The sequence below is a fragment of the Lissotriton vulgaris genome, chromosome 1_1 (assembly GCF_964263255.1).
Source record: "Lissotriton vulgaris chromosome 1_1, aLisVul1.2, whole genome shotgun sequence".
NCBI lineage: Eukaryota > Metazoa > Chordata > Amphibia > Caudata > Salamandridae > Lissotriton > Lissotriton vulgaris.
The window spans coordinates 1,079,957,208-1,080,101,386 of NC_141685.1; the positions used below are offsets into that span (position 1 = coordinate 1,079,957,208).

At 46.5% G+C, this 144,179-nt stretch overlaps 1 protein-coding gene across 2 annotated transcripts; it reads right to left on the minus strand.

Moving 5' to 3' along the window:
• Positions 1-9,144: 9,144 nt before the first annotated feature.
• On the minus strand, positions 9,145-116,103 carry JOSD1 (Josephin domain containing 1). Of its 2 annotated transcripts, XM_086963361.1 has the most exons (6): positions 115,966-116,101; positions 113,717-113,822; positions 108,916-109,536; positions 54,292-54,420; positions 39,809-40,003; positions 9,145-14,157 (listed from the first exon to the last, which is right to left on the minus strand). In XM_086963361.1, exons 3-6 carry the CDS (start codon positions 109,092-109,094, stop codon positions 14,058-14,060), a joined length of 603 nt encoding a protein of 200 aa, XP_086819487.1. In that variant the 5' UTR covers positions 109,095-109,536; positions 113,717-113,822; positions 115,966-116,101; the 3' UTR covers positions 9,145-14,057. The 2 variants fall into 2 exon arrangements, with proteins under 2 accessions (XP_086819487.1, XP_086819492.1); XM_086963366.1 differs by lacking the exon at positions 113,717-113,822 and having other exon boundaries at positions 115,966-116,103.
• Positions 116,104-144,179: the final 28,076 nt, after the last annotated feature.

Genomic DNA, 144,179 nt, shown 5'->3' on the forward strand with positions numbered 1-144,179 from the left:
CACTGCCCTTGTCCTACTTTTATGGACCTTGGCATTCCATACCAAGAGAAACATTCCCATTGGGAGAAGCGCTGGTATGGTATTTAACGCCAATACCACTAACTGTCCCCATCCTATGATGGAAGGTAGACCATTAGAGTCCCAACTTTTGACTACCTAGGCTTAACCCTAAACGAAAGAATGGGGTTGAGCACACAAATGGCCAAGGCCAACTTAAAATTAATTCAGACTACTGGGGGGATTTTAAAAGTCCAAAAAAATTGTGCTTACAAAATAGTTAGTGTCCCACTCGAAATTTTTAAAGTTCAAGCAAGGTCATCATCCCTTTATGGGGCAGAACGTAAGGGGGCACGTCCCTTCTACCGAGTTAACCAATACAGAAAACAATTTTATTAGGCAAATTTTAACTTTGCCCAGAAATACCCCACTTGTTCCACTCAGTTTGGATTTGAATATTAGTCCTATCGCTGATACCATCGCTTCACGCCCACTCCTTTATTGGAGGAGGTTGTGGAGCACTCAGAGTTGGAATGCTACAAGGAGGAATTAAAGGTGGTGCTGGCCTCCTTAGGAGCTGGCAGGATTCCATGGCTGCGTTTTGTAAGGCAGTCCTTCGCTTTGATCGGACACAAAAATCTATGGTCAAACCCTGAGGCGTCCTGCTCAGCTATCTCCAAGAAAACATTGTCCAACACTATAAAAGGACTTTAATCTCAGGAAGACATTCTGTTCAGCTATACCATCGAGCTTGACTGGTGCCTTCATGAATTATAAGTCATTCTACAGCTTTGAACAGGAAATTGATGTAATCCAACCCACCCTAGCAAAGAAGAAGCTGTACTTACAGTTTAGATATGGAACACTGCCCCTTTATTCTACGACAGATAGGTGGATGGGGGGGGGGTCCTGTACACCTATGCCCAGGCTGTAGAACAGAAGATGAAACAATTCTTCCCGTTACTCTTCTGTCCAGCCTATTCCTTTATACGGAGAAAGTGGATAATACAGCTGTGCAATAACTTGGGCATCAGGAACTACCTAGCTTTCGTCAGGATTTTGAAGTCTGATACAAATCCAGTGATAGTGTCCGTTGTAACCAAGTTTTTGTTTTCTATGTGGATTACCCGAAGGAAATTGCTTAACTAAGGATGGATTGCGCTGGCACTATGAAGTGCAAGTGTCTCCTAGGGCACTGACTGATGTGTGCTGGACTTGCCAGCAAAATTATGAACAATAAAGTTTTCAACAAAGGCGGTTTTATTTTTCAATCCTCTTAGGTATTTTATTCATACTCATTGAGATTGTCATTTGCGAGTTTAGATGATTTTTTCAAACATGGATTGTATATATTCAGCGAGAATATTTTACATCAGACTTATTTTTCATATATGTCGACAATACATTCCAATGCATTTCGGCCGAGGGGCCTTCGTCAGGGAAATCTGTGGAACAAAGGTTGTATCCATCACTACTTGGTGATTATAGATATGATTCACTTCACATTATCAAAACAAACGATAGAACATTTGTCTAACTGAAACCTAATCAGTTACATATAATATAAATAATCACATTCCATTTAATTGCATCGGACACCTATCCTGGCTTGTGGTAGTGATTTGTGGTTTGAATGTCACCCTTAATACATGCAGTGTACGCGCTAGGTAAATGCTGGGTTCCTACGAGGATTCATCTCGTTCTGAAACCTATGGCCTTAGTTCAGATCCATGTTAGCCGAGGACGGCTTTAGTATAACGTAACAGAGTAGCGAGTTTGCTAATGAACTCGCCTGTATTGTTATTATGTTACGCTCGCATGTATAAATGTGCGCGTTAGGGGTTGGCTACAGCATAAACGAGTTTACGCGCAGGGGGGTTCTTACCGGAGATGCACGGTTCTCGAAGTTCAATCCACTCGCGGGACGGCTGCTCTAACCGCGGCTGGGCTCACCCGACCCAGCCGCGGTGAGAGCAGCCGTCCCGCGAGCGGATTGAACTTCGAGAACAGTGCATCTCCGGTAAGAACCCCCCTGCGCGTAAACTCGTTTATGCTGTAGCTAACTCCTAACGCGCACATTTATACATGCGAGCGTAACATAATAACAATACAGGCGAGTTCGTTGGCAAACGCACTCATCTGTTACGTTATACTAAAGCCGTCCTCGGCGAACATGGAACTATGAACTAAGGCCATAGGTTTCAGAACAAGATGAATCCTCGTAGGAACCCAGCATTTACCTAGCGCATACACTGCATGTATTAAGGGTGACATTCAAACCACAAATCACTAACACAAGCCAGGATAGGTGTCCGATGCAATTAAATGGAATGTGATTACTTATATTATATGTAACTGATTAGGTTTCAGTTAGACAAATGTTCTATCATTTGTTTTGATAATGTGAAGTGAATCATATCTATAATCAAGTAGTGATGGATACAACCTTTGTTCTGCAGATTTCCCTGATGAAGGCCCCTCGGCCGAAATGCATTGGAATGTATTGTCGACATATATGAAAAATAAGTCGGATGTAAAATACACTCGCTGAATATATACAATCCAGGTTTGAAAAAATCATCTAAACTCGCAAATGACAATCTCAATGAGTATGAATAAAATACCTAAGAGGATTGAAAATGAAAACAGCCTTTGTTGAAAACTTTATTGTTCATAATTTTGCTGGCAAGTCCAGCACACACCAGTCAGTGCCCTAGGAGACACTTGCACTTCATAGTGCCAGCACAATCCTTTGTTACTTCATATACTCTCGAGCGCGGAGTAATCCATAGGAGCACGACCTACGCCTTAAATTAGTGAATAACTAATGCAGTGCACAGCCACCATCTAAAATTAACTAAGGATGGCACATATGTATATATTTGTAGAGACTCTGGAACCAAGTGGATCAGCAAATGTCATTCTTAAATTTTTTAAATATCTGAAAATAATTTAAAGTTTTATAGATTTAATATATTGTCTTCTCCCCTCTGATATTTTAGACCATGTATTTTAGAATATATAAATACCAATGAACGGTCTAAAAACTGTCCATGTATTTCTATGTGCTTTTATGGTTAAAACTAACCGAAATGAAGTTTTTTGAATGAATGAATGATATTGAAGAGTCGCTAATTTAGAGAGTTTCCTTTTTCTTAGGGACACCACGGTCACTTACACCCTTGGGGGGCAGGGGGCACACTTAGGTTGGTATCCTAAGCCCAGAAGCGCATGCAAAGCCTTGGCCTCCTTCCCACAACCTCCTCGTTTGGACTACATCCTGAGGGAATATGAGAAATGTTTGGAAAATGACAGACATGTCTCAGAATAACTTACAGGTTCCAAATAAGGAGCCAGGCCTCTCAAAACAATAAACAGCGTTGGATTTTCTATCATTGGTTAGAGTTTATAATAGATTAATATAACTCATTAAATGTATTAGGGTTACCACCATAATAAGGGATAAGTCAGCAATTTAAATTATTATTAGAATTAACAAATTATATTCCTAAAACATAGCCTGAATAGGTTAAGCCATTCTCCCAATTTGCTATTTGGCAAATGTGTTGCTTTGCCATCTTGGCTACCTAGCCATGTAAGATCTCCTCACCTGCTGCGGACCTAACAGCCTTCAGTATAGTGTTCGTATAGGTAGGACGTCACACAGCATTTTGAAGTGCTCACCTTTCCATTATGTATTATGGGGCACTTACCCTTTTTCTATACCACTGCTCTCTACTGACCTGCTTGAGGCACCTTCACCTTCTACTTAGAAGCCCTCCTCAGACACTATGCTTTAGTCAAAGATGCAGAATCATTAGTATAAGTTGTATTTGAATCTCAGAAGAGCGGACACCGGGCAGTTTACAAGGGCAGACATAGCAAGGGAAGTTTTACATTCATGCTACTGTTAGTAAGCAGTACATACGTTTTACTTCCAAGCTGCAGTTAGTAATAAGGACATTCAAAACGAAAAGGCTTGTGACAAAAAGCTCACAAAATATAGCAAATTATTCTGCAAATTTCGACTCCGATATATAAAAAGAGCAACTATCTCTTCTGCACAAATAGAGTAAATTCAAGTTAAAAGAAAACGCATTCGGCTAATTCATGTAGAGGTTAATGACTGCAATGTACACAAACAAGATTTATAACAAGCATTTGCAATGCAATAGGTCTCGCATTATTAAAGTTTGAGATTGTCATTGCTAATAATAATGCAACACCAATAGCTATTGCATTGCATTTTTGCATGGACGCTGCTACAGGCTCGACCTAAAAATTAGCTGAAATACTGGCGAGGAGAGAGGGAGAAGAGAGAATAGAAGGCATTAGTGACTAGGCAGAGGGGTTACAGAAAAAAGCATTGTGAAAGGACGAGAGAAAGCGAATGACAGTTGAGAGGAGGCTCGAAAACTAAATTGTAGTGAGACCGCTGCAGTAAAAAGAGTAGAGATAAGGAAGGATAGAAATGAGGCAAGGCCAAAAATATGTGTCGGGGAAACATCCATCTGGAATTTGGGGGGAGAGGGGTATGAAGTACAGAAATAAGTGAAGCGGGCAACAGCAGAAAGAGTGGTGGGACGGTTAAACCAAGAAATATCAGACCGACATGGTGAGAGGTACCAGAACAAAATATGGTGGTGAGAGCTTCAGAAGAAGGAGTCTGGAGGAGAGAAAGAGAAAAAGTGCAGCAGATAGAGAGGGGCCAACAAGCAATACTGCCGGAACAAAATGACTTCAGATGATAGAGAGTGGACAGAAGAAAAATATTGAAGAAGATGACAAGGACAGAGTGATCGGAATGGGAAGAAGCAGGATAAGAGAGCAGAGAGAAAGTGGAGCCCAGAGAAGGGCAAAGTGCGTCAGAGCTAAAAATGCAAGAGAGGACAAAACCATAACTAATTTAGGGAAGGGCAGAAAAAGAGCAAATCGCAGATTAAATATATTAGAGAGGAGGGCAAAAGCCGGACTGGAGAGAGGGCTAACAGTAAATGTCGAAGAACAGAAAAATACATATTAGAAAGTTTTGAAAGACATTGGGCAAGACGAAAGAGCAGGAGAAAGTGTTATACAAAAGGGAGAGAATAAGGGTGCAGGAGGACGAGAGAGAACGAGTGAGGAAATTGAGGTGGGGAGAAAGAGCGAGCGCTCAAAACAGAGGCGATATATAAAAAATTTTTTAAAAAAAAAAATAGGTGAAGGAGAAATCTATTCACACTGTGCATGTTGTCTAATGACATGTACAACAGACTGCAGGAAAAAGTATAATACAAATATTTTATAAAAACCTGAAAGAGCTCCGATTGAGAACTTACCAACAGCTCCCTCAGCACTTCCAGGAATAACCCGAAGGAGAGGGGTCGGGGAAGGGGGGGGCGTAATGCAAGCAGCACCCAGCCTGTTACAGAAGCCAATTCCAGGCCGGTGGCCCAGCGGGGACTTTCGTCACGGGCCAATTTTCTCGCTGGGAAGGCTAAGAAATAAGGACACACATTACCCCTCCCCCGCTATCGTGCAGCTAACTCCCGCCTCCTCCCTAGAGTACTGGGAGGAAAAAAAGAAGTAAAGCTTCGCATGTAAATGGTGCTACTCCAGCGGCACAGTGAGTGGAGCGGTCCCGGGAATCTGGATGTGGTGAGGCGGACAGTGCTACGGCCACAGCGAAAACGGTGTGGCCAACTTTGGCCAACGTGTCTAGTTTGGTGCATTGCTACCCACAGCCAACATCAACCGGAACAGCAAGCGTACCTCCGGCCAGTGTGCGTGTCCGTTTAAGTCTGCTAATTAAACAAGGCAGAAGGGCTGAAAGAGGGCACAAACGTGAAAAGGCAAGTGATGGTACACCACATAAAGTGAAGATTGCTGGAGTAAAGGAACTGGGAGATATTTTCAAGTGTCTAGGGCTTGTGTGGGGTGGCTCAAGTCTGGATTGTAAGTAACTGACCCTGTATTAGCAAGGAGGGGTGGTTATAGCATGTAAGGCACTGAAAGGGATTGGTTTCTTCTTAGTGCAGTGCTGTCTAATTAAAGTTTTTTTTTTCACAATATACCATGCTTGTTGCGGTTACCCCACCTGCCTGAAGAAAGGCCATGGGGGCCGGCCTCATGAACAATGTCAATAACATACCGTTCAGTGCAGCACTTTCTAGCCAAGGAAAGAGAAACCAGGCAACTCCCGAAAGAAAAACCATGTCTATGGGGTACACTGCAAAACATTGTTAACTTAATGTTAATCTACTCCCAGACTAATAAAGCAGAGTAAGAAGGGATTTTGGAGTGGTGTGGAAGAGAGAAACACCATAGAAGTAAATGCCCAACTTTGTGACAGACTGAGCGAAATCAAAAGCCAGGACTGCAAATACCGTTTAAGCAAATAAAAAAGTCAGTTTCAATATGCGACAGTAAAACGGGGATTTCGGAGTTTGTCGCGCTTTCTTTACCCATTTCAACATGTGCCAACTAGCCATAGTGTTGGTCTCCTCCCTGAACTTCAAAAAGAACGTAAGCGCTCCAGGACGTAACATACGCTTAGACTATCTGCTTAAGACCGAAGACCACTGAAAATCAAAGCTAGAAATCGGGGCTTTAAGAGGGACGAAAACACGGGGGGGGGGGTTAAATATCAAAGGAGCGCGACGTGTCATTGTATCCAGATATATATAACAATACAAATAACATACAACAAGCCAGGGCTATTGGCTTTGTCAATGGTGCCAGTTGCCGAAGATAAATTAGCATCCACTATGGCTTTGTTTAGAATATTGAAATACTTCATTTCTGAAATGAAAATTATCTATCTATAACGGGTCTCTGAAGTTAGATCAAAGGCAGTGAAGGGTGGCACGGCAGAGTTACCATCTTTTTCCTTTTCATCAAGGGTGAAGGCAAAAAAAAGAGTACTCGATAGGTACCCATCTCAGCACCCACTTTTTAGAACTGTTAGTGCTCATCACTGGCAGGACCCAGCCCACTTAAAGCCCTGCAAAGAATGCCTGTGGAGACTTCTGATATGCGGCAACATAGAAAGCGCAGCAGGTGTCTCCTACTATCCGCTTAAACTTTACAAGTGAAGCCTCCAAGCGCCACAGAGGAAAATATTGCAGCGCGTATATTATAAAATAAATAAATCACCACTCCTAGAGGCGACGAAGTCCTAACGCTAACAATACCTAACGGGGAAAAATACCTCCTACATCCCGGCGATTGTAGGCAGCGAAATATCAATCTCCACAACCAATTCACCTTGCTCACTAACACCGCTTCAAGACAAACAAGGGGAGGGGGCAAGCCGAGCCGCCAGCAGCTCTCCAGTTACACACACAGCCCCATCCCACGGGGTGCAAGCAGACTCATAACAGGCCTTTACACGGATTTACTAACTCAACAGAGCCAACCAGACACTCCTAACAGGCAAGCAATGGTGGGGTAAAGACCTACAGCAGCGTCATGTGACATCTTATAATCCGCTTCTTCATTTCACACAGTTTATGTACACCAGACATACGCGAGTGGTGCGCGCAAGCAACCCACCTCTTTCCTTCTTTCATTTAATTGTTTCCCTGTGAAATGGATCCAAAAGAGAAAAAGCCGGCGAGTGGTGCGCGCGCCACAGCGATTCATGTGGTTTCAATTATCGCGCCCGTATCTGGGCACGATAATTGAAACCACATGACGGCCGGTGCGCGTAATAGACACCAATAGGCCAGGAGGTGGAGCAATGCGCCCGGCTTTGGCCAATTGCGTGATGTCTTTGATAAGACACACGCAAAAGCCAATAGCGTGCCCCAAATGGAAAAGCACACGCACAAGCGTGTGCGATTCCTAGGTTCATTTTCAAACCCCCCTACAAAAAATCTCTCATTGCGCGAGCAGTGCTGCGCACTGCACAGCTAGGCGCGATACCTAAAAACATATGAGTGGTAAAAGGTTTATGATGTGGGTATATGGTCCATTAAATTTGCAAAGTGATGTTAACTCATGGTATACTCTTACATGTCAAAAAATATGTTTAACAAAATACATATGGGCCTCAGGTGCATACCCCAAGCCTGGTTCAGATACATAATAGGAAAAAGTAACCATAAGAAACTGGTCGACTCCACGTATGGAAGGAAATCTTTAAGTGAACAAACCGTGACAGACCAGGATAAACATAGCAACTGCAACACAGAAGAAAGTAAATGTTGGCTCTGATGTGTAGTACAAGGGCCAGCTTATGATTATCTCCAAAGATGCAAAGAACACAGTAGACATTTTAGAAAAGATATGGGACAGCTCACGTACAAAGAAACTCTCAGGTCTTTCCCTATTTATTTAAGCGGACCTAAAAATCCTTAACAAGACCTACACAGCTTTACAGAAAGAAACAGGTCTATAAATAGACTGAAAACAATGCAAATGGAATGCAACTCAACCAGATTGCCTCGCTATATAAAATACGTAAGAATGTGTGCAGCATTTCATGCAATATAGATTTCGCAATACCAGAGGGTAAAAAGAATCATTAATTTACTTGCCAAAACAGATACACATATTTTTACATCTCTGTAAGGTACAATTTCATTGAAAAAAAGAAGGAAGCTAGGGTTCAGAAGTTTAAGATAAAATTAAATGTTTTGGCTTTAATTCAGGGCATGCGGAGAGGCTGTGTTTTGGAAAATAAGAGGTGGTGCAGACTGCGAGACAGCCATAAAACTGGAAATTCTGTTCAGAGCCACTCTCGTTTACACCATCTTGAAGGCCATTAACTAATAGGCATACACTTCAGAGAGGCTGTGTACCTCATCACTAAGGAGCAGGATTGCTATTCCTGCATCAGATACCCCTCACCAACCCCTACAAACAAAGCCAGTACCCCATAGTCCTGACTTACAACTTCCACTTATTCTAGCATTGGGACCCATGCACTGTGCTGCCAATACCTCTCAGCCCCAATCTGAAGCACTACAAGATATCCCAGCACACGGAACAAAACACAGCTCTACCAGTCTATCCCATCTTGACCTGCATTATAACTGGTGTACCGTGACAGACCCACACTCCTCTGCAGTACGCATACTGTTTCAGCACAGAGATCCTCGAAGGCAGCTGTTGATGCACCTCTTCTGCCCAGAAAGAGGGGGAGAAAAAAACTGAACAAGCCCAAAATGTGAAATACATTTTTATTTGCTTTTTACATTGTTCATAACAGACCTATTTTCATTCTCCACAAAACAGAAATGATTGTACATTTTTTATATTTTTCAAAATAGTTTTATATATATTTGGTTAACAAAATACATATTCTCTGTAAACAAACAGCACAAAAAAAGAGAAAAAAAAAAAAAGAAGAGGTATTTGTCCCCCTTTTGCGTCGAATCCTGCGATTCATGCAGCAGTGTAGGATTTCGAAGCGAGAACCGTTAACCCTTTGGGTGCTGCTAAGGTGCAAGGAGAGATGCGAATGTTGCCCTGATGAGGGTGGGAGGTTGTTTGCACACCTGTTCCTGAACTTAACTAGCCAGCAGCGTCACTCCCTGGCTTGTGCTTTTGTAGGAAGGAGTTGGTTACTGCGGAGAGGCCACTATCATGACTAATTAAGTCGTTTACATGCAGTCTATTGTGTCAGAACAGAGGAAATCATGCCATCTAGCGAATGGGTAAAAGAGGAACACAGTAGTGTCAGGCCGAGGTCTGCTCATAGAGTCCATGAGGTTGCACACATGCCACAAAGAATGGTATAGGGCTAAGATGAGTTTGCTCCCAACCGTAATCAGGAAAGATGTCCATATACCGACACTTCATTCTGCCCCAACCCAAACTTAAATGTAGTGAAATATTTAATTGAAAAAGAACCAAAGCAATTTCATGGAAAGGTCGATCACAAGAGATCAAAGCTAGAGTACGGTTTAAAGCGAAGGTTAAGGAAATGTACAGGAACAAGGCTCTGATTAGATACATTTAGGTACTGAACTTGAGTCATCAAAGACTGGTCGTATGTATTAAGTAGTATAGGTATAAAATGCAATTAAAATATTCAAAATCATACTGCAAAATATAGGATAGGGGATGAAATGGAAATAAATACCTTTTAGTGGAAATTTTCTCAACCAAATGGTTACCAATGAAATAGTCATTTTAGCAACAGTTTTGATGACTTTTTTACTGAAATGTTTTCAATGAACTAGAATTTTGGTGAATGGACTTGGGTGACATGATCCTAGATGATGTATCCTGGAGAGAATGCTGCATTTTTTGGAGTGTGATACCAGATGAATGATATAATGTTCTGGGTGTGTGGGAGAGGAACTGTGGCAGACTGCCACAACTGCCCACAGCGAGTCTGGATGATACAGTACAGCCATGTCGCACCTACAAGTGCTGGAATCTTTCATGTTCAAGATAATCGCTCTCCACCAAATGCTACACACGCACACACAAAGACTACCTCATGCAGCTGCCTCCAAATGGAACGCACAAACAATAGGTGAAGCCTACATGTAAACTGCAAAGAACTCTTATAAGCACTCAGCAGTAACCAACTGAATAGAGAAATCAGTTGCACCCACTGCCTCCACCTTGGCACCTCTGCTCCAGGCACTTGCTTGGCCCAAGGAGATTTGTAATTGGCTTAACTCCTACTATTGTAATGTAGCTTAGTGCTGTGTTTCTTTTTTGACTACTGGTCCACAAAATATACCCCAAAAGGAGGTCTTAATTATAAAGTATAAAACGTATCACCTACCCCCTCAAACCATGAAACTTGAAATCTGCAGAGCCCTACTTGACCTCCACCCCAGAAACTACTGGAGATGGAAGAGCAACAGTGAGCAGTATTATGACACAATTATCAAACAACGAAGCCCTAAGATTCTTCGCCCTCCATCTCACCACTCATCTTTATCTGAATGTCCGACGCAAGAATTTGATTACTATAAAGGAAAGTGCTCACAATACACCACTTTAACATTCAAACATATACACTAAGATTGCACTCTGAAGTTGTGTGGAAGCTGTCCTTCACAAAGAGCATGAAGTATTAAACACTGCACTTACCCAGGCTCCTCACGCATGTCTTCTGACAAAGGAAGCCATCGTAAGATTGATCAGTTAATATTTTTGCTAATGTTTCCTTTCTAAAAGAAAGGCCATGTCATCATCTCTCACTAAGACCTGTAAAGGAAATCAGACTGTAGGATAGCTGACGCATCAGTGAAAGATGCCAGTCTAAACACACATTCGTGCTCAGGGCTGCCGACCACCCTCTTGTTGCCACGGCAATCACTCCCTTAAAAGGAATGGCTAGTTCTCACATGCTCAAAGAAACAGAAAAAGTTATGTAGTTACCTCTATTCGTGCCGCAAAGATCAGAGTGAGTCAGGCTCAGCAACGAATACTCCCATCAAATCGAGGTACACAGCCGCCTTGAGAATTTGCCAAGTCGGAGCTCACGAGCTGCATTTTATGAAATGTGAAGCACAAGAGTGGCCCAACACTCCCCCTGCTTTCATGAAAGAGTGATATGCCATTTTGAAGCCCTTCATACACTACTCTTGGTAGTAGAAGTAGGAACAAGCAAGACTGGTCAAGCAAATACCCTGCTAGGCACATGAAATGCTTCACAAAACTTAATGTGGAGGCTTCAACAACGCAGTTTACATCCATTTATGCAGAACAGAGACAGTTCCTCCAACTGTCAGGCAGCATACACTGGTATTCTCTGCTCAATGACGAGACCAAGGGACAGACTGCTGCCCAAATTTACATCGCTAACCTCCATCTTTTTGCGGCGACGCCAAATAGCTGCCTCTGCTCCATCAACAAATCTGACACTAGAAAAATGTTTGAGGCTGCGAGTACCATTATTACTGGTATAATGTTTAAGGCATGTGTCAAAGTTCCATATACTGGCCTCACAATGGTCATCAGGCCCATCTGTTCCACGGGGAGGCTCCATGAGCATTATATTAAGCAGCAGCCCGCTTCTACCAATGGAGAGAAATTAAACTGAAAATGCAACACTGCTAGTAACACAAACTAAAATGCTGAGACTCCACAGGCTAGAGTAGGCTCCTTGAATAAGTTGTTCCAAGGTAAAGAGGAAAGCCTCTCTATTATGACATGAAAAATGTTCATCCTCAAAAATGCCAACCGTGCCAGACGTTGTCAGAAGACATCAGTGAAGAAATAATGGTCATTAGAAAATGCAACATACATCAGATCTCGAAAAAACTCACACTTAACAGTAATGAGCCCTCAAGGAAAAAAAGAACAAATAAAAGGAAACTCTAAATCATCCCAAGATAATGGATATCCACCTGAATTAGAAGGCTTGACTACAAAAAGGAATTAAGTTTTGTGGACCGAAAGGCACCAGAGGTATGTGGCATTGAAAAGATCAACAACTGTCGCAGGTCCTGCTCTGAAGACCCCACCAAAGAAAGTCTTGCAGGGATAGTTAGGATTTTAGAAGATAGCTTCACAAGCACAGGGAGGTCATAAGTGGCAAAAAAAGCATTTGGTCCTCTCAAACAAAATATCAAAACACAAAGGGCAGTCACAACATATTCAGCTACATTTGCAACTGAACCCACATCCCTCTTCAAGAACATATTTGGGTTTTCCAGTTTGGCGCCATTCAGATTCCAAGTTATTAGGGCTACCTACCCCAGCACTTTTCTAACATATCTTGAAGTCAAGCAACATGTTCATATGAGGATATGAGAAGGATGTCCTTGTGTGGGGTGTGGAGGCACTGTATAAGAGTTCACAACCTCTGAAAGACACAACTTCACCCACAGAATTATTAGGAATATATGCTGCACTAAAAAAAAAAGAACAGTTAAGTGCATACCTGGCAAGGAGATCTTGTTGCCAAGAGAAGGGTCAGCCTCCTGGTTGGAATTTATTAGTAGGAACCCCACTCCAACATTTACTGTTGGTGTACATATTGTGGTTTACCAGTAGTTCTGAGGACAATCGGGCTTCAAAATTCATATTGGAGTGGACTTGCTGCTTAGCAAGAAAAAAATGGTAACTCAAAAACTACCGTGGTCTTAATTTGTTACATTAGGGTTTCAATGTTATCTGACCTCAGAGTAATCGCTCTTATGGACTCCTACAACAAGGATTAGGGGTGCTATTTTTAGATGTAGAAGCCGGATTACAGGGGTGAACCAATTTGTTCTCCCCTGCTCTTTTTAGCGGACAGAATGGTATTCTTGCAACATCCCATCCGTGGTTATGAACTGCTGTGCCCCAACAAACAGCCATGTAAACTCAACTTAATGTATGTGCTTTAACATACATTTGACCTACTCAATCATCTCTGCTAAACCATGTATACAAATAATAAAAACACTGAAGCAGCTTGTACATCCATAGTTGAGAGACCAACAAACTGTTGTAACTACATATTTCTTGGTGGGGGTCTAAAAGTTTGGCAATTCTTTCCAAATCTCGGCCTTGGTGGGGGGAGGGGATGACTGGGGAAGAAAGTGGACCCTGTAATTTGCATAGGGAGACTTCCTGCTCCCACATTAAACAACCTATTCACTAAGTGAATTAACAAACTATCCACTTATGCACAAACTTCCTTTCACCTTTAAAACAAATCTAAACAGGTTATAACCTCCAGGCTCCACTTCAAAGTCGTTTTTTATCGTTTATGTTACAAAGAGCATCAACTAAAAGATCGAGATAAGTCTGGTGCATAATAGGTTCCTGGACAAGAAAAAAAAAAGAAAAAAAAAGGAGGGGTCATTAAAAAGATTGAAGGAATTCTTATGCCCCAAAAAGTGAGACCATGGCTGCAGACTCCAGCACAGCTACAACCCAGGGAATATGATAGCACCAAAACATCTTAGCATGGTCAGGGAAACCTCTTTCAGGAGAGGGGGATATCTCAGAAAATATCTGCATAAGTGCTGGCAGCCCTCCAGTCTTTAGCACACAAGTCCCAGAAAACAGGGAAGTAAGAAAATAATCCATACTGAGGAAATGAGAAGCAAGTTCACGTCGTCTTCATTCCAGCTCTATTGGGTGTCCAGCTAACGCAATGCATAAGGCCTTGCCGTCTGTCACACATCTAGCCGCCAGCGCTGATGTGCCTCCACCTCCTCTGGTACAACCAGCAACAGCTCACAATTCTTCCCTCGCAGCTGATATTTCAAAAATGACCTGTTTTGGGAGAGGGACAAATAATCATTTAATAATTGTTAATTAAAACAAACTTAAAAAAAAACAACAAAAAAACGTATTTTGCCCGATTAAACCAGATCAGACACAGAAGGTTATTCCCAGTCACGAGTGACACTGCGGTACAAAACTAGCAAGGAAGGACAAAGTGTTTACTCTTAGGTAGAGATGGAAGGTTGTAAAATTAGTTAGAATAGTTAATAATTTTAAAGGTTAACAAGCATTGGAAATGCAATAGGTCTCGCATTAGAAAAGTTTGATCTATTGGTGTTGTGGAAATGTAATTATTTTTTGAGTTATGTTTATGTTTTTCCAATAATAAAAGTATTAATTTTGTTCTTTGAAATGGCAATAGTTATTAAAGTAGCCAATGTGACACTTCTAGCATTAGTAAAGGTACATGTTTAGTTTTTCCCTGTCTTACATGTATTGATCTGACAATTCCCAATGGCATAGAATTTTTCTAAATAATTAATACTGACATAATATTTGTTGTAATTTATAATGGTACTAGATTTAACGTTTGTATTTTATCACTTGACTATCGACGGCAGAAAGGGGCGTTGAAAGATGGGAGGGGGAGTTGGTATCCTTGGTTTGCCTGCGCTGGACGGTAGGGTTCAGACATGGTGCGATTGGGGGTTGGTTCTGGGCAGTCGAGGTGCGGGGGTGGGGGATATGCGGGCAGCTGCAGTGCTCGTGGTGGCTTGAATGGTGGTGCAGTCTGAGAAGAGAGGGCTGCTGATACAGGTTGTGAGGTGCGGGTGGGGTGTCAACCGCATGGGCCGCTCTGGAGCATAGCGTTGTAATATAGGACGTTACGGCCATTAAGGGGCTCCCGATGGCTCTGGGGGTGGTGCAGAGCAAGGCGAGCAAGAGGTGGGCGAGGTAAAGGGCAGGGGGGGGGGGGATTGTGGCACCAACGCAGTGCCCTCTTGCGCAGGACGTGGGGGGTTGGCAGGCATCCAGGGGGGAGAGAAAATAAATGATTAAATAAAAGTTTTCTATGTAGCAGAAAAGGCGGGTTGCAGGCTGTGCTGAGATGGGGTGGGCGGAGATCGGAATTAAGTGAGGAGATGGACGGGGCAGCGGGGGCGACTCTAGGAGAGTCAAAGGGCTGCGTCTGGAGGGAGGGGAGAGGGGCGGGCGTGTGGTGTGTCCATTGGTGGGTGGGAGTTGCAGTGCAGCCTTGGGAGGGGCAGTGCTAAGGGAGCAAGTTGGAGGGAGGCAAAGGGCACCACATGGGCACCAACACAGGGCAGCCAAGGTGGAAATGCACAACTCGCTGTGAAGTGTGTCAATGGTTTCATTGTACTGAAACACTGCTCCCTTATGTGGTGGGAAGAAACAAAATGAAATCTGATTGACACTTTAACATGCCATAGGATGACGATGCTGACGAAAAGCATATATTATGTGTTGGAAAACTGTTGAAGCTTGTGAGAAATCTAAAGCCATCTGTAGACGAGACCTAAAATAGCCTTTGTGGACAGAGATGATTTTAACAACTTTCGTTATATATTGCGTCCCTGTCCTCTTGAAGGTCTTAGAGAAACAAGCATGCCCATCGAATCCAAGAAATACCCCTTATGAAAACCTTCGGAATAACCTGTAATCTTAGATCATAACAGTTTTCAGTAAAGAGATGTGGGAGTACATGTTTTTATTGCATGGCTCGGCATTAGGCTGGCCTTAGGATCAAGTAAAAACAAGTAAAGCTGGTGGTAATGAAGCAGGGGGCGGGGCAGCGGAACCCTTTGATGTAGCTCACGGCCTTGGCGGCCTTGAAAGTGCAAGCAATTAGGGGGGAGGAGAAGTGTGGCACAGATGGCTGGCTTTCATGTGCATGCGCCTTTTAGGTCAATGCGCTTGCGCATTGAGCCTTGCTTTTCACGGGCACAGCATGAAATCGCCCGATGGTTAAGCTCTCATTAAGCCCCAATATCTCTCGCAAGCTCAATGCGCAAGCGCATTGACAGGCGAGACCTAAAATTTTTTAATATTGGTTTGAAAAAGAAAAATGGGTTGAACATAAAATCTTTTTGCATTATTTTCAACAAATTCATAGCAATTTAATTTGCTTGAGGATGTTGGAGACCGGCTGTGGCAGACTGCGCGACCCCGAGGCTGGCCACGAGGAGATTGGCCCGGGTCGCGAATGAGCGCTTGGAGCACGAGAGACACCTGCCTGGGATCTTGAGGCCAGAGTGCGGCAGTATCGTTTTCCCATGCGCCTCGCCCCCGGTTGGGGGACTGACTCTGGACTGCCTAGCTGGAAGCAGAACACTGAACAGTGCGGGAGAGCTCAGGGTAACGTGTCTACTCCTGGAGCAGTGGTGAGGAGCCGGACTTAAGCTTCCCTGATGACACTTGAGGCTAGGAGATCTACGCGCTGAAGCACAGGGGATGCACTTCTCCCACCTTACCGAAATACTCTACACTTTCCTCTACAGCTCTCCACCTTACATAACACTGTGCCGCCTAGTACCATCTTGACACTTTACATGCTGACAGAACCGCAGAGCCCCTGCCCCCCTAGATAGTGCTCGCTGCCCTGCTCACTCCATGCTCCCTTATCGCACTGGGTGCCCCCCTTGGAACGGTACGCGGGACCTTTACCCTACAGACGCACACTTAATATCGGTATTACAGACAGCTTACAGTGTAGCACGGAACGATCAATGAACTGTTATAACATGTATTGACTCCGGATCCTTTATTCGAAAAGGCCTACGATGTCTCTCTGGTTTTGTTTACTGTTGGGAACTGGGAAGGGAGAAAACTACATAAAAAATCTGTTCTACTGCATTACATCCTTATGTATGGTCTTTCACACTGCACTGGGTATCGGATGACCACAATATAGGGCGATACTACGCCACCGGGATGCCGGTTACTTGGCTGTGTTTACATAAGTGTGACGTGCTCTATGAGTTTGCATTTAACGCTGCCGGCCTCCGGGTTGTAGGCGACTGAAGCCGTGTACTATATTTAATGCGAAATAAAGCAGTTTGAACACCAAAAAAAAAAGTCTCAGGACCGCCTGTCTAAAGCTTTTTCTAAGTACAAGAAGTAGCAGACTAATATACAGACTAATAAAAATGATGTAAATTAATACTAACATTTCTAACAGAGGAGGGCAGCGTTACGAATAACTTTACCCCTTGGGCTTTATGCGTCAGTGCAGGGGCAGGGCTTGTCTGGGCGTTTTTCAAGCTCTTTGGTGCTTGTATCTGCAGGACAGCAGAGTCCCGCTGTGTCTGTTCACTCCCAATATGACTCCAAGAAGAATACAGCCTGTCCCAATGCAAGTGAGGAGTGAGACATTCTTCCTGATCGCACAGGGCAATTAAGTCCTACAATAAAGAGTTCATGGTAGGGGCAGGAGCGCGCTCTGTAATATTTGTAGTTCACATCCTCGCTCTTAACCCCCTTGTCCACGTTGTATGTAAATAATTGCCCATTTTGAACTGCAAGCCTTAAAACGTTATCTAGGAAACCAACGCATTTGCAATTCCAAATTGACTGGGTGATTGCATGTCTGTCGAGGCGCCCTACACAACACAGACAAGTCCAAAGGTGTGGTTGTTATTTCACAAGTGAATACACAGCTCAAGGGCAAAACAAAAGAGAAGCAGATTAGGCGCGACAGATAGAAGAGGCCACCGCTGACCAAGTCATTAAAAAACATCTTCTCTTCCTAGCTTGTTCCGGGCCCGCAGCAAGGGGCTTTGCACTAGGCCCTGAAACTGGACACTCGCCAACAGCCTCGACGTTGCCTCTTGTGTATTAATGACTGTGGTGCAGCACGAGGCAGCATCGCCGCCCGAGGGGGGCTTGGCTCTATCTCCGCTTTTAATTAAATCAAAGATTGATCACCAAGCCCCTTTTGACATGCGTAACGAAGCACGCACAATTAGTCCCCGCTTCCTCGCTCTTGTTGACAACAATGGCCAGACTTCAGGCCCCGATTAGAGATGGAACAAGCGGTCACCACTGTGAAAAAAATAGGGCTTACCTAATTGAAGGAGACAGTATAATGCTGCAAGTAAAAGATCCAGTCCTGATGGGCGGTCCCAAAAGGAGACAGGGTGGTAAAAAGGAGGGACTAAGAAGCCTTATCAATCGTAAGCCAGCATTTACCATGGACGATTACGCCAGCCAATGAAAAATATGGGCAGGGCTTCCACACCACTTCGAAAATATACCCTAATAAAGCAAGCCTCGCAAAATGAGCAGCGTGTGCGCTGCAACGCTAGGCACGACCTAAAAAGAGAACCACATGAGAGAAAGCAATATTGGGCTGTGGAGAAAAGTACTAGGGAGAGAGCTCAACACTGAGCATGAAGGGTGGGGAAGTTTGGTGGAAGAAGTAAAGCTAAGAGAGCAAAAGGCACATGAGGGCTACAGCAACTATTTGGTAAGGGAGAAGCACAGGACGGGGAGAGCTAGAAAACACATGCATCTCATGCAGTGCCTAACCAAAATGAAAACAAGGAAAATACTACTTACCAGTATGCATGTGTTCTTGGCATGTAGAGCTGCAGAGTTGTATACTAAGCATAGATCGCCATCTGGTGTTGGGCTCAGATGCTTGCACTTCGTTGTTGTCTGGGAACAGTCTTTTGTAGACACAAGATAGGGGACTCCTCCTTTGGACGATAGTGGGCATGGGCATAGACTCCATTCTCAGATTGTTTTTCGCCATGATGGGAAATGATGGAGTCAGTAAGAAGTAAGAGATATCCATGTTAATGTATCTAATTAAGTTAATACTGGAACAGGTACAGGTTCCGGGGAGGCAGTGGGCGTGTACAACTCTGCAGCTCTACATGCCAAGAACAGATGCATACTGGTATCATTTTCCGTTCATAGATTATGAGCTGCAGATTGTACACTATGCATAGAATGTACAGGAGTGTCTCCCCTAGCGGTGGTCACCTGCATCTATTGCAGAAGTTTGAAAAAGTGTTTTAAGAACAGCCTGGCCTACAGAAGCTTGTTGCTTAGCCTGTACATCAACAAAATAGTGTTTGGTGAAGGTGTGTGGTGTAGACCATGTTGCTGCTTTACATATGTCATCTACGGGAATGTTGCCAAGAATGCCACAGAAGTCCATACTTTGCGTGTTGAATGCGCCCTATGGGGAATTGTTAATGTGCATTTAGCCTTTTGGTAGCATATTTGAATACATTTTACTATCCACCTAGCGATCCCAGCTTTGGAGATGGGGTTACCCTTATGAGATGGGGAGAAGGCTACAAACAGTTATTTTATCTTTTGAAAGGGCATAGTCCGGTCAATGTAATCAAGTAGGGTTATTTTTACATCAAGTGTGTGAAAAGCTCTTTCTGCCACAGAGTCTGGTTTTTGGAAAAACAGCGGCAACTCAACTGATTGGTTAAGATGAAAAGCAAAGATTACTTTGGGAAGGAATTTTGAATTTGTTCTAGGAACCACTTTGTTACGATGTATTTGCAAGAATGGTTCTTGTATGGTTAAAGCCTGGATCTCACTTACCCTTCTGAGAGAGGTAATTGCGACAAGGAAAGCTACTTTCCATGTGAGGAACTGAAGTTCAGATTTATGAAGAGGTTCAAATGGGGGGACCCACGATCTTGTAAGAACAAGGTTTCAATTTCTCACCGGAGAGGGTGGCAGTCTGGGGAGGTATTATTCTTTTAAGGCCATCTATAAAGGCTTTAATTGTTGTCTGTTTTGTAAATAAGCAGCAAGTATCGCTAGATGTAATCGTATGGATGAATATGCTAGATTACATCTTTGTAAGTGTAGTAAATAACAAATGATGTCCTGGATTTGAAGCATCCAGCGGATCAATGTTATTGCAGTAGATGACAAATCTTTTCCATTTTGCTGCATAGCAAGCTCTAGTAGTAGGTTGTCTGGCTTCTTTAATTATGTTCATACATTCTGGCGGAAGGTTAAGATAACTAAACTCTAGGACTTCAGGAGCCAGATCGCTAGATTAAGTTGACCTTGATTGGGGTTGCCTCATCTCTCCATGGTTCTGCGTTAGCAATGTTGGGGAGAGGCGTAGTTTTTTATTTTTTTTATTTATTTATTATGAGTCTTATATAGCGCGCGGTTACCCTTGGGCATCCCAGCGCTTGTCCAGACATCCGCCGACACACTGCAAAGCAGAATCTAACATCTTAAGACGGGAAGAGGTGTGTCTTCAGAAGCTTCCGAAAACGAAGAGTGCAGGTCTCTAAACGCATTTTCAGTGGAAGCGCATTCCAGAGGGTGGCTGTATGCACCGAGAATCTTCTGCCCCCGGTACTCTGGGGACCTGAAGCAGAAGTTTCTGATCAGAGCGAAGAGCTCTGTTCGCTTTATAGGGCACCACTAACTTCCTTAGGGAAGGGGGTCCTTTCCCCTGGAGGATTTTATGTGCTGTGCAGAGAGCTTTAAACGTAACCCTCTCTCGCACCGGGAGCCAATGCAATGTTTTCAAGGCAGGCTTAGCTGATTGCCACCTTGGCGCATTAGTCAGCATCCTGGCCGCAGCATTTTGCACCTGCTGCAGCTTGCTGAACGTGGCTTCCGGGGCGCCAAGGAATATGGCATTGCAGTAATCGAGCCTAGAAATAATTAGCCCCTGGATGAGTAGCCTCCTCGATGGCAAGGGGAGGAGAGGCAGGACTCTACGGGCTGAGCGGAGGAGCCCAAAGCAGATCCCTGCCGTCTTCTTAGCCTAGGTCTTGAAGGAAAGATCTTGCTCCAACCATACCCCCAAGCTCTTGATCTCCAGCCTGGGGCTGGGGAGCTCACCCAGGCAGCTAGTCGAGGGAAGTGAGGGAGTCTTGTGCCCCAACAGCATTATCTCGGTCTTGGAACCGTTTAATTTGAGCGACGATTCGCACATCCAAGTGTGTACATTGGTCAGGCATAGGCGCAGCGAGTCTGGGTTCTTCACCAAATGGGATAATGCAACCACCAGCTGGGTATCGTCAGCATAGCTGACAATTTTTATCCCAAAAGGGGCAACCACATCCTCCAGGGGGGGCCATATAAACGTTAAACAACGTGGGGCTCAACGAAGAGCCTTCGTTTTTATGTGGAACTATTGAGAGTTCCAGCAGTGTTGTGAAACACGGTTGGCCTGCGCATGTGGGAGCCACCAGGATCATTTTGAGAGACTGTTGTCTGAGCTTGCGTACTACTAGGGGAATCAGTGGGAGTGGAGGAAAGGAAAAATGGTTGAAGAACTTGGGGATGAAGTTCCCAGTCGTGTATCTGCTGTGTATGACGACATAGCAGATACGCAATCTGATTGTGAACTCCTGGAATATGTTCTGCTAGAAGTTTGTTTTGTGGAATGGCCCATCTCCAAAGGTTTTATGCTAGCTGGGACAGCTGCAAAGAATGTGTGCCTCTTTGTTTTTTAATGTAATACATGGCTGTCATGTTGTCCGACCTGACTAGGACAGTTTTGTGCTGTAGATTTACTTGGAATTACTTTAATGCTAGAAATATTGCTAGTAATTCTAGGTGATTGATGTGGAGCACTTTTTGCTGAGTGGTCCATTAGCCTTGAATTGTGTGGTTTAGGAAATGGGCTCCCCAGCTGGTGAGTGATGCTTCTGCTGTTAGCACTATTTGTGGAACAAGCTCTAGGAACTGCCGCCCTTTGGACAGGTTTTGTGTGTTCCACCACTGCAGAGAGCATTGTGTGCGGCTGTCGACCAACACCAGATCTGCAAGTTGTCCTTGAGCTTGATTCCACTGACGTGCTAGGCATTCCTGTTAGGGGCGCATCTGAAGTCTTGCATGAGGTACGATAAAGCAGCAAGAGGCCATCATTCCTATGAGCTGCATAAATACCCTTGCTGGGAAGGAATGCTGTGGTTGAAATCTGCTGATTAGTGTTTGCATACTGGCTGGATTGGGATATGAGAGAGCTCTGGAGGAGTCTACTGTGGCCCCTAGATACTGATGTATGTGGGAGGGGTGAAGATTTGATTTGGGGTAGTTCAGTGTGAATCCCAATTTGTGTAGCAGCTGAATGGTTTGAGGAGTGTGATGAACACACTGGGTGAGTGATTTGGCTTTTATTAGCCAGTTGTCGAGATGTGGAAGGACATGGATTTGGTATCTTAAGTGTGCTGCTACCACCACATGGCACTTTGTGAACACTCTGGGTGCGGTGTCACCCTGAATGGAAGGAATTTGAACTGATAAGTGTTGTCCATCCACTATGAACCTTAGATACTTCCTGTGAGCAGGGTGTATGGGTATGTGGAAGTAGACAGCCTTGAGATCTAGTGTGGCAAGGAAGTTGCCTTGTTGCAGAAGTGTGAGAACCTGTTGGAGTGATCATATGAAAATGATCTGACTGCACATAGAGATTGAGGGGGTCTGAGGGCTAGTATGGATTGGCCTTAGGATGCCGTCCTTTTTGGGTATTAGGAAATACAGCGAATAAACCCCTGTTCCTTGATGCTGTAAGGGAAATGGTTCTATTGCATGCTTTAGAAGCAGTGAGAGAACCTCTTGTTTTAAGAGCGTGAGGTGTTCTGTGGACATTGGACGTTGTTTGGGTGGTATGGTGGGCAGGGTTGATGTAAGTTCCAGGCAGTAATCATACTGGATAATTTGTCTTACCCTCTTGTCTGTTGTGAAGGAATTCCAAACAGGTAGGAACTGAGAGTCTTCCCCCGACCGGAGTGGAATGGTCTGGGAGAGTGAAGGGAAGTCACTGTTTATTAGTGGGGGAGGCGCGAGTATTGTTGTTGCCTCTGCCTCTCCCTTTGTTATGTCCCCTATATCGGCCTCTAAAATGTCCTCTGTTGGGGGATGTTTGTGTGGTGTTTTTGCAGGAAGAGGAGGCTGTGTCTGTTGCAATGTTTTTAGATGCTCCTCTATCGAAGGAGAGACTAAATGACCCACGTGTGGATGGAGACTAGTGCTCCCATGGATTTAGCAGTTTGTGTCCTTTTTCATCTTCTCCAGAGTGGTGTCTACAGCCGGTCCCAAAAATTGTTCCTAATTGAATGGCTGCTTGAGGATAGTTGCTTGTACCTCTGGTTTAAAGCCTGAAATGCGTAACCAGGCATGTCGTCTGAGTAGCACACTAGTGTTAATGGATCTAGAGGCTGTGTCAAGTGAAGTTTATGGGACCCCCTCTCAAGCTATCACTTTCAGGTCAGGGAGAAGAGGGGGAAAAAAAACAACACAATGAGACAACTCCCTTGTGACCTTTTAATTTTTCGGGATTCAATCTCCAATTATCTGGGCATAACCATATTACAATAACAAATTCTTTTTACCTTCTCATTTTTTTTTTGAAATTATTTTTTCATTAAGCACTTCTTTTCAGTTTAAAAGATTTTTTTCACCACAAAGTACATTATCATCAATAAATCACAATACAAAATTCATTATTCACATACTAATACCCATATTAATACACATAATACACGGTAACCACACCTGGTGAACCCCGCGGTTGTGTGGAGCAGTCGGCGAGCCCCAGGTGTCCCGCCGCGGTGGTGATTCCGTCCGGATACCGCCTGAGACGACGCCCGCTGATCGACTTGTGGGAAGCCAGAGAGCCGCGAGACCTTCAGGCTTGGGGTCCCGGCGGCGTGATCCGGCGACTGCGAGTGGCCTGTCGGAGTGTCTGCGCTCCAGCGATCGAGTGGGTGCCAAGGCGGCCTTTACCGGCGGAGCGGCGCCGAGCGGAGAACGGCGACGTAGCTGGCCTACGACTACTACGCAAGACCGGGGCTCGAGAACGCCTGCTCCACGTGGCTGCTCCGGCCCACCCCTGGCCGTGGCGGAGTAGAGTCGCGCCTCCGGAGTACTTGCACGCCCAGGCGAGCCGGCCCCAGTTGTCACTCGCCCTGCGGGCCTGCCCCTCGACTGTGTGCATCGCATTTGGACCCGTGACGGAGGTAGGCCTTGTTACCTGGGCGTTGGCCCCATTGACTGTAATGGGCGGCCATTTTGGAGACCTCGGACCGGCCGCCCAGCCTTGACCCGGGCCTCAGCGCTGCAGTGCTTCCTGACCGACGACGGAGTGCCCGACCGGCTTCCGCTGCTCAGCGGCCCTGACCTTAGGCGCCTCTTTACCAAGCTGCGGTCATCGGTGACTCCCGCCCGCCAAAATGTCGAATGCCAGGGGTCAGAGGAGGGGCGACCGAACTTTGCCGGACATGTTGGGACGTGGTGCCCTGCGAAGCGGGGGGAGCCAGGCCGCCTGAGCTCCCCGGCCCATTCCAGAGGCACTGACGACGGAGAGCCCCCAGTGACTCGATCGTTCCTGGAGTCGCTGTCTAGCTCCTTGAGGGAGGATTTTCAGACTTTGAAGCAAGAGGTGGCCGGAGAGGTCCGGGAAGTCCGGAGAGAAGTGGACTCCCTGGGGGAGCGAGTTAACACTGGAGGAGGCTGGTCATTCCAGAGATGAAGAGATCACCCACCTGCAACAGGAGGTCCTGCGGCTGCGGGAACAACAGATTGAGCTGCAGGCCCACGCCGAAGACCTCGAAAACCGATCCAGGCGGAATAATATCAGGGTCCGGGGCGTCCCGTCCAACGAGGAGGGTGACGACGTGACCGCTTACCTGGAGGCCCTCTTCCGCGCAATCTTGGGGGAGTCAGAGGACTTTCAAGTCCGTATCGACAGGGCGCACAGGGTGGGCCGCCCTCGCAGAGCCTCGGCGCCCCCCCCGGCCATTTTGGCCTTTCTGCCGGACTTCGCGCCTCGTGGAGAATCCGTTCTTTCAGGGGGGAGGCAGCAGCCTTTCCGCTTCAGAGATCACCCGGTGGCTCTCTATCAAGACTTGTCCACGGTCACGCTGCAGAAGAGGAAATCTTTCAAAATTGCCACGGACTTCCTTCGGGAGCATGAAACGCAGTATTCTTGGGGGCACCCCTTCCGCTTGATCTTCCGGTGGAACGGGACACTGCACCAGCTCCGGTCCCTCCAGGATGTCTGCGCCGTACTGGGAATCACGGCCTCGGAGGCAGACACCCCGGCGCCGCGCCGCAGGCGAAGCACTCGAGATGGTTGGCAGCAGATCGGGGAGAGGCGCTCCCCACGATTCGGGCGGACATGTCGAGCGCTATCCAGGAGGCCTCCAGAGCAATAGCGAACAGTGATGTGGCCTTGACGGCCTGAACGTTCTCCGGGGGGAGTCTACATTAGCTTTTCATCATTGCAGGTGCGATGGTTCTGGGGGTAGGGGGGGACGGGGGTGCTGGTGGTGGTGGCTGGACGTCCACTTAATCGACTTTCCACGGCCTTGTCCGATAAGGACCGGACTGGGACAATGACTTTTGTATGGCCTGAGAAGCGGGGGTGGGGAGGGGAGTTGCAGGGGAATGTTTCGAGTTGGGGGGTTTGTTCGGGGGATGGGAGTTGGGGGCAGTGTGGAGCTGGGTGTGTGAAGTTCCGGGGGAAGGGGGGGTCCACTCAGTTGGGGGGTTTTGGGGTTCGGGGACTGTACTGTGCCGTAGGGATGTTTGCTTTCGCTGTGTGCTGAGGTTTCTTGTTGTGGCCTCTGTGTTTCGCCCGCTGGGCCTTGCCCGCCTTCATGCGCGTTTCTGGGGTTCCCCTCCTTGATGGCTCTTAAAGTTGTTACTCTGAATGTGAAGGGGCTGAATAACCCGGTTAAAAGGCGGGCCGTCCTGTCTCTGTTGGAGAACTCTCAGGCCGACATCTGCCTACTGCAGGAGACCCATCTGCTGGCCAAGGATTGTCCCAGAATGCACACCCCCAAGTTCCCCACGCAGCTCTTTTCCTCCAGTGCTTCCAAAACGGCAGGTGTAGCGCTCTTATTCTCTAGGGGGTTCAGAGGGGAGGTTTTGCAGAAGGTAGTGGAACAGAAAGGGAGACTTTTGGCATATAGGATCAAGGTGGGGGACTTGGTGATAACTGTAGGCTCTATATACGGCCCCAATGACCATCAAGACCAATTTTTGCTCAGGGCATTGGAAGACGTGGCGTCCACCTCTGATAGGCACATTGTGCTAGGGGGGATTTGAATTTGGTCTTTGATGCGGCTCTGGACAGGTCAGTGCAACAGCGCCACCAGTTGGGAGAGCTTTCGGGCTCGATTCGTACCCGGCTGGAGGAGCTCGATATGCACGACATGTGGCGCCGCCTCCACCCCGCGACCCGCGCGTAATCCTATTGCTCTCATGCACACAAGTCCTACGCGAGACTGGATCATCTCCTAGTGACGGGCCCAATGTTCGCACTAGCCTCGAGTGCCGACACAGGGGTCCTCTCTCTTTCCGACCATGCGCCGGTGGAGGGTACCTTCAGTCTACCCCCGGTGGCTCGTCCGAGAGGGGTCTGGCGTCTCCGGGACACGCTGCTGCACAAGCGCTCGACGGTGCAACAGATTCGCGCGGCCATAACAGACTTCCAGCGGGTAAACGACGACGACACCTCCCGCGCGACGCAATGGGCTGCCCTGAAGGCTGTGCTCCGGGGCGAATTTATCGCTATCTCCTCAGCGGAGAACAAGGATCGCCAGCTCAAGAGGGACGAGCTTACTCAGCAGGTGCGGGAGCTGGAACAGGTACATCATAGAACGGGCGCCCCCAGAGTCTGGAGGCAACTGAAGGCCGCCAGGAAACTCTTGTCTGCTCTTGACACTGACCGGGCGGAGTACGCGATGCTTCGTCTGAAGCACAAGTATTACACCGGTGGAGACAGGTGCGGCCGGCTCTTGGCGCACAAGCTTAGGGTGCAACATCAGCAGCACCGAGTGAAAGAGCTGGTTACTCCTGCCGGAGGGTCAGTCACGGAGGACGAGCGAATTGCGGACGTTTTCCGTAACTTCTACGCTGACCTCTACACTGGCGAGCCCCCCTCCGCCCGGGCGGAGGCGGACTATCTGGAATCGGTGTCGCTCCCATCATTAACACCGGAACAGGCCCAGTATCTGGAACGGGAGATCCGGATCGAGGAAGTGGTTACGGCGATCTCCCGGCTTAAGACGGGTAAGGCCCCGGGACCGGATGGCTTTATCCCTCTTTTCTATAAGACCTTCTGTCAGGACCTTGCGCCTCTGCCGACGCGCCTGTTCAATACATTTTCGGAGCCGGGTGCCATTCCCCCTGAATTTCTCCAGGCCACGGTCTCCGTGATCCCGAAACCGGGCAAGGACCGGATTGCCTGCGGGTCATACCGCCCTATTTCGCTACTGAACACGGACCTGAAGGTTTTCACTAGCATACTGGCAGCACGTCTGGCACTTCATCTCCCGGGCATGGTTGACTCGGATCAGGCCGGCTTCGTGCCAGGCAGGCAGACAGTGGACAACACGAAGAGGGTGACTCATATTCTTGAGAAGGCCTCCAGGATTCCCAGGGAACGCATGCTCCTCTCCATAGACGCTGAAAAGGTGCACTGGCCCTATCTAGAGAAGGTCCTGGGCATGTTTGGGGTCGGCGAGAAGTTCCGGCGCCTGATTTTCAACTGCTACCGGTTTCCGTCCGCGGTGGTCCGGGTGAATGGGGGCAGCTCCCGACCCTTTCCAATAGAACGTGGTACACGACAGGGATGCCCGCTGTCTCCTCTGCTTTTCGCTCTTTATATGGAGCCGTTTGCTCAAAGGGTCCGACAGAACCCCGATATCACGGGGGTCAGGATGGGAGAGTTTCGCCATGCGCTCAGCCTCTACGCGGATGATGTCATTTTGACGCTCGATGACCCACGGAGGTCCCTGCCTGCATGTATCGCGGAATTGGACCCCTTTGCCACGGTGGCGGGCTTCAAAGTGAACCTCGGGAAGTCTGCTGCCCTCGATATCTCGCTGAATAGCGCCACCAGAGCTGACCTGCAGAGGCTTTTTCCTTTGAGCTGGTCCGGGGACCGGATTCCGTATCTGGGGATCCTCTTGGCATCCTCACTCCCCGCGATGGTCACGGCTTTTTTCTTTCTTTTCTTTTTTTATAGAGCGCGTAGTCACCCTCGAGTATCCCAGCGCTGAAACCTCGGACTCCTAAGGGGGGGGGGGGGGGGGGGGCACAGGAAAGCTTCGAATAAATCAGGGAAAAAGGAGGGTTTTGAGGGACTTCCTAAATCGTAGGAGGTTTGGTTCAGCTCTGAGATTCGAGGGGAGAGCGTTCCATTTTCTGGCCGTATTTACCGAAAACCTGCGGCCGCCGATGCGGGTTTTCTTCACCCTAGGGACAACGATAAGGTTTCCCTGTTCAGACCGGAGCGCTCTCGGCGGTCTGTATGGAGTGATCCAAGTGCTCAGAATGGGGGGACCAGCGTTGTGCAGAACCTTGTGTGCCAGGCAGAGGGCCTTGAAGGCAACTCTTTCCCTCACGGGGCGCCAGTGAAGTTTCCTCAGAGCAGGTTTGGCCGATGTTCTTGCTGGGGTGTTTGTGAGCAGGCGGGCTGCGGCATTTTGGGTTTTTTGTAGTATTTGGAGGGTGGCTTCCGGCGCCCCGAGGTAAATAGCGTTGCTATAATCTAGCCTTGCTAGCACTAAGCCTTGAATTAGCAGGAGGCGGGACTGAAATGGTAGTAGGGGGAGCACCTTTCTGCATGATCTAAGTAGCCCATAGCAGATGCCGGCTGTTTTCCTAGCCTGTGTCCTAAAGGTGAGATCTGTCTCCAGCCACACTCCCAGACTCTTAACCTCTGTCTTAGGGGAGGGGGGGTCACCCATACAGGCGGGCCAGATGTTAGGGGGGGAGACTCGAAGTTTTGTGACCGAGGAGCAGGATCTCTGTTTTTGGCCCGTTAAGCTTTAGGTCAGAGTCGCCCATCCATTGATGGACGGAGGAGAGGCAGTCTCGCAGGTTGGAGGGCTTTAGCTTGGGGTGTGAGAGGGTCACACCAGCTGAGTGTCGTCAGCGTAGCTGACGATCGTGACTCCGAATGGGGCGACCAGCTCCTCCAGTGGGGCCATATACACGTTGAAAAGCGTGGGGCTCAGTGACGAGCCCTGAGGTACTCCACACCGGAGGGGGATTGAGGGTGAGCGGCTTTCTCCTTCCCAGACTTGGAAGGAGCGTCGGGAGAGAAAGGATGTGAGCCATCTCAGCGCACTGTCTTGTACGCCAGTGTTCTCTAGGCGCTGGGCTAGGACCTGGTGGCTGACAGTGTCGAATGCCGCGCTAAGGTCCAGGAGGACCACTGCCACTGATCCTCCTGTGTCCATGATTTCCCTCGCGTTTTCTACGGCCGCCAGGAGGGCGGTGTCTGTGCCTTGACCTGGTCTGAAGCCTGTTTGGGAGTTTTAGCAGATGGTTTGCCTCTAAGAAGTGGGACAGCTTTTTATTTGCAAGCTTCTCCGCGACCTTACCTATCCAAGGGAGGAGCGAGATGGGTCTATAGTTGGATAAGTCCGCGGGGTCTAACGACGGCTTTTTCAGAAGACCTTTAACAACGGCCTCCTTCCAGCTTTGTGGGACTTCTCCTTGGGCAAACGAGGTGTTAATGAGGGCCGTGAGTCTAGCTGTAATGGTCCGAGCGATGTTTTTAGTGAACCGTACGGGGACTGAATCGCTGGGGGCCCCACTTTTCGTGGCTGCTAGAGTAGTTGCCACTTCTTCTTCTGTGACTGGTCCGAATGAAGCTAGACAAGGGGGTTCGGGTTTGTCCGTGGGGTTTCCTGACGTGAGGGCACGATCCTTGGCTATTCCAGGGATGGTCTGATTGGTGGCAGGTAGGGAGGAAAGGATTTTCTTAATTTTATTGTCGAAGAAGTTAGCCAGGTTGACGCATTTCTCCTCGGCTGCTTTGGGATCCAAGGGTGTCTGCGGGGGGGCTGGGACATGGAGGAGCTCTTTAAGGATGGAAAAAGTCTCTTTGGCAGAGCACGAGGAATTCTTTATTCTTTCCTCAAAGAAGGAGCTTTTTGCGCTGTGGAGGGCTTGTTTATAAGCCTTCATGGCTGTTTGATAAGCGTTTTTGTCCGTCGCCAATTTGTTTTTTCTCCATGTTCGCTCCGTTTTTTTGCACTCCTTCCTAAGAATATTCAGGGGCGGAGTGTACCAAGGAGCATGGTTAATCCTTTTAGCATGCTTAAGAGAGCATGTTAATGGGATGAGGCTGTCTAGGGGGTTGGTGAGCCAGCTGTTAAATTCTCTATTGGCGGTGTTAGGGTCAGTTGAGAGGGGGCCGTCGGATTCCCTAAGCTTCACTTCCCATTCTTCTGGACTTAACTTGTGCCAACGTCTGGTAAGTATCCTGGTTTTCTGTTTAGGGGCCGAGGCGGGCTGATAGGACCAGTGCATAGGGACCAGGAAGTGGTCAGTCCATGGAAGGGGGGTAGGGTCTTGGGTTTGGAGATTCCAAATGTTGGTGAAAACTGGGTCTAGGAGATGTCCTTTCTCGTGAGTGGGTTTCGAGTTCAGGAGCAGGAGGTCAGCTGACATGAGGTCTGCTAGGAGATTAGCGGCAGTGTTGTCTGCCGGGTCTAGAAAGTGTAGATTTAAGTCCCCTAGAAGAAGAAAGTTGGGCGTTGCTATTGTTTTTAAAAGGATGTGATCCATCAGAGTGCTTGAGAAGTCACCTATCGAGCCTGGTGGTCGGTATACCAGAAGACCCGATAGTGAGGTGGTGGGGGAGATCTGGAGGGTGAAATTACAGTTTTCACAGTCCTTGACCGTACCGTCGTTGATCCTGCAGCTGAGATGGTCTTTATGGAGAATGGCGAGCCCGCCACCTCTTCCGACTGGTCTGTTAAGGCAGCAGATTTGGTAGCCGGGGGGGGGGTTGCATTGACCAAGTCTGAGCCGTTGCTGGGGGTCAGCCATGTTTCGGTCAGAAATAGGGCGTCTAGCGAGAGGGTTTGAGTGAGGAGGTTTATCTCGTGCGAGTGCTTTGCTAGCGACCTGCAGTTCAGAAGGCCCAGTCGAAGCGTGTGGCTAAGTTCCGTGGCTTCGGGGGTGTCGCAGAGGGGACATCCTGTGAATGGGGTGTCATCCTTGAGGATAAATTCACACTGAGGATTTTTCTTTGTGTTCCAGAGGCGGAGGGTATCCGGGGGGTAGGATAGGTGGGGCTGTGAATTGGGCATAGTGTCTGGTCCTAGGGCCGCCTGGGCCCGGACGGGCCCGGACGGGCTTGCCTTTGGCGCGCCTTCGGCGCGCTGACGGCGCGCCCGCTGGGCCCGTCCGCTGCGCGTCCGGAAATTGCACATCTTTAAGGGGGGGGAAGGGGCGGGTGGGCGTGGCCTAGGAGTAGGCGTGGCCTCTCTCCCTCGCCGTCAATGGCGTCAGGATTAGTTAGTTTTTAGGATCTCTCTGTTGCAGCGAAGGGGTCGCTGTTTCGGCGTTTTGGAGCCCGCTCCAGTGGTGGCAGACGGGTGAGTGACGGGTGAGTGCCAATTACACGGCTTTGAGTACGAAATTCAGAGAGGAATTGGCCCGGTGGGATAAGGGCACGTTATCGCTGCTGGGCAGGGTGGCCGCAGTGAAGATGACCCTTCTACCTCAGGTGCTGTACCTGTTTAGGGCGCTCCCGCTCCAGCCCCCCAAAGGATGGCTCGCAGAGACTCAATCGGCCATCGCACGTTTTGTGTGGCAGGGCCGTAGGCCTCGGATCAAACGGACCATAGCTACGCTGGCGCCTGAGTCTGGAGGACTAGGGATACCAGACTTGCAGAAATATTTCCAGGCCGCCCAATTGCGCTATTTGGTGGAGTGGAGCTGGTGGGAGTCGGATAAACACTGGCTGTTTCAGGACCAGGAGGTAGCAGGCAGAACGCTACAGGAGGTGCCTTTCCTGAGACGGGCCCATCGGCCCCCTAACCTTTACGCCTCCTTTGTGACGCGGGTCCCACTTCGGGTGTGGGACTCGGTGGCTACTAGGCATGAACTCACTACCTTTCCCTCACCCTTCACGCTGCTGATTAGCAATCCGGACTTTGGCCCGGGTATGGAGCCTGGCGCCTACGATCATTGGCGAACGGCCCGTTGCTGCACCTTGTTTCATCTATATGGCCCGGAGGGTGTCGTCCCCTTCCAGGACTTACGTCGAGATTATGGCCTCCCCGAGACGGAGCGTATGCGGTATATGCAAGCACGCCACTGGGCGCTACAGCCTCAAGTGCGGGCGACGGCAGACCGGGAGATCATGGGGTACGAGCGCTGGCTAGTCACTCGCACGTCGGACGCTAAGCTTATCTCCGATTTGTACAAGATGCTGCAGCCCCCCCCCCCTTTCATATCCACAACCCGGGTAGGGAGCGCTGGGAGCGGGAGCTTGGTCGAGTGCTGAGTCATACTGAATGGGACCAAATCTCCTACCGGGCGCGCCACTCTGCCTATCACACAGGGCTCACGGAGACCTTTACCAAAATTACCACTTATTGGTACCGCACTCCTGAGAAACTACATGAGATGGATAGATCAATACCGGGGACGTGCTGGCGTAACTGTGGTTAGAATGGCAAGCTTACTCATATCTTGTGGGACTGCCCCCTTTTGGCTTCTTACTGGGAGGAGGTCCTCAATGAGGTTGACAAATGTTTTGGGATAGAGCTGCCCCAATTCCCTGCTTACGTCCTTTTGGGATTGCCGAATGGATTGATGTACCCTCTCAGATCTAAAAGGGGTAGACAGATAGCGATAGCTTTGGGGTCAGCTGTACAAAACATACTCATACACTGGCGATCCACCACGCTCCCCACTGTTGTCGGTTGGCTGCACAGATTGTGGCATGTCCTTGGCATGGAGAAGCTGTCCTTAGTGGTGGCAGGAGACGTAGATGCTTTTGAGGAGCTGTGGGCGCCTTTCCATAATCTGTTGTGCTCTGAATTCAAAGAAATCACCTGCCCTAGGTATCTCAGACTGTTGCAGCTGACACCGCCGCCGGACCTGCCTGTTTGATTGGTCTAGGACGGCATCTGGTAGCGGGGGCACACGATAGGTTGCTACGATGGGAGAGAGAGTGGTTGAAGGCACAGTACAGGGGGTGGGGACGGGTTGTGGGAGTTGGGGGGTAGTTGGCTGGGTGGGACATGGGGCAGGATTGTTTTTCCCCACCCTTTTTTCTTTTTCCCTTTCCTCCCCTCCCCCCCTTTTCTGTCTTTACCCACAGGTGCGCGAGCTGTGTTCCCAAGCATGATGGTGCCCACTGTGGCGAAAGAATTGCTCTGATGTATCTAATGTACCGTACGCACTGATTATGAGAGCACCTGTGGTTCTCTTTTTCATGTACTTTGTTGTTTCCTTCCTTACCCTGCTTCAATAAAATACTTTAAACCTAAATATGTAAGCACTTCCTCTATGCTAAAGTTATCCAACTAAGTCAGTCTTCGGGCCTCGTACCATTCATAAAGATCATTTATCCTACATTCCTTTCCATCAGCGTCGTGCACTATACATCGTGGATTCACGAGGCTGTGTCTGTTGCATGAAGGGCACACTTGATTGATGCATTGGTTATTAATTTGGCCTCTTGAATTAAAATCATTTGCCTGCATTTTGTATTGATCAGGTAAATGTTGAAATAAGGCTCACTATGACCGACTAGAAACCCTATCATACCTAGTAAGTAATGCTAGAATGTTGGCTTTGCGCCAGCTATTAGCTGCTTGGGCAGCAACTCTTTTGCCAGAGGCATCTAACAACTTAGATTCCTTACCTGGAGGTGGTGCGTCACTGGAGGTTTGAGTGTTAGCGCGCTTCCTAGCGTTAGTTACCACTAGTGAGTCTAAGGGTAGCTGCCCTTTGATGTAGATGGGATCATCTGGGGCAGGTTTATATTTTTTGTCCATCCTGGAATTTAGAATTCTAGCTCTTACTGGGTCTTTGAATATGTTGGGGGCATGTTTAATGACCCCTTTTAGCATTGGCAAGATTTGGACAGTTTTTGTACACTGTACGAAGGAGTCTAGAAGGAAGTCCTCGTCTGCAGGGTCTGAATGCATGTGAACACCATGGTAGACAGCAGCTCTATTTACAAGCTGGCCAAAACCAATATTGTCATCTGGGGGAAGACGGTTTTGTTGGATATGGTTGGGGATCAGGGAGGTCGGGGGGGGGGGGGGGGGGATCTACTGAGTCATCGTAATCATCCAATCGTCCTGTGGTGTAGCCGTGTCCTTTTCAGGGTCAGTGAAAGGGTCATTGTTGCCTCCCCCACCCCCTAAATTATCATGATCATCATCATCATCCTGTGGTGGTGGTGAGTGAGGTGGGAAGTCTGGAGGCTGTGGAGGAGAGACAGGCTGAGGAGGGATAACAGGAGTAGAGGGTCTTATTGGTGAAGTAGCACAGTCCTTTTTCTTTACAGGCAAAGCAGGAGTGTCTGGTGTGTCCAGCTTACTCATGTTGTGTGGAATAATAGCCACATGTCCTGTTTTGGGGTCTATATGGAGTTTGTTTTGTATCAACAGGATCAGGTCGAAAAAGTTCTTCCTCAGTGACCGCTTTCGGTGCCGACTTTTTCGGTTCAGAGCTTGGCTTGGATTTCTGCTCCGAGGCCTTAGGAGGTGGTTTCGGGACCTTTGGCTTGGCTATGGAGCCAGAAATGTTTTTCGGTTCCTAAGATTTTGGTTTCGTATCAGAGTGCGACGGCGTGGAGGTGGTCCTTACAGACTTCTTTTTGGGAGTAGGTTGCTCTCCCGTCTTCGGTACCGAAGGCGCCTGCTGGACACCCATATGGGGTTTGCTCGGTGCAGAGCTACCGGAAGGCTTGTCCCTTATCTTTGGAGCCCAGCCCGAGGGGGAGCTTCTGAAGGTTGTATTGGGTCGCGACTGGGGCCAGCAGGCGAAGTCTTGACCAGGGCCTTCTTTTTTTGGGTTGGAGATGGGGTAGGGGGGGGTGGGGGGGGGGGGGGGGAGTTGTACTCACTCGTTTACCAGGAGTGATGTGGTAGTCTGAGCCTGAGTCGTCTGCTTCAGACACGATTTCAAGGTCCTCAGAATCCTCCTCTGGGACATCAGGCCTTCGTCGAAGAGGTCTACCGGTGCTGGAGCGGCTTGCTGCGCCATGATGTGTTGTCAGGCCCGATGATCACGGATGGTTGTCTTCAATCGTAAAAGGGCGCAGGCCTGGCAATTGTTCTTGTTGTGCTTGGGCAAAAGGCTAAGGTTACAGACCTTGCTATGGTCACTGTGTGGGAATTTCACTCCACACTGGGGGCATTTTTTGAATGGAGTCCTTTCCATAAGCTGTAGGCCCGAACAGCGTCAATAGGCCCAGCGGCCCACGTCGACAACCAGAATGGAGTAGTTGAGATGAGCGTCGATGATCACGCGATCAAACACAATACAGTCGAGTTGTAGATAGTTTTTGGCGTCGAAAAGGTTTGGAAATACGACACCGAACCGGTACGCAAAAGTTACATCCGAGCCAGATGGCGGAAAAAAAACAATCTGAGGATGGAGTCTATTCCCATGCGCACTATCATCCAAAGGAGGAGTCACCTATCTCGTGACTACAAAAGGACTCTAAGACAACACAGTGCAAGCATACGAGCCCAACACCAGATGGCGATCTATGCATAGTGTACGAGCCCAACACCAGATGGCGATCTATGCATAGTGTACAATCTGCAGCTCACATGCCTCGAACAGTAGTTTGCTAAAAGCGAGCAGTGGAAGGATACCAGTCAGCCAATCAAAAAGATGGTAAAGAGGAACTGCTCCAGGGGAGGGACAGACAAGCGGAAGCAATTAATTGAATAAGAAACAAGCAAATTAGAGCGAAAAAGGTCAACCATTGGTAAGCAAAAGGCAGGCTTTAAGCTCACTGAAAGTTCACAATAGGACTTTTGCAACCAAAGGAGAGACCTAAAAATAATGCTACACATAAGAACGTTTCACCCCAACATTTATAAGAATTGACATTATAATAAAAAGAGACAATATAGAGCACATTACAACCCAATTCTTCTCCTATTACTTGGTGACTTTGACCATGTACAGCACTCGGCTGCCTTTTGGCTAGGTTTGCACTGTAGAAATACCATATACATACTTACAAACAACCTCATTAATCTATGTTATATCTAATTCAGAAGTGCACTGCTGGGATCTGAACATGTGACTTGAAAATTATAGACTCCCCTGCATTGGGTGTTCAATTCTGTTATTTAGAATATTAGAATTTAGGAGGGAATTAAATAGCTCTGCAATTACCCATTTAACTTTGTGTTAATAGCAACAGTTCAGCGTTATTAAATCTTTGGAACAAAGAGAAATACTGCACCATTAAAAACCCAAATAGTAACGAAAATCGGTCTTAAAATAAATAAAGATAAAGTAAACCACAGGGGATTCACACTTGCCACGTAAGGGTACATACACAGGTACTACATTAACCCATGAAATATTTGGCAGATTTTGTAAGCCGCTCAGTTTGTCCGAGTGGTATCTTAGCCACAAAGCAAGACTGGTCTAGTTATAAAACTAACTAAGGGATACATAATGTACAGCAGACCACATCAAAAACAGAATGCATGAGTGCAACTTTCAACACAGAGCGCTATATGATGGAACTGGCTCACTGAATGCAACAAAGCAATGCATAGTAGCTCAATGAAGCCCTTCTAAAGTAGTCAATCCATTATCCAGTCACTGCCACTCATGGAAGAGGCACAATGAGCACCATGGTACCTTGGGACAAAAGCAAATAATTGCTATTCTATAAAACACTACTGGTGTCGCCATGTGTAGTTCTCTACAGAAAAGGCTCTAAACATATGCCGCACATCCCTGCATAGAAATAAAGTCTATATTATTGAATAATTTACTCTAAATTATAACTACAGGACAACTGAACACAAACTCAGAACATAATTTCCAATCACACGTTCAACTTATATTGGGACTGGATATCCGACATACTACATAAGAAAAAAAGTCAGCAAAAGTGGATCTCTGGTGGGGACAGTTTGACAAGGTGTCAAAGAAAAAAGCAGCATGTAGTGTTTGAGGAACTCCCCGATCTGCCAATCCGAACAACCACGTGGCCTGGTCACTGGTAATTAAGCTAAGACATCGATGTCCAATTAAGCTCCCACATGTTGTCACCTCAATACCCTACCTTGCTCATGAAGAATAAATCATCTATGCCTAGAGAGATCCCAGTATCATACCGGTCCAAGTAGGGGATTACAGTGGAGTAGAAAGAAGTGTGGCACACTTTTCTTTCACTGGAGAGCACCTGTGCAGTTTCTGAGTTGACCAGCAATACAGTCAAGGAAACCCCACCGGTACTTCTGTGAAGAAAGCAGACTTGGTGTCACAAGACACCCATGCTGTTTGTCACAAGCCCTCTTGTTCAACTGGTTTTAAAACTAGTCAATACTCCCATTTATGGTGGCTATGAATTTGTAAACAAATTCAGAACAAGCTTTCATAGGAGTAAAAGAGTTAAGGGCAATAATGGGGCTGAGCCTGAAAGACTTCTAGTTGCTGCTGTATCTTCAATTCAAGAGTATAGATAGCACAGGAGAGGAGTGGCATAGCCAGCCAGACCACATCACTTGGTGCCCCCAAGCAGCCTCTCGCTGAAAGTGCTCCTTTCGCATACGCAAGCACACAGCCCCTGATAGAGATGGAGAGAAGCAGAGCACAGTGACTAGATTTACAAGGGCTCCACAGTCTGGGCTTACAGAATACCTGCTTGGGCTGTTACTGAAATGGGCCCTGTCCTTTCAGGGTTCACACAAAACAGCAGAAGAATGGAATAATAACCACTAGGTAAGAGCTGAGCAAGAGCAAAGACTTTGGGGAAACATCTTGGGCAGTGTACCACGGAATCTAATTTCCTGCGCAGCAAATACCTCATGCAGTCTCTGCGACGGTACAGGATGGGTTGGGTTCACAAGGGAGAGAGCAACACGAGTGGTGGTGGAAAAGCACGAGGGAGACAGTCACACAGGGGGAGAAGTACACGAAGTAGACAGCAACACAGGGAGTGGGCAAAATTCAGAAATGGCAGACAGCAACAGTCAAGAGAACATCACAGCGAAGGGGAGAGAAGCGTATGGATGTGAAGGAGAGAGAGGGGGCAGAGACGCAGACATACGAGAGAGCGCAATACGGAGGAACAGGAGAGAAGCACACAAGGGAGACATCAGGCAAGCACATGCACTCGAACAGAATTCTTAGTCAAAAATAAAAAAAGTAGTACTCTGAAAGTGAGCAGTGGAAGGAACGAGAGAGGGAGGCTGTGATCAAAGGGTCAGAGGAAACAGAAGCTGGACAAGGAAAGCCATTGAATAAAAAGCAAGGAAATGAGAGTTAAAAAGCCAACCAATGTCCTGGCTTTAAGCCAACTATAACTGATAATAAAGCAGTTGCAACCAGACAGCTTGCATGCTCTTGTAGTGGTCCCTTAGCCACTCGTCTAGCTGCTGCAAGTTCACTACAGCAGCCTTGGCTACTCCCTGTGGGTTTGATGAGGGTAGCCCAATCAGCCAAAGAAAAGTAGAAAAACGTAAACAAACGTTTTCTACTTTTTTCAGGCTCACTGGACCTTCTACACCAAAAGCAAGGGGGGGGGGCCTTCACAGTCTCTGTGAACCACCAGCTGGTATAGGAGCGGAAGAGGAAGTGCCAACTCGCTTCAGAAGAGACAAATCTTTCATCCGGAAGCCCTTTTCTTCCGGATGTAGGACTTAAGATTTGACAAATTAATTTGCAGCTAGTGCTGCTGAGTGAAATCATGTTAAGGGCTCTCTGAAAACCAGCAGCTCTCTGTCAGTAAGAAAACATAGCAGGCTTGCCTGTATAAAATACCAAAAGCCAGAACCTCCAAAATAAAAGATCCAGTTCGGTCTGCCATACTGTACCTGAACTATGGACCAAGATGCAGAATTTGAGATGCACGTTCCCAGTTTAGAACGTCTCTCAATTCCATGACTAAATCGCTGTTACTTCCTTGGAGTTCAAAATTAAAGGAATTGGCAGCAGGTGGGACTGGCCGACCAGCTCCACATTCAATACTGGGGATAAAAGCTTGACACTTCCTGTATATTTCTGGTAATGAAGAGTTGAAAGAAACACAAGGCAATGGGCAATCGCATACAAACACCCTACACGTTAGGAATTTTTCACCTAAGTGGAAATAGCTTTTCTATCCGCAGTGCAACCTAATGGGGTGAACGTGTGCAGCACAACATAGAGGTAACTGTTCCTGGGCCAGGCAGCAACCCATGAGAAGCCACCCACCTGTGAAGATTCCTAGAAACATTTTCCAAATCGACTCTGAAACACACGGTGTCCTTAATGGTGGGTATTCCAAGCACAGACTGTAGAGGATTCCCTAACAAACCAACCACTGTCCAGATTCCTCAGTCCATTACAATTATTTTATTATTGGTTTTCTATTAAACAGACTGTGTGGGGTTAGGAAATAGCCACACTAGTTTGGGAAGAACTGATAGGTAGGTGGCTCTTTCTGCGTAGGCACAGAGGGGAAGCACCAGAGAGGAAAAACTGTGGAGAACGGTTAATGGATGTGAAGGCACTCATGCTGTGGAATGAAAAGGGATGACAAGAAATCAGCCTTAGCTGTGAATCTGAAAAGGGATGACAAGAAATCAGCCTTCGCTGTGAATCTGAAGACAAAGTAAGGTAGCTCCTAGAGTTAGGAACCAAACAAATCCCTTGCGTACATCCGAAGGGGTGCGACATGCAGCAGCTGATTTGACACAGACTGACAAACCACAGGACCTACCGTAGCTCATCCTCTGTGCCGATCCGCTCAGGCAACTTCAGCTTAGAGTCTAGATTGTAGTACGTGCCACCCACTTCCCGGATACAGATCCAATGCTGGCGCTTTAGCGGGAGCTTCACCGGCCCCCATGACAAGCTGGAGGGAAGGTTCATGATGAGACCCGTTACACTAGAGAGGGCAATGATACTCACGTCCCTGTGGGAATGGACAAGGGGAATGGAGGCAAAGTAAGAGTTTGTGAGAAACAGGCATTTGAAAATTAGCTAACAGACAAATAACGCACAAAGAATGCATTTGTTGACAGTCAGCAGCAGTAGTAGGCACCAGTGCTGGGCACAGACAAAGAAGCTTCACTGTAAACCTAAGCAGTCAGTGCCACAAAAAAGCAGCACAAACTCACAGAATATTAAATTATTCCTAGATTTTACTCCGGAACAATAGTCAACTTGCCTACTCCCAAAATACTAAGTAGTAAAGAAATTAAGCCCATTATTGAGCAGCAACCACACACTCTTCTGGTCTGTGCTGCTCAACTCCAGTAGCAGGAAATAACTCCGCCATCACAGTACGATAAACTATAGCACCAGACAGTAACTTATACATTGCTTCAACACAAGAACTGGATAGTAATGACATGCATATACCTAGACAGATTGTGAAAGGAACCAAGACTGGGATAAGGAGACAAAGACACAGAAATTTCATTAACCTACACACTGGTCAGTACCCACCTGTTGGAACCGGCAGAGTCTGGTTGGCTAAAGGGATGCCCCCAGCCAGGCAGAACCTACTGCTCCCATCAAGGGCAGGTGATTACACTCACAGTACAACCCATGCTCACCCTTGGGTAGCTGGCACGGAGCAGTCAGGGTTATATCAGAGGCAAGGTGTAAAGCTAAGTCACTTGCGATAAATACACTAAGCATCACAAAAGAGACTTCATACAGGATGTATGTAAAAACGTTTATATTCAATCATAATAAGAAAAAACGTTTTGGGCATAAAACACATTTGAAAATATTACTAGCAGTACTAGGCCCACTCATATGGTTATGATATCAATAGTATGCACACCGTGGACAATTCCTAATCTAACCTACCAAATTGAGAGAGAGCACGAGTGTCTTGGAAGCAGCTATCAGGATAGGATTAATCGAGTCATGGTCCACGTCAATCCTGGTACCAATTTTTTAAAAAAGGCGATTGTCACAGCCCGGCCTGTTATCGGCCCATTTCGCTTTTGTATTCCCTCGATAAACCGCTGAACGAATTCTGTTAGACCATCTCCAGGTCTGGGCCTCTGATAATAGTATACTATCAGACTTACAATACGGCTTTCGAGAAGACCTGGGCACGGTCGATCAAGCTTTGAATATTGTCCTTTTAATAGGGAAGTATGTTTCAGTGAAGGGAGGAGCTCTGCACATGGTCTATGTAGACCTGACAGCAGCTTTCGACTGCGTTAGTCATTCAAAAATGTGGGCGATAATTTTAGATATAAGGGTAGATCCCCCGCTGGTGAATTTCTTAAGAGAGCTCTACTTAGATGCATTGGTTAGGGTAAGATATGGGGTAGAGGAGAGCTGACCGAGCCATTCAGGATAGAGAGGGGGGTCAGACACGGGTGTGTTCTGGCCCCCTTCCTATTCACACTGTATACAAATGGGTTGGAGTCCGAGATGGTTAAAGAGAGCTAAAACCTACCAGCAATACGGCATCGACCTATACCGGCACTTTTATATGCCGACGACGACGTCATCCTGGCAAGAACCCCAGTACAGCTCCAACGCTCACTAACCAGCTATTGCAACTTTAAGAGCTCCCTGAATCTTAAAATGAACAAAAAAGACATTTACTATGCATATTGGCTAGAGAATAATAAAAACAAAAACAAACAAGCATTGAAAATGTAATAGGTCTCGCAGCATTAGAGTTAGTGCTTTTAGAATTGTTTATGGGTTTTTTTTGTAAATCTTTAGCATTTTTGTTTCCTGTAGCCAATGCTAAAGAATTACAAATAAAAAAAGCCATAAACAATTCTAAAAGCTCTAACTCAAATGCTCCGAGACCTATTGCACTGTGTGAGGGTGAGGGGTTGAGGGTGAGTGAGGGTGAGGGGTTGAGGGTGAGTGAGGGTGAGGGGTTGAGGGTGAGTGAGGGTGAGTGAGGGTGAGTGAGGGTGAGTGAGGGTGAGTGAGGGTGAGTGAGGGTGAGTGAGTGAGGGTGAGTGAGGGTGAGGGTGAGTGAGTGAGGGTGAGTGAGGGTGAGTGAGGGTGAGTGAGGGTGAGTGAGTGAGGGTGAGTGAGGGTGAGTGAGGGTGAGTGAGGGTGAGTGAGGGTGAGTGAGTGAGGGTGAGTGAGGGTGAGTGAGGGTGAGTGAGTGAGGGTGAGTGAGGGTGAGTGAGGGTGAGTGAGGGTGAGTGAGGGTGAGTGAGGGTGAGTGAGTGAGGGTGAGCGAGGGTGAGCGAGTGAGAGTGAGTGAGGGTGAGTGAGGGTGAGTGAGGGTGAGTGAGGGTGAGTGAGGGTGAGTGAGGGTGAGTGAGGGTGAGTGAGGGTGAGTGAGGGTGAGTGAGGGTGAGTGAGGGTGAGTGAGGGTGAGTGAGGGTGAGTGAGGGTGAGTGAGGGTGAGTGAGGGTGAGTGAGGGTGAGTGAGGGTGAGTGAGGGTGAGTGAGGGTGAGTGAGGGTGAGTGAGGGTGAGTGAGGGTGAGTGAGGGTGAGTGAGGGTGAGTGAGGGTGAGTGAGGGTGAGTGAGGGTGAGTGAGGGTGAGTGAGGGTGAGTGAGGGTGAGTGAGGGTGAGTGAGGGTGAGTGAGGGTGAGTGAGGGTGAGTGAGGGTGAGTGAGGGTGAGTGAGGGTGAGTGAGGGTGAGTGAGGGTGAGTGAGGGTGGGTGAGTGAGGGTGAGTGAGGGTGAGTGAGGGTGAGTGAGGGTGAGGATGAGTGAGAGTGAGGATGAGTGAGAGTGAGGGTGAGTGAGGGGTTGAGGGTGAGTGAGGGGTTGAGGGTGAGTGAGGGGTTGAGGGTGAGGGGTTGAGGGTGAGGGTGAGTGAGGGGTTGAGGGTGAGTGAGGGTGAGTGAGGGTGAGGGTGGGTGAGGGTGGGGGGTTGAGGGTGAGGGGTTGAGGGGGAGGGGTTGAGGGGGAGGGGTTGAGGGGGAGGGGTTGAGGGGGAGGGGTTGAGGGGAAGGGGTTGAGGGGGAGGGGTTGAGGGGGAGGGGTTGAGGGGGAGGGGTTGAGGGGGAGGGGTTGAGGGGGAGGGGTTGAGGGGTTGAGGGTGAGTGAGTGAGGGTGAGGGGTTGAGGGTGGGTGAGTGAGGGTGAGGGTTTGAGGGTGAGGGGTGTCCCCAAACAGAAAGTTCCAAACTTTGCCATTGGCATATTCTAAGCCTCACTCTTAAACATTACATACCAACAGTCTCTATGCAATGCTGAACAAACCCGGCAATTGGTGAAAACGGCCAACTTTCAAAATCTAGAAAAGTTAATGCCCTGTAACAATTTTGTAAAACCCCGGTCAAAATCGCCCAGAAAACAACCCTGAATAAAAAATAAAACGGACAACTAAATAGATTCCTACTTGCCTCCCTACTGGGTCCATAGACTGACACCAAAGGACATCATCAGAAATAATAGTGACAGTACATCAACGAGTCACACTTAACCAGCTGCCGAGGGTACTGGCATCTTGGTCCTAAGAATCCTTTCATTTACCAATCTTAAAACGGAGGGAACAGTCCAGTTATCCACTAACAAGCATTTGTCACAAACCTGATCAAACGACCGATCTCCGGCAAATCAGCGCCAACAACTAACACGCCTATATTGAAGTCAAATAAAATCCCATTCTGCTCGAATTCTCAGTAAGTTTGCTGCTAGCAGCCAGTAGCACATTAAGGCCTTTTTAGTTTGATGAGTTGTACACAATGTTGTTCATTTTTTGGTTGAGCACTGCACTGCAGGCAACTCAACCCGAGCATGTCGGGATTTGGGACCCGCTGAGAGGATTCGGGAAGCCAGCACCGGAGCGGAGCACGAGGGCCTGCGTCTGTCAGCAGTGATGGCGGATTAGAGACTGATTGCTGCAGGGGGGGGCACTCGCGGGAGGCACGCTATTAAACTGAGTCTTAGACCATATAATTGTTTCTGTGCTGAGCACAGGCGCCGGCATCATCTATGGAGTGAGCGAGGAGAGGGAGAAAGGCGGGAAAAAAGAAGGAAAACCTGTGACGCGAGGCACGGGGTAAGCAAGAAGAGGGAGGAAGCACAGGAGAGATATGGTGGAAGCAAAAGGATAATAGGGAAAAGGAGAAGCCAAGGAGACATGAAGCAGAGGCGAGAGGGGAAGCGCAGGGCAGAGGGGAGGGGGAGGTAAAACAAGGTGAGCTGAAATGAAGCAAAAGAAAGAGGAATTAAATGAGGAGAAGAAGGAACTGAGTAGAGAGAAAGAAAAAGCATTGTCGAGGCTTTCCAGGCCAGATAAGAAGTAGAATAAACGTGAATGGGGGGAGGAGGGAGGAGAAATGCGTCTCGGCCGGAGCAGGGGGCGGAGCAGGGAGAGCGGGCTTTGGAATGTAATTGACACGGCCGGCCGGTCGTGAAACTGAAAGCATGGCCGGCCGGCCGGCCGTGAAAGCCTTTGATGCGGCAGGGGAAATGCGAGACGGCGGGAAGGGGAGGGGGCGGAGCGGGTAAACAAAGACGGACATGCACGCGCTTTTAAGCTCAATGCGCATGCGCATTGAGCTTAAAAGTCACGGGCACTGCAAGGAATCGCCACGATTCCTTGCAGTGTGGATAAAGAGTTGATAAGCCCCCATAGTCTCGCTTGCTCGATGCGCATGCGCATCGACAGGCGAGACCTAAAACTATAGACATATTCGTCAACAATTCTAGCTTAGAGTCCACAACATCTTACCCTTATTTAGGGATTTTAATAGACAACAAGCTAAATTGGGTAAAGGCTATTCAAGCTAGGAAGCTAGCCTTTCTAAAGACTACGAAAGCACTGGTGGGATTTGCTCAACAGTTAGGCAAAAGATCGCCTGTATAAATGCTAAAAATCTATCAGTCAAAATGCACCAGTGTTGCCAGTTATGGTTCAGGTTTATGGGGGTATTTAAACACGGAAGCATTACAGAGAGTAGAAAACTCCTTCCTCCAATATCTTTTGTCAGTCCCCCAAAGTACAACGACATACGGCTGCCAAATAGAATTAGGACTGGATCATATATCAGATATTTTAAAGATCCAGCCAATAATGTTGTGTTGGGGTATCTGGACCACTGAACAGTGCGAGTCAACCTGTTCACTAATAGAGGAATGCATGCTACTAGACAACACGCAAAAGATTAGATGGCTAGCTTATGTAAAATCCTTTAATGATTTAGGCCTTAAGAGATATTTTACACACCCACATACTATCTCCGAAATACCCAGAAGAGAGCTAAAAAGGATCTCTCTCCTTCACCTGGGCGACCTTCGACTAATCCAAGAAATAGGAAAAAGCTCAGTGCAACATCTGCTGACTATTCAAACCACCTTTCCGATTCAGCCATATTTGAAGTATAACCTAAGTCAATTTGAAAATGTTTTGCTTATTCGATTTAGATTAAATACTTTCCATAGGCTGATTTTGTTTCCAAAGCAGAACGACTGGACGAAGAATTTATTACCATGTCTATGTGATTGCAACTCCCCGCAATCCTCAATCCATACTTCCTTGTTCTGCAAGTTTTATGAGGCTCCACGCAGGCGATGGATTGTCCCAGTATTGAGACAAATGAGACTTCGAACTTGCCGCCTAGCACTACAGATGTTAAAGAATGAATTATATGCTAAATTCATTGCCTGTTTTTTAAAATTTTGTATAAATCGTCCAAATCCTAACTAATTACAGTTTAATTCTCTAATCGAACCATGTATTTTCCTTTTAAAGATTAAGTGTAAATATGCTAATTTTGTACTTTTATGGGTTTACTCGAATAATGAAAATCGAATAAAGATTTTGACTAACTAACTGAGAGAGAGCACCCTTATGCGGTGCACAATATAAACAAGCATTTACAATGCAACGGTCTCGCCTTTGCAAAAGTTAGCGCTTTTGGCATTGTAAATGACAAATGTTTTATTTATGTGTTGGTTTTGGAAACAGATAAATAAATGGCATTGTCATGAGCAGTAGAGAGTGAGTAGTAGAGAGTGAGTAGTAGAGAGTGAGTAGTAGAGAGAGTAGTAGAGAGAGTAGTAGTGAGTAGTAGAGAGAGTAGTAGAGAGTAGTAGAGAGTAGTAGAGAGCGAGTAGAGAGTAGTAAGTGAGTAGTAGAGTGTGTAGTAGAGAGTAGTGAGTGTGTAGTAGAGAGTAGTGAGTGTGTAGTAGAGAGTAGTGAGTGTGTAGTAGAGAGTAGTGAGTGTGTCGTAGAGAGTGTGTAGTAGAGAGTGTGTAGAAGAGAGTGTGTAGTAGAGAGTGTGTAGTAGAGAGTGAGCAGTAGAGACTAGTGAGTGTGTAGTAGAGTGGTGAGTGTGTAGTAGAGTGGTGAGTGTGTAGTAGAGTGTGTAGTAGAGTGTGTAGGAGAATGTGTAGTAGAGTGTGTAGTAGAGAGTGTGTACTAGAGAGTAGTGAGTGTGTAGTAGAGAGTGTGTAATACAGAATGTGAAGTAGAGAGATTGAAGTAGAGAGATTGAAGTAGAGAGATTGAAGTAGAGAGATTGAGGTAGAGAGATTGAGGTAGAGAGATTGAGGTAGAGAGATTGAGGTAGAGAGTGTGGAGTAGAGAGTGTGGAGTAGAGAGTGGAGAGTCTGTAGTAGAGTGTAGTAGAAAGTAGTGAGTGTGTAGTAGAGTAGTAGAGAATGTGTAGTAGAGTAGTAGAGAGTAGTAGAGGGTGTGTAGTAGAGTGTGTAGTAGAGCGTGTGTGTAGCAGAGTGTGTAGTAGAGTGTAGTAGAGTGTGTAGTGTAGAGTGTGTAATGTAGAGTGTGTAATGTAGAGTGTGTAATGTAGAGTGTGTAATGTAGAGTGTGTAATGTAGAGTGTGTAATGTAGAGTGTGTAATGTAGAGTGTGTAATGTAGAGTGTGTAATGTAGAGTGTGTAATGTAGAGTGTGTAGTAGAGAGTGTAGTAGAGTGTGTAGTAGAGTGTGTAGTAGAGTGTGTAGTAGAGTGTGTAGTAGAGAGTGTAGTAGAGAGTGTAGTAGAGAGTGTAGTAAGTAGTGACTGTAGTAGATAGTGTGTAGTAGAGAGTGTCTAGTATAGAGTGTGTCGAAGAGAGTAGTGGCTGTAGTAGTGACTGTAGTAGAGAGTGTGTAGTAGAGTGTAGTAGAGAGTAGTGACTGTAGTAGAGTGTGTAGTACAGTGTGTAGTAGAGAGTAGTGACTGTAGTAGATAGTGTGTAGTAGAGAGTGTCTAGTATAGAGTGTGTCGAAGAGAGTAGTGGCTGTAGTAGTGAGTGTGTAGTGAGTGTGTAGTAGAGAGTAGTGACTGTAGTAGAGAGTGTGTAGTAGTGTGTAGTAGAGAGTAGTGACTGTAGTAGAGTGTGTAGTACAGTGTGTAGTAGAGAGTAGCGACTGTAGTAGAGAGTGTGTAGTAGAGTGTGTAGTAGAGAGTGTGTAGTAGAGTGTAGTAGAGAGTAGAGTGCGTAGCAGAGAGTAGTGACTGTAGTAGAGAGTGTGTAGCAGAATGTGTAGTAGAGAGTAGTGACTGTAGTAGGGAGTGTGTAGTAGAGAGTAGTGACTGTAGTAGAGAGTGTGTAGTAGAGAGTGTGCAGTGATTTGAGTTTTACATCAAATTAAAAACGGGAACGGAACAAACTCATCCTATACATTATTGTGGTAGGTGCCCACGCATATAGGGTTAAATGATGCGTTAGATGCCACAGGTCCCACCAACACGCTTCCTTTATGATAGGAGAATGCCCAACATCGCGGAGATTTGCTCTCTGCTCTTCCCGGATATTTGTATTTTCAAATGTATAATGTTATCCTGCTAAACGAAGACGATGCTCAAACTATAAAAGAAGAGGGTTTCACAGATATGTTAGTCCTTCCGGGCAAACGAAATGACCCAAAGAAAGATCAAGTGACAGTTTAGAGCTCCAAGTGAGTCTTAATAAAATCAGTGTCTGGAACGCATAGCATCAAAAAACGAGCGGGGCATCAAACTGCAGTGTCATTCAATCAAAGCTTCAAGGCTTCTGAGCGCTAGCCGAGAATTATTTTTTGTGAAGCACTAATCACTGTGGAAGGTGCCCCTGCTATCCCAGATGTGAGAAGTCAGTCTGATATGAAAATAAGCAGTATTTGGAATGAATGTATTTGGCAGGGGGAAGGTGGGGCGGCGCAAGACCGTACTGACGAGTGAACAGGAGCCATTTTGTACCGAGTGATTCTGCCTGTGTGCATGTAGACAAACCAGGCAGCAGCATGAGCATGTGATTCGGTAAAATAACAAGCATTTATAAGGCAATGGTTTTGCCTTTGTTAAAGTTAGAGCTATTGGCATTGCTCTTGACACTCTGAAGCTCCACTCTCCACTCTGAAGCTCCACTCTGAAGCTCCACTCTGAAGCTCCACTCTGAAGCTCCACTCTGAAGCTCCACTCTGAAGCTCCACTCTGAAGCTCCACTCTGAAGCTCCACTCTGAAGCTCCACTCTGAAGCTCCACTCTGAAGCTCCACTCTGAAGCTCCACTCTGAAGCTCCACTCTGAAGCTCCACTCTGCACTCTGAAGCTCCACTCTGCACTCTGAAGCTCCACTCTGCACTCTGAAGCTCCACTCTGAAGCTCCACTCTGAAGCTCCACTCTGAAGCTCCACTCTGAAGCTCCACTCTGAAGCTCCACTCTGAAGCTCCACTCTGAAGCTCCACTCTGAAGCTCCACTCTGAAGCTCCACTCTGAAGCTCCACTCTGAAGCTCCACTCTGAAGCTCCACTCTGAAGCTCCACTCTGAAGCTCCACTCTGAAGCTCCACTCTGAAGCTCCACTCTGAAGCTCCACTCTGAAGCTCCACTCTGAAGCTCCACTCTGCACTCTGAACGGTCAGACTCCAAAAATCGGCCCTAATCACAATAGTATTATTTCACCTGCGTGAATATAAGTCTTTGAAATTCTGGCCAGTGGTAATACACACAAGTAATATAAAATTGTTGTTCCAAAGAGCATTAAATGGAAATAAAACAAGTACCAGACCCATTGACGCCTGCACCTTAAAAGTGAAACTGACTGAAGCAAGCGCCAGGGCCACGTTGAAAAAAAAAGCCACACACATTAGATGCAGTCAAGGCGCGCTCACGAGGTCAGAAGGCACTCCACATGAACAACTACCAGACACATTGTTTCATTTCACTTTGAAAGTGCAGGCGTCAAAGTGAAACTGACTAAAGGAAGAGCACGGCGGCCCATTAGATGCAGTCAAGGCGCGCTCACGAGGTCAAATCTCCAAAGGAGAAGCTCGTGACAGCCTGACTACAGCAGAAAAAGCTCGTAACAGTCTGATGTCCACAATGTTCCCAGAAAAGTGGCAACATAAGTTGTCTCGCATAGACATCAAAAGCTTCGCTTTTGCTTTCGTCTAGGCGAGACCTAAAAAAATGTACATGTAGGAAAGTAGAACACTTATCAGCACAACGGGTCGGAGCCACACGGATAAACCCAATGTATTATGCTTTTGGCATACAATCAACGTATAAAGTTGCAATGCTGGCCAGTATACTGAATCACAGGTGGTCCACACACTATCACTGCCATAGACACACACACTGCGGTGCTGCAGGTATCAGCCAGTCCATACGAAATACTCTTATACGCACAAAGTACCCTAATGCAGTGCATCTGGTACCCGGTAGCTAAATCGTTCACAATCTGCAGACTCCGTGGCCCAACCCTCCTTTCACCCTCTAGTTTGAGGAATCGTCCTATACCCTCAGATGGAAGATCACGAATCCCGTCTCCTGGACCTTGGGCAGCCCGCGGCCAAAGTCACTCAGGAGGAGGGCCAGTCAGACAGCAGTTCAGCAGGACCACATGGGGTAGAATGAGACACCACTACTGGTACACCGTGAATCAGACACCACACGTAATGATCATTCAGTCGGCGTGTCACACGAAAGAGATGAGGAACAATTGACAAAACGGGCCACACAGGTTCCCGTAACCAATGAATCCGCTCACCTTCAACTAGGAGCTTAGGAGTGTCAGGGTCCCTTCAGTACAGGAACCACATGTCTTAGATGTGGGTAAGATTTCTGGGGCTCAGTGCTAGTCAATCCAGTCAGGAGACACAAGTCTTAGTTCCATGCTCACACCACCCTACTAGATGGGATCCAGTAGCCTATGTTGGCACGAGAGGGCACCACTCTCCAGATGTCACAGGTAGATGGTGTAGGTCCCTCTCTGGAGGTCTTTGAAGCCTGAGATCTCCGGGAGAACAGAAGGCCCACGGTCAGGCCCTTGGCGAGCACACTTCAGGGCACCACAATTCAGCAGGTCCTTGCCCCAGGCCATGCACTATTTGGACAGTTATCCTACATGTGCATAACAGAGTCCTCTGGCAATGTGCACCATGCAGTCCGGGTTCTTTGGTCCCACAAGTGTATCTCACCTTTTGCTGAAGGATCAATCACAGCATTTGTATAGCGCGCTACTCACCCGGAAGTGTCTCAAGGCGCTTGGGGGAAAAGGGGTCCGCTACTGCTCGAACAGCCAGGTCTTGAGTTGTCTCCTGAAGGAGAGGTGGTCCTGGGTCAGCCGGAGGTGGATGAGGAGGGAGTTCCATGTCTTGGTCGCCAGGTAGGAGAAGGATCTGCCTCCGGCGGTGGCTCTTCGGATGCGTGGTACGGTTGCGAGGGCAAGGCTGGTAGATCGTAGCTGGCGGGTGGGTGTGTAGAAGGTCAGGCAGTCGTTGAGGTACTTGGGGCCCAGGTCGTGGAGAGACTTGTGTGCGTGGGTGAGGAGCCTGATGGTGATACTTTTGTCAACGGGGAGCCAGTGCAGGTCCCTCAGGTGGCCGGAGGATGGCACCATGTAGTTATACTGCTGTGTTTCTTTGAAGTTTGGGGTAGTTCAAGGGATCTCCCTTTGAACTACAGAGGTCTCCCCTAAACTGTAGGCCTGTCTGCCATGGAATGCAGATCTTAATCTTTAGTGGGGCCATGATCCGGCCCCTAGAAGTGAAGTGTCAAAGGCTCTCTCTCTCCAATCTATCTGATTTGGCCCTCAAATGACAGAGGTCTGATGTGCCCATGGATGTCCTCGGTTTATGGCTGTTGCTTGGGGAATGCACAAATATGTAAGCGCCTCTTCCTAACCTGCGGAGAGAGTTAGCAAATACTAGGAAGAAAAAGAGAAAGGTTTTGGGGTAAATTACCCTAAGAAGGGCCACGACCAACACCGCCCACGGGTATAAATGTGCATTAACCGTCAGTGTTGCTGTGGGAAACCAAAAGCAGCCCTGGCAAGAATGTTCAAACCAGGCTAGCTCCCTTCGTCTCTACATACTACATCTCTCCTTCTATCCACCCGCTCGCTCTCATTGCTTTGTCTCTAATCTCCTCCCTGCGCTCTCCCTTTTTTAAATCATCCCTGTGCCTGCTGCAATTTACCTCGGGGTGATAAGGAAAGTGATAGAGGCCCCAGGGCACCCTAGGCTTTCAAACCAGGCCTCCAAGAACCTTTCAATCAAAGCATTTATATAGCACGCTACTCACCCGGAGGGTCTCAAGGCGCTTGGGAAGGGGGGGTCCGCTACTGCTCGAACAGCCAGGTCTTGAGCTGCTTCCTGAAGGTGAGGTGGTCTTGGGTCAGGCGGAGGTGGGTGGGGAGGGAGTTCCATGTCTTGGCGGCCAGGTAGGAGAAGGACCTTCCTCCTGCGGTGGCTCTGCGGATGCGGGGGACGGCGGCGAGGGCGTGGTTGGTCGCTCGAAGCTGGCGTGTGGGAGTGTAGAAGTTGAGGCGGTCGTTGAGGTATCTTGGGCCTTGGTTGTGTAGGGCTTTGTGTGCGTGGGTGAGGAGTCGGAACGTGATGCTCTTGTTGACCGGGAGCCAGTGCAGGTCTCTCAGGTGTCCGGAGATGTGGCTGTGTCGAGGGATGTCCAGGATGATTCTTGCTGAGGCGTTCTGGATCCGCTGAAGTCTCTTCTGGAGTTTAGCAGTGGTTCCGGCGTAGAGGGAGTTGCCGTAGTACAGTCGGCTGGTGACGAGGGCCTGGGTGACAGTCTTCCTGGTCTCGGTGGGGATCCATCGGAAGATCTTCCGTAGCATGCGCAGGATGTTGAAGCATGACGAGGAGACGACGTTGACTTGTCTGGTCATGGAGAGGGAGGAGTCCAGGATGAAGCCCAGGTTGCGTGAGAGGTCTGTTGGTTTGGGTGCGCTGCCCAGGGCGGGGGGCCCACCAGGAGTCGTCCCAGGTGGAGGGTGAGGATGCCAAGATGAGGACTTCCGTCTTAGCAGAGTTCAGTTGCAGGTGGCTGTTCTTCATCCATTCAGCTACCTCTTTCATCCCTTCGTGTAGGTTGGCTCTGGCGGTGGCGGGGTCGTTGGTGAGGGTGAGGATCAGCTGGGTGTCGTCGGCATAGGAGATGATGTTGAGGTTGTGTTGGCGTGCGATGGCTGCCAGGGGGCTCATGTAGACATTGAAGAGGGTGGGGCTGAGCGAGGAGCCTTGAGGAACGCCGCAGATGACTTCGGTGGCTTCTGATCTAAACGGGGGGAGGCGGACTCTGTGTCCTTCCGGCGAGGAAGGAGATGATCCAATCTAGTGCCTTCTCTTGGATTCCGACGTTGCAGAGGCGCTGCACTAGGGTGCGGTGGCAGACAGTGTCGAATGCCGCAGAGAGGTCCAGGAGGATGAGGGCCGCTGTTTCCCCGTTGTCGAGCAGGGCTCGGATGTCATCAGTGGCTGCGATGAGGGCGGTCTCGGTGCTGTGGTTGGCCCGGAAGCCAGACTGCGAGCGGTCGAGGGAACCATTAGTCTCGAGGAAGGCAGCCAGCTGCTTGTTGACGGTCTTCGATGACTTTGGCCGGAAACGGGAGGAGTGAGATGGGGCGGTAATTTTTGAGTTTGGTGGGGTCCGCTGATGGTTTTTTCAGTAGAGCGCCGAGTTCGGCGTGCTTCCAACTCTCCGGGAAGGTAGCGGTGTCGAAGGAGGTGTTGATGATGTCTCGCAGGTGGGGTGCGATGACGGATTCGGCCTTGTTGAAGACGTGGTGAGGGCAGGGGTCGGTTGGGGATGCGGAGTGGATGGAGTTCATTGTGCGTAGGGTTTCTTCGGTGTTGATCGGGGTCCAGGCGCGGAGGGTGGTGGTGGGGGGTGCAGGTGCTGTCGTGGGGTGCGTCGGCTGTGTGCTGAAGCTGTTGTGAATGTCAGTAGAGCGCCGAGTTCGGCGTGCTTCCAACTCTCCGGGAAGGTAGCGGTGTCGAAGGAGGTGTTGATGATGTCTCGCAGGTGGGTTGCGATGACGGATTCGGCCTTGAAGACGTGGTGAGGGCAGGGGTCGGTTGGGGATCCGGAGTGGATGGAGTTCATTGTGCGTAGGGTTTCTTCGGTGTTGATCGGGGTCCAGGCGCGGAGGGTGGTGGTGGGGGGTGCAGGTGCTGTCGTGGGGTGCGTCGGCTGTGTGCTGAAGCTGTTGTGAATGTCCGCGATCTTGTTGTGGAAGTAGGAGGCAAGGGAGTTGCAGAGGTCTTGTGATGGGGTGAAGTTGTTTCCGGCGCTGGGGTTGGAGAGCTCTTTGACGATGTTGAAGAGTTCCTTGCTGTTGTGGGCGTTGTTGTCCAGTCGTTCCTTGAATGCGCTTTTCTTGGTGGTGTGGATCAGTTGGTGGTGTTTTCGAGTGGCGAGCTGGAGGGTGGTCATGTTGTCTGGTGTTGGGTCTCTGCGCCAGGCTCTCTCGAGGGCTCGGCAGTTCTTCTTGGAGATCTTGAGTTAGTCGGTGAACCATGGTGCTTCCTTACTGCCAGGTCTGCTGGGCGGGGTCCTCAGTGGGGTGAGGTAGTCTGCGCAGTTGCTGATCCACTTCGTGAGGTTGTTGGCGGCCTGGCTGGGGTTCGCTGAGCTGGCCCTTTGCCCACTGAGAAAAGGCCCAGTGGAATAAAAGGCCTGTCTGGCCCTGGTAAACTTGCACCCCTAGAACCCTCAAGTTCAACTAGTAGGTTCCAGCACTGGCCAGTTTTCCTACACATAGCTGGAATCTCTGTATCTTATCACTATACACAAACCTAAAAGTCCTGTACTGGCCCAGAGAAACACATCATAAATCCAAGCATCATTTTTTGTGGAAAAAAACAGTAGCTTTCAACGTTTAGTGTGATAAAGCATATTGTGTGTTTACCGTACCTATCAATACAGACTTTAATACACACAGAGATAAAAACTCCTACGCCACAAAAATCATAATTTACAGTGCATTTTAACTTAATCAGCACATTACTTGAGCTTCCAGGGAGGGATATGCATGTGAGGTTCCAACAGATCTTCAACTTGCAGAATGTTATGTTACCTTCGTTTGTCCCACCACACTGCTTCATATCCTTTGGTCTGTAGTGCAGCCATGATAACGTTCACATCATAGTTCCCATTTCCCAGCATGCTCTTCTTATGCGGTGTCACCATAGTGTTAGGAGAGAGCCTGCATGGAGGAGCATAGTTTTAGTGCAGGGGAAACAAGCACTTCCGTAAAAAACAAAGCGTTAGTGAAAATACAATGGTTTAGAAACATTTAACCTCCCCCAGGGAAAAAAAAAAATACATTTGTGCTACTAACACCATGAATTGCTTTGGTGTCTCCAAACGTTTGTCCCAAGCTCACTGTAAAAGGGGACTCTAGTCACACCCCTTCGAAGAAGTCCCAATAAGAATTAAAGTGCCTATGGACACTTTTGTTCCTATACACAAGTAATGTGGGTTTGGCAATTCTAACTTGATTCTTGGGGGCACGCAAAGATAAATTTGCATTTGATGGGTCCCCTTCTACAACAGCACGCATAAGCTAAACAAGAACGGAATACGAACAGAGGAGTTAAGAGTTGTTAGACATAAATTGCTGCTGATAATACAGTTTTTCTTTTTTAAACAATTACATGGATTACTATGAAACCATACTGTGAATGATAAAAGTTAATTCCAATACATTGAACGTTGTTCTGTCCATCTGGGATCTCAGTTAATGCGATCAAAGATTACTATTGTCTTTACAGTTGCAGCAAAGCACTATGTGTATGCTTGTATAGATGTGGAAAACACCATTGAAGAAAATACATATGGAAATAAACTGTTCCAACACATTAGTGTTGGAAAACTTTAAGCTGTCGAAAACGCACCTCCTTGGAAATTATCAAAAAAGTCAAGTAATGCTAATGTTAATTTAAGATTGTAAAACATGCTGATTTCAGGACAGGATTCCACAGACGCCACTACTCAACAAGCCTGGAAGACTGAATACTGAAGACCAAAGCAACCAGTCCAGCTATACCGAGGTACAACATTGCTCCTGAACTATGGAGGTTCTTGGAGTCCTTAATAATATGGGTGGAAATAAAACATTAAATACAGGCTAAGGACTAGATCAGCTAGCCATGACCCCATAACCCCACAGCAGCAAGTAGACTACAGATCCAAAACAGGAAATCTAAAATGCTATGTCCTTCCAAGCCTCACCCTCAAAGAGTGAATTGAAGAGCACGTTTTACGGTGTAAAAATAATGGTTCACTCAAGAGAATTTCTTAAATTATCTAGTTAATATCTTCTTTCACACATAATGACCAAGGGCATATTTCATTCTGTTTCATAGTTTCAGCAAATTCATTTAAAATTTTTAGTTCCACCAAGTATCAGTCCAACAGAAAACGTAGGACTAGGATGGGACTTTTGTGGTGTGCTGAACGTCCAATGCCTAACCAGAAGTAACCACTGTGCATGATAGGTCAAAGACCCAAAATAAAGTGTAGGACCAGGGGTGCAGCTTTGAGAGCCCACTAGTGTGACGGTTTAGTAGTTCCCAGATTTGGCTGCTGTGTGGATCCCTGCTGACCTCAGTCAGGACGGAAAAGGAAGGTATAAAGTGGGACCAAAGGGCCTTTTATTTCCAAGTAATAGATGAGCTTCAACTCAAATAGAGAAGCAAGCACAACTAGGTAATTTGTTAAATTCCTGCTACATAGTCAGCTAACTATTTTGAGCATACACAATTGAAAGTAAGAATTTAAGCTAATATCAACACTTACAATCAAAGATGCCTTTTGATAGAAAGATAAAAACGTCACTGAAGATCATTGATGGGAACTTGGACAAGGGACAACAATGCTCAACCAAGTTTGTTGCAGCTGCACCACAACAGTTTCCAGAATGCTAAAGAAATATGCCCAACGCATCCTTTTACCCAAGAGCATACAAATCTTGTTCTGCAAGAGCAAAGTTTCATGTTTTTTTCCTTCACACTGGAGTAAAACTTCACACTAGTGTTAGTCTATGGTGAAACGGATGTATCTTGTTTGTTAGTGCAGCAAACCCATCTTGTGACGGTAACTGAAAAAAAAAACCACAAGTTTGCACACTGTGGTTTTACAGAATGGATATCATTCATAGATTCACAAGCTTGAATCTTCCCAGTCATCATGATGGGAATCCCACAGTAATCACAACAAGCAAATGCTATGAATAAACTTTAACCGCTGTTGTAAAAGCAATTGACACTGCTAACCAATTAACGTTCTTTTAATAGAACCAAAATTCAGCCAACCAGAGACCATATCTCTGAAGCACTCTTCCCCCTCTGGACCACCATACAAGCATGAGTGTTAAATGGAACACACATACATACATGTATATGGTATTAGAGTGGTGAACCGTGAGGGGAGGTGGGAGGGTTGCATTTGAATCCATGAACAATATCTAAACTGGAAAACCACAAAGTACAGTTAAGCAACTTGTTTTTTCTCCAATGCTGAATGTTTTATAGATTCACATGCTTGAATCAGAGTAGTCAACAGTACCAAAGGAAAATAACATTTGCGATGCAATAGGTCTCGCATTTATGAGAGTTTAAGCTGATGGAGCAAGGATTCGCACGTTACGAGACTTGCTTGAATGCAAGAAACTCGCCTAATTACTAATGTTAATAATCAACCTGTTCCGTTATTAATATCGCACTTTCACACTACACGCGGGTGTCCCAGAGACGCTTGCTTATGTGTTTTCTAATCCTAACAAAGCTTGCATACTGACTGATTGCTGCTTTGCAGGATTCTAGTCTGCGCATGCGTCGGTTATACTCATGTGATGTGACGCACTCGCAGTTCTGGAGGGAACATGTTGCACATGCGCATTATTGCCAATATGGCCGCTTTGTTTTTAACACGCTCTCTGCTTGCTACCGCTGCTCTGGCTCAGCTATTTATTTCTGCTTAACTCCTAGCGCTATAGATATTATAAAGTAAGGGGTGTAGTGAAGCTATTCATGGTATACAGTGTATTCATTTTTTCTGTGTTTCTAATTTGTTTTCGCGTACTTTTCATGTACCGCACATTTGTGGACCTGGGAGTGGGGAGACTCTCCACCTTAGAAGTCTGAGTGGAACTGACGACGTGACAAGAGAACCAAGTCTTGCATCAGTGGAACTCAGCCAGCTGGCTGCCGAAGCGGAGATGCTCCTGGGAACCTGCACTCTGACCCAGCGAGAAGAAGCTAAACTACACCTGAAAATGATACATATTTGTTAGTCCACTGTGTGTCCTATTGTTCTTTTACTCGTATGCCATGGGAACTGGAATGTAAGGGGTGGGTACGAAAAATAAATATTAATTGTGGGAACACCAAATTCTAGGAGGTGACAATGACCTAACCACCTCTCTTGTCCAATCCAAAGTTGGGGATCCTGTCATTTGCAACATTTATGGGTGGTCCACTGACCCGAAAACAGTATAACTAGTCTAGTTTTAGCTAGAGAAATTGTCCGACTTGTCCGAATAGCTGACCTGTCACCGACCCTACGAACTCTATAGGTGATTTATACAGAGAGCTGCGGAGCACTCTGTCCGAAATTTTCCACAAACTCACTGGGGTGGGACAATCTTAAGTGCTGGCGAAGCACTTTGCTGGGAGATTCGAAAAACCCAATCGGGGTTAATGGCGGATTCCGTGCAGAGAGGGAGTAGCACAGGCGTTGCATCGGAAGCTGCAGGTGTTGGTCGTACCCTTTGATGAGCCCAGTCCTGATCCAAATCCTGAGGGGTATCCTGTCCTGACTGTCCATGAGCTGTACCTGCTCGCCTACTGGCATCCTAAGTCCTTGAGGGTCCTTCTCCTCGTTTTTCCCAAACTGACCCGTGGCCAGGGTTAGTCCTCATTTCCGTCCTAGGTAAAAATATATCCGTGGGTGTTGGTCTATCTATACTCTTCTCTTCTTTGATTCCTCTTTAATAAAGCAATCTTGCTGATGTTCTTTTTCCTGTCTGCATATAAAGTTGATTTCATGCAAAGCGTTTACTAGTATGTTCCATATGTTTCCCCCCTTTAGAGAATAAGCACTTGTTGAAAATAGAAACTCTTAGGAGTGACATTGTCCCTTAGACCTATAGCATATTAGAGATCACCTGGATTAGTATGTTCCCTTTCTTTACCCGCCTTTAGTATCACTGAGAAATCTATAGTACATAATAGCATGTTCCCCATTTCCTAACTTTAAATTCTTGAAAGTCTCAAATGCTACTTATTCTGATACATAGTTATACCTTGCTTTTTAATTTTCATCATGGACAGTCTGATTTGTGTAAACCTTAGTCTCATGGCATATAAAAAATAATTTTTGATGAGATAAACTTTTGAAAACTTCCTGTGTTTGTGGTTATTGAAAATATACATTTTTATTCTAATGTATAAGGTATCTTGTTTAGAATTATCTGCTTACCCCTGCTAGCTCCTGATCTATCGTGATCAGAGGTACCTGTGATAGGGATTGGTAAGTCGGGTACATGAAATATATATAGACAAGGAGAAACTCAATTGCTGAATGCCAGCGTGTAGGTTACCGGATTCGTACAAAATTATATTTAGTAAACACGTCATGGGCCCAAGATTGTACGTTTGGTAAAATAAAGAGTCGGGTGACCTGCGCGCGCTATCAAAGCCATCATCATTTACAATGGCAATAGCGCAAACTCTTGTAAATGCAAGACCTATTCCACTTCAAAGAAGCAGCCGCAATCATCCGGGGCTGCTTAAAAGTGAAAGCACGCATGGCAAGGAATGCACTTTGTGCCTGCAGTAGGAGAAACCCATAATTTTAATTTTTTTTTTAAAGTGTGCTTACAGACTAAATAAGACATACTGTGTTGCATCCGAAGTAAAAGGGCCAGTCACCATACGAGGTTACAAATGCAGACAAGGCAGTACCAAGGAGGGACTAACATGCCTAATAACGACTCGCAAGCCAGCATTTACGAAGGACAATGACACAAGCCAATGACAAATATGGGCGGAGAGTGGGCGGGGCTTCAAAGCTATACTCCAATACTGCATGTCTCGCAACAGCCTTTGCGTTGCTGAGGCTCGACCTAAAAACAGAGGTGGGTTAGGCAACACCACTCATGTATAGAAAGCTATGACCAAAGATTTTTTTAAAGATAAACATATCAAGATAGCGACCATAACTAACTGCATGTGAACATTGCAAAAGCTAAGGTGTATGCAATTAAACCTTTTTTTTTTTTAAACGAACAATATTAATAAGAATTTTAAAAAAGTTTTGTACCTTACTGAAAAAGCTATTGTGATGCTGCCTGCACAACACTGGCAACCGCCTTTCTCAAGGAGTCCAAATAATAATCCTTGGTATAAGTAGCCACATTCACCCAGGTTGCCACTCTGCAAATGTCCAGAAGCAACGCTCCAACAAACAGGACCATGGGCACAGCCACCATTCACATAGAATGTGCCGTAACCTTCATTGACAGGGGCCTTCCTGCTTTGTCGTGGCAAAAGGAGATCACCGCAGACACACAACAAGCTATACTGCACCTTGATAAAGCGTATTGCTTTGTGGGTGGAGCAAAAGAGGAGGAGCTGGTCTGATTGCCTGAACGTCTTTGTCCGGTCAATATAGAATTTGAAGCAACGTTTCACATCTAGAGAATGGAGAGCTCTTTCCGCTGTAGATGAAAGGTTTTTAAAACATATTGACAGCACAATTGGTTCATTCAAGTGAAACCAAGTTGGGACCTTTGGAATGAATTTAGGATTAGTTCTTAATATCACTCAGTCATCTTTGAACTGCAAGAAGGTTTCTGTTAAAGCTTGAATTTCACTGACTTCTTGCTGATGCGAGGGCCAAAAAAAGGGCAGTTTCCCACGATTCATATTTTATACCCACCTTATGGATAGGAATAAATGGGCATTTCATGAGCTGCGATAGTGATGTAGCAAGGTTTTGTGGAAAAAGGAACTTGCTCGGATGCGATCCTCTCGCTAACTTACTAACTAGTTATTAAATCATGTTTCATGAAGAACTAATACGCACCACATTGAACACGGAGGTTGGTGAAGCTTGCTTATGTGTATACTAATGCGGATAAGAATGGAGACGGACTAACAATGCTTTAAACGGGGAAACTGTTTTACGCATGCGTCAACTGCATCTACGTAGTATGAGGTACTAACGCTTGGAGGGAAATTCTGGCGCATGAGCAGAAGATACTAAAATGGAGTCTTGAAGACTCCCGTGCATGGCATCCGCTTGTTTGATCTAAAGCGAGTGGTTTTTACTAATGCGGGGAAAGAAATAAACTGAATTAATTAGAGTAGAGGTGGGTGGGATATAGTGCAACCATTTTCTTTGTGAAAGTAACATCTGTCTTTTGACGTCATCACTAGTGTGTATTTGGGTCTCCCTCGTATAACTGGATTGAACTAAATGGTGCAATGCCTGCGCATGCTCACTGAGGGTAGCCATGAAGGTCATGACTGAGCAGTTTAGAGGAAGCGAAGATTTGAGTGTAACAAGGGTGAGAACAGAAGAAGCCTCGTATTCATAACATTAAAAAAATTGATGCAAAGTAAAGATGTATGAGAAATAAAAATGATGAATAAAAATTAAGGGGATGGGTTTGCGAACAACAGTCGGACTGATTTTAGTGACATGCAAGCATGGTGTGATGGAGCTTCCCCCTTGCCTGACCAATCAGATGTCGTATTTTTACGATATTTAAACATTAATGGGTGGAACACGAAGAACGAAAAGAATAATTAAGATACCCTTAGTTAGTTAGTGAGAGCTAACGGAACTGAATGCGGAGAGCGATTTAGGATGCTGTTACCGGGAGAGATGCTGAAGAAGAACCGAATGCAGAACTTTCTATCCTAAGTACTTGGGGTTAGATCAGAAGATCGCAGAAGAACTCCTGTCCTGAAGTCTCGGTCTCCTGTCCTATCCCGGGGACCCTCACCAGCCAGTTGGCGGGGCGGGGTGGGGGGGGGGGGGGGGGGTTCCACCATTCTTGGTAATTATATTTTTTGTGTTATTATGAGGTCCTTTTCTCTCTGTCCTCTCACTTTTTGATCATTGATTTTTGTATGGAGTATATGCTTGGTGTTTTATGAATCAAAATTTTCTCTCCTATGAGTGACAGTGACTACACTGTATTTTGGAATGGTTCACATGTATTAATTTTAGATAAAGATTTGAAACTTTCGAGTCTGTGGTTATTTACATTGAATAAAGATAGTATATTTTATGTCATTTACACCATCAACTACTTCAACTAATGGTCCATCGACCAGAGGAAAGAACTTTTTGATCAGTGAAAGGTTAGTCTTATTAAATACCTAATCTGGAGCACTGTGGAAAAATCATAAAACTGAAATACGACCCCCCTTCCAGCGGTTTTCCTTACCATTTGTGAAGGTTTATGGGCCCAGGTAAGTATATGGTAGTGGAGTATCTGTTGTTGGTGAAACGCTGGATCAATAGGACCATATTTAACTGCCAGGATAACAGAGGAGGTTTTTATTGGAGGAACAAAACCATGTATAATACTTTCATAAATTCCTTAATTCGTCTAGTCGACCACAAAAGAGGCTTCAAATTTCCTGCTCTGAAATCTCGAAATTGCTGCTAAATGCACCTTTATTGAAGAACGTACCAGGCTTTACTGCGCCAAGTGAAGAAAGTAAGGCAGCAATTGTTCCAGAGAAGATTGAAATAGGTCGATTTTTATTGATACACTAGAATCTTTTCCATTTTGCAATGCAAGATTTGTGGTAATAGAGCGTGACTGCTCGAGAACAGATTTACATTCAAGTGGGATATTCAACAATTCTAACTCATTGTCGTGAGGAGCTATACTGATAATTTGAGCGACTTTATTTGAAGATGTAAGATCTGACCGCTTTTCACTGGAATTGAGATTCTCCAGCGGTCTGAATTAGATGTGCGGACACATGGGTAGGAGAAGAAGCTTTGTGTACCACTACTGCCTCAGCCATGTAGGAGCTATGAGAATGAGCGGCACTATTCCTTGCTTCATCTTGTGAATAACTTTGGGTATGAAAGAAAAAGGTGGAACGCGCAAGCAAACATTCCTGCCCAGGCTATGAGCACCATCCCCCCCCCCAGGACATTGCTAGTTTCATAGTTTGGGTGATGGTCTTCAAATGTACCCTGAATCTGTAACCATTGTGCCCTGAATCTGTATCCATTGTGTGTCCAAATGTTCCTGCAGTGAACTCATGAGCAGCCAGCAATTTGAGATTACTGGAATGAAAGACGACATCATTCCCAACATTGACTTGAACGTCCTCAATGAAGTGGACTCTTTTCTTCAAAGGGAAGCGGTTTCCATTATCTGTTGAATTCTCGCTATAGTTGTACAAGCTTTAGAGACGTTTCGGTCCAGAATGCCTTCGAGAAACACTGAAGGTTTGGATGGTATTAGAGAAGACTTTTCACTGTTCAATTTCAAACCCAGACTCTTGAACAGCCGGAGACAGGCTAAAGTAGATTTTTTTGCTAAACGGTATGTGGGATCCTTGACCAACCAGTCATCCAGATAAGGGAAAACCTGTTAAGCGTTTCTTCTTAAGAAAACCCCCACAGTAGACATGCATTTCGTGAACACCCGGGAGCCGACAGTAGCCCAAAGGGAAGGACTTTGAATTGGGAATGGCACCTAACCACCTCGAACATCAGGAACTACTGATGTTTCACGTGATTGGGGGGGGATGTGGAAGTACGAGCAAGAGGTCGAGAGACAACATCCTGAAAGGTTGTTTCTTTATGTACTTGTTCAGCAGCTTTAGACCCATAACCTGCCTCCATTTCCCTGTCTTTTTCCTTAAGAGGAAGAAGTTAGAATAAAGAAAAACTTTGTTGCGCTGCAGGAAAGGAACCTCCTACATTCCTCCCTTGGAGAGTAGTGAACGTCTTGCCTCCTTTAACAGAGCGAGATGTTGCTGCGTTCTCTTGGGAGGAGGTTGCTTGGGAGGCTTTTGAACAAACTGAAGGGTGTAACAGTGATTTATTAAGTCTAACATCCATTTGCCTGTAGAAATGCTCTTCCAATAACCGTAAGAGTTGGAGATGCTGGCTCATGGGTTTTTCGTGAGACTGCGAGAGGACTAGTGCCTGTAAATTGTCACTGTCATCTAGCCACTTCCTGGGCTCCATTTGCCCCCTCCCCACCGCCAGGGGCCACCTACATGTTGACTGTCTTGAATAAGATGAAGTTGAGGAGACCCTGTATTGCTGTTGAGCAGTTTATGGAGGCAGATATCCCTGCTAGGGAATAGGGTTGATACCTGTACGCATTATCTATGTGCTTTCCAAATACATTTTTGCCATTGAACAGGATATCCAGGATCTTTGCCCGAAATATCTGGTGGAAGGATGTTGCCTTCAACCACCCCTGCTGGGGTAACACAGCTGCACCTGCCATTTGTATGAACGTCATGGAGGATTTATCCATAGCCGTACCAATGATTACAGAGGAAGTCCTTTCACCATCCTGCAGTATTTCTTTAGCCTCTTTAATTTTGTCTTCTGGCAAAAACTCAATGAAGGCTGACAAATCCGACCTAATCTGTCTATCGTTATATCCCAAAATGGCTAACTCATTTGAAGCTCTAATAGATACGGCTGCCATTGCCAAAAAATGCTTACCAAAGTGATCCAGTCACCTTCCTTCTTGTACCGTTTGTGTTTAGACTGGATTTAACTACGGAGATGTTGAAACTTAACAAGGAAAAGAACCAACAAATACTAATTGGGCTGTGTGCATTTCAATACCATTTCTGTGTTTAGCCGCTGACTGCTGGCGATCTAAAAAAAGAATAATTTACTTCCAAATAATTAGAAGTTCCTCTACCAAGGTCTTCTTCATCCGCATCTTGGCATTTTACATTCAGCTGTTTGGGACTGTATGCTGTTCCAAAAAGTCCTTCATTCCACACTCTGTCTCAAGGAGATGAGCAGAAGGCAATGGAGAACCTTTTCTAGATGTGTGGTCCGGGTGCAGAGTCACTGGTGCCCCTTATGAGGAAGGAAGAATAGCCGGTTTTGTTCCACTGATGGGCACATAGACGGCGGTGCTGCGGCCGCTGAAGCAGTCATATTCCTAGGAACACAGAGCATTGTACAGGTCAAATGTTTCACTTCTAGAAGACAAGGGTCAAAAGTTGACTGAAGCTGAAGAACTGAGCAGAGCTCAGGGAGTTTCCCTCACACACTGTTAGAAATTGGAGTTATGGTGGCCCCGCAGGGGAAGAGTGCTTCAGGGCTATGGTCTCCGATTGGCTGAAGTTTGGTTCTATTAAAACAATGTGAATTGGTTAGCAATGTCATTGTTTTCTCTATGGCTGTTACTGTTTATTCATAGCACTGCTTGTTGCAATTACGGTGGGACTTCCACTATGACAACAGGAGAGATTCAAGCCTGTGAAAATATGAACAATTCAATACTGGAGAAGAAGAGTTTTGTATGCGAATGAATATGTTATGAGGCTTTTCCAAACAGACAACACCCTCACAAAATAAATGTATATCAAACTATACGTGTGTACAAAATGCTGAAAATGGAGAGCTATGCTAGTGTACCACTTTTTCTTTTTTTAAAGCCAACCAAATATTTTTTAGTGCTTTTTGATAGGAGCACATGACAAAAAAAAGACATTTAATTAATAAAAATAAAAGAAACTTTGTATACCACTAGTTTTATCTTAAAATGTACCCCAACAACGCTGAACGTTTGGGGATGTTTTGCTACCTGTACAAAATCACCTCAACAAGTAAGCAACGACATTTGTCTTGTACCAATAAATAACAGCAAACATCTAGCTAGGACTGTGGGAACATTCAATAACAGACTGCCAGCTCCAGCATGGCAGATACGATATTAATATGTCTAAAATGAGGTAGCCTGGTTTAGATTTGGTCTGAAGAAGAAACCAACTTTACTTCACCATGCATTGGTTTCCTGACAAAAGGAATATCAAGTTCCATATTTTCTGCCCTGTACATAAAGGTTTCCTTCGTTTTGGCTCCCCTACCTGGAAATTAATAGTGCAGGACACCGGAAAATAGGCTCAATTGGCTAACCAACTATTATTGGCAGTGTGGTGGGGGGAGGGGGGAACCCTTTTAATGGTTTTAAGGGTACAGAAAATCTAGGTTCTTAGCCTAGGCTTAGAGGTTTTGAACATCGCCTTATAGAGGAAAACCAACACAGTTCCTGCACCCCACCAGTCCTTAGTTCAGTGATACTGCTCACTTATAGAATCAATAAGCAGCTCAGTGTACGCTACAAATCAAATTAATACAAACGGAACACAACAAGAATGCTTTTTAAGGAAAGTTCTGCAGAGTCTAGAGTTAAAATTCACATTTTCTGGGAGTGCAAACAGGAGGGTCACATTGGATTTGAAACGTTTGCAAGGTAACAGCCTTCCCCACTCTACACAGACTTGCAACATGACAGATGGCAACATCTGTGTCAATGAAGCACATATCTTCTGGAGAATCTGTTTACTGGTATGGGCTTGTTTTTCATTTTTAAAGATGTTGTAAATGATCCAAAATGGCCTCTTAAAACAACTTTCGGGTGATGTTCTTTCTTCCAGAGACAGCCTGGCATGTTGCAGTACTTTTAAGCTCAGCAAACGGCACCACTTAGTACTCAGTACTCTTCTTTCACTTCAGCAACATGTGATTGCATAACTCAGCCCAAAGCAACCGATTTAAGTTTCATTTCCCCACCTTCACTCCTGAAGGGGAACAAACTAGCAATGCTGTTTTACCAATCTGTCTATGATTAACTTCGCCCCTGAGGAGGCTAGAGAAAAGTCAGTTCAGGAACAGAGATGGCACAATGTAGCCCTTACAAAAACTTCAAATGACCCCAAAAATATATCTTTCACCCTGAAGGCATCCCAAAATGAAGTTGAAAGGATGAGCACGGAGTGCTCTGCTCATGTGTACAACCTTGCACTGGTCTAGTTTTCCCAGTCATGGCAGACACATTAGTTAGGTTAAGGAAAGAAAGACAGTCAGGTTTTGAGCCTCAGTGGCAAATGGGTCCAACCACAGCCATCTCTGAAATGTAACCTGTCACTGGCCCACACAAGAGGTGGCAGAAGTGCTATGTCCACTGTTTGGGAGGAGGTTTGTGAGTGGCAGGATAGCGGTGTCTGCTTCACAACACTCTAATCCTCTATTAGGAAGTATTTGCTTGACGTCTTAACTGCTTAATGTCTCACTAAAGAGGTGATCTGGTTACTATTTTGGGGGGGGGGGGGGTGAGCTTGAAAAGGGAGGCACCAGGCTCAAAGTAACATCATGTGCTCGATAGTTGATCTACCAAGTACAACACACCCCAAATGTTCTCACTAATATTTAGGCATTCCAATACCAGCTACCAACAAATGGCAACAATTTTACCTCAACTTCACATAAGCTCAACCGGACACAATGTGTCCGACATCCACTACTGTCTTCTTGTGTCTCCATTTAAACCACCAGCAGTCTAAAAAACCCTGGACCTGGAAAGGGCTTTAAGCTCACTGTCACACCACTAGGATGACCTTCAATCCGGTCCAATTCAGAGCATCACTTAACATGCAGTTTTGCTCAGGAAGTTAGTTTTAATCTAAACTTTCAAGACTCATATTTGACCTAGGCAGTAGAGCTGGGTCTGTAAAAGACAATGTTTTGTTCATGGACTCCGAATCGACAAATCTGTAACAAATACTTCTATGCGGTTGTATTTTAAATTATTATACACATGTCTGTATGGCTATTCTTGTACATAGAGTTAAGAAGGGAAAAAAATGCATTTGAGAGACATATTATTGTTCTTGTACATCAAATGAGAAAAACAAATGCACCGGACAGCCACTATGTGTTTTGCCCCATGTATGCATATAAGCCTGGGGCTTCTTCAAGGTTCCATAAGCATATATATTGATGTCAAATTGTGCTAAATCTATAATACATCAGGCCGGTCTTAATAAGAGGTCTGTGAATGTACGTCTGTGCTTGATAACCATGGCATATGTATGAAAAGCCAAAAGGAAAACGGTATAGCTGTCCTACAGACAAGGTAAAAAAAACTGTGGTATGGAAGTTTTCAGCACTGGAATTGGGAAGAATAAGTGTATGAATTGATGCAATATTGATGAATGACTCTGGGTGTCAGCATCCTATACATGGCTTTGATCATTATTCCCTAGGATTGAGGGTCTTGCCCAGGAATCAAAGAGAATGCACCATGACATCACTCACAATAACATTGCCTGATAAAATTGGCTACTAGGTGGGTGGTCTGAGGAAATGGGGCCCTTTTTACAAGCAGCGATATTGTGGACGTGTTAAGGACATAATGCTTTGACGCTTGGTAGCCAGGGTTGAGAGTGAAGCACAGTAGCTATAGCGTGAGATGGCTGGGAGGCACAATGCTTTAAGCAACCAATCTAAAGCATTGGACAAATCACCTTTAACATCAAGGTTGTGAATATCACCAATCAGCACCATTTAGGACTTGTGTGTCCAGCTTCCTAGTGGGGTAATGAAGAAATAGTTATGCAATAATGAATTCCAACTGAAAATGGTTGTTGCTAATTTAGGATTCATTTATTTTCTTTCATTCATGATATATAAATGCAAGTTACCCAACAAAATATTTCAGTTTGCAACAAAACATCCCATTTTGGGACAGATTTGTAACCATCCAAACACCATGTTTCATGTTCTATCCTACTTTCTCAAACTTCTGTGCTCATGCCTTGTTCATGTAACACGTTTTACCTTCGCCTCCAACAAACATTAATCTCGGACGTCACATCTAGTAGGGCAAATAGGCCAGCCCACTTAGTACTGCTGCAAATTTATCTTCTAGCCTCAGAGTTGGAATCTCCCTCATTGCCTTCCCGAGCCAATCTTGTAAACCAGTCAAGTTAAAGCGAAAGGGGGAGGGGGAGGGGGTGGGGGGAGGAAAAAAAAAAGTGTGAGTTTGTTGCCGAACCTAACCCACACAAATATTGAAGTAGGACTTGATTCTGTTTTATAACTGGATTCGAGGCCCAGGCACCCTTTCACGCCTCTACATGTAATAAGATGTAATCTAACAACACCAACCAGCCTCAGAGAATACGCTGTTTAAGTTTGAGGCATGGTCATCATACAAGAGACTGGACCAACCAAGGTTAGAGGTAATTCTTTATTTCAGGCTAGGCCCGTAGCTTACAGTAACAGCACATCAGTCTATCCTCCCTCCAACTGTTGCTAGCTCCCAGCTCCCACTGCAGACCACACAAGCATTCTATTATAGCAGTCACACTCAGAATTTCAGAGAACTACTTAGACAGGAAATGAAGACAGCCAGGATACACACTTACCTTTGTTACAAATAACAGACAAGCATTTGCAATGCAATAGGTCTCGTATTAGGTTTTTGCTTTTAAAACATAAATAAAAGGCATTGTCATTTACAATGCTAATAGCTTAAACTTTGGCAAAAGTGAGACCTATTGCATTGCAAATGCTTGTTTAAAGGATGCCCCAGACACTTCTTCCCCAACCTACCAACCTTCAGCGATACGACAAAACTGCAAGCTTATCGCCCTGCACACACATGCCATTGCTTTAGGTCCAGCAGAGATTAAACACGCCACTTTAATGCCCCTCTTTATAGGTCTACTCCAATGCGGTTGTGTGAGCAGTGTGCACTGTCACAGACTATTATAGAGTCGAGGCAGTTGGAATACATCGTGATGGGGCACTCTCCAACCCTTCCCTGCATGGGCGCACACACTGGAGCAGCCCTCCTGGATAGGACCATGTTATGCCAAGATTCTGGGTGCATATGTTTAGAGGATGGAGGTGATGAGATCCTTTTTCTTCTGACCCTAGATAAGAGGTGTCAGCGGTGGGGAGTGCACTTAAAGCGTGCCGTGTGGAGTCTGGGAGGCCACTGAGCAGGAATTACCTCCATCAGAGGGAAAACAAGCTCTTCAATCGCTTTCTGTAGGAAATAACTTCCCTTTCTCAATCAATCAAGGACATTTATAGAGCGCACTACTTACCCGGAGGGTCTCAAGGCGCTGGGGGGGGGGGGGGGGGGGGGGGCTGCTACTGCTCGAACAGCCAGATCTTGAGCTTCTTCCTGAAGGAGAGGTGGTCTTGGGTCAGGCGCAGGTCGGGAGGGAGGGAGTTCCAGGTCTTGGCGGCCAGGTAGGAGAAGGACCTTCCTCCTGTTGTCGTTCTTCGGATGCGGGGGACGGTAGCAGAGAGACCTGGTACAAGGCGAGGGGCTGTTCTCGGGGTGAATACAGGGGACTTGCCATCAGTGAAAGTGGTCTCAAAGCCGCTGGGGTCTACAGCAGACGTTCACACCAAGGTCGCATCTGGCAGAGAGCCGCTGCTTCACCCAGACAGGGGATTGGGCTATTTGGGACCAAAAATCCCAACTGCCAACACCATCGCCACAGCAACTCTACCATACTGCAGGGAAGGCGAGCCAGAGCACCCCGTCCTGCTGCAGGCAGACAAACTGCACCCGTCTGCGGAAAGGAAACCCAGCACTGCCACCCCCAGGCGGGCCTTGCAGGATGCACAGGCAAGACCAGCTCATACATCACACATGCTACATGACAGGACGCAAGTACCAAATAGTGTGGGTTACATTTTGTCGCACGTTTGAGTCCACAGATTTGGTTAGGTCATGCCGTCCATAGAAAGATGATGTAGGTTGCCACTCACACTGCAGGGCGCCCCACAGAAGGGCTGGGGAGCGCCGGAGGGTCCTTGCCCTAGAGCAGGGTTCCTACTCTACACACAGGCGAGGTATAGCTACCTCGCAAAGGCAGGGCAGAGAGCACTGCACAGCCTCAGTTCTCAGGCCCGGTCATGTGACTTCTCTGGTATTTACTTTACACGAACCCAGGCTTCCGAGGAAGGGCTGGGCTCACCATTGCTCCCGCGAGGGAGCGTCTTCCGAGGCAAAGAACAGTATCTTTTGGCCGGGATACAGCGAGAGCCAACTGAACCGCGGCGGGCGAGCAGCCATTCACACTGCGGACCTTAAACACGGCCATAAATACACCGGAGAAGAGCAAAGGCAGCCCCGACACTGAAAGAGTGCCGCCATGCACACACTGCAGACAGACACGCACACACACACGGCACATAGCACCACACGCAGCCGATGGACACCACACACAGCAAACTGATACACACCCCACAGCAGACAGACACACAGAGGAGAGATACACACAAGAGACCAGCCACGCACACAGCAGCCACACATCGCAGGCAGAAAGGAGACAATACACAGCAGACAAAAGAGACACTGCAGACAGACAACGCACACAAAGGATACACGTCACAGAGCATCCAAAACAGACATGCCGCACGCACACAGAAGACAAACACACCGCACACACAAAACAGCAGACAAAACAGACATGCCACACACCGAAGAAATCTGACCCACCCCCCCAACACTGAAAGAGTGCTGCTGTGTGTACACACACACACACACACACACACACCCACCCACAGCAGACACACACCAAGGTATTCGGAGCAAAGGCATCCGGGCGACACCCCACACACACACACACTCACTCCGCCCGACAGGATTCTCTACATATCCCAGTCAACCTGTTCGGCGGCATAGGGGGCCACACTCCCCGCAGCAGGGCGCCCAGGAAGTGCCCACGGCCCGGTGCCAAGACAGGGCGGACCCCACATGCAAAGCTGATGGCTGTAAAACACACTGCCGGCGAGTGAAACGAGCAGCCCGAGACGGTATAGATTATATATATCGTTTTTATCTGGATCATGGGATGCCTCTCCCTCCCCGCTCAACCCCTCAGTTTCTGCCTCTGAATACTTTCTGGATGTAGGAGAAACACACACATTAGTTACGACAGTCTATGGTCCACCTTTTTGTTCAATACAACGCGCTTGTACCGTATGGTTTTTATTTGTTAAACCAGTATTTGGACATTCACGCCGAAAAAGCAAATCTTCTGCGAAAGGAAAACACGCAGAGTCTCTCACTGTGGACAGAGGTGCCGCAGATACAAGCGGGGACTGCAGAGGCAGACTGCCAGAGGGCACATGCAGCAGGCGCCAAGCCAACTGCTCACACCATCACAAACACTGGTCACAGGCTGCTCCCGGCACCCCGGGCAGGACCGAACAAGCTAGTACTGTGGTCCAGCAGCCTGGCATGACAGGGCAAAGAACGCCCTCCACTCGCACCCATGACCCAGGGAGGTCACCGCCCAGAGGTGCTGTGCACTACAACAGGCTGCGAGAGTGTGCGGGTGAAAAACGGCGTAGGGGCTCAGCTCCCCCTTCAACCAAAACACAGTTAGCCGACTCTAGCATAATAATTATAGTGATGCATTTTATGCAGCGCTTCATACAACCCACGTGTTTCTCGGCGCTCAAAACAGATGCTATGATTCAGTAAGGTTCTCAATCAAAATAGCTCGGACTTTGAGGGCCAAACCATAATAGAGTAGCTACACATGTCTGAGCAGGAGGTCAGGGACTCCAACAAATAGCGGAGAGGGGCTTTACCCACAATAGGGCAGCCCATCGAACCGTGGAACTGAAGGGCAACCCTAGGCTGAAGCCTAAGATTTGATGCCCTGTGACCTCCCGCCGCTCACAAGAAAACAAAAGCGTTCAACCACAAAAGCCACAGCGCTAGACTGAAAAGCCCAACCCAATAGCTCCAGTACTGGAGTAGCCCGGTACAAACCGAACATAGCCACCGGCCTGCGACCAGGAAGTCAGGCAGGCCGGGCGGGACAACCGGAAGTAGGAGGGCTGGCGCCTACCCCGCCTCCCACGGAAGAGCCGCGGCTGTTTTGAGGACCGGAGCAGGCAGAAGCCTACCCTGTGCCCCGGTGCACTCGCCCTGAGGAGGAGGGAGAAAGAGTCCTGCTGCCGGCACCTTCCACGAGGCTCCCAGGAGTGAGGGAGAGCCCGTGGTAACCGGCATAGAGGAGCCCTGCAGCTGCCGATGAGAGGAGAGCCGCCGCACCAAGGAAGCCGGTGAGTGGGGCTTCGCCTTGTTGCTGAGCTGCGAGGGCGGGGGGCAGGTGTGTGTGCGCGTGCGGCGGAGGGGGGCTGAGTATGTGTGTGAGTGTGTGTGTATGTGTCTTGGAGTCTGTGTGTATGCGTGTGTGTATGCGTGCGTGTGTTTAAAAGAGGCCGATGACTGTGTGGTGGGGGGGGGGTGTGGGGGTGTGGGAGGGGGTGTGTGTGTGTATATGCACGCGCATGTGTGCCAACTTCAAGACATCGGAGGGATGTGCACGGCGCGGGACGGAACGTGCGCGCACCCAAATCCGGCAGAAAAGCTTGTAACACCCTCTTGTCCCTAATTCCCCCAGACGGGCGGCTATACATCTCCAGCTGGACGCATCCTTCGGATGCAGTACCAGCGAGACCTAAAAAAGGAAGTCATTCTCTCTTTCATTCAAAGTAAAGGGACACTTACACTCAATCTCCAACATATCTCATTTTCACCCAACAATTTGTTAAACTCTCAAATACCCATGCAGACACAAAGACTCACATTGACACCATGATTTGATTTTTAAGTTTATCTAGTGCTTTAATGCCCTGAGGCGTCATCCCGCTGCTACTATCATGAGGGAAAGCAGGAGGCATAAGACCAGGTAGATAAAGTGCTACTCTACTGGCTGAAGAGCCAAGTCTTCAGGGATTTTCAAAAGGACATTAGATCTGGGCACTTCCTTAAATTCATGGGGCGGGAGATCCATCATTTTGCGGTCTTCCAAACAAAACTCCTGCCTCCCCATGCAGCTTGTTTAACCTTGAATATTACCAAGGAATTTGCTTCTGAAGATCTCAGTTTCATAGCAGGGTGTACCAGACAAATTTCTCAAGACGATGTTGTGGATCAATATTATGTAGTCCCTTGAGTCAATACAGAGTGCCTTATATTTAATTATATTTGCCACAGGAAGCAAATGTAGCTTAATCAGGGCCTGTGAGACCGATTGGTATTCCCGTGAGCAGCGAGCTGAGGCATTTTGCAGCATCTCGAGTTTAAGGAGGTTTTTTTTTTTTATTCCCGGATGCCAATACAAAGGGCATACCCATAATCTAATTTGGCTAGGACTTTGAAGGGTAGAAGTGATGAAAGAACAGATCTTTCTGATTATTCTTAAAGTAAAGTATACCAAAAGGGCAAAAGTGTTGACTTGGTCTTCACTGGTGAGGGTGGAACCCCCATGTCCTCTGGCCATCAACTTGGTGACCAAAAGGAATTATCTTTTCCAAAAAGATGAACCTCTGTCTTCCCAGAGTTGAGCTTCAGGCAATTTGAGCTCATCCAGCAATCTACCGGGGACATACAAGAGCTGAACATTTGGGCAATGTCCTCAAGGTTGCTCGACATGGATACCACAGTCTTGCCAGTGGGGTAACATACAGATTAAAAAGAGTAGGGCTCAATGAGGAGCGCTGGAATACCCCACATGGCAGACAAAACTGTTCAGAGATGAAATTGCCTAGCAACATGGTTTGTGCTATCCATTAGAAAGGAGGTTAACAACTTGAGTGCAAGGCCACTTATTCCTTGCTCATCGAGTGGGTCAATTAAGATACAGGAGCATTAGAGGGACGAGCTAGGTAAGAAACTCTGCGACTTTTGTGGAAATTGGGTGCAAGACTCAAATCACGTGTTATTAGTCTGTCCCACCCTTTACAGCCATTAAGACGCAGGTTATTAAGACCAGTGTTCTTAAGTATCTTACCACATTGGCAGTGAAGGCACGGAACTAGTCTTTTTGCTCCAACCTCTGAAGCAGTATGCTCCAAAAGGTTCAACTTTTTAAAACAAATATTAAACATTTATTTTTAAATAAAATCTTTATAGTGTCCCCAGCTTTAGTCAGGCTGAATTTGATACTTAGGGTAACAATTTGCACAACACCAGAAGAATAAAAATGTTTTTAAGAATTGTACTGTTGAGGTTATTATAGCATTTATACCACCTAAAGCTGCAAGCACTGAACTGCACTAACTTATTGTAATGGAATATTCATTTACAATTCAAAAAGGATGGCCTACGTTGATCAGGTCTCATTTCTCCTAAAATATTCGGACACACTTGCACTTTTCTACATAAAGAATTGTATTATACATAAAGTTTGATTCATCCAGATTTTGTTGCCCGTACTCTGCACTGTATATAAACATCCTCCATTGTATGTCATCAGTTGGTCAGGCTTCGCACATTTTTTGGGGGCATAATTTTATTGAGTTTCCAATGTAACTAAACAAACAGCATCATTCAGGATTCCATCGCATGGGAATAGTCCAGGGTAAGCACAACTCACATTGACATAAAAGGTGACATACATGCAAATCAAAGGCCCTTATCCCTTGAAGCGTTCCGTAGATCCAGCCGACCCACCTCAAAACTATCACCCCCACATAAAGAGGTCGTTCCTGGGCGGCACACCAGACCACCCCCCCCCCGCGCCAACGCGCCAATGTTGGTGCTGTAGCCGTCAGCCAATGGGCAGCGATATCCCTCTATGTTACCACCAAGGCTTTAAGACAAAGCTTTTCGGCTCTGCTGCCATCCAGACAATCAGTTATGCCCAATAGAGTACGTGTAGGGGCCAATAGAATAAGTGTAGGAGCCAAAGGGACCTCCCAGCCCAAGACCTCCGTCAATTCTCCTGTTAAGGACTCCCAGTACCTCTGTATCGCGGGACAAAGCCACACCATGTGATAGAAGTCTGCGCTGGTATGGGAGCAGCGGAGGCAAAGGGCATCCGACAGGAGCCCTGCGCTGTGAAGGCGTAACGGTGTAAGATAGGCAGCATGCAGGAAGTAAATTTGGACCAACCAAAGCCGCGCCGAGACTGATTATTTTGGGGCCCATCAAGGCATCTCTCCAGTCGCCATTCTCTAGCGCCCCAAGCCAGCCCTCCCACTTATCACGGAGGTGAGAGGGGGAGTTGGGGGTATTATTAGTGAGTGATCGGTATATTCTGGAAATACCCCCTTTCCCCAAATAAAAAGTCATAATCTGCGCCTCCGGTGGACCGTACTCCGGCAAGGAAGTACCATCTGGGATGTATGAGCGAAGGGCATGGGGGAGCTGCAGGTAGCGGAAAAGTTGGGAGGGGTAGAGAGAATACCTGGCCTGCAGGTCTTGCAAGGAACGAAAGTGGGTACCACTCCAGACATCGCCCAGCAAGGATATCAGGATATCCCAATGAGGTCCCACTGCCGGAACCCTGCCAGGGACGCCACCTCACCGAGCAGAGTACCACACCACAGGGGAGGGGGTGGGGGGGGGGGGGGGTATATTGCATCAGCCTGCCCGACCAGCGGGTATGGCGCAATGAGGCCCGCCAAGCCTCAGGGAGAGCCCGAGGGACAGCCGGACCATAGAGCAACCCCTGGAGGGAGGCGAAGCCCAGAGTGTGCAATTCCAGGCGATACGCCGGATTGGACCATCAGTCGTTATACCAGTCGTGAAGCGTGAGTAGTCGGGTCGCTAAATAATACAGATAGAGGCTTGTCAGACCAAGCCCTCCGTCAAAAGGTTGAAAGCAGCACAGGGCCAGCATGGGTCTCTTCTCCTCCCCCCTCCCCCTCCCCCCCCCCCCCCAAGCAGGGGAAGGTACGTGAGGGAAGGAGATGGGACATGGCAAGTCCAGGCCACCGCACTCCACTACACACCTATAGCTCCGGTCCGGGCCCTTCCGAATAGCAGGACATGGCCGGGTACGCCAATCCTCAGAAGGTGGGAGCAATGGCCTCTGGATCAAGCAGAGCCGCAGGCCCTAGGTCCACAGCCAGAAGACAGAACAGCTGGGAGAAGGGGCAACAGAAGGGCCGGTTCAGGAGACCCTCTCTAGGTACCAGCAGCGCCATCCCACCAGAGCCAAGCAGTGACGCAGCCTCAGCAGTTCGGCAGACAAGGCACCAGGGCCCAGGAGGGCAGATCCGCAGCAGACGAACTAGGAGGAGGCAACAGGTCGCTCATCCGCAACGTCCTCACCAGGCCCAGCTCACACGCAAGCCAGGCACACCTGGGGGTACGGTCACCCACAGCATCACCAAGGCCCCCCGCCTCCGCCAGACCACCAGCAAGGATCTCTTCCCATCACCACTCCGGCTCCCCGCCGCCCGACCTAGTGGCCGGGATCACGGCAGCGCCGCCGGGGAGCAGAGCCGCCGCCGTGGATAGCACTGCTCACAGAGAAGCCAAAGGCGAGTCCGGGCCACCCCGCAGCAACCGTGCTGGACTAGGAGACAGTCGGCCAGCAGCAACGCCGCCAGGAAGGGCACAGGAGCGACCTCGTACCACCGGAGCACCCAGCCCCACGGAAGGGAGCGAAGCGCCGTCACCGCAGAGGAAGGGCGTGGGCCAATGATGGCAGGCCTTCACCTCAGATGCGCCCCAGCTCAAGCGGCAGTAGCGTCACCCCCAGGTTCCCACAGCCGTCTCCCGCCGCGACGGCCGAAGACAAGGGAGCCCCGGTGGGGGGGCCAAGCACCACAGACCTCTGCCCCACAGCCCCAGGTGGTCCAGAAGCAGTCCACCAGCCGCGCCGTCAGCAGGATGCCCAGGAGCAGCACCGCTTCAAAGGAGGACAGGCCCACAGCCGGAGTCCAACTCAGCCGCAGCAGGAAGGGAGGATAGAGCCAGTGATGAGGAACCCCCCCCCCCCCACATGCCACGTCACACAGACGGCCACCAGGAGAGCCACACTCCACACGCAGAAGCAAGCTCCCGCCGCCCGAAGGGACAGCCGATGAGGGAGCCAGGCGGCGGGGAGCCCGAAGCACTGCTACGGAGACCTCGGTGCAGGCGGGGGGCGTCAGGTCTATGCCCGGGATCCCAGCCGCAGCGGAGTCTCGGCGCTAGCCGGGGTCACACAAAGCACAGTCTGGAGAAAAGGACGGGGAATTATCGGTGGCCAGATAGTCGCCGCACCTCCGCCTCCACCCGCCTCCCAGCCGCAGTTCAGTACCGCCACAACAGCTCACTCTTCGATGACAGGCTGTAGCGGGAGAGAGGGAGCAGCCGCCATCTTAGCTGCGGGCGCCGACTGGATCGTCCGGCAATCACCAGGAGGACCGGGGCCCGAAATCTCGGCCCCAGGACCAACACCAGGTAAGTGGCAAAGTGTGCGTAGCAATGCACACCCCTAGATGTCCAGGGAAGCAGGCGGATCCAGACAGATAGCGGAGGGGTCCGGGAGCACACTCTACTTGGGACCGCCATCTTCGCCTGCTAGGCCACGCCCCCGCTTCGCACATTTTTCACAAAACTTTGGCGCATTTGCACTTTGTATGTTAAGGATTTTTATTCTACACAGAGTATGATTTCTCCAGATTTTTAGCTGCTATATTCTCTGCACTTTATACAAATTAATACAAGGCCACTTAACAGTTCGCTTTTAGAATGTATTTTATCTTGTTTTTGATAAATGCAAGATTTGTGGACTTTTTGCTTTTGTTTATTTTCTGTGCAACTCCAAGGAATTCAGAATCATAAAAAATAAATTGGTTGGTCACTTTCCGCACTGGTGAGGGTGGAGCCCCCATGTCCTGTGGGTACCAACTTGGTGACCAAAAGCAATGGTCTTTGCCAAAAAGAAGAACCTTTGTATTCCCAGAGTTGAGCTTCAGTGAATTTGATCTCATCCAGCAGTCTACCTGGGATATACAAGAGCTGAACTTTTGGGCAGTGTCCTCAAGGTTGCTTGAGATGGATCCCACTATTTGGGTATTGTCGGGCTAAGAACCACGAAAAGCCAAAAGATTTTCAGTCTTGCCAGTGGGGTAGTGTAAAGATTAAAAAGAGTAGGGCTCAATGATGTGCCCAGGGGTACCCCACATGGCAAACAAAACTGTTCGGAGATGAAATTCCCTTTAGCAACATGGTTCATTCTATCCATTGAAAAGGAGGTTACTAACTTGAGGGCAAGGCCGATTATTCCTTGCTCAGCGAGTCGGTCAATTAAGATGGACTGTACCATAGGCCGCAGAGAGATCGAATAATATCAGTGCAGCCAGACATCCTCTATCAAGTATGAGTCTCAGTTCCTCTGAAACGGCTATCAGTGCTGTCTCAGTACTTTGTGCTTTCCTAAAACCTTATTAGCTGGAATCCAGAAGGATGTTACGGTAAATGAATGGCATGAGCTCAATGTTCTAAGCCTTTTCTAATACTTTAGCTGGGAAAGGCAGTCTGGAGATGGGCCATTAGCTACTGGGCTCTTGAGGATCCAAGTTATTTTTCTTCAGCAAAGGTAGAATGGAGGTTTTCCTACTCTCCAAAGGAAGAATATCTTGCACTGGTGACTTTATTAAAAATCAGTCAATTGAGTGCCAAAGAGGTCAGGGGCAAGATGAATAATTTTTGGAAGGTATGGATCTAACAGTGATCCCAATTTGATATATCCAATTAATTTAAAACTTGCTAAGTGAGGAAAGCTTATCAAACATATTAGATGAGAATTGTGATGTATTCGTCCAAGGTATAGGCACTGTTGGTTTATTGGATATAAAAGTGTTGAAGACTTCATTTATTTTTTTGCTGGAAAAAGTTTGCCAGAGTATTGCAAAACATCAGGCTGTAACCACTGTTGCTAGACAGGCAATTTTGCTAGATTTTTCACGGTGTAAAAAAGCTCCTTGACTGTATTGGAGAATCTTTAGTATTAACTTTTTGTATTCTGCAATTGATCGATTGTACACCTCTATCTCGTGAATCATATTTAAATCTCCAGTTTCGCTCCATTTTCCTACACAGCTTTTTCTTAGACGCTCGGAGAACCATGGTTCTGAGGAGGACATACGGCGATTAGAGAAAACTTTTTCGGGGGCAAGAATGTGGATTGCTTTTTTTTTTTTATCTAAGCCGAATAATTCTAGATAGTTATAACCAGATCCGACATAAGACTAAGGTTGAATTCCAGTAAGGCTTCTGGTAGAACCGAGAGAAGATCTGAGGAACTGATCTTCTGCCACACCCTACTCTTTGAGGCCTGAAGATCGGTCCATTTTGGGCAGAAGCTGTGGTAAATGGATGGTGAACATCACAGCCTTTTGATGTGACCAGAGAGAGGAAATCAGTTATCTTGAGATATGGGTTGCTAGAAAAAAATACCACCCTGTGTGTCCTGCTGAATGTGTTGCAGATTCAACTAACTGATGTAGCCCTATACTCCTTATTATGTCGGTCAGGAAGACAGTGCCTTTGTCCTCCGTACTCTCCAGATGAAAATTAAAGTCCCCAACACTGAAAAAAATCAATCAATTTAACACTAGGCTATCAAGGAATTTTGATACGGTACACAAGGTGCTCTAGGCCCGGCGGGTGGTGGGGGCGATAGAGTAATAACCATCTAAATTAATAAGGTTTAGTTAAGTTAATTTGAAATGAGACATTTTCACAAGTCAAACTACTTACGCCTGGGAGATAACGAGTGATAAGGTGGTCACGAGCAGTGCTTAGTTTGTAAAATATTACGTGCCAGGGCTCTGACCAGGAGGCCACAGCAGCTTGCACCCCCGATCACCCCTGTCATCACTGCGAAAACAACTAGCCATCTCTCTCGCATGTAAATGACACAGTTCAGCTCATTCCAGGTCCCCAAAGCTAAAGGAATGGCTGGGGAGGCAGGCTTTAGCATTGTCTTTTTAGGTATATTGTTTTCCTAAACAACTGTTATGCAGCACATCTCTAAATTACATGAGCAGCGCCACCTTGTCGCAGACTGCCTTAAGTGTGGTGTTAACAATTAGGTGTAGATGCCGAGCACTGAAAACCAATTAAGTGCCGGTGCTCAGCACCAGAAAGCACCAGCTCAAATTAAGCACTGGTCACGAGTGATGATAACCAGCCCATCCCCTTTTTTGGTTAGTCTGTTAGCTTTGGCCATCGTGTGGCCTGCTGGTATCGCCTGGACCAAATCAGGGTCAGAAGTATTATCAGCACAGGATTCGGTAATGAAAATTAGGTCTACCCTGTGTGTATCTACAAATTCTGCAACTTCTATTTTGTGTTTAATTAGGGTCCTAGCATTCAGTAGTGAACATTAAAAAAATGTCATGCGAGGTCGCTTGAGAGACTATCAGAAGTTTTTCTTGGTAAGTCTCAAGTTGCTTGAATAGCAAGAGTCAAATGACAATTCGGACATTTCTCCTGATCAGAGCTTGAGCTAGGTTCTAATTTCATGCAGCACAGATTCTTACCCTTTAGCTCCAGAGCCAGAAGATCTTCCCTGGAGTATCTTACTGCGGGCCTTTTTCCTGAAACCAGAGGGTTGGGGATTCCAGCCCTCGGCGCAAGTGGCCGTAGACTGGCTTGCCTTAGGCAGGTCCGCTGTGCGGTCACATCAGGTTGCTCATTTGTAGTTCCTCCCCAGAAAACAACTAGTGCAGCAACAAAAAAATGGCAGACCCGCTCCAACAGGTGGGTACCATCAAAGATTAGTGCAAAAAAGTAGAGCCTTCTTGTTTTTTTTAAAAAAGCCTATGGCAACCAGCAAAATAGTAAAAGAATGAAGTGCAGCATTTCCTTCAGTTCTCAGACCCGCTCCCTCGATCAACATGCATACAACATTTATGGACACAAGACATTTAGTCATGCACACCTGGTCACGTGATAACCAGGGCACAGGTCCCACAGGCTTTTTTAGACAACGGGTTCCCTGTCATCCCTAAAACTACCCATTTAATACACAAAAAACAGAAAGTTTAACTATACATCACCTCAACATAAAAATTCCCTTGACCAGACCAACACGAAACCTGTCATCACATATATACTCCTACACTATGTCCTCAAGCAGCCACCTAAGATTATTAAACTACACAGCACAACAAACTCTCATACCTATGCCATCTTTCTGGCTGGCCAAATCGACATGACCAAGTGCCAGGTCGAAGAAAGCGGAGGGCTTCCCATCTCAGACAACCACCAAATGCTAGATTTGGGTGTAGGCTTGATGCCAAGTAAAATAATCTCAGTCTTATACTTATTTATTTATTTATATATTATAGTGTTTTGTATAGCGCGAACAAGACCCGTGGGTATCAGAGCGCTTAACATAGAGGGTAGGTTACAGATTGACAATATAATAGCAATTATAAAAACAAACAGATATGAGGTAGAAGAAAATATGGCTATGAGGGGGTGACTAAATATGTATATTCCTAACGCATGTGCAATTAGCATTAAGAGGTGAGTAAGGCTTAACTTATGTCACGGTTCATATAGACAAACAAAGGTGAGGTAGAGGTTATATAGTTTTGGCTGTGAGATACAGTTATAAGTTCACATAGACATGAGGTAGCGATAAGGATACAGCCGAGGCTTGTACGTGGAGTCAGTCACTTGTCAATGATTAATCTTCATAATATTCATGACGAGGACCACCCTTCTGCTGACGTAAATGTTCATACCAGCGATCAGTAGGCTTCCCTATGCAGGGTATTTACTCATCATGTGGCTCTTCAATTCCAGTTTGAATTTTACAATATTTTGAATCTTCCTAATGCTTGGAGGGAGTGAGTTCCAGACTCTGGGGGCAGCTCCAGAGAACGCTCGGTCATAGGTCTTTTTCTTTCGGAAAAAGGCTGGCCGCAACAGCAGCTCCTTGGCGCTTCTAGTTGGTCTGTTACCTCCCGATAGCTTAATTTTCTTGGCTAGGTATCTTGGCGTGTTATAGTGAACCACTATGTGGGTAATACATGCCATCTTCATTTGAATTCTGGCTTCATAAGGTAGCCAGTTTAGTGCTTTCAGGTGAGGAGATATATGATCAAATTTCCTAGATCCAGTGATGAGTCTTGCCGCTGCGTTGAGACACGTTTTTAGTGGTGCTGTGGATGTTTTAGGTAGGCCAGCTAATGTGGTGAAACCATATTCGATCCTAGAGATAACTAAGGATTGGATAGCCAGTTTTAGATCCGCCTCTGAGATGAATGGTTTCAATTTTCTTAAGTAGTTCAAGTGGAAGCGGGCACTCTTAGCCATTGAATTAATGTGGGCTTTCATGTCAAGGTTCTCATCTAACGTGATTGCTAGTGATTTAGCTGAGTTGACTAGGGTTGGGTATACACCTGTTACAACGCATTCGTTACTCCGCACTACCATTACAACGCGACTTTTACAACGCATACCATTACAACGCATTGCGCTGGGGGGCGCTCTAGGATAGGGAATAAGTATAATTTACTATCCAACACCTTCCCTAGGGTCCACGGGGACTGGAGTTAGAATAGTAAATTATACTTACCACTATCCAGCACCTCAAAGCGCTATGCGTTGTAATGGTATGCGTTGTAATGGTCGCGTTGTAACGGTAGGTAGTTGTAATAGTATGCGTTGTAACATGGTACATCCCTAGGGTTGGAGTGCAATTTAGCGCAGTCACCAATTTGGTCCATTCCTTTACTTCGGAATGGCTCCTTGGAGGTGAAATTAGCAAGAATTCTGTTTTATGGGCATTTAGTTTCAGATGATTAGTCGTTAACCATTGCAAAGCCATCTTTAGTGTCTCATTCATTAGATCAATGTCATCAAGGGAGGCGATCTTTATGTATATTTGCGTGTCGTCTGCATACATGTGATAGGATATCTGTGATTTTTGAAGAATATCAGTAAGAGGTTCGACATACAAGTTAAATAGATCTGGGGATAGCGTTGAACCTTGCGGGTTACGAGTTACGTTTAATCAGGTCGCATTCATCTAGTTCACAACTTACTTGAGACAGGACTTGAAGGAGCTCAGGGATGTTGGCACATTTTCCTGGAAAGCCAGAAGGAGTGGAGTGTCATCAACGTAAAATACAATTCGACTGTTTGAGCCAGGGGTTCCAAGTATATATTCAAAAGTGTGGGACTAAGGGCCGAGCCCTGTGGGACTCTGCTCTGCAATTCAGGGGCTTTGCCTCAGAGGTGAAAGAAGGAAGAAAGACTTCCAGGGAGCCCTCGCTAATGATGGATTTAAGGCACAAAGTGTTACACCAAACAAATGGAGGACGGAATGCTGACAATGCAAACATTCTCCCCCAGTCAAAAGATCTGGGTTAAATCCATTGTTCTTTTGCCCACTAAGCCACCCCATTTTGGACCCAGCCATATGCAAATCAGTCTTGACCCTGTGCCCCATGGGAACAGTCCAGACCAAACTGGAATGGCACGGTGAGCAAAAAAACTATGGATTTAGACCCAGATCTCTGTACTGGGGTGAATGTATGACATTGTTCTGCATTCTGTCCATCAATTGTTCTTTTTGGATTTAAGGCACGGCAGGGCTTCGTCTCCAATACAGATCTTTGAGTATCTCAAGTAAAATAGAGTGAGAGACTGTAGAAAAGTGTGATAGCTGCCTATTTATGTTTTTCTCCATAAGTTTAGGAACCGTAGGAAAGAGTGAAATAGGTCTAAAGTTACTGAGAACCTTAGGGTGGGCTGATGGCTTCTGGAGCAGTAGAGCTGGTTTCCAGCTGGAGGGACCCAGCCCCTAGTCAAGGGAATCATTAGGCAGTCTCTTCAAGCAAGGGTTCACCACAGGAGCAGCAAGTTTGAGGACGGCTGTGGAGCAGGGATCAAGAGGAGAGTCTTACTTGTAATTTGAGAGTTCTGTTGCAGTTTTCTTCAAAGGATATGGGGCAAAACTTGACACTAGATGTCCGGAAAAGGCATGGGATGATGCTCCTTGACTGGTGGGACCGAGTAGAAAATTGATCAAGTAGGACTCTGATTTTGCTGCAAAATAAATCTGCGAGGCCCTCGCAAAGCAATATCAAGGGGCAGGGAGTATTTTTAGTTGCCATGGGGGAGAACAAGGAGTTAACCAGCTTAAAAGCTCACGGGGTATATAAGCGGCCCATTAAATGGATGTGGCTATTAATATTTTTTGGGCCATCCAAATAGCCACATGATATTTTATAAGAGCAGTCTGATAGATTGGTTTTGTGCCACTATCATATTTAGACCTTCACTGCCTTTCGAACCTTTTAGATAGTGATTTCTCTGACAGAGAACCAAGATGCAGCTGGCTTAAGACTCGGAGGAGTGGGATTTCAAAGGCGCATTGGCGTCAATAGCTTTTGCGAGCCACCCGTTAAAACAAGATGTGTCCTGTTTTAAGTACCCAGTACTATAACAAGTAAATGACTGAAGCAATTCCATGAGTAAAGAGTTAGTAATTTTATGCCAAGTCCAGCAATAACACCATTACCACTAGATGGCAGAAGGTAACAAAGCACTCCTCTGCAACACACTAGAGCTACTCTAAACACTACCATTCAAAAACAGCACGGACCAACTCATTTTATGAAAACACCTTAATACAATCACAAACTTATTCAGCCTTCTGTACAACACATTTGTAAAAGGTCCATTCGTACAGAAGCACGACTCAGGTGAAAATTGTGGCTATCACTCACAACACCAAGAGGTACTACATTTCACCTACATTTTCACTCCACGGGGTACTACTCCAGGCAACATGGTACTGCTCTTCTCCCACACTGCACCCCCATGGGGTGCTCCCCATGCAACTTCTCACAACACTTCGCATAGCACAGCGTATGTCCTGCATACAGCCTCTTGCGACGGGATGCTACTCTTCTCCCATCTTCGCATACCATGGCGAAGTCCCTCTTACGATCACTAGTAATGGTACTACTTTCCCTAGTTCACACCAACTGACATACACAAACATGTGTACTACACCTGCAACTCATGCGATGAGGGCCCCACTCTTCCACAAATCCACGACATTTGGACACATATAACCAGCTAAACAGGTAGATGGGTACTACGCCTGCTTCTGCAAACTACTAACTACACTGTATGGAGTAGAAAGAAAATGCTCACACAGTACTCACAACCTAAAGTTGGACAATTTAAAATCCCCAACCTATCCTGCAGTAATAAGCATTTAGCATACCACACCCTTTAACAAACTGCAATTCCTAAACAATAGTAGTCAATTTACACAGATTCAGACTAACTAAACACATACATTACCAATACGATGTACACAGCACATGTTAACAGGCAAGAATCAACAACAAAGCAGTTCCCTAACCTAATAAACCACACAGTTAATGAGATACATGGCATATTCCTTAAGAGAATCACACAGAATAATAAAAACTCCATGAAGTCTAAATAATCCACTGTTTAATAACTGAATGTCACACTTTAACATCTCAGTAGGGCAAATCAGAGGCAAGCAATGTTTAACCTTCCTGTGACTTCAGGACACAATATATCCTCGAATAGTCTAATTTCTATTTCCAGTGCTATTGGTGATAGTCGTACTTCTCTTTCTAGATTAGCCTGCTGTCCTTGGGTAGTCGTTCTTCACTGCCTTCAGACCTGTCCCAAACAGCATCAGTTTACTACTCTCATAATTTCAAAGTTAACATATTCACCCTCTCCACTCAGGTCTGGAATTCAAGACTTTAGTGAGACTCATGAGCAAGTTGCACTGCTATGCCCCAAACAGCACATCCTTTTCATACTGAAGAGGAAAGTCCTCATTTACCTGGAGCTGCGCATTGTCATAAGACCTTTGTACAGAGCCTTGACCACAGCATTAGCTGCATTTTTACAGATCGCTCTAAATTTATGTTTCTCTTCACAGGTCCTTTTTGATGTATTAACTGCTGTAACCTTTTAGTTACTTCTTGTGTTCTATTTTGTACTGCACACCTCTTTTAAAACTCTTGCCTTGTACCCTCCTTTGTACAGTGCTCTGATACCCTTTTTTTGGGTCATGTTCGCGCTTTATAAAACTTTTCAAATAAATAAATAAATCTACACGGCTCACTTCCTGATGGAAGCCTTAAAATATGCAGAATGCACAGAGGACCCTCTAAAGGAATATACTAACCTCTGCCCAGTCAACTTAATTGAGTAATCGTACTGTGCACTACCCAACGCTACTCGCTATCTCACGGTTACTGTCGACTGTAGTACTGCATGAAGTTCCATTGGTCATTTCAGAGTCACGCTTGCCAGTTGCAGCCAGACTTTGTCCACAGCAGTCTGAAAAAAACAGCACTAGCCAGTGGATTTGAGGGTGGCAGCTACAAACTAGTTTTCCATGGTCACAGGGCCATCTTACTTTTTATGACATGCTTCCTCCTATTCCAGAAATGGCTCCCAACCGCCACCAGAGTCTTGCTGCATTTTAAAGCAGCTCCTTGAAAACTTGCCACCAAAACATTGATGTGGAAGAGCAGGACCGCTATACAAGAGTCTGGATTCACTCAGGTCGAAGGTAAGTTGTTTATTACATGTTAGGCCCTTAGGCTACTGCAAGTTGGTCCTGTCAGGACTCCACCCTCCCTACAAATGTCTGCATCTCCTAACTTACACTCCACAAATCAACAGTCTACTACATTGTCCACTGTCACACTTCCATTAACCAGCTCAGACATATAGAAAATGGGGACAGCTAGAATACTGCATACCCCCTAACCACACCAATAACTATTAGTTTCTCTTTTGAAGTCTCACCAGGTTGAACATAAACCTGTAACACATTCTGAAAATCATGTTTTGAAAAATAGACCTCAATCTGTTACTTATGCTTTAATCTGGGAGGATCCTAAAGCTGGTAATACTAAAAGTTGATTCTCAAATATGGTGTATGAAGACAGAAGAGTTTCTGTAGAAAACATTTACAGATGCAACAAAGTTAGAAAACTGGAATCCAGAATGGCACAATACACAGAGACAAAGCAACTTTAAATGAGAATATAAAACAAGTCCTAAATGTAAGGGGACCCCCTGAAATCAGATCTCAACATTCAATTCGAGAACTTAGGATTCGCCCACAGAACAGTGGCAAAACGAACATTTAAAGTTGAAATTAAACATGAAATCAACACAGGATTAGAATGCAGCCTTAATTATGGCAGCAAACGCAGACATTAAAAGGGAGGTCACATTAAAAAAAAATAAAAAAAACAAGAGCAAATGCCTGCTCAAAAGTGACTGGAAATCCTTTTACCTGTATGGCATCACACCCACAATAGTCAAAACTTGAGAAAAAACAGACTACGTTGCCACATTCACCAAGACTCCAGAAAATCACATTCGCCCTTGTTAAACTTAATTTCATAAAAAGCTGAAATCTACAACCTTAGCAACAGACTTCATGTACGTGTTTGAGACTGTCGGGAATGGACATTCCTGTATAGAAAGAAAAGCCCATCTGCGGCTGCTTAGAAAATTAAATAATATTGACAGATTATATAACGTATATATCAATAAAAATATGAAAAATGTAAAAAAAAGTTTTGTACATGTAAAGTAATTTGAAATTGGAGGCTAACAATGAAGTTTGTATCCTCAGACTCACTGTAGGAGCAGTGCAAGTGCATCAAAAGATTACAGTACGGACACTGAGTGGCCTCAATTGATTTTTTAAAAGCTCCAACCATCGCATTAAAATGTAGTTTTTTTAAGGTTGGTTTCTGTAGCAAGGAGAGGCCGTCACCCCAGCGGCCCCCGAAATCAACACCCCCTTGTGGGGATTCATCATATGACCCCCCCCCCCCCCTCTCGTCTCCACATACGAATGATTGGGTGTATACACCAAAGCCAGACTGTTCCCGGGACGAGGACTATGAGGACAGCGCTCCCTTTAACTGGCACCTACCAGACGAAGGGGAGGGGCCTATACCGACGTAAAGTACGGCATCAGACAGCACGCAGGTGTGCTTGTTCACCGAAGGCGGAGGAGCTGGAGTGGAGATTGGAGCTGACTGAGGAGACGAAGGGAAAAGGGAGAGTCGCAGAGAAGACCGGAAGAATCAATGAACCATCCCCGGCAGAGAAGAGGAGTGACCCGTTGGCGGCGCGGGAGCCAGGAGGCCATCAGCAACACGAGCCACCCAGCCGCATGCCGGAGGTGTGTGGCTCACAGAGGTACGGAGCCGTATCGCGGGCTGGGTGGAGAGGAGGGGTCGAACCGCCCCCTGACCCGAATATCACGTCACCCCTCCCCTTACACCTCCTTCCCCTCACCGTGACCGTAACCTGAAGCACTGGTGGTGTTCCCGCACTCCCTTTCCCTGGAAGCATTGTGTCCTCGGGACATTAGCCTGATACCTGTCCTTTCTTTCCTTCCTTCCTGCCGGCTGTCCTGGAGTCACCACGGAGCTGGAAGCGCCTCCTTCCCACCGGAGTCCCCGACGGCGTACAAGGGAAGAAGACAGCCCGTACCCCAGGAGGACGATAAGGAGTAGATCCCCACGGAGGAACCCCGTGAGAAAGACTTGTACTGACTTTCTGTACAGCCAAATAAAACCAGCAGTTACAAAAACCCGCCTCTTGCCCTTTCCTCCACAACCCGCTACACTGGTGGAGAATGCAGGCAGCCCCTCCATCCGTACCATAGAGATGGAAACAGTAGTACAACAGCTGGTAAAGGGGCAGAAGCGCCTAGAATGGTTCATAGAGCAACAAACACTGTCTGCAGATGCAGACAAAGAGATTATGAAGGCAGCCATGGCCTTGAGAGCGACTGATCCCCCAACCACCTGGCCGATAACCGGAGCGAGGGAGGAGCGGAGCATGCCGCACAAAATCAGTGGGGCCAGCCTTCAAAAATACCAACCGGGGGAGGACCCAGATTCCTTCATGCTGAACTTTAAGAGGGCAGCCAGGGCGTGTGGATGGCCGGTGGCAAAATGGCCCTTTTTCCTGTCCCCACTGTTGGTAGGAGAAGCTCAAGCCGCAAACCAGGTGGCTAACGCGACAAGGGGTTACGGCGTATGCGGATGTGAAGATCATCCTGGATCACTTGGGGCTGGATTCCGAGGCTTACCGCTTGCGGTTCAGAAGAGAAAGAGGAACCCCGGGGGAAAGCCCTAAGATTTTATTTGCAAGGTTAAAAATGGCTGCCGATATATGGCTCACTCCTAGCGTCAGCTCAAAGGAGGAGACAATGGACAGGGTGTATTTAGAGCAGTTCCTAGAAGCCCTACCTGTTGCGACCCAGAAATGGCTGAGGCAACACCAGAACCTCACCACGACACAGGCTGTCGAGATGGCGGCCACTTTCTTAAGGGCACAACCCAAAACCCCCTCCTGGGAGATGGAGAAAGCCTCCCGCCTTGGAGCAAAGGTGGAAAAGAAACGGATCAAGATACCTGATCCCCCTAGGCCGCGACCCTGGAGACCGGATCCTACAGCCTCCACCGGACCCCAGTGTTTCGAGTGTGGCCAATGGGGACATATAGCGCGACTGTGCCCCCGAAAGAAAAACACGGAGGAGCCTATGGAGGTGGGATACCTCCGAGAACCGTCTTGTACTCCTCCGAAATGGGGAACAGCTACAGAGTGAGTGTGAGGGTAAATGGGTCCCCTGTCCAAGCCCTTCTAGACTCCGGCTGTAGGCAGTCAGTGGTCCAGTCCCAGCTCGTTGATCCTTCGCAATACGTCCCCCGTGAAAAGGTTAATATCAGGTGCGTGCACGGGGATGTGAAACCTTATCCTGTGGCCCACATTCCGCATGTCATAAGGGTAGGGGTATTGGCCACCCTCCCAGAGGATCTGATAATAGGGACTGACAACCCCAAGTTTCTGCACTTCTTCCAACGAAGCCTCAAGCATGACCCCGGAAGAGATAGAAAAGCTCATGTTACCCCCCTCTCCCCTCCCGGCCTTTGTGACCCCTGAACCCTGGGTGTTGGATAGAAGTTTCCGTTTTGCCCAAAGTAATGATGCCACTTAATTCAACGCATAGGAGAGAGCCCATTAGACCCTAGGACAGGACCCTCCTAGTTACCCCAGGTTCCTTATCAAAAACAAACTGTTATAAAGACAGGGACTAAAGGATGATCCGGAACAGCTCCTGGTGCCCGTATCATTCCGAGAACAGATCATGTTTTTTTCCCATGCCCACCTGGTTGCTGGACATACCGGAGCCGAGAAAACTACGCAGAACGTTCTCCGCCATTTTTATTGGCCCGGTATCTACAAGGATATCATGACCTATTATCAGGAATGTGAACTGCCAGAGGAAGAACATGTCAAAACCTCCCGCCGTCGCTCTCCAGCCCCTTCCCATCATTGGAACCCCCTTTGAGAGGGTGGGTATGGACTTGATAGGACCTTTGCCCAAGACCAAGAGAGGACTTCAGCACGTACTGTGATAGTCGATTATGCGACTAGGTTTCCGGAAGCTTTTCCCCTGACCGCTGCCACCACCACCAAACAAGTAGCCGAGAAGATGATGGAGTTGTTCACACGGGTGGGGTTCCCCAAACAAATCCTGACGGATCAGGGGACCCCCTTCGTTTCGAGAATGATGAAGGAGGTATGCCAAACGCTAAACACACAGCAAATAAGAACCTTGGTATACCACCCACAAACTGATGGTCTTATGGAGCGGTATAACCGTACAGTGAAAACCACCCTCCGTAAAATGTTGGAAGTTAGCAGGGCCGAATGGGACCAACAGCTCCCTCTGGCTCTGTACGTGATCCGAAGCCACAAACAGAGCAGTCTCGGATTCTCCTCTTTCGAGTTGTTATATGCAAGACAACCTCGCTCCCTTTTGGAGATGACGAAAGAGGCATGGGAGAAGGAGTCCCCCGAGGAGGTACAAACGACTCTGGATACGCCAAGAACCTAAGATCCAAGATCGGTAAGCTATGCGACCTGGCATATACGAATCTGGAGAGAAACCAGAAACAGGTGTATGACAAAGGGAAGAAGTGGAGGAGCTTGGAGATAAACGACTGGGCCTTGGTCCTTCTACCCTCATCCACCCAAAAGTTCAAAGCCGAATGGAAGGGGCCCTACCAGGTGGTCTCCACGGTGGGTAAAACGAGCTACAAACTAAAACTCTCAGCACATAAGACCCAGACGTACCACATTAACATGCTGAAAAAGTGGTTAGGCCCTCCCCCTAAAGAAATACACCTCGCCGCTCCAAAGCCTAGTGATACCCAGTCTACCATAGAAGAGCTGGTCATTAACGAAGAGCTAGGAGAAGGAGAGGAAGGGACTCAAGGCCACGCTACAGCAACATTTGGCAGTGTTTTCCGATAGGCCCGGGAGAACAGACTTAGCCGAACATCACATCAACACCCCTCCGGGGAAGATAGTGAAAATAAGGCCCTATCGAGTACCGGAGTCACGACGCCAGGATATACGGAAAGAGGTGCAAGACATGTTACACCTAGGAGTGATACGCCCTTCCATGAGTAACTGGTTCAGCCCAATTGTGATGATACCCAAGCCAGACGGGACCCAGAAGTTGTGCATGGACATCCGAGCCCTGAATGAAATCTCTGCCTTCGATGCCTACCCGATTCCCCGAATAGACAAACTCATCGAGAAATTGGGGGAGGGTAAATACATAACCACGCTGGACCTGACCAAGGGGTACTGGCAGGTACCCCTGAGGGAGGAAGATCACCAGAAGACCGCTTTTACCACGACAGAAGGCCACTAGGAGTTCACCGTCCTGCCGTTCGGACTCCATGGGGCCCTAGCTACGTTTCAGCGATTAATGAATACAGTATTGAAAGACCTAAACATGTATACCTCAGCCTACTTGGATGACATCGTAATCTTTAGCCCGGATTGGGAGACTCATTTACACCGGGTGTTTCTCACACTGCAGGAGGCAGGATTGAAGGGGAATGCCAAGAAGTCCCGTATTGCCTTCCAAAAAGTCAAGTATCTAGGATACATCCTGGGCCACAGGCTTATAGAACCACAGATAGAAAAAGTACGGGCCATAGCCAACACCCCCTTCCCAAGCACCAAAAAGGAAATGAGAGCTTTCCTGGGGCTCGTCGGTTATTACCGACGGTTTATACCCCAGTTCGCACAGAAGGCAGCACCCCTCATAGACACCCTACAACAGCAGATAAAACAGGCAGTGTTGTCCAAACCCACCATTGAAATGCAGGAAGCTTTCCACTCCCTCAAACGCGTAATCACATCTACCCCAGTCGTAGCTTCCCCGGATTTCTCACGCCCCTTTGCCCTGCACACAGACACGTCAGAGTATGGGATAGGAGCGGTACTGTCTCAGTAGGGGGAGGACGGGTTAGACCACCCTATACTATATACAAGTAGGAAACTCTTTCCTCGAGAGATCAAATACCCAACCGTAGAGAAGGAATGACTGACCATAAAGTGGGTGGTGGAGAAGTTTACCCTTTTTACAGATCACGCCCCCCTTATGTGGATGGCCCGAAGTAAGTCCAACAACGCAAGGGTTATGAGGTGGTTCCTGGCTCTCCAGCCCTTTGCCTTCAAAGTCTGTCACAAAAAGGGCATTGATAACACGGGAGCGGACTACCTGTCACGGAATACCCTTCCCGAACGAAAGTGTCCTGGAGGGATGGTGTGTAGCAAGGAGAGGCCGTCGCCCCCGAGATCAACACCCCCTTGTGGGGATTCATCATATGACTCCCCCCTCTGGTCTCCACAGACGAATGTATACACCAGAGCCAGACTGTTCCCAGGACGAGGACTAGGAGGACGGCGGTCCCTTTAACTGGCACCTACCAGACGAAGGGGAGGGGCCTATACCGACGTCAAGTACGGCAGACAGCACGCAGATGTGCTTGTTCACCGGAGGCGTAGGAGGAGCTGGAGATCGGAGCGGAGCTGACCGAGGAGACGAAAGGAAAGGGGAGAGTAGCAGAGAAGACCGGAAGAATCGTTGAACCATCCCCGGCAGAGAAGAGGAGTGACCAGTTGGCGGCGCGGGAGCCTGGAGGCCATCGGCATCACGAGCCGCCCAGCCACACGCCAGGAGGTGTGTGGCTCACAGAGGTACGGAGCCGTATTGCGGGCTGGGTGGAGAGGAGGGGTAGAACCGTCCCCTGACCCGAATATCACGTTAGCCCTCCCCTTACACCTCCTTCACCTCACCGTGACCGTAACTTGTAGCACTGGTGGTGTTCCCGCACTCCCTTTCCCTGGAAGCATTGTGTCCTCGGGACATTAGCTTGATACCTCTCCTTTCTTTCCTTCCTTCCTGCCGGCTGTCCTGGAGTCACCACGGAGCTGGAAGTGCCTCATTCCCACCGGAGTCCCCGACGGCGTACAAGGGAAGAAGACGGCCCGTACCCCAGGAGGAGGATGATAAGGAGTTGATCCCCACGGAGGAACCCCGTGAGAAAGACTTGTACTGACTTTCTGTACAGCCAAATAAAACCAGCAGTTACAAAAACCCGCCTCTTGCCCTTTCCTCCACAACCCGCTACAGTTTCTTAAATTAATTAAAATATTTATGCATGCGTTTGATGAATGCTTGTTTCAGTACATTGTACCCTATTGTTTCAGTACATTGTTTTGTGGTTCAAATCATCAAAAAATAAGCAGCAATCCTAGGCTTCCAGTAATGACTCACTATGGTCCCCAGATTTCAATAATGATTCAGAGGAGGTTCCTAGGTTACAGTAATGATTAAGTTGAGGTGGGGCCCACAGAAGATAAAAGGTTAGGAACAACTGGTTTAGAGTAAGAAAGGTTTTGAGTAAGACTTTGAGAACATTCATCTACTGCATTAATTTGTCCCAGTACATCACTCCTAAATGGAGTGTTGAGGAGTGTACACATTTTGAACCAAGACAAGAAACATAGTGAGCAGATCTTGGCCAAGCCCACTGCTTCCCTTCTTTCAGGTGAGGAGAGTTCAGATTCTCTGAGCAGGACAGCCAGTGGGGTGTAAACAGGGGAGTGAGATGGCAGTATCTGGGAGTTAAGAGAGTCCACATTAGATGTTCACAGGGTGATGATGGGAGGTGAATTTGGCAGGCATGCTCCTTGATCTCATCATGGTGGCCCAGAGCGATGTGGAAGGGAAGTTCAGATATGTACCTGCTATGTAAGCAGTCTGGAGTACTCCGAATGAGATGGTGGAAGCAGGGGGTGGGGGAGAGAGGCTGCAATTCTTTTCAGATCTGGCAGTAGAATCCATGTTGCTGACAGATCAGTTGTGCTGGGAGGTTACAGCGATTCAGAAAAGGGGGTGGTGATGAACAGAGCGTCTGAATTAAGCAGACCACTCTTACCCAGTCCAAAGATCAGGGCTTTAGCCATCACCGTTTTTTAGCTCACTGCACCATCCCAGCTCAGAACCTGGCTACATGCAAATTAGTCTGACCCTGGCCCAGTGCATCGTGGGAACAGGGCAGACCAAACGACCAAGCCAATTCTTATACTGGGAAGGAAACAAGCTTCCGGGGACCGGTTTCTGGCATTTCAGCCGTCTTCGGTCCGGCTTGCTTGAATCCTGATGGTGCAATGAGCAAGGGACTCACATCTGAGTATACCCTTCCACGCTTATGGAGGTTACAGCGGCATTGCCTGCACTGGAATCCTGTGGTGAGCAGGTTGCGATGATTCTGGCTTTGGGGGACAATGACCTTCTGTGAGCTGGGTGAGAACTAATTTTCCGCTCTTGCCCGGCAGATGCATTGTCAGCAACGTGGAACGCCATGTGGACAAGCCAGCGACTGCTTTGCGGTTGAGACTGGTTTTCTTCGCTTGCTCTTTGCTGCGCTCGTGCACCCGCTGTGGCTGTGATGGAAGTGGATATATGTTGGAGCAAGAACGAGTTTAGCAGGTAGCGGCAGCAAGGCATGTTTGATATCCAGAACCTTCTGCTATTTAATCAACTACGACTGCCGAACTGGGGAATTGGCAAAATTGTTCAAGGGTATCTGACTGGGCATCGCCCCCTACTCCCCCTGCTCATGGAGACCTGTGGCCAGCTCACTGATGGAGCCCTACTGATGTAGGGACTACGTGGTGCAAAGACGCATTTGGAATCACACTTAAACTTGAATCCAGAGGGTTTGGAAATGATTATCATTAAGCAAAGAAAAAAAAAATCTAGAAAGCTCCCGCAATGAGAAGTCCCTGTCAGGCAGTGGGGTTTTTAACTTCCTCCCCTCTGCTCAGAAAGTTCCAAATACTGAACCACATTAGGCAAATTGTATCTACCCCACAGTCACAAGTACCAACTATGGCAGGCCTTAGTGAGTTAGTCGCCCTTTCTTGCCATCCTGAGCCTGATGGCTCAGGATCAAAGACTGACATTAAACTGGTCAGCTGCTTTTAGCTTGAGAGGGGGCAGAAGGGGCTAGCCACTTGAAAGGAGATTATCTTACGCAGATAGCATCACAGCTTAACCAAGTTGGGGGGGGGCAAGGGAGGACTTTTAGTAACCCAAATAGAAGTTCTATTGGTTTACCTCAGAGTACTCAATCTTTTCCAATGACACATTGGAGTGGGGGGGCTGGAGTGGAACCCTCAAGAAGTATGCTTCAGATGGAAGATACCCTTTCGAATGGGGCTGGAAAAGGTGGTTTGAATGGTTCTGTTGAACCGGTTGTACCTAGTCTTGTACCAACATCAATATCTTTCACGAAGTTAGCTCACAAAGAGATGGCAAATGACAGAGTCTAAGCTGGGCGGTATTGGGAAGGGTCTCCAGGGCTTAAATTCTAGATGGGCTGAGGATCTCTGAATCAGAGGGCATTCAACCACTCCAGAAGCAGACAACCACTCCGCTGCATAAAGAAATGAATCAAGTAAAGAGCAAGCTGGAGGATCTTGAGAATAGATCTCAGCAGGCCAACCTGAGATTGGTGGGAATTCTGGAAGACTTTCCTCAAAAAAAAAGATTTTTTGAGGAATTGTCTGAATTATTATCCACACAGGTTTTGTCCAGCCATACCGCTAATTTTTATATTGCTAGAGTGCATAGAGTGTTGCTTACTCCGCTTAAAGCAGGTACAAAACCACTGACTTTTTGGGCTCATTTTCAAGATTTCAGAATTCATAAACAAACCTTAAGGAAAGCATCTCTTGTGAAATCCTTCTAAGTGGGATCCAACAGCTTCAAAATGTTTACAGACCTCACCTATAAGACATCCAGACGCCGCTGTGAGTTGAAACATCTGGCTGGCTCAGTTGTTGCACCCTGCTAAATTGAAAGTTTTGTGGGGCGAGGGCAAATTTCATATTTTTACTGCACCTGCTGAGAATTTCCTTTCTCAGATGGACAGGGCAGGGGAAGAATAGCTCTGGGGCGTCCATGGGTGCAGGAGACTGCATCCATTAGACAGCAAGGAAGTGGTTCTTAGCTTCTGGGGTTTGGAACCACATGTTTAGAAAGGGTGGAGGGTTGGGGGTACAGGGGCTTTTGGGCTTCAGGGCAGGAAGGGGACTGCATCTGAAAGAAATGCAGGGAAACAGCTGTATGATACTGCGTCACAAATGTAGATTTATTGCTTTTCTTAGCTACCATTGCTAGTATTTATTGTACAATTATTGCCAAGAGAATTTAAGGAGAGGTAATAGATCACAATGGTGAAAGATTAACATTAATGGAGTTATAATCAGCGATAATGTGAATGGTTTGAATAATGGACTGATATAGATGCTGTTTTGGCTAGCCTACAACAATATAAACCCTCTATTCTTTTGCAAGAAACTCACTTGATAAAAAGGGAAAGAAGGGACTACACTAAAATATTTGTGGGCCAAGGAATGTTTTTTCCCCTCGGCTAAAGCCTCGCAAAGGACTGCTGTCATTCTAACTAAAAGATCTGAAGTTCGTTTTTTACCAGATGTGATTGATGGGGAGGGGTATTGGGTCATTGTACCTGTATACGATTAGGTACAATATGGCTTCCTGTTTTGACCATATTCATGACATTATTTAACCTCTAATCTTCACAGTGGGGACTATGCAATATGCCAGTGATTTTTAATTGTGGTCGGAGATTTAAATTTTTACCATCTGTTTTTTTAGATTCTTCAAATCCAAAGCAGATTATGCATAAGAAATTAACAGAGCAGATATTTGCTGATTTCTACCATAGGTTAGGAGTTCATAATATTTGGCAGACACACAACCCTAATGATAGAATATTTTCCTGCTTTTCTAAACTTCACAAGACCACCTCTTGGAAAGCCTGATTTCTTTCCCCAGTTATTTTGCCCAAGATGTCCCAGCAATATTGTGTAGGTTTTTTATTTTTATTTGTTTATATTTTGGTCCACTCTGTGGTGAGCTTCAAATGTTTGAGGAGTGGCCAGAACAAAGAAAAGAGATAGTGAATGGATAGAGTCTTGTTAAACCAAAATGAGGTCTTCCAATCACCGTCTACAGAAATATAATGTTTTATAAACTAATGAAGATTCGACTGATATAGCAGTTGTATGGGAAACCTTTAAGGCAACTATGTGATCTCTTTATTTGCTAAGAAGAAAAAAAAAAATGAAAAAAAAAAATGGAGGGAGAGGGAAACTTGCAACTAGCTGCATATACAGCATATTACAAAACACTAGAAGAACAAATCATATCAATCGTTCTGGGGATAGCAGAACAAAAAGGCTTTAAGGGATTTTTTTAATGAGAATTTAAATAGTCGTGTTCGGGGCATGTGGGCTGCTGAATTCATATCTGTGCATAGATCGCCGCCTAGTGTTGGGTCCGGATGATTGCACATTGTTGTCCTGGAAGAGTCTTCGAAGTATCACGAGATAGGTGGCTCCTCCCCTGGACTACAGTGCGCATGGGCATCGATTCCATCCCCAGATTGTTTTTTTCCACCATTGGGTTCGGATGTCTTTGAATTCCCTCTTGTCGGAATCGATAGAAAACTTTCCTAAGACCAAAAGGTCTTTAGCCTATACGTCAGTATAGTCTTGCGTTCGGTCTTAGTTCTTCCAGCTCGGCCTCGAGCCGGATTCACTACACCCACGTGCTTTCGACGCAGAAGGCCCACAGGGGTGGGGGAATCATATCGCCCGACGCCCGAACCAACTAGAATTTTAAGAAGGGCAAGAAGATTTATTGTCTATTTTGTCCGACGGACAAGTAGACATTAAATCACAAAAAGGAAATGAGCTGTCTGCACTCTGGGGCTCACGGGCAATTGAAATGCTGTCTGAAAGCCTTTAGAGACCTATGACTGGCTGGAAGCCCATGACTGGGCTCTATCTAGCCAGTGATTGGCCGGGGGAGTCTTACGCTAGACGTCCGTGTTCTAGCATGAGTTCATCACTGACGCAGCCCACCTGCTCTTGGAGCCCAGCTGCTGAAGTGCAAGGGCTGGTGCCGAGGCAGGAAACACTTTTGCGGCTGTCTGGGTCCCAGCGCTGGGGGCAGGTCTCTGTCACTGATTGCTGCACCACTCGATCGCCCTGTCCATTGGGATCCGTCCAGGCCAGTCCACTCATCTTTGGTGCGCTGCGGGGCACTTCCTGGAATCAAGAGCGGCAAGTCGTCATCTCGGACACAGTGAATGCTTCACCAACAGGCGAGTCAATCTGATAATGGGTGTTGCAGCGGTCAGAGCCTTATGCTAACTGTGAAGCTGCATGGAATGGTCTGGTTTCAGTGGGCATGGGGGCAGGGTCAAATGTGTGGCATGTTAATACAGTAAGGCGAGGAACTTCTCCACTGCCATCGGCTGATCAATGAGGCGCCTATTGCAATGGAACAATGCCACCAGCGTTGATCACGAGTGAGTGAAAACACAACTAACGGAGTCTCTATTTAGAGACATTGACCTTTTCTTTGTCAGTCTGCTTTTATGGACGAGGCCGCATTCGGGGGCTCGCAGCAAACTTTAACACCTGGCAGTCTTACAGAAAAGGCAGCTTTGCAAGTTTATGCGTGCGCTGTAAATGGAAACTTTTTTTAAACTGCATCTTTTTCTCGGGGTTAAACAGTAAAGCTAAATTTGAAGTATCTTCGTGTTCCAGGCAATGTTGTGTGCAGCGTATTTCACACAGCTTACTATAACGTGGGCCACTCATGGTGTCTGAAACATCTTAATGTCCACATTTTTGCCTGGGGTCTCCGTTCCTAATACCATCCCCCACAGACTTGCTCGCCTTTTCCTTATTCCATTGCCCCCACCTTCCCTCCACTGCTTCTCGCTTAATCAGCGCCCCCACTTTATTTCCTAATCTTGCTACTGCAGCAGAGGAAAAGTCTCACATCCGTGTCAATTTTACAGGCTTAATCTGGCAAGAAACCGGCTATTCTCCACATTCCTGTTAGCCTGTACTTCTATTTGGTTGCATTTCTCGTCTCATGTACCTACTGTAAACCACCACCCACCATGCAAAGTGCTCTGGCAGTTTGTGCTAAATAAACAGAGCCGCTGTGATGAAGCAGCAGCGAAGGGCTAAATAATGCAACAGGGTTGACTGAATTATGTGGTCACAAAAAATTAGAATTATGTAGCAGAAGGCAGCACATTTTTGTTTATCGTATTACTTCATTTTTTTTTTACATTAGTATATGTTAACCCTGTCAGTATAAATGTTTTGTCTTATTACTTTCAGATTAACACCCAAATACAGCAATAGCAATGAAAAAGTGACCAGTCACTACTTGTGATGAGCTTTTCACTGTGTGGCAGGATGGGTTACCCTCTTTTTAGAAACTTTTTATCTGGTTGAGCTAGAATCAACATTTTTGTTAAAATATGCAGTATAGCATCATTATGTGGCAAATTATGAGGAAAATGTCTCAGCTGTAGAATCTCATTATTAGAGTGGCTCTGTAATAAATCACGCATGTACGCAGGACCTGCCATCTGTGGGGACCATCTGTCATTTAAAACTATTAAAAATGGCAAAAATTGCCAAATCAATTTCAATAAAGTAGAAATTGTCATAATGTACATTTGTAGGTCTCACAATCACGTTTTATTGACAACTGCGTGAAATTGTACAATATTCCCACCGTAATTTTATGCAACAGCTGTATTGTTGCATATTTGTTGCACAGTTACATCAGCAGTAAAAATGAACCCATACCAGATCCAAGGAAAAGTGACACTGTCCCCTGTGTGAGCATTCGTCCTATGTAGACATAAAGGCTTGTTTTCTATTGCTACATGATTTGACAAGGAGTGTTTTTCTTGTGTGCCTGACTTTGTGCCTTCTTTATGCATGTGCCCATTTCGAAATATCCACGCATCATCCCATAGACCATCAGAACGCTCAGCTTCTGAAAAAAAGACACTGATTGCACACGTTGCTGCAACGTTAAATCCTTCTCTTTCAGCAGGCCTCCCAATACTCGTATGTCAGCATCCAGCAACAGAATTACAGGATTTTCCCAGAAGATAACAGGCACATTTGGGTGGGTAGGTGGGGGGTTGGGGACATTGGAAGGAGAGAAACCAGTGGCAGAGACTCGGATTTGAAAGAAAAAAAGTGACTACTTCTCAAATCTAAGTGAGACAAACTTGCACATCTATTGCGGAGCTGCACCTACTCATGTTTAGGGAGCTTACTCTTCCGGTGCCATTACTACAGCACTACTGTGCACAAGAGAACCTGGTTACTACTGCCTGTGCTGCAAATGCTCCTTGTGTGGGAGAAGAATGTGGAGATCTAGCAGTGAGTGCACAATAGTATAATCACACCTCACATGCCCAGGAATGTAAATGGTGAGATTGATTTAACTGCCCATTACTGCCTCTTGTGTATTTGTATTTGTGGATTCTGCCTCAGTGGACCACAGCACCTCTGCCACGCAATGTTGGCTGCCCCATGAATCGTTCATAAGCTCTGCCAAAAAGTGCAGTTATTTCCATCCACACGTTTATCATATGTTCACATGTGAGTATTTTTAAAGCTGGACAGCTATGAGTTGGCCCTAGGATGGCGAACACCAGTCTCTACAATTTAAATTTTGTCACATGCATACTGTTTGATAATTGGGTGCAGTGCAAACTGACACATCCACGCACATACTGTACAACAGTTGCATTTAAGGATGCATGTCCATGCACTGCATAATTAGACTTGTGCTTGAAATAATGTTGCACAGTATGTTGCACTGATTACAGTGCAGGTTCTCGCCGTGCAGACCCACCTTAGTGATTTATGGAATAAGTGGGGCAAGCAGATATCTTCCCAGGACAAGTAGATTTCTGTAAAATTTTGTCCATTGGCCAAGTAGATTTTTGACAAATTTCCACACCCCTGGGCCCAGTCGACACTTCAGACCCTATTGACCGTTCATCATGGAACGTAGTCCATTTAAGAGATGTCCAGTCTGCAACTCGAAGTATCCCCACATCGACGTCCACCCGGTGTGCAACAAGTGTCTGTCGCCGGACCACGATGAAGCCAAGTGTATGGCTTGTTCACGCTTCAGGTTCAAGAAGACGCTTAAGCTTAGACGAGCTGCGCGCCAGGAGACCCAGCATTCTGCACCGGCGCCTGTGGACATCTTCGATACAGGGGATGTCGAGGAAGAATCTATCCAGGACATTAGTGAGTCGAACCCCGCGTCGGACGTCGACTATGACTATGACGCGGATGCTGAGATGTTCGAGGCCGATGAAGTCGTCGACGAGGTAGGAGACGATGACGGGGCCCTCGGGGCCATGGAGGATAGCTCGGACGAGGAGCTTCCTCAAACGGACTCTGGGGCCGTGCCAATTCATGAGGCTCAGGTCGAGGGAGCGCCATCGGGCCTTACCCAAGATCTTACAATGGGTCTACGGCCCCGCCTTCGGGCTCGGCCACGGACATCGCTGTTGACCCTGGCAAATCGAAACCTAAAGTGAAACCAACGGTCTCGACACAAGACACTGCGCGGGTGCCGTCCTCGAAACCGAAAGTGCGCATCACTTTGGTCGGCTCCAAGGCCTCGGAGCCCTCGGCGCCGAAGAAACCGAAGGGTGCTGTCGAGCCGAACGCTCAAGTCAAGGGCGTCGAGACGAAGTCTGCCGCGCCGAAGACTAAAGGCAAGGTGGTCGAGCCGAGCGCCTCGGCGCCGAAGACGGTCGACGCCAGTAAGGGCCTCGGCGACCCGAAGAAAGCTCTCGGTGAGCCGAAAAAAGGACTGAGTGACCCGAAGGTTCTCGTGCCTCCGCGTCAACAGGACAGGGCCAGGACCAGCGCACCCCGAGAGTCGACTCCAGGTGAGGTCTCGAAGGATTCAGTCGAACCGGCGCGCCCATCCGCTGCGTTCACCAAGAAGGTTACAGACTTCCTACAACGCATCAGGGACAAGACTTTATCGGTCGGCCCAAAGGATCCTCAGCCTCCAAAACCGGTTGAGAAACCGAATAAGGCGTTCACGCCCATCCATTTTACGTTGCCGCCGGAGACGGCGCCGAAGGCTTTCGCTCCTAAGGCGGTCGCCGGCGTTCCCGAGAAGGTTTCCCCAACGCCGAAGTCCTCAACGGTGGCCCCCAGCCTCGACGACCTTTAGTGGACGAGCATCAGGAACACTTCATTGATGCCGAAACGGGCAGGCTTTCCCTTCTGAAGCGGAAAATCGCCCCAGAACGTCCAATGGAGTCCTACAAGATCCCTCTCAAGAAAAAGAAGGACTCTGATTTCACTCCCGTCTTGGTGGAACCACTCTCTCCACAGACTCATGATGTTTCGCCCACTTACTCTGATGTGGACGCTGGGGAGGGTGATGATGAGGATGAGGATGAGTATAGTTATCCTGTCTATACAGACCCTGAGGATACCAACGAACCCTGGGCCGCTGGTGCTGACCCAGGTGACCCTCAAGCGGGACAAGACCCTCAACTATTTTCTGCAAAAACGTCTCCTACAGAAGACTCTGTAGCTTTCAATGCCCTCATCGAACGGGCAGCTAACAATCACAACGTCCAGCTCCATGCTGACCCTGTTGATGTCGACTTCCTTTTTGATACCTTCTCAGTCTCAGAAAGGACTGTCAAGACTCTGCCTATGCTGAAAGGTGTTCTAAAACATGCTGGCGAGATCTTTAAAGAACCTACCAGGGCGAGGGTGACAAACCCTAGGATTGAGAAGAAATACAAGTCAGCGCCTACTGATCCTACCTACATCAATGGACAGTTGCCTCTGGACTCCCTTGTCTCGAATGCCCAGAAGAGGGCTAATTCTCAGACTACGGGTGATGCTCCTCCCCCTGACAAAGAATCCAAAGTCTTTGAGGCATCGGGAAGAGGGTAGCAGCACAGGCAGCCAACATCTGGCGCATTTCAAATACACAGGCGCTTCTGGCGCGGTATGACAGGGCACACTATGACACACTGGAGACCCTGTTGCAGCACCTGCCTGATGAATACAAGGAGGCGGCTGAGATGCTTATTCAGGAAGGGAAGCTGATCTCTAATGCTTCGATTAAGTGCGCTCTGGACGCGGCTGATACCGCTGCCAGAGCTGTGAACACTAGTGTTATGCTACGACGACATGCCTGGCTGAGAATCTCTGGATTTAAGCCAGAAATCCAAACCACCATCCTTAATCGAACAGTGAATCCAGATCACCTGTTTGGCCCGGAGGTTGACACCACCCTAGAAAAAATTAAAAAGGACACGGAAACTGCTAAATCCATGGGTGCCTTACAGTCCCAGCAGTTTCGGGGTGGGTCTTTTCGTCGCTCAAGCACTAGAGGCGTTTCCAGAGGCCAGCTCTCACAGTCCACGCAGTACTACAAGGCCAACACTCAATCCACATACCACCTCGGCTCTTGTTGGTGTAACAGCGCCAAGGGCAGAGGTCGCGGAAACAACAACTCCAGATCCTCTGCCACCAACAAACAGTAACGCCTTGTCACTGCCCCCCGACCATACAACACCGGTCGGGGGAGACTCCAGCAGTTCCTGCCAGTCTGGAAGTCCATCACCACAGACAGGTGGGTCAGAAAGCTTGTACAATACGGTTATTGTCTGGAGTTAACATCCACTCCACCCAACATACCCCCAAGACACCGTCCTATGTGGGACGAGCATTTGCACTTATTGCAGCAGGAGGTCATTGTCATGCTACAAAAAGGGGAAATCGAGCTCGTGCCAGTGCAGGAAAGAGGCACAGGGATCTACTCCCTGTACTTCTTAATACCAAAGAAAGACGGGTCCCTCAGGCCCATTCTGGACCTCAGGCCACTCAACCAATACATCCTGTCGAGCACTTCCATATGCTGACCCTGCAGCAAGTGCTCCCGTTGCTCAATCAAGGGGATTTCCTCGCAACTTTAGACCTAAAGGATGCGTATTTTCACATTCCACTGCACCCTTCCCACAGGAAGTACCTCCGGTTAACCATGCAAGACCAGCACTACCAGTTCAAGGTTTTGCCTTTCAGAGTCACCACGGCACCCAGGGTGTTCACAAAGTGCCTGGCGACAGTGGCGGCGCACCTCAGGAGACAGAACATCCATGTCTACCCTTATCTGGACGACTGGCTCGTCCAGGCGAAGTCAGCCCAGCAGTGTGCCGCGCACATGTCCCACACCATTCACCTTCTGCACGATCTGGGATTCTCACTGAATTACCCAAAATCCCACCTCCAACCCGTCCACATACGGCAATATCTGGGTGCGACCATAAACACTCTGGCAGCCACAGCACAGCCAAATTCAGTGAGGGTCAGCAGCATGCAGTCACTGATACAGAAGAAGTTCAGACCTCAACACTCGCTTCCAGCAAGAGTGTTCATGCAGTTGATCGGCATGATCGCCTCCTGCATCTCCATAGTCCCGCACGCGAGACTACATATGCGCCCGCTTCAGGAGTGCTTAGCACGTCAGTGGACTCAGGCTCACGGGCAGTTGAAAGACCTAGTGTTGGTGAGCGGTCGGGCGTACAACTCTCTGCATTGGTGGAATCCACGAAACCTTTGCAAGGGACGACCGTTCCAAGAGCCTGTGCCACAGATCATCCTGACAACGGACGCTTCTCTCCAGGGATGGGGAGCTCATGTACTCCATTAAACTGTGCAGGGACTATGGACGCAACAGCAACGGAAGATGCACATCAATGTTCTGGAACTGATGGCGATCTTCATGGCACTAAAAGCCTTCAAAGTACATCTGTACAACAAGGTAGTGTTGATCCGGACGGACAACATGACGGCCATGTACTACATTCAAAAGCAGGGAGGAACACACTCTCCGCAGCGGTCTCATCTGGCTCAGAGCATGTGGAAGTGGGCCATTCAGAGGAACATCTTCCTCATGGCGGAACACCTCCCGGGTAAGGACAATCAGATGGCGGACCTGCTCAGCAGGTACAGCCACCAAATGCACGAGTGGGAGATACATCCATCAGTACTCCAACCGTACTTCCAAAGGTGGGGTCATCCAGAGATAGACCTGTTCGCCACAAGGGAGAACGCAAAATGCCAAAGCTTCACCGCCAGGTTCCCAAACCCACAGTCGCAGGGCAATGCAATATGGATGAACTGGTCAGGCAAATTTGCGTACGCTGTTCCCCCAGCACCTCTGATACCGCTGGTGGCACGCAAGCTCAGGCAGCACTCTATGACTCTCATCCTGGTTGCTCCAACGTGTGCTCGCCAACCATGGTACACCACGTTTCTGGAACGGTCCGTGGTACCGAATCAAAGGCTACGCCTCACACCCAGCCTTCTGACGCAGAGCCATGGCGATATTCGGCATCCAGATCGGCAACAGCTCAACCTGGCGATCTGGCTCCTGAGGTCTTTGAGTGTGGCTACTTGAACTTGCCTCCCGATTGTATGGACATCATCCGGGAGGCAAGAAAGCCCACCACAAGAGCATGCTATGCGGCAAAGTGGAAGCGGTTTGTCATTTATTGTGCAGACCACAACATTAACCCGCTAGATGCATCTATTCAGGACATTATTTGTTATCTTTTCCATCTGTACAAATGTAATCTAGCCTATGCTTCCATTCGCATACACCTATCCGCAATGGCCGCTTATCTCCAGAACAGGCAGCACCTCTCACTCTTCAGGGTGCCTGCAATTAAAGCCTTTCTAGAGGGACTCAAAAGAGTCATCCCTCCACGGACTCCACCAGCTCCAGAGTGGAACCTCAATGTGGTCCTCACCCGGCTGATGGGTCCTCCCTTTGAACCGCTGCATTCCTGCGAGATTCAATTCTTGACGTGGAAAGTGGCTTTCCTTGTAGCAATTACATCGCTGCGACGCGTTAGTGAGCTCCAAGCCCTAACTATCCAAGAGCCATTTATTCAAATTCATTCCAACAGGGTGGTGCTTCGCACTAACCCTAAATTCCTTCCTAAGGTAGTGTCTCAATTCCATATTAACCAGACTATTGAGTTGCCTGTTTTCTTTCAAAATCCTGAGTCATTGGCGGAGAGAATGCTCCACACCCTTGACGTCAAAAGGGCCCTGATGTATTACATCGATAGGACCAAGGATTTTAGGAAGACTAAACAACTCTTTGTTGCCTTTGCGCCACAACACAAAGGTAACCCCATTTCCAAGGCAGGTATAGCTAGGTGGATTGTTAAATGTATTCAGATCTGCTATCTGAAGGCCAAGCGTACTCTCACCGTTCCACCAAGGGCCCACTGGACCAGAAAGTTGGGGGCCTCCATGGCTTTCCTTGGAAATATTCCTTTGGAAGACATATGTAGAGCAGCCACATGGTCTACCACACACACATTTACAAAGCATTATTGTGTTGATGTGCACTCCAAACAGCAGGCAGCTGTAGGGCAGGCTGTTCTAAAAACACTTTTCCAAACTGCTGCAGCTGGCACGGGCGGCCGCCGTTAATGGAGTGACTGCTATGTATTCTATGCACAGATATGAATTCAGCAGCCCACATGCCTCGAACCGAATCTGCTACTTACCAGTATGCATCTGTTCTTGGCATGTAGGGCTGCTGACATTCATATCGCTCGCCCTCCTCCCCGGCGCCTGTAGCAGCTGCAGGATCACATATACTTCTAGCATGGTCATCATTCACTTAGTTTCACTCAATCTTGGCCGCAATGGCTAAAAACAATCTGGGGATGGAGTCGATGCCCATGCGCACTGTATTCCAGGGGAGGAGCCACCTATCTCGGGATACTTCGAAGACTCTTCCAGGACAACAATGTGCAATCATCAGGACCCAACACTAGGCGGCGATCTAAGGACAGATATGAATGTCAGCAGCCCTACATGCCAAGAACAGATGCATACTGGTAAGTAGCATATTCGACCTTTTATAATCAAATGTATGAGAAAGGAGGGGGGGGGGGGAGAGAAAGGGTGGTGCTCTTTGGCATGGCCGGCAAAAGAAAAATGTTACTGTAACTTAAATGTTACGGATCCTGCCATGAGATTGGTGGTTAATGAGTGCCAGGAGATAGGCAACATTTTCTGTACAGTATTATTCCTCCCTTTAGAAAAGTGAAGCATTGAGCTTGGGGTTGGCCTCTGTAGTCTAATTTCTGCAGGAAGTGCAACTACCAGAGCTAGGGGAAGAGACAGATCTGGTTGGCTGTCCGACTGATGGAGATAAAGAACCTCTCTGCATTTAAAACTCCAGGTGAAGATGGCTTTGGGGCAGAATTTGATAAACCTTTTAGTTCCTTGTTAGTAGCCACTTTGACGGCTCTATTTAATTCGATCGTAGCTGGGGGATGTATTCCTTACCCTTTTAAATAAGCATTTGCAATGCAATCAGTCTTGCCTTTGGGACCGTATATGTATTTAGCTATGCAGCACATTAGACTGGGTGCTGAAACATGTACTGTTCCTTAACATGGTGGGGGGTAAGCACTAAACTGCGTGACACACCAGGTATGGGAACCGATGGAGAGAAATATTGCCTTTCAATTGGAAAAGGTATAGTCCAAAGCTCAGTTTTTAAATATAAAATCAGGGCCTTCGGTCACTGAAAATACAGGATTTGAAAAAATGATTATCGTCTTCAGGTGCTCGTGGAAGACAATGTCTATGGACTGGAATCTAGAGAATGCTAAAGTGATTCTAGTATTTTACTGACTAGTTCAAGTTCGGTGATCTTGCTTTTTCCCCAATTTCAAGCAGTATTATTGGGCTTCCTTTGTGGTACAGATTAGATTTGCATAGCAATCCCGCCCCTTTGTCTCTCCATTCAAACTCTGGAATACTGGACTGCAGAGTCAGAGCCGCTGGAAGGTGGGTCTTTTGAGGGTATAGCTCCTAAAGAACCACACCCGCCAGACATGTTTCTAATGACAAAACAGCCTTCCTGTCTGTATTACCAAATACATCACTGGTCTCTCTGAAGGCTACAATTCACTTAAATACACGATTCCTCAACAAAAGCATCTCTACTGCTACTACCCTAGCCAGAATAAAAATCAAGACCTCATACTTTATATATAGAAAGACACCTATCAAGGATATCATGACCAAATGAAAAACTCCAAATTGCAAGTCACCAAAACCAAAGTAAGCTAGTCTTATTCGACCACCGTCCTCGCCCGCCCCCCCAAATAACGAAATGTACAATGAAGCAAGCCTTCTACTCAGCAGCAACCACTTTCAGAACACTCTGATGGCACTTTTTATTCCAATGCTTTGTTTTTCTACAGTATTCCTACACATTGACAGAGTTCATTTTACTTCGCTAAGCAAGAATTGATTCCATATATTTTTCAAGTATTTTTTGTTGGTCAGAATCTAATAGTGAAACCCACTAATAGTAGTCGTCAATGATGGGTATTTGATATGTCACAATATTTTAATATAAGATTTTATGCACACGCAGATTAAGTAACTAAGTTTACATCTATTCAAACACATCCTGTTCAGCAGGGGCCAGAACAGGGCGGCAGGCGCACTTACCTCTGAAAAATGTCCTGTAGCGTTTCACGTGTGAAGGCGCTACCATCCTGGAAGACGTTATTGAGTGCATGGAGGGCACACAGCTCCCGGCGTTGCTTCTCGTGGTAAATCTGGATGGGCGGCGACTGAGCCCCAGATTCCAACTTTAACTTATCACCTTTCCATGGCACACAACTCATTTTTTGAGTCTGGGTCTCTCGGAAATCGAACTCTTAAAAAGACAACAGATACTCACTACTGCCCTCCAAAACACTGCAGGGCCTCGTGAACTCAGGGGTGAAAGCCCATACTTTGTCTTATATTGATGTCCACAATGCCCTTCAAGTTTAATTAATGACTCGCAAAGTAGAGTGCTTTAATGTCGTAGGTATGGCTAGTCTACTTGGCTATTGACAAGTCACGCCACACCGTTCCTTTTCTTCCATTTGTCTACTTCAGCAGTCTGCGCGAGAGTAAAGATAGTAAGAGCCCCTAGGAGCTGTCTTGTATGCTAGTGAACGAATACGAGGGGACGGGCGAGACAGCCTGAAGTGATGCAAAGTGGTCTTGATTATCCTCAGAAGAGCATGACTACTTGACCCAGATGCAAAGGGATTTCAGACCAGGGCCAATCCTTTAAGCCTACAGTGGAAAGAAAGGAATAGAATTAGTTTTAAAAACACACATACACTGTCACAATCTCCCGCACTGCAGGGGGATAATGTTATGAGATATTTAATTATACATAAAAACGGTCCAACACAGCTATGTCTTGCCCACACCATACTACTGGCAGGCATTGTTCAGAGTACTATCTGTGCACGGCCTATTAGCTTCGGGTGCAGTTACAACAGTTCCGTGCCTCTGTACCCCTTACTCAGTGTTCGAGCACACTATACCATTCGTTTGTAACCCTTGTGAAATGTACACACACTACTCAGTGTGCCCTATTTTTCAGTGTAGTGCCAGAAGTAGCCTCTCCGCATACCTCCAGTGTCAACACAGTCACATAGGTGCAGTGACCCTTCTGCCGGCCTTCTTGGTGTCCACTGCGACATATGCACCCCAGTGCTGTGCCACCCACTACACTTGTGTTACCTTTGCAGTGCCTCAGCAGTCTCTCTTTCCCAGGTCACTGCTTCTGAACCCCTAAGGATTTCCCTTCTTGCCATTCTTCTGAACGTCAATATTCCCCCACAACGGTCCCTATGCCAAGCCTACTCCGTAGTGCAGTTCCAGACACTATGTGCCCTGATGAATCGGTCTATGCATGGACTCTGAACATTATGTACAGTGCCCATAAAGTTATAAAGGCCCCCACCATTGGCCCGCAGAAATGGGTGTTTTGCCTCAGCCCTCCCATCATGTTCGTAATCTTGGCTTTCTTATTGACGACTCAGTATCTATGCGTCAACAAGCCGTCATGATGGCTGCAATATGCGTCAACATACTGAAATGGCTTAAGAAAATTGTCTGGATGCTGTCCAGCTCCACCCAGAGGACCCTTGTCCAAGCTCTTATTACATCTAGACTGGATTACGGCAACATCCAGTATCTGGGGGCCAATAAAGATTTGACGCGCAAACTACAACTGGTGCAGAACTCCGCTGGTAGTCTGCTCTGCCAGGTTCCTAGAGCTGCATCCATCTCAGGCTCTCTGAGAGACATCCATTGGCTTAGAGTCGCAGTATCTTCAAAATCTTGTTCATCCCTATTTGCCATCACGCACTCTTCGTTCCTCCACCCAGGCTAAATTTGAGATGCCTAGGATTAGATGGTCCCGTATGGGAGGTTGCTCCTTTGCTTACCTAGGCCCTTCATTGTGGCTCTCCTCAAGGAAACTTCTTATGTGCATTTTCACAAGTCACTAAAAACCTGGTTGTTCAATCAGTAACTTCTGACCTCTCTGGCGGGCGCCGGGAAATCCTTTTGGGTAGCTGTTGCGCCTTATATAAATTTAATTAACATAACATACAACTGTAAAATGTCTAACCCCAGTATACTACCCAACAATTGCCCCTACCAAACAGTGTTGGGCCTGTGTCCCCACTACATTTCAATGCAACTATACACTTTCATGCCTTCATCAAGGTTGCTGTGCCACTCACAGGCACACCTTTCACAGTGGACTTGTATGCACCCAGTGCATGCGCTGTAATTCCAGTGTACACTTCAGTGCCGTAAACTTTGCGCTGTGTTGCAAACATGATACCAGTGGAGTCTTTACTAAGCAGCTTTCCCAATCCTAGTTCACTGTATTTTTATGAAGAGGGGCCTAGGCAAGCAGGCATGTGCAGAGCCAAGTGCACAGTGTCCTTGTGCCAACTACCGAATACACATGAGTGTAGCAATACTGTGGGCTCAGGTGCAGCAGGGTTGCACCAATAGCAGTCGGAGAGTCGGCTTCATGGAGTCTGAGCACCTAGGAACGTAGCAGAGACCGCTCTGCCCAAGGTGAAATTTACGGTTTTATTTATTTTCTGTCTTACTTACTCTTAATACTCTGAACTTTTCAGGAAAATGGCTTAACTCGAAAAATTTTACTTTTCTCCGCTTTTTAGTTCCATAACCTACACCTCATGTATTTGTAACATATGTAACTATGTTATGGTGGATTGTGGGCCAAGTGCAGGAGTTATGGCAGGGGTACCCTCAAAAAGGGCATAAAGAGCTGGCGCCTTAGTGGACACCTGGGTGCTGAGGGAAACAAAAAGCAGTTTTCACAACGAAATGCAGCTACGGTGAAGGGAGGACCCCTCCCCACACAGGAATGGGGGTAACCAGGGTAGAGCGTCAAAGTAGGCAAAAAGGATGCGATACCCCATGGCCCAATTCAGTGCCGAGGGTATCCTTCAAATGGCCCTAGGAGGGGGAGACAACAGTGAGAAAGGAAGGCGGGGTTGTTAACAGCGCTGCCCCTAAGAAGCGCCCACTGTTGAAGAGCGGGGAAGCGCGCTACAAATAACGACACCCAAGATAAAAGACAATGTTGTGGTACAGCATATGGAGGCAGCCGGGAAAGGCGGTAAGACAAGGAGCAAGTGCTCATAAAGGTCACACCCCGACAGAGCAGGGTGGCAGATTAAGATTACCCTAAAGCAGCGTAAATCTGCTAACGGGGGTGGGTGGGTAGTACACATAGCATGGCACTCGCAGCCAAGGCCCACCGGACGGCAGGGCACAAATGGACAGCCAAGGTAGCGAGTTGAGCCTAACAGGAGTTGAGAAATTAGCCCCCTCGAGAAAAACCAGCACAAAGAACTCCATTTGCCTCCCAAGTTGACATGTCTGATTTATGGCCTATGAATAATGTTGAGCGAAATGAGTTACAAGAGTTACGATTAACCAGTGATTGATTTATGATAGGGCATGATTTATGACCCTATGTAAAGGATTTGTGTTCTCATTTCAAAAAGGGCACGTGCTAATAATACATGCTAAAACAACTGCGGCCTACAATCCAATTCATAACCTATGCCTCCTGTTATTTGTGAAGTAATTAACTAGGTTGTGGGGGACTGTTGGGGTGGCCCAGTGTGGAAGTTAATGTCTTGGTCAATGTTGCTGTGCCACTGACAGCCACCTCCTTTCACAGTGGACTTGTGTGTCTCCAGTGCATGTGCTGTCATTGCTGTGCACACACTGCAGCACCATAAACTTTGTCCCGTGTTGCAAATGTGACACCAGTTAAATGTGCCCTATTAAGAAGGTCCCCCATTCCATTCAGTGTCTCAAGTGGAGTGACCCTTAAAACCTTAACCTATGCAGTTCTCTGTATGTTATCTAATACCCCAATGTAGTGGCCCTTCGCATATAGCCCCTAGGTACTTTGCCTAAGGCATTGCATGAAGAGGTTCCTGGGCAAGCAGGCAGGTGTCAAGCTGTGGGTGCACTGCCCTTGTGCCAACCTCCGAATACTCGTGAGTAGCATTACAGTGGGCTCCAGTACAGCAGAAAGGGCAGCCGTACGCTCAGAGGGGAGGAGAGATGACTGCATGGAGCCTGAGCACCTAGGACATGTAGGAGAGCCCGCTCAGCACCAGGGGCCAGATGTATCAAAGGGGTTTGCCCATTCTGTGTCTATGGGGAAGTGTGTTGATACATTTGGCCTCAGGTGAGTTTTATGGTGTTATTTATTTTCTGTCTCGCTTACTCCTAATGCTCTGATTTTTCGGGAAAATTACTTTTGTTCATAACATTTTACTTTTCTCTGCTTTTAGTTCCAGTGTTAATGAAGTGCGGCACAGGCTGCTTCAGGCTCTTCTGCAGCACTTCCTCAACTGCTATTGGAAAGGTACGTTTGTTCTTTTATTGAAATATTTAGGTTGGGTGGGTGAACGATTTGCATGCATGTGTCAATTAAATGCTTTTAGCGTGTTTTCTGAGCGCCGACAATGGGTTTTGTTTGGGGGTGGGGGGGCGCTGGGATTAGATTATGGCCTGTAGTCACATGCTAGGCTATGATTTTCCAAGGCTCACACGTGTAGTCAAGCAAGGTTGCTGCAATTGCTGGTCATGTTTCCTATCATTGAAAATGTAATTGCTTAAAAAATGTAATTAAAAATATCACTGTATTTGAGATGTTATGCTACCTACTATCTGAACAATTGACAAGGCAAACAAAGTCACTTATTTAGAAAAGTTTGCCCCCCCCCAAATTTTTTTTGATAATTCCGAATTCTCATTTCAGTCTAGGAAAATTATAATATCTCAAAGCATTATTAGGGTCTTGCAGAACGAAGTATTAAACTCCCTTCTATGTTGCTATTTAACTAATAGCGGACTATAGTTGTAGTTAAATAGAATTTTTAGATTTACTCACACTTCAAGTGCATCCATTGTCTTATGCATCAGAACTGGTGTGGTCAGTCCTCATTTTCTAATGCTCGTTCTGTGGCGATGCCCTTCACAGTAGTATAGTCTCTTGCCTGGAATACACACAGCAGAGGCATAAAGAGTTGTGATGTTTCTGCACTAGCCCAACTGAAAGTATATTTATGCAAGACCAAATGGTGGGCCTCATCTAAAGGACATGTTCACTTTGCGGGACAGAATCTGCATTTCCACCCCTCACTCCAACTTTCTACTAAAGGAAAGATGCTTCTTGAAGTCTAATCAGCAGGGACTTGCAAACAAAACCTTTACTGACTTTCCAAATGGAGACCAGTCACCATTTTTCACACCTCCGTGTCTCGATCGCCACTCAAGCCACAGAAGTGCAAGCAAAACACTTACACTGTCTGGGTATGCTGTACTCGACCTTCAACTCGTACTTTGCTTTTATAATTAATTCTGTGAGCCAAACCGGAGGAAGAACATCACCAGTCATCTGCCTCAACATTTTTAATGTTTGCATTTGTTACACATATGCAAGTCCACTGGAATTATGCGGCAAGGAAGGACCAAATTATGTGGCAAGAAAATACAAATTTGCTGCATAAATCCACATATTCCGTTATATTATCAGTTCATTATTTTGTCATTTTGAAAACGTTAACACTGTCTAGACAAAGGTTTCACCTCATTAGTACAATTTAACACCAGCTACATCAATAAGCAACCGAAAGTTTACCAGTCAAATTTGCAAAGGGCCTTCTGCTGAGCAGCAATACATTAAGCTACGTTTTTAGTAAATCCAAATCCTTTAGAGACAGACACAAATGTTCTTTTTAATCTGATAATTCACATCAGATGGTGAATTATGTGGCAAATGCAGCACAAAATGTAGCGGACGCAGACTTGCATAATACCAGTGGTCCTGTCAATATACTTTTTTACACTGGTGTGATAAAGAGTTTACTGCTTCCTTTGAGTGCAGCCTAATGCTCCTGATATTTCTCTATGTATGCGCATAGCCATCACTTTCCACTTTCAACCCTTGAGCTCATCAGTTGACCTGGCTTGGGCAGCGGACAGGTTGTTTGACCACTTTTGGTGCCAATATAAAAATACTATAAACTTCCGATTGTGGCCTCCTTTTTTCCCTTTCATATGACCTCTCCTTCCCTTTTCTGCATGCCTCCTCTCCTTCAGCACATCCTTCTCTAAAACATGCATGTTTGCCTCAATTTCAATTAATGTCTAATTGCAAACTCCCCACAACTCAGTTACATCATCACATCTCCTTCTCTAAAAGTTGTACCCCTGTAAACTAATACCCAACCTCCTCCAGCTCATCTATAAATCCCACTAATTATGTAGATTTGTAATATACCCTCGCTAGAGATAAACAACTCGTATTAATGTAATCATCGCAAGAACCTCGAGTGAATGCATGAAATGGTTTGCTTGGGCGCACAAGACTAATCACAACAATTAACAATAACCAATTAAACAGGACTCACCAATAACCTTGGGTTCCACATTAGCATGAAGCACCACTTTAAAACGGACTCGGACAAATTAAGGTTACCAGTAAGTAACAGGGGCATTACCTCCTCGTCCGTCTTCCGTGCCACAGTAACTAACACATGAACTATACTGTCACGATGAATACTAGGACCCGGAGTTAGGATGATTACCGGTAAGTAACCAGAGCATTATCTTATAGCCTCAGTTCGGCATAGTTGCGTTCTTCCTTTAGACCCCATTTGAACTTCTTCCAAACCCTTAGTTCAATTCCTTTCATCCTTGCTTCCATGTCCACAGTACCATGCCTTCTTGCGTCTGAAACCTTACTGCTGTCAACCTCGATAACGCTTTCGCACATTACCAACAGCCACTTGTCTTAAATTCAAATGCATTGCTCCCTGGAACGCTCTCCCGCCACCACCTAATGTTCCCAATCTAAGATCATAATATGCCAAATTTACCACTTAAGTGCAGATTTTATCCGCTTTGATGCCGCAACTTTCGTTTGTGATCAGAACCCATCTTACTCTGTAGTCAAATAATCCCATTTTTACTGTTGAAACATTCCTCAGCAGAACACAAGAAGCTGTGGGGACACACTGCAAAAATGGTCAACAACTTGGCACACGACACTAGGGTACTGCACCGAAAACACGGGGTGACAAAATAAAGGAGAGCGCCACGGCAACGCAAACTAGCAGACCCCCGTACACTCCTTACCGACTCCTCCGGAGACCCTCAACCTCGTCATAGCAACCGCCCAGGCCGCCAACGTCACAATCAGCGACGTCTTGCGTTAAAAAACACAGACATCCATCCGTTCACTCCTGCCTTTAAACAAACATCCACTGGCTGGAGAATAAACCAGAGTGAGGCTTGCAACGCGCTGATGACGTACACAGCCCATGTGATTTTGCTGGTCTACAAAGAGGCTTGTAACGCGCGGTGCCCTTTTCTCCAGACGAAAGATCTCTACTCGCTCGAGTCACTCATACCATCTAACGAGAGGTTTGGAACGCACAATCTCGTCTTTCCTCGTGACTGCTATGGAATTATTATGATTCAGAGCTTGGGGGTGCCACTGCCAAGGCAAAATGTCTAAAAATCCCAAAGAAACAGGCAAAGTTCCCCATGACAATTTTTTTCCATGCAAGATATGTATTCGTTTATTTAGGTGTTGTGTACAATACAAAATAATCAAAATTAATTGCAACATCATGGTTGGCGCCAGGGTCGGATTTGGATTAAAAATCTTCCCGAGCACGCTAAAAAAAGTGGCCCACATTTGCATAATGCCTTTCCACAAACCACTGCCTATGCGAAATGTTATTTAAACAAGCATTTGCAATGCAATAGATCTCGCATTTTGAAAGTGTGAGCTATTGGTATTGTAAATGACACATTTTTTAAATATGTGTTGGCTTTGAAAATATATAAATTAATAGCATTGTTATCCACAAAGCCAATAGCTTACACTTTCCTAATGCGAGTCCTATTGGCTATGGCAATGCTTGTTGGTAGCAAGCAAGGACAGTGCAGTTGTGGTGCTGAGTGATGATGTGGTTGGGTTGAGTGATGTGGTGGTGTATTAGAGTGATGTGGTGGTGTCCCAGACTGATGTGGTGGTGCCCCAGAGTGATGTGGTGGTGCCCCAGATGTGGTAGTGCCCCCGAGTGATGTGGTGGTGTCCCGAGTGATGTGGTGGTGCCCCCGAGTGATGTGGTGGTGTCCCCGAGTGATATGGTGGTGGCCCGAGTGATATGGTGGTGTCGCCGAGTGATGTGTTGGTGTCCCCGAATGATGTGTTGGTGTCCCCGAGTGATGTGTTGGTGTCCCCGAGTGATGTGATGGTGCCCCCGAGTGATGGTCTAGTGACTTGAATAAACTACTGTAATGCGGGGCGTGGCTAGGCGTCTGGCAAGATGGCCGCACATTAGTGTAGCTCTGCCGGCCGCAGCACTTATCCTTCATCTATCCTCCTCCACCTGCGCCATCCATCAAAAATTCTAGCGCACATGCCCTGCTGACACCGGGGGCTACCTGGAGCTGTGCTTTGTGTGTGCCAAGGGCTGTCTGGCTGTGTGTTCGACCTATCGGGGGGAGCTGCCTGCGCTGAAATGGTGGCCGCGCGCCTCGTGGGCTGAGGTGCAGGCCTTGTCGGAGACCACATCTCTCTATCCTTTCAGAGGTGCAGTGTGAGGCGTGCTGGTGCGTTGGCGGCGGAAATCGTCTGGGACGCTGCGGCACACTTTATTAGTGGAGGAGCTCTTCGGTGAGTGCGGAGGAGGGAAAGAGCAGTTTCCTCCTCTGGGATCCCTTCGGTGGCGGGACCTACGCGAGGCCCCGGCTCCTGTGGCTGAGGTAGGCCGCGGCCTGCCATCTGTGCTGCGGGGGCCCCCCGTGGGGTCCACTGATCTGCCTGAGCCATTCTGCCCACCAATGGAGGAGCGGAGCGGAGAAACAGGAGAGGCCCCACACTGGAGACTGCGGTAAGGTGTGCGCCCCCCGGCCCTGCTATCGTCCTGTAATGGCGCCCGCGCGGCGAGTCGGCCCTGCATGATCCTGTCTCGGCGGGGCCTCTCAGAAGGGGAGACAGCGCAGCTGCATCTGATGTGACTCTGCCTATTTGGCCCCCTAGCGCGGGAAGGGCATTGAACTGTCGGGCTAAAATATTCGGGACTACCCACCAGCGTTACCCATGTGCTTGATGCAATACTAGCGCCATATCCGAGACCCACGTGGCGATTCCTCATCTGCAGGTGCAGCAGCATTCAGCGCGGACACAGTGGAAGGGAGTGCGCAGCCCAGCCCCGCCATTGCATCATAGCGACACCCCTGCTGCGCTTCAGGCGTGTGTAAGCCTGACACTGGATAGTTTCAGGAGTGTGAGGGTGGCTGAAGTGTACATGGGGAGCTACTGATCTCTGGCCCCATCGTGCGCACGGGGCATTGCTGACAGGGTCCTTATATTGAGGATCTCCCATTGATACCCTTTGAATGCTCGTCTTGCTGCCAGCGTCTTCCTCGCGGACCAAGTGAGCTCCTACGACAGTGTGTGTAGTACTATCTGGCATTGGACAAACGGGCGACGAACAGGCGATCACCGCATCGAGCCCCATCTAGAGTGGCCCGGCAGGGGGATTGCAGAACTCTAGAGCGCGACGGGTGGCGAGCCCCAAGGGCGCCCCATCATCTTCTCCCTCTCTCTAGCGACCATAAGCTGTCATGGGGAAGCCTGATAAATCTCACGTTTGACCAGCACAGAGGCACTAAGGCCGCTCAGGGTGCAGCATCTGACTCCGAGCTTGAAGCCACTACACCACCATCTACTGCACTGGAAAAGTCACTAGCGGCTATACAAGCAAGACTACATGCCATCGACGGCAAATCGAAGCGTTGAATGGGAGGATGGACCATTGTTCTTCCAAACTAGATAAACAAGCTGCACGCCTGGGCGAAGCAGAACAGCTTGTCTCTGACGCTGAGGATGGATTAAAGCAAGTCACCACTAAGACGTCTGACATTACCAAACTTTTGGCCGTCATCCAAGCCAAAAACGAAGACATGGAGGCGCGCTCATGGCGTAATAATGTGCGCATACTAGACCTTCCGGAGACCACAAATGTTGGGAAACTTGAGGACTATGTGGAAACGCTATTGCGGGAGGTATGCGGAGCGGATAGCCTCTCGGCCTAGTTTGCTGTGGAGCGTGCCCACAGGTCGCTTGCGGCGCGTCCTCCCCCTGGTGCTCCAGCGAGACCAATCATCGCTCGACTCTTAAATTTTAGAGATCGTGATACAGTCTTGCACGTCAATCGCCAAAAAGGCACCATTAACTATCAGGGTAACGTGCTTACGTTCTTTCCAGACTTTACAGCTACAGTCCAGGCGGCCAGGGAAGAATTTCAGGGGGTGAAAAAACTGCTGATACAAGAGAAGGTACCATATGCCATGCTGTATTCGGCACGGCCGCGTATTGGAGAGACGAATGCAGCGAAGATCTTTACAAGCCCCAAATTGGCAATGGACTATGCTAAATCACTACGCCGTCGCAAGAACACCCCTTCACACATGTCAGATGTGGATGATTGACCTTGTCACTTGCAACTGTATAGTGTCTGGGTGTTTTTTTTTCTTTTTTCCTGTGTTATTTCAGGTCCATGATGTATTCTCCCATGAGTTCTTCTTGTCCACTTCTGATGCCCAGGGGTCACTGCTCTGAGATTATGATGTACTGGGGAAGAGACGGGCAGTCATGAGTCCTCTGTTTGGGTATGTCCTGGGCTGGGTTCGGCCCCGTACACTGCTCTTGGGGTGATATCTGTTTCTTTTCCAAATACTACTTGCAACATTTACATCTTGCTACGCTCGGAGAGCGGTGGGGGAGTGCCTCTGGCTCGGCCTCAGTATACCTTGTTGCTGTTGTTACGCTCCAGCCCCTTTTATGATGTAGTGATGGCTTGGTTGCGGGAGGGTGGATGATATATCGATTCTGCGGCCCCTTCCCACAAGATTGGGAGGTAGTAAGCGCCGCTACGATCCCTCATGGGTATTCCCCAATTGTTGTGTTCTCTGATTTTGCTGTGGTTTGGTATCACCCAGTGGTCCTCGGACTGGTTGTGGACTACTGAGTTGATGCCCTTGAGAGTTGGGGTGTGATAGGGGGGTACCTTTGGCACATTGGGGAAGCTGAAGTGGGTGGTGGGAGGGGGGATAGTTTTTATGTTCTATGCCGCAATTGCAGAGATTGGTATGACAATGAGTTGCATATTTTTTATGTCATTTACCTTGAATATCCTAACTTTACTGATTCTTGTCATTTAATGCGCTGGTGGATCCGCTGAGTTGTAATACGAATAAATGCATGTCGTGGAATGTCCGAGGTTTGAACCCACCACAAAAAACACGGCGAGTACTAGCATGCTTGGACAGGCATGAGGTAAAGTCGCTCTGTTACAGGAGACCCATCTTAGCAAACACAGTGAAGGTAAAATAGCTGGCAGATGGGCCGCTTACCTTTTGGCTGCATCGTTCTCCAACTATGCTCGGGGTGTGCTCATTCTTGTTAAGAAAGGGGTTCCGTTTCAGGCTCTCCGCACTAGTGTTGATACTGAGGGCCGTTGGGCTGTTGTGCAGGGGAAGCTTGGGCTACAGTTAGTCACCATTGTCAACACATATGGCCCTGTAGTAGATGATGCCACACCCTTCCTCCACATGCTTGAGGTTTTGCGATTGTGGCCGGAGTCGGCTATATTATGGGGAGGTGACCTCAACAGACACTTAAATCCCACCATTGATAAATCTGATCTGTCTGGAGCTCGAATGGTTAGAGTGGCCCATTGCATTCGAGGGGCCATGGAGGAGATGGGACTGGTGTACTCTTGGAGGCTGCGACATGAAGGTGTTCTTGCTGGTACACATGTTGCTCCGGCGTTTAGAAGCTGGTCCCGCTTTGACTATTGGCTTCTTAGCGATGATGCAGACGCATGGATAACAAGGGCCGACATTCTCCCCCGTACCCTGTCTGACCACAGCCCAGTTACAATTGACATAACTTTGCCAGACGTCCAACGGAGACCCTTCACATGGCGATTTAGAACATCGTCGCTGCTAGATCTGACATTTGCTGATATTATCCGGGCTCAAATCGTGCAATTCTTTGACTTAAATACGGGATCGGTAGACAGCCAAGCTACACTCTGGGAGGCCTTCAAAGTGACGATCCGGGGGGTATGCATTGGGATGACGGCAGGGATACTTAGAGACTTGCGAGGCCAGCTTTCGAAGTTGGAAGTGCGCATGAAAGAATTAAAGGCACAATATCAACGCAATCCCACTTTGACCATCCTGGCCCAGATTCGAGAGTTGACGGAACAGTATACTACATTTGCAGATACCGAAATTAAGTACGTGTCCAAACGGCATGTTGCCCGTGCCTTTGGGGAGGAAGGGAGACCGGGCAAACACTTAGCAGATAAGCTTCACCGCAGATCGGCCAATCCCCCTACTGACCACATTATTGATTGTACCGGTACTTCCCATCACACACACAATGCAATTGTGGAGCAGTTTAAGCAGTATTATGCATCACTGTACTCCACTAAGGGAAGTATGGAGGTGAGCGATATGGCGAAATATCTTGAGGACACGGCTATTGCGTGGCTATCTAACACTCACTGGATGTACCTAGAGGTGCCTCGAGACGAGAAGGACGTTAGAGAGGCCATCATGACTTTACCTAATAACAAAGCCCCTGGTCCTGATGATCTCACTGCGGAATTTTACAAACATTACGCAGACCTTCTCATTCCGCAGTTATTAGCGATGTACGCGGAGGGTCATGACGCGGGTCGGCTTCCCCCTTCCCTTCGACAGGCCCTTATCATCACACTGTTAAAAAAAGATAAGCTCCCGACGAATTTCGACTCATATCGCCCTCTTTCGGTAATAAATCTGGATGCCAAAATCCTAGAGAAGGTGCTGGCCACTAGGTTACAACCCCTCCTGCCTCTATTGGTCCTCCCTGACCAGTCCAGTTTTATCCCTGAACGTGCTACCTCCCTCAACCTTCGCACCATCTTTGCTATGCTTCATGTGTTAAATCCTGAGTTACCGGCAGTTGCTGTATTATTAGATGCGGCAAAAGCTTTTGATTCTGTAGAATGGCGATGCCTCTTCTTTCTGCTGCATCGGATGGACTTTCCCCCGGTTTTTATTAGATGGGTCCAGGTCCTGTACTCTGACATCACTGCTAGGGTGCGCGTTGGTGGGGTTACTTCAGAATCATTTGCGCTGGAGAGAGGTACTCGACAGGGTTGCCTCCTGTCCCCCCTCCTCTTTGCCCTCATTCTGGAACCTCTGGCATGTAGAATTAGACAGGGGCATAGGGCAGCCGCCCTGAATTTTCATAATCGGCCGGTGGGAATCTCCCTCTATGTCGATGACATGGTTGTCTATATACGGGAGCCTCACACCTACCTATCTCCCGTGATTCGTGAGTACATAAAATTCGGTTTCTTCCCGGGGCTTCAAATTAAGTGGGAAAAATCTATTATTATTCCCCTTACACAAATCACCACCCCCCCTGCCAACTAGACTATCCGCTTCTGTGGTCGGCAGATCCTGTGAAATACTTGGGGGTGTGGGTCCATCGAGACCCCGATGTGGTCGTTAAGGAAAATTATGGTTGGGCCTATACCGCTCTGACTGAACAAGTTGATAGGTGGGTGGGGATGCCTTTTTCTCTAGCAGATTGCATAGCCCTCTTATAGATGATTTTCCTCCCGAGATTTTTATATTTATTTAGCAATATTCCAGTCCGACTCACACAACAGCTTCGATCGCAGTTAGTATGGGGAAATAAGCAGCCCAGACTTAGCTGGCACACTCTTACGCGGACGTTTGACAAGGGGGGTTTTCAGGCTCCGGACTTCTATGTGTATTATCTCTGCTGCCAGGCCCACTATGCTCACTTCTGGTTTAAAACCCACGCCTTTCTGCCCCATGTGGCAGTAGAAGAGGGTGATGCATATCCAGTGCCCCTAACAGGCATTCTCACTCACGACAACCGCCACACGCCCAAACAGGAGATAAATACCATAGGTATCACAGTAAAGGCGTGGCCCGAAATAGGGCGACGCACAGTCAGACTTCCATTATATGCACCCGCACTGCGGCTCCGAGGACATGCCGCTCTGTCGGTCACACAGTAATGGGGCCCCATGATGACACTAAGCGAGGTGGGCATAACACTAGTGGGAGACCTTTACAAAGACGGGACATATGTGACTGATCATGACTTCTGTTATGTACAGCATCCCACACCACTCTTTCATTTCACACACTTCCGGTTGCGGCAGGCGATAAGAGCACACTACACTACTTTTCCTAACAAACCCCTAGTGTCAACTGCACTGCAGACTGTGATAGTCGCTCCTAACCGAGCGCAGGTGATTACGAAACTATATAAAGCGATTCAGCAGGACACGCCTCTTGCTCCGGATAAAAGCCTGGCTTGCTGGAACCTGACATTGACACCCCTTATCACAGAGGCGATATGGGAACAAATGTGCTCATTGACGGCAGGTTAACCTCTAACAGCAATCTCTGCATCATACACGTGAAATTTATACACCAGGTTTATTACTCCCCCCCAGAAACTACATAAGCTAGGTCTACGTGACTCGGCCAGTTGCAGAAGATGTGGCCGAGATGCCGCTGACTTTTTACACCTGGCGTGGCACAGCGGTGCAGTACTGGGAACAGGTGATGGAAATGCTACACGAAATGACGGGTTTGACACTGCGATGCACACCCCTAGAATGTCTGCTACACTACACCCCACAAAGCAAATTGTTGATGGGTCACTTTGTGCGCGTAGCCCTATTACTGGCCAAACGACGGCTATTGTTCACGTGGGATAACAAGGTACGACCGAGTGTGAAATTATGGCTTAAAGACATGTCTTACTGTCAAGAACAGCTGGCTCTGTACTCTGAAGAATTACTAAGGTCATCCCGACCTAAAGACATCTGGGCCCCATTCAGAGAATACCTATGGGCTTAAACGGACCAAGACTCAGACTGAATGCCTATCATCATGTACTATTGCTTTTCTGTGCATGCTTAAGCATCGATTATTGTGTTGCTGACCCAGAGGTCTACACTAGCCAAATGGTACTATGACCTTTCACTGCTTTTCTGTATTTTTTTTTTAATGCGGCTATTGTTTGATAATAAGTAAGATTAACGTTTTGTTACTTCACTAAAATGATGTCATTGCTCTTTATTGACGTGCTGTGAATGTACATTGTGATATGACTGATGCTTCAATAAAATAAAATTTAAAAAAAATCTACTGTAATGCGCTTGACCCATAATCTGGTCTCAAATTGTGTGATCCTAGGCAAATATTTTATTTCATAGAGCCGATTTTTTTCTCCATTATCAAATATGAGAGCACCTTCTAATATGTGCGATCAGGATGTCTGCTGTACAAAAACTTTTTTTTAATTGATTTAATAGTCTAAACCTTTGCTCCATGTAAAATAAAACTTGAGCCCACATAAGGGGTACACATAACTCATCACTTGCGTCTTGGTTCATCAATAGCATTGTCATCAGGGCGAGGGCAGGAATGTTTCTGAGGTAATGTTTAAAAACTCTCACGTATAATAGATATATTACTAAAGCATGATGTGGTAGTGCACTTTCATTACAGACAGCCCATTTCCATTGAAATGGCCACAAACTCTGCCACTGACATGCAATTTTACTGTACAAACAATAATGCAGAAATTGGGTTTCAGCAAATATTTTGCATTTGCATATCACCAAGTAAAGTGTTCTGAGGAATTTTAATCCTATTAAAATGTGTTCCCATTACACATCAGAATTTTAAAAAGGAGTTTCAACTACTGAATTATTTTGAATTATTTTGTACAGTTCATTTACAAGCTGTTCAAATGTGTTGGAAAAGAACTGACAAACGATCATATGCATTTTAACATCAACATGAATTTGTTGAAATCACAAATAACTAATACATTTTATGACTCTGTCACAAATTTTAAACATCAAAGGCGATTGATCTTCTCTGTGCCACAGAGAAGATCAATCGCCTTTGATCTTTAAAATTTGTGACAGAGTCATAAAATGTATTAGTTATTTGTGATTTCAACAAATTCATGTTGATGTAGAAGATCAATCACCTTTGATGTTTAAAATTTGTGACAGAGTCATAAAATGTATTAGTTATTTGTGATTTCAACAAATTCATGTTGATGTTAAAATGCATATGATCGTTTATCTTTGCGATTCTTTGAAGTAAAAATTCTTACAGTTCTAAATGAAAAAGATTGTTTATCATGTTCATTTAAAGTGTGTTTAAACAAAGTGGTGTTCTTTCGAACCACAACAGCAACAGTGCATTGAGGTTAGGTGTGTTCCACACTTAAGATATGTTTTTCAGAGTAGGCACGCTAAGGACATACGTGCCACCTCAGTTGCACGCTTAAGTTAAAAAGGTCTATCAACAAAAATATTTTCTTTAAAATATATAAAAATAGGTGTGCTTCTCCTAATCATTAATTCAAGGAAAAGAACTGACACCATGTAGCCTTCCGTTTCACACAGCACAACTGTAAGACAGTTCACTTTAATTTTCTGTCTCTGACTGCAAAGTTAAAGGATTTCGCAAACATGATCTCCAGGATAACATTTTTTTAAAAGAACACCCAGTAAATGGAACAAAATTTAAAGCCATCTTTATTGCCTTCTCTTTTACTGATTTAAATGAACATTTGTTATTTGTCAGCTGGAGTCTCTTGTCAGACAAGGCCAATATAGTCCCTAAAAATAGCTTGCCCCGATGAAATCTGACTCACCATTGCAAGTGGATGAGTGCATTTCTCAAGACCTGATGATCCTTCTCCACGATCCTTATTTTCATGTTTCATATTTATTTGTGCGGGTCGGCAAGACCTCTCATTTTCATCATCAAAATGATCCGTAGACAGAACACTGCTAACTAAGTCATCTTCTTCATCTTGTTCAGAATTTCAGAAAAAGCATCTAATATGATCTTTTCAAATTCTCAAATGATTCTGTTTTTTTTACATTTAATAGGTAACATCCCATGATTTTCATTAGGGTCTGGAATGAAAAAGAGTAATGATTGTATTTGTTGAGCCAAAGGGCCTGAGTATTAGAAATGGATTTTGAACATCATTTTGTAAAATGTTATCAAAGAGTGTTTTGTCAGAGACGAAAACAAAAACATTGTCTGGAGTCAAATTGATCTGAAAATTAGTGGGATTATTTTTTGCCATCCCTGGTATCATGAAAATACTCTGTATATCAGTATCAATTAATACCTTGGATGCTACCCCGATTTCGCTCCCGTGCTGAACATTCCTTAACTGGGTGTGGTCGTGACGGAACCATTCCGTCATCAGCACAGGTCAACCGTGACTGATGACGGAATGGTTCCGTCACAAGCATCGAAGGGGTTAAAGCTCCTTAATATTTGCAAATAATAATAATGATCCTAATAATACAAAAATTAGCAAAGTCAATAGGCCTTGCCTTGCCAATGTGAGGTATTGGCACTGAATGTTTTTTAGCCATGTTGTACAGCACTATTTTTTTTATTGCTGGCAGGAGGGAGGGTGGGTCGGGACGCAACATGGACGAAGGGGGATTACAGGCAGGTGGGGGGATAAAGCGGTATGACGCAGGAAACACAGACAGCCAGAGGGGGCAGGGAGGGAGCAAGGGGGCAACACTGCCAATGGGAGGGGGTAGGGTGGGAGCAAGGAGGTAACACAGACAAATGGAAGGGCAAGGTGGGAGCAAGGAGGTAATATGGACAATAGAAGTGGAGAGAGTGTGAGCAAGGGGGCAATACAGGCAACATGTTGGGAGCAAGGATTGAACATGGACAACTGGAGGGTAGGAGCAAGGAGGCGACATGGACAACGAGAGAGCAGAAGCAAGCTTACACAGACAAATGAATGGAGAAAGGGTGGGAGGAAGAAGTTAACACACACCACAGGAGATCAGAGGATGGTAGCAATGAGGCATCACAAACAATGAGAGGGGGGATGGGAGCAAGGAGGCAACATGAAAAACTGGAGGAGGGAGGGTGAGAGCAATCTGAAACGGACAATGGGAGGGCAAAGGGTGGGAGCAAGTCAACACTGACAATGGGAGGAGTGAGGCCGGAAACCAACCAGCATACACAATGGTAGGTAGGGGCAATCAGGTGGACAGGGGAGAGAAGTACACAAGGGAGCCAGCTGAAAAAATAAGCACTCTTGTATAGTGCTTAAGTGCAAAGAAAAGGCACCTAAAAATGGGCAGTGGTAGAATTCCAGTAATGTGTCCTTGCTGCAAAGGAAAAATTGTAAAAAGAAATTGTAAATTGATACTTGTATAGCGCACTACCTTTGTGACCTTCATTGGCTTAAAGTCCCGAACCGTGTAAAATTTAAAACCTTATGCCTCCTTTTTAAAATCAGGCAGGGTTCTGCCCCTAAATACCTGCAGAACCTGGTTCAAGACTATAAGCCTGGTCGGACTTTAAGATCTTCCACTAGTGGCGATTTCTTTGTTCCCAGAATTAAACTGGCCAAAATGGGCGGCCGCTCGTTTTCTTATCTTGGCCCAAAGATGTGGAATGCTCTCCCGCCGGCTTTGAAAGCTGAGACTGATCTCCTTCCTTTCCGTAAAAAACTGAAGACCCTTTTGTTCAATTAATTTCCCTGCACAGCCAATTCTGTCTTGAGCCTTCTGCTTGTTTTCTTTCTTCTATCTATCTCTGGCGCCGGGAAACCCATTGAGGGTAGCTGTGCGCAATACAAGTTTAATAAATAAAATAAATAAATACTCACCCGCAAGGGTCTCAAGGCGCTTGTACGAATACCGCTGTGGAACCCATCCTGGCTTTCCCTGTGAGGCATCCACTCCTGGGCACCCCCAAGGTGGAGGCCAGGCATCCTTAGCGTTGTGGGGGCCGTTGTGGAGATTAAGCAAGCTATTGCCCAGAGTTGCAGAGTGGGACTCCATAATTGGAATAGGCACCGAGGCGAGAATTATCAGGTCCGTGGAATTTTTGAGCCCAAGACCCGCTGAGGCGGGGAATTGAACCCTGGTCCCGGGCTAGACCTCTGCATCAGGGTCTGCCGCTCTAATCATTGAGCCACACTTCTCCACTAATCATTGAGCCACAATGGGACAAATGCACACAAAGGAAGTAAACTTACAGTAGCTAACCAAACATAAGCAAGCAAATGCGAATGAATATATATAAAGCGAACCAATGGTAAACAATTGGCGGTCTCAAATCCCACTTATAAAAAACAAAAGGTCTTGAACAGACAGTGCACAAGCTGTTTAGGCGACACCTATAGAGCGACACCTATAGAGCATCTGCATACTATTGTAAAAGAGGCTCAAGAGGTCATAAGAGACTTTCAAGACATTAAGGGAAAGAAATGTGTCTGTGTTATGCAATGTTAGGTAAGAGGGAGGCTCTTGAGTAACAGAACACATTTATTCAAAGAAAAGACAGTAAAACTCATTTTTATATGTGTACAAATTCACCTAAATAGACAAGAGTGCAAACCAGTAATAAGTAATGAAAGGTTAGACTAAAAAACAAGTACCGTTTGCCTCTTGAGTGGATGGGATACGTGCAGAAGACATTGCCCTAGTGACTTTTTGATTTAAGGCCTGATTTAGAAATTGGCAGACTGGTTACATTGTCACAACGGTGAAAGATATTTCGGCCGCCGAAATATAAATCCTCTTATATCCTATGGGATTTATATTTCATCGGAAGGGATATCCGTCACCGTTGTGATGAGTAACCCATCTGCCAAGATCTAAATCAGGCCCTTAGTTTTCAATATTATCAAATTAATGTTAACTTAGAATTGCTTACATTCCAGAACTCAGGTTTTAACTGTAATACTTACCTGCAATTTGTTCTATGTACGTCAATAACATTTAAAGCCAAAATGTAAAACTCAACAAACAATGTGGTCTACAATACAAACAGATCTAGCACCCAAGAGATTCCACTCACACAAAGATTTTTTGTAAGCTTTACACAATCAATAGAATGGCTGTGCAGCACTGAGATTCAGACACAAATGCAATTTGCACTCCGACTGAAAAGGAATTTTGTATTATCTAATGAGTAAACATTAAAGACTGGCAAGTAATAAATGTTTGAAATAGATTCTCTTCATTTTTCGAATTGTGAATATTTTAAATTCTAATGTTGTTTTTAATCAACCTTTTGTTTGACACTGTTCCAGAATAAGCAAACCAAACCACTAAAAACTAAGGGGAAATTACATCAGGTGAGGAAAAAGGATTTCACTAAAAAAAAATCACTGTGCCTTTAGTGATTAGTGAACAAGAGGCCAAGGAAGACAAAGAGGAGAAGGAGGACTTTTGGATGGAGGATTGGTGCATGCCTCCAACAGTAGCTGAGACGCCAGCCAAAACTCAGGAGAGTTGTGGCTGCCCGGGTGAGTACCCATACACTGGGAACCTGTAGAGGAATTGTGTGTTGTGTTTTTTTTTTTCCCTCTCCTTTATTCCATAATCTTTGGTCTTAAATCTGAACCAGGCAAGAAGAGGCATGAGCTTGGAACATGGTGTATACACATGAGTGATAGTGAAGAGAAACAATCACCTTTAAAATGTGTAGGTACATACTAAAGAAGCTTTTAAAAGCCCAATAGGATATGGGTCTATGTGAGTAAACAGAATAAAGTGAAGACTTGATGTTGGAAAAACACGGGTGAATACCAATGGAGGGACATCACAATATAGGCACCAACGTTCATTGTTTATACGGATAGGACATTTCCTAGAGAGAGGGGAAAAACCATGCCGCAGTTCAGTCAGGGGCAATCTTGAAAGTAATATATCAAATCACTTACCTGGGCATTCTTCCTTCTCCAAGGGGAGTTGGTGGTACCATCCCGCTGGACCTGAAGAAGAAAAACAGAAAGAAGTTCAATGCAAAGGGTACCATTAACTGGACCTTGATCCGCAATTACTCTACATCACAACGTTCTCCACTCACATGGGTCTCTTATGCTACAAGATACTCTGCTTCAGAATATCATCCGTAGCAGAAAACTTCCAAGAGTCCGTGAGGCAGATGATAAGGCCCATAAAGAACAGCTTAAACTACAGCGATGATATCCTAGTATTCAGCTGCTCAGTTGAGGAGCACAAGGCCCTACGGGAAGTCAGCAACCAGCTGGAACTCGCCGGTCTGACCTTGAACGAGCACAAATGCGAGCTGGGGAAGGGAGAACCAGTGTTCTTTGGGCACATCTTCTCAAAGAAAGGAATGAGACCTGATCTCAGCAAAGTAGAAACACTGCAGAAAGCAAGGCCTCCAGTAGAAGTTGCAGAAGTGAGGTCATTTCTTGGGCTGGCGAGCTACTGTGCTTGTTACATCAAGGATTTTGCTACGGTGAGCACCGCTCTTCGTGAACTAACAAAACCTGGCCAGCCATTTCTCTGGACCACAAAATGGTGACAAGGCGTTTGAAACCATCCGACATGCAGTCACAGCAGTGGACCACCTTGCCTACTTCAACCCTTCACTATGCACCAAGCTCACTGTTGATGTTAGCCCTGTGAGGCTAGGATCTATTCTCACACAACTGCCAGGAAGAGACTTGCTTAGACAGACTGTCGCATATGCAAGCAAGAGCTTATCAGACATAAAAAGGGCATACTCGCAACCAGAGAAGGAAAGTCTGGCAGTGGTGTGGGCGTTGTAGCACTACCACATGTTCATAGTTGGAAAGCCATTTACTATTGTGACAGACCATCAGGCACAAGTGACAATATATGGAAACCCCAATGCAAAAATTCCACCGTGCATCGAAAGGTGGGGGATACACTCCATAGACTATGATTTCAAAATAGTGCACAAACCAGGGAAGGAACACAACCCTGCTGATTACATGTCAAGGCATCCCCTACTACGGGCATAAGAGATCCTGTCCATGGCGGAGGAGTACCTCAACTTCGTGTTGCAACAAAACATCCCTGCTCCAATAACAATTGAGTAACTGGAGCAAGAGACAATGGGTGATGCTACGCTACAAGCAGTCAAAACAACAACACGGCAACACAGGTGGAGACATGTAAATAGCAGCAGTCCAATGAGCAAAGGAGTAAGAAGGAAGGAAATGCTAGCATTCAAGCAAACACAGGGGGAGCTGTTGGAAATGGAAAGAGATGTTCTACTTCGAGGAACAAGAGTAGTAATACCAAAAACGCTACGTCAGCAGACCGTGAGCCTGGCCAATGAGTCCCTCTAGGGCATAGTGGCAACCAAAAAGATGCTTAGGGAAAAAGTATGGTTTCCAGGTCTTGATCACCTGATGGAAGATACAATAATGAACCGTCACCTGTGCCAGATAACAGGAAGGCCAGCAAAGCTAGAACAACTACATATGTCCGATCTCCCCAGGGCAGTGTGGAAGACACTGGCATCTGACTTCTATGGGCCGCTGGAAACTGGAGGCTACATGCTAGTAGTCATTGACGAATACTCACAGTTCCCCACAGTACGACAAGTGTCATCAACATCAGCAACACCTACTTTGCCAATACTGGAGGACATATTTGCAGCGTGGAGCACCCCACAAACTATGTACACAGACAATGGGCCACCATCAGGGCCAGACTGGGAACAGAAACCGGCCCTGGCAAACTGCTCAGCTGGCCCCCCCCTAGAGTGAAGGGGAGTGCAGCCGAGCAGTTTGCGACGGCCGGTTTCGGCGATTTTGTTACAGGGGGCTGATATTGCTGACTCCCGGTAACAAAAACGCCCCCCCCCCGGGGCCCAAAACCGGCCCCCACCCTAGTGGCCTACCGGGGAAACGCCCGGTGCCCGCTATGGCCAGTCCAGCCCTGGCCACCATTCTGGGGAGAACAGTTTTGCAGATTCATGGCGTACCTGGGAATACATCACAGGAAAACAATGCCTCTGTGGCCACAAGCAAACGGCATGATGGAAAGATTCATGGGAAACATCAAGAAGGCTGTACAATGTGCAAAACTTGCGCAGATCTCAGTGGGTCAAGCACTAAGCCAAGTAATGCGAGATTACCGAAACCCCCCACACAGTTCCATGGGGAAATGCCCAGCAGAACTGGTGTTGGGGAGAACAAGAAGAACGAGATTGCCTCCGCTGAAGGCAAAAGCAACCCCTGAACACAGCAGCATTGCCAAAAGGGACAAGAGGCAAAGAGTAACATGAAGCAGTACTCAGACGCACAGCGTCATGCCACAGCATCTGAGCTGAAGCCAGGGGATTTAGTGCTGGTGCATCAACAGCAATCAAGGACGTCAGAAAGCCCTTTCTCGACTGAACTGAACCACTAACAATAACAAAGGTGAAAGGGCCCATGATAACGGCGGCAGCAGGTCCCTACCGTATCACCAGAAATAGCTCACACTTCAAGGGATTCAGGGCATCAGACGTTGCGGTTGCGGAAGGAGAGGCAGCGCCAAAGGAACAATGAAATAACAGTAAAAGAGGAAGACGAGGACAGAGCAGAAAGGATACCACACAGCAATGAAGGACTAGACAGAGCTGGGGCTACAAGAGAGTCACCGAAAGAAGGAACAGAAACATTGTGCCCTGAGTGAGCAGAACGTCAAAACGGCTCATGGAGAAACTATAGCGATGGGACAACAAACTACCACCATCAGAGACAAAGCAGACAATGACAACAGTTGTCAGGAAAATGAGTTTGTGTCAGTAGTGACAGTGTTTTCTAGTTTTTGTTTCCTGGCTCCTATTTCTTTTCTGTTTATTTCATTGTCATCTTTTTTTTTCGTTTTCTTTTCCACAAAAGTGGGAGCTGTCAAAGTGCTGTGCAGAGGGGCACTAGGACCCTGCACAGGACCAAGCGAGGAGAGGCCACCGGACACCACTTTCGGTGAGGGAAGAGGGACAGGGCAGTAAGAGAGAAGTGGGGAGAGGCACAGAGGTGCCTGCTTGCACTGCGACAACAACAATATAAATAGGGAAGCCAATCCACCTACCAGTGTCTATGTACACTCCTTGGGGTCCAGGGGAGACGCAGAGGGACACTAGAGAAGATATGTAAAGTGACCCTAGTTTCCCTCTATCCTGACCTACACCTAAGATGCACTACAACCAATAACTTTTATTTTAGTCCTACTAATTTTGTTTGTTTGTTCTGTAGTCTTTAATAAAGCCATCAGTCACAAATCAGCATCAGACAAGCCTCCTAAACTTTATTTCTGACCATCATTCCACACAACCACTATCTATATTAGGTACACTTGACTGGTGGCAGCCTAATCAATTGATATTTTCATAGTACTGTAGGAAGTATAGAGATAATACTACAGGATACATTTAACACCTTAGCTGCGTGTAAACATCTCTCCCCAGTGCTGCGCTGTCCATTGGAACTAGTGCTGAATGGACGTCCAATGGTCGTGCGCAGCACTGGGGAGGTAGCGCTGCTGACGACCGTTGGCCGTCAGCAGCACTTAAGGGGTTAAGGTTGACTTCCTTCACTGGATAAACAAAGTAACAGTGTTCATTAGTACACAGACTTCGAGGCAAAGGAGTCCAAATCCTGTCACCAGCAGTTGTGACTGAAATTGCATCACAGCTGAAAAGAGAATGCTTTTTTAAACGGCTGCCCCCACAGAAGAGCATTACAAATTCCTGAGCAAGAGGTTTAGAGCCACAAAACTGGGATCTCCGTTTAGCACAGCAGTCAGAAGTGAGGGTAAAAACAAGCATTGGCAAAGCCAACAGGCCTCGCCTATGCAAGAGCTATTGGCTTTGCTAATATGTTTTAGCCATGTTGTTTACAAGCCTGGCGCCTGATCAGCCTGGCTAAAAGTTAGTGGCATAAAGGAGAGTGGTGTGGAGTGGAGGGTTGTAAGGAAGAGTGTTGTGGAGTAGAGTGGAGTGTTATGGAGTGGAGTAGAGAGTGGTGTACAGTGGAGTTAAGTAGAGGGGAGTGTCCTCGAGTGGTGTAGAATGGTGTGGCATGTAGTTTTGTGGAATGTCGTGGAGGGAGTAGTGTCGTACAGTGGCATGGCATAGAGTGGAGTAGAGTATCATAGACTTGAGTGGTGTAGAGTAGAGTGTCATAGAGTGGAGTGGCATAGAGTGTTATGGAGTGATGTAGAGCAGAGTGGTGTAGAGGGTATTTCGTAGAATGGAGTAGCATAGAGTAGAGTCATGAAGTATAGTGGAATGGCATAGAGTGGAGTAGAGTGTCAGATTAGAGTGGCATAGAGGGGAGTGGAGTGGCGTTATGTGGAGTAGTGGTGTAGAGTTGAGTGGAGTAATGTGTCATAGAAAAGAGCAGACTAAGGAGTAAGCTGAGGGTTTTATTTGGAATATACATTAAGGAGTGCGGACCCAGTTGACACTAACCTCTACCTCCCTACCCCTTTTGTGAACTGTTTATAGCAGCTGCATTGCTGTGGGAGCCTTTCTTTCCCCTGCACAACAGCGTGACTAACACACACTCCGCATTCCGACAGGACTGACAACACGGATACACCAGCTACCAACCATGGCAGAGATAACAGGTCTTACCTTCTCGGATGAGGAGGTGGACAGAGTTATTGCCTCCATGCTACCACTTACTGGAGCACCAAATAAAGACAACAATGAGGCCAGTCAATGTTGGGACGAGTTAACAGAATTAAAACGTAACCAAATTAAAACTTTAATCCACAGAATAATGTGATGGCGGATTACCTTCGTGCCAACATTGCCCCTAGAGGTTTAATTGCGAGAAACAAACCCTTCATATTCCAAAAAGACAAAATCTTCAAGAAAGATTGGTCTTTAATCTCCTTGCACTGCACCAGGGATTGGCTTGTGCCAATAATAAAAACTGCAGCACGCCTCTCTGAAGAAATGAAAGAGGAGATCTATACACTAGAGGTCCATTTAAAATCATATCAGAGCACAACGGAATTGAAGAAACGACTAGACGAGTTGAACAAAACCATGACCGATTTTGAGATCGGGCTGAAAGATACTAAATATGTGAAACTCAGGAAGGATCAGAAAGTTTTCACTCATGAAAAAACATACCCCTATACCAGGAATGACTACGTACCAAGTGGAAGAAACCCGGGCAACAATACTGACAGTGAAGGAACGGATTCTGGCTCAGACAGCTCAGATTCCACCACCAACCACAAACGTAACAGCAACCGGAGACTCAGGAGACCACGTGGTGGTCACGGCAGGTATGTATGTATGTATTTGCATACTTATATAGCGCTGTACTGTCCCCCAGAGGGTATCCTGGCGCTTTAACTCAGCAAGCCGAACCACCGATGCAGAGCTCAAGCTACTCTTGGAAACAAATGGGTTTTCAGCCTTTTTTTGAATGCTGGGAATTCACCCTGACTCCTTAGCAAGAGCGGGAGAGAATTCTAGAGTCTGGCGGCCGCAAAGCTAAACGACCGCCCTCCCATCCTTATCCTCTGAACTCTGGGGACCGTCACCAGACAAGCAGAGGAGGAGCGTAGGCTCCGAGATGTGGAGTACCAAGAGAATAGGTTCTGCAGCCAGACTGGTCCATGTACAGCTCTAAAAACCAGGCAGGATGCTTTAAAAAGGATCCGCTGGTGAACAGGCAACCAGTGTAAATCCTGTAGTGCCATGGTGGAAGAGGCAGCGCGCGGTCGAGAAAGTGCCAGCTTAGCTGCCATATTTTGGACCCGCTGCAGCTTGCCCACCGGCGTTCTAGGCGCCTCCAGGAGCGGTGCGTTGCAGTAATCCAATCTGCTTAGGATCAAGCCCCGCACTACCTCTGGCCTAGCCTGCGCTGGGAGCAGTGGTGCCAGAGGGGATACAATTTTAACTGGCCCACATACCCGGGTCCCCAACCATATGGACCGCCGCCTTTCTTCTTCGGCCACCCCAGTTTCCCCAACCCTACCACCAACAACAATACCAGCACTGGGACCAACCCCAGAAACAACAGAATCAGTCTTTTTTAGGATGGGGCAAAGGGATCCAGAGAGGAAGAAACAAAAGAGGACAGCAAGTCCAATGGGCACAACCCCTGGAGACATCAGGGAACCACACACGGAGCATGGGCCCATCTGACAATCCTTCAACGAGCAACGTCCCAGCTTAGTTGTGAATCTCTCAGAGGCCACAATTACACCAACTCAACTGGCAGTTCTTGAAAAAGGACTGGGTTTTGTACCCACGCACACTATGGACAAGTTCAAACTCTGCTGTGAACTCAAGGAGCTAATTAGGAAAATTAAACTTGTGGTTTTCTTCAAGGGCAAACCACCAACAAAATAACAAAGGAGCGACACAGGATTGAAGAAAAAAACCACCTGCAACTAATCTACCTGTGGAACTTCTAGCCTTTGAAAAGGCAGTCATGAAGGAGGTCACGGAGTTAAATCCCAGTACCATCAGAGTGTTCCACAACACAAGCAACAAGGAGCAAGAGGCAATAAAACAATTGTCTAACGACAAATCTATAACCATTAAACCTGCAGACAAAGGGGGAGCGATCGTACTACAGAACACCAATGACTACCGGAATGAATGCCTCCGTCTTTTGGCAGACGAAAGGAACTATATTAACATCAAAGAAGACCCCACAGAACGATTGCGAGTCGACATTGCTTCTCTCATTGAGGAATCACTGACTAATGACTGGTTGAGCAGAAAAGAAGCAAGCTTTTTGGAGAACACCAACCCAACTACTCCCTATTGCCATCTTAGAACCTCTATCCAAATTTGCGGGGGCATTTCTACGTCCCTTGATTAAAAAACAGACACTAATCTGCAGGACACGAAGGCAGTCCTCTGCCTACTAAAAGATCTCCCATTTGACCCCACATCGAGCATACTCATTAGCTTGGATGTGGAGAGTCTCTATACTAGCCTCCCACACAAAGAAACACTAGAGATCGTAGAAGAGGTCCTATTTGAGAACGAGTGGACCTACCACACCCCAAGACACGTAGTCCTAGAATGTTGCAGACTGGCATTAACTGAGAATGTTTTCAGGTTCGAGGAGAATCTGTATCGCCAACATGGTACCAGTATGGGGAGCACTTTTGAGCCGAGAGAGGCCCGGCCTCTATGTGCACCATCTGGAAACACACAAGATACTAAACAATAACAACCCTCACATACAATATGTCCTATTGTGGAAAAGGTACATAGATGATGTACTACTGATCCGGGAGGGCACAGAGACAGAAGCCACTGATTTTGTGGTTTGGCTGAACGCACAAGACCCCTACTTGAAATTCACCTACACAATGAGTAGAACACACCTTGTCTTCCTCGATCTCAATATACTGGAAAGGCAAGGGGTTTTAGCTACCACCACACATTTCAAGCCAAAAGCCAGAAACTGCCTTCTGATTTACGACAGTTTTCACCCCAGGCATCTGAAAGAAAACCTCCCCTTCGGGCAATTTTTACGCCTGAGGAGGAACTGCACTGACAAACAAGATCACAACTCGCAGGTCAAAGATCTTAGTGATAAACTGCTGAGGCGCAATTACCCTAAACACCTGGTGTCTAAGGCTAAAAAGAGGGCCTCCAACAACAATAGGGAAGCCCTTCTAGAGCCCAAGGTTCAATACACCACCGAACCCAAGAGACCCATCTGCATTACCACATTCAGTGTAGCATCTGACAAAGTGACTAAGATAATCAAAAGACACTGGCACACACTTAACAGCTGGGGCCTGAACATACTGACACCGTGTTCAGCCATAAACGAGGCATGAACCTCAGAAACCACCTAGTACATACAAGACCCAGTGCCACCAATGAGGAAGAAGGGAATGTACGACGCCTACACCCACTGCCCTTAGGACACTATCCCTGCAGTAATTGCAGCGTCTGCCACCTCACTTAAGCCACCAAGACAGTGATTTTTAACAACAACACCACATGGGAATTGAGACAATTCACTAACTGCAACACAACAGGTGTGGTGTACTTAATTACATATACATGTAATCTCCACTACGTAGGGATGACTACCAGGAACGTCAGCACCCGGATAGTAGAACACCGGAGTAACACACGCTGCAAACGTACCACCACGAGAATGACTACCCATTTCCTCGAGAAACAACACACACACAATGACATGAGGGGGTGGTCCTGGAGAAAAGGTTACATGAGAAAGAAAGACGCTGGGTTTTCAAACTTCGCACTGACTCCCAGGGCTAACAACCACATTCCCTGGGGCCAATTCTGCTAAATGGTATCCTTTGGCCACCACCTTTAAGACCCATTGAGTAATCTACCCACGATGTTAAATGTTAAATGTTAAATGTTAAATGTCGTATACTTGTAAAGCGCACAGCTGCCCCAGCAAAGGGGCGTCCCGGCGCTGTATACCGCTGGGGAACCCATCCTGGCTTTCCCTGTGAGATGGTCCCTCCTGGGCATCTCCAAGGTGAAGACAAGCATCCCAGGCTCTGATGGGGCCGTTAGTAGAGATTAAGCAAGCTATTGCCCAGAGTTGCTGAGTGGGACCAATGGTTGGAGTAGGCACTGAGGCGAGAATTATCGAGTCCGCTGACCATGGCCCAAGACCCTGCCGCGTCGGGAATCGAACCCTGGTCCCAGGCCGACCTCTGCATCCGGGTCTGCCGCCTCTAACCAGTGAGCCACACCACCCACTTCACCTCTTTGGTGGGGGGGCAGTTACCTCATGTACCCGCTGTATCCATATACATACATGTTTCAGAATAACATAAGTCACCATTGATTATGACTGTCTGGAAGTTGCGACACATGGGAAGAACCCCATCCTCCTCACTCCACGCTTTTCGAGTGTTCGCATCGGGTCTATTCCATCACATTGATGGTAACACTGCCTTCTAACCTCGTGTCATTTACACTGCTGACACCTCGTGACATACACTGGGCATATTCCGCTCCACCACCTGGCTATTTTATCCAGGCATTCACTGTAAATATGCTCGTTTGCATTTTTAGTAATTTCTAGCAACCCATTTCAAATATACATTAATACAATCTGTGCTGCCCCTATACACCAAGGCGAAGTCTATTTCCATTTTTGCCGCTTTGGTGTCTGTATTGACATGAAATCGAGTACAGAGTAACTTTAGAATAGCGCGGAGCTCACGTATTCTACCATCATGGCCACCGCCTTTGCCATCGGCGGCGGCCATTTTGTAACATCTCCCGCTGTCTAGTGTTTGTAGACCTTGACGCATGAGAATGCCGAAACATGTATTCTGTCCCCTGCCGGAGACACGCTAAGATGCGGTCTAACGGGGAGACGAATAGGTGTCCGAATGCGGTTTTCTCTACTTTGAAGTAAGTCACGCTTGCTTTCACAGTAACCACACATGGATTTCTCTGGTAGTTTTTCTAACGCTAATGATTTACTACCCGTTCTCTTCCTTATTTTTAACTGAATTTTTCTCAGGGAAACACCGCCCCCCTCGAGTACATGAAGCACAGTTTTGCTCAATATTAAGTATGTGCTTTTAGTCGGAGATCATGTTTTTACTGTATGTATGTGTGTCAAGTTTTAGTCACCTGATATATGTTGTGTGTTTTTACATTTACCATACACCACGCAGCACGTTCGCCGGGCATGTTTATACCTTTTAAGTTGCAACCACGAAGCAAGCCTGGACTACTACACGCCCTATTAAGGAGATCCTCACCAGCATGGAAGTACTTTAAAATGTGTACCCACCTACTCCATATGAGAGAGGGGCTGTTCTTTAACCATGTTCTTTTTTATTGTTACAGATACACTACGTGACATAGAGATTGTATGTATAATCACACATGCTTTATTAGCTGCAGCGTTTTATTCATTTAATTTTTCATTTTTCACATTTAGCGATAATAAAGTATTTTAGCCCACTAGAAAGGTATTTTTCATCACTTTCACCCACTCCACCACACTGTGTACCACACATAGTCTTACATTTCAGTGGTCCTATGTTGTTTCCGAAAGTCTTCGCACGCCCCAGTTCGTAGAGAACTGGGATGGCCCCAATGATGAAGCATGTCAATGTGGGGAAACCCTGGTGAGTGGACTCAAGAAAGACATTTTTCTTTCCTGAAGGCTATTTCTGATCATATCGTTTCATAGCCTTTTTCTTTTTGACTGGGTCCTCAAACCCGAGACCTCTTTTTTTATTTGGGATTTTGGCTGTAGTTCATTTTTAGCATCTCCGCGGCCGCCATTGTGCTAGCCATTATAAAGAAAGATTAGTGGCATGAGCATAAATGTAAAGCTACAGAAAGGTGTTGTCAGCACTATGTCAAAGTAATGTGATTTTATATTGTGTAGATATGAAGGGAGATGTTAATTTGCACAATTTGCATGCATATACATTTGGCGATATTTGGCAGGAGAGATGCTGTGGCGTAACCTCCAGAGCTGCCGACTTCAGACCTGGGAACCATGTTCCAGTCTCAGTTTTGGTATAACTGTGCCTTCCAAAAATTAAGGAACGGTGGTGGGCTTATGGTGGGTCTGATAATGAGAAAGATCCGGCCAGAGTCCTGCGGTGAGGTACCGAGAATGGTATAGAGTCAAAATATTGAGTTTTTATTATCGACTAGACATAATATCGAGTAAAAAATATAGAATAGACATAATATCGACTAGACATAATATGGACTACCAAAATATCGACTAGAAAATTTTGATATCGAATAGAATGGACATAATATTGAATCAAAAATATAGAATGGACATAATATCTACTAGACATAATATAGACAACAAAAATATCGAATTTAAAGTAAGTTAATATTAATTTTTAATTTTTGTGTAATATAATTCTGTAGCCGGTTGTGGGTTTATAGGGGAATAGGGTGGGAAGTAATTTAATTATAATTAATTACATTTGTTATTTTATGTATTATTTATTTAGAATTAATATTAATTAATTATTAATTGGTAATTAATGAAAATATAATTGGTAATTTTAAATGATTAATTGATGAATATGTTAATTTTAGAAAAAAAAATTCTGTAGCGGGTTGTGGGTTTATTGGGGAATAGGGTGGAAAGTAATTTAATTATAAATAATTAAATATGTTATTTTATTTATTGTTATTTATTTAGAATTAAGTGTTAAGCAACCCCTCCCATGCTGGTGATGAACCCCAGCCGCCACGCCCCACGGTGGGCGTGTGCTGATGATGGCTGGGGTTCATCATGGCCCCGCCCTGTTCTTTTGTTTACCGCACAGCAGTAAAATTGCGGCCGCAGCGAAGGGGTTAATTATTAATTGGTAATTAATTAAAATATAATTGGTAATTAATTTTAATTGATTAATTGATAAATATGTTAATTTTAGTAATTTATTTTCTGTAGCGGGTTGTGGGTTTATAGGGGAATAGGGTGGGAAGTAATTTAATTATAATTAATTAAATATGTTATTTTATTAATTGTTATTTATTTAGAATTAATTGTTAATTAATTATTAATTGGTAAATAATTAAAATATAATTGGTAATTAATTTTAATTGATTAATTGATAAAAATGTTAATTTTAGTAATTTATTTTCTGTAGCGGGTTGTGGGTTTATAGGGGAATAGGGTGGGAAGTAATGTAATTATAATTAATTAAATATGTTATTTTATTTATTGGTATTTATTTAGAATTAATTGTTAATTAATTATTAATTGGTAATTAATTCAAATATAATTGGTAATTAATTGTAATTGATTAATTTAAAAATATGTTAATTTTAGTAATTTATTTTCTGTAGCGGGTTGTGGGTTTGTAGGGGAATAGGGTGGGAAGTAATTTAATTATAATTAATTAAATATGTTATTTTATTTATTGTTATTTATTTAGAATTAATTGTTACATAATTATTAATTGTTAATTCATTAAAATATAATTTGTAATTTATTGTAATTGATTAACTGATAAATATGTTACTTTTATTACATTATTTTCTGTAGTGGGCTGTGTGTTTATAGGGGAATAGCTTGGGAAGTAATTTAATTGTAAGTAATTACATTTTTTAAATATTTTTTTGTGTCTAATGTTTATTTATTTTTATATTGTAAATTAATTTATTGGTAATTGGTAAATAATTAGTATTAGTAGGTAATTTTTATTATTAGTTAATTTTTATTTGTAATTTTAATTGATTAATATATTTGATAAAATTTTAAAATATTTTAATTATTTTTTAATTGGTATTAATATTTATGTTATTTATATATATATATGAAGTATTTACTTTCCCTTCTATTGCACTCACTGGAGTGAGAATAGTAATTTTTACTCCTACGCTATCCAACACTTTCCCTACTGTTGCACTCTCTGGAGTTGGAATAGTAATTTTTACCCCTACGCTATCCAACGCTTTCCCTACTGTTGCACTCACTGGAGTTGGAATAGTAATTTTTACCCCTACGCTCCCTACTGTTGCGCTCTCTGGAGTGGGAATAGTAATTTTTAACCTTACGCTATCCAACGCTTTCCCTACTGTTGCGCTCTCTGGAGTGGGAATAGTAATTTTTACACCTACGCTATCCAACGCTTTCCCTACTGTTGCACTCTCTGGAGTGTGAATAGTAAATTTAACCCTCTCGCTATCCTACGGAAAAAATATTGTATATGCTTTGTTAATAATATGTATATATATATATATATATATGTTTCAAAATTATTATTATTATTTTTCTTAAGTTACATTAATTATTTATTAATTTTAAGTTTATTTAAGTATTTTAAGTATGTTTAAATTAATTATATTTATTATTATATTACTTTTAAATTACTTTTAAGATATTTAAAAAAATTCGATATTTTGACTGTCTATATTTTTTCCTATCGATATTTTGGAGTCGATATTTTTGTACTTACCTGTTTGTAGATAGGAAGTCGATATTCTGGCATTCTATATTTTTACCTCGATATTTTGGCAAGTCGATATTTTGACTGTCGATATTCTGTCAGTGATCCACCGAGAATGGCCGCCAACAGAGGAACTTGAAGGGGGCTGCGGCAGGACACAACTAAGGAACAAAACTAAGGAGGATGGGCCGGTCGAAAAAAATAGAGCGCCCAAAACACCATAAGTAAACCAAAAAGTAGGGGACAAGTAACAGGGGCAGTCTCTGAAAGAACAAAAGGCAGGACTAATGAAAATCAAGAATTTACTGAAGGGCACTAACAAGAGCCAATCAACAAGATAGGAGGTCCTTGAAGCAATATTCTGACTAAGGCATGCCTCGCAGAGCAGCACATGTGCGTTGACTCTAGGCTCGACCTAAAAAGTAGTGCAATGGAATGGAAGTAGTGGAAGCAGAGATACGAGCCAATCAAAGAAATCGTAAAGAGGCAATGCTCCACAGAAGGGACAAACACAAGATTGACATGCTGGGGCATGTATAAGAAGTAGGCAAATGAGAGTGACAAGGAAAGCCAAACAATGGTAAGCAATGTTTAGGCTCGAAGCCCCTCTATGTTCTTGGTAAGTCACAATATGCCTTGCAACAGAGCGTGCATGAGCTGTCTCATAGGATCAACTTAATAATAGGTTACTCACCATTGCCACAGTGAATACTGTAAAACATGTAATGTTCAGTGCGCTAAAATATGTTACAGGTTAAAATAAAGAGTTCTTACAGGTATTAAAAAATAGTTTTCAATTATTACTTCAACCTTGGTATTGTAAAAAATCATAGCTTCTTTATAGTAAAAATAGTAATAAGCTCTATGAAAATGGCTAAAATGTTAATGAGTGTTTGTTCCAAGAGGCTCGGTTCCTGAATATGTGCTGAGGCATCAGAAGCGGGAGCATTAGACGAGCAGTAGGGATTAGAAAGACTGCTGTGTAGTTAGTCAATCAAAGTGGAGAAAAATAACCTGCCACACTTGAACACCAAGTAAGTGAGAGGCTGTAGTTAACCCGGACAACCTGCAAATGGACACCTGAGGAGATTGGAGTACAAAATGGCATCAGCAAGGGTGTCCATTAAACACAACCTGACAAACTAAAAAGGACACAATTTAAGAATGGATAATATGGTGTCACCGACAGATGTCCGCATAACCGGCAAACCAAAGAGGCTGAAAAATAAAATGTTAAACAAAATGACGATAAACCAACATCACATAGTAAAGACAATGTAATAAAATTACTATTTAACATGATTGCCGAGCAGCAGAGAAGAGGTGGATCTTAATTGGTCATTGCTGTTTATATGGACAGCTCAGTGTTGACTGGTCTTTGTACATATGGGTACTGTAGTAAAATCAGTATCCACAGTAGTTGTAGTAAGAAAATCTTCAGCTTTAATGTTCAACATGATGTTTGTCACAGGGCTGCCACTCCTCAGTTTCACTCCCTCC

What these genes read in the sequence shown, in the direction of transcription:
- JOSD1 (XM_086963366.1), bottom strand. Translation starts at nt 109,094, where the DNA reads ATGAGTTGTGTGCCATGGAAAGGTGATAAGTTAAAGTTGGAATCTGGG. An exon ending in GTGTGGTGGGACAAACGAAG is followed by an intron (nt 40,004 to 54,291) that starts GTAACATAACAT and finishes CCATTCCCACAG; the next exon opens with GGACGTGAGTATCATTGCCC. An exon ending in GGCACAGAGGATGAGCTACG is followed by an intron (nt 14,158 to 39,808) that starts GTAGGTCCTGTG and finishes CTCCCAAAACAG; the next exon opens with GTCATTTTTGAAATATCAGC.